At 36.2% G+C, this 144,179-nt stretch overlaps 6 protein-coding genes, 2 long non-coding RNA genes and 1 pseudogene across 25 annotated transcripts; 4 read left to right on the top strand and 5 right to left on the bottom strand.

Moving 5' to 3' along the window:
* Nucleotides 1-27,162: 27,162 nt before the first annotated feature.
* LOC136205409 (blue copper protein-like) lies at nucleotides 27,163-28,550 on the bottom strand. Its single transcript, XM_065995984.1, has 2 exons — nucleotides 28,364-28,550; nucleotides 27,163-27,476 (listed from the first exon to the last, which is right to left on the bottom strand). The coding sequence occupies exons 1-2, from the start codon at nucleotides 28,521-28,523 to the stop codon at nucleotides 27,163-27,165; spliced, it is 474 nt and encodes a 157-aa protein (XP_065852056.1). The 5' UTR covers nucleotides 28,524-28,550.
* A 3,659-nt stretch (nucleotides 28,551-32,209) lies between these two features.
* Nucleotides 32,210-38,364, bottom strand: LOC136207333 (blue copper protein-like). Its single transcript, XM_065998606.1, has 4 exons — nucleotides 38,205-38,364; nucleotides 37,767-38,114; nucleotides 37,320-37,667; nucleotides 32,210-32,424 (listed from the first exon to the last, which is right to left on the bottom strand). The coding sequence occupies exons 1-4, from the start codon at nucleotides 38,362-38,364 to the stop codon at nucleotides 32,210-32,212; spliced, it is 1,071 nt and encodes a 356-aa protein (XP_065854678.1).
* A 6,788-nt stretch (nucleotides 38,365-45,152) lies between these two features.
* LOC136205215 (blue copper protein-like) lies at nucleotides 45,153-46,755 on the top strand. The gene is made up of 4 exons (XM_065995718.1): nucleotides 45,153-45,312; nucleotides 45,404-45,751; nucleotides 45,991-46,338; nucleotides 46,425-46,755. Exons 1-4 carry the CDS (start codon nucleotides 45,153-45,155, stop codon nucleotides 46,637-46,639), a joined length of 1,071 nt encoding a protein of 356 aa, XP_065851790.1. The 3' UTR covers nucleotides 46,640-46,755.
* Nucleotides 46,756-50,369: 3,614 nt separating this feature from the next.
* LOC136207082 (uncharacterized) lies at nucleotides 50,370-55,141 on the bottom strand. Of its 6 annotated transcripts, none has more exons than XR_010676566.1 (10): nucleotides 54,812-55,141; nucleotides 54,370-54,521; nucleotides 53,649-53,705; nucleotides 52,985-53,074; nucleotides 52,653-52,866; nucleotides 51,508-51,622; nucleotides 51,299-51,408; nucleotides 50,940-51,002; nucleotides 50,732-50,823; nucleotides 50,370-50,621 (listed from the first exon to the last, which is right to left on the bottom strand). It is a non-coding gene; the product is annotated as an uncharacterized lncRNA (long non-coding RNA). The 6 variants fall into 6 exon arrangements; XR_010676564.1 differs by having other exon boundaries at nucleotides 52,653-52,755; XR_010676565.1 differs by lacking the exon at nucleotides 53,649-53,705.
* Nucleotides 55,142-55,771: 630 nt separating this feature from the next.
* On the bottom strand, nucleotides 55,772-56,740 carry LOC136207332 (blue copper protein-like). Its single transcript, XM_065998604.1, has 3 exons — nucleotides 56,581-56,740; nucleotides 56,157-56,504; nucleotides 55,772-55,986 (listed from the first exon to the last, which is right to left on the bottom strand). The coding sequence occupies exons 1-3, from the start codon at nucleotides 56,738-56,740 to the stop codon at nucleotides 55,772-55,774; spliced, it is 723 nt and encodes a 240-aa protein (XP_065854676.1).
* A 6,905-nt stretch (nucleotides 56,741-63,645) lies between these two features.
* LOC136207331 (uncharacterized) lies at nucleotides 63,646-69,212 on the top strand (annotated as a pseudogene).
* Nucleotides 69,213-71,243: 2,031 nt separating this feature from the next.
* Nucleotides 71,244-73,519, bottom strand: LOC136206721 (uncharacterized). The gene is given in 4 exon segments (XM_065997866.1): nucleotides 71,244-71,682; nucleotides 72,538-72,624; nucleotides 72,721-72,939; nucleotides 73,019-73,519. Coding segments are annotated over 4 exon segments (1,017 nt in total). The 3' UTR covers nucleotides 71,244-71,472.
* Nucleotides 73,520-86,649: 13,130 nt separating this feature from the next.
* Nucleotides 86,650-90,969, top strand: LOC136207005 (binding partner of ACD11 1). 2 transcript variants are annotated; one of them, XM_065998246.1, is made up of 8 exons: nucleotides 86,650-86,774; nucleotides 86,877-86,980; nucleotides 87,336-87,411; nucleotides 88,381-88,449; nucleotides 88,526-88,591; nucleotides 89,000-89,340; nucleotides 90,295-90,418; nucleotides 90,615-90,969. In XM_065998246.1, the coding sequence occupies exons 1-8, from the start codon at nucleotides 86,769-86,771 to the stop codon at nucleotides 90,639-90,641; spliced, it is 813 nt and encodes a 270-aa protein (XP_065854318.1). In that variant the 5' UTR covers nucleotides 86,650-86,768; the 3' UTR covers nucleotides 90,642-90,969. The 2 variants fall into 2 exon arrangements, with proteins under 2 accessions (XP_065854318.1, XP_065854317.1); XM_065998245.1 differs by having other exon boundaries at nucleotides 88,997-89,340.
* A 4,213-nt stretch (nucleotides 90,970-95,182) lies between these two features.
* LOC136207109 (uncharacterized) lies at nucleotides 95,183-100,254 on the top strand. 12 transcript variants are annotated; one of them, XR_010676577.1, is made up of 9 exons: nucleotides 95,183-95,313; nucleotides 95,418-95,459; nucleotides 95,720-95,812; nucleotides 96,146-96,320; nucleotides 96,472-96,540; nucleotides 96,641-96,719; nucleotides 97,013-97,114; nucleotides 97,763-99,064; nucleotides 99,447-100,254. It is a non-coding gene; the product is annotated as an uncharacterized lncRNA (long non-coding RNA). The 12 variants fall into 12 exon arrangements; XR_010676580.1 differs by lacking the exon at nucleotides 96,146-96,320 and having other exon boundaries at nucleotides 97,763-98,662; nucleotides 98,862-99,064; nucleotides 99,447-100,253; XR_010676579.1 differs by lacking the exon at nucleotides 96,146-96,320 and having other exon boundaries at nucleotides 97,763-98,785; nucleotides 98,862-99,064; nucleotides 99,447-100,253.
* The last annotated feature ends 43,925 nt before the right edge of the window (nucleotides 100,255-144,179 follow it).

The following is a 144,179-nucleotide window of genomic DNA, read 5'->3' as shown; positions in this document are numbered from 1 at the left end:
TGAGTGCTTGGTTGTAAGCATTCAGTGGTAGAGAAATCTAGGTGCTGGGTTGTAGCACTTAGTAGGAGTTGAGTAGACGAATAGAGGAAGGTACTCTTGCATATTCAACTGCCTTGTAATTGGTTTGTGCTCTACCGTTAAAGAGCTCAGTATTGGATTCAAAAAGCCCGGAGGACTCTGGGGACTGGATGTAGGCAGAGAGGCCGAACCAGGATAAGTGATACTGAGCAATCTCTAAACTCTCTCTTATATTGCATGTGTTGTTTGCTTTATTTACTCAGCATATAAATTGCCAAAACTGACCTAGAGTAAATAAGTGGTGCTGAGTTAGAAGCTGACCTCCAAGAGTGTCAATTCCTAACTTACAAGAAAATACCTTTAGTCAACATCTGACTAAAGCTGTCTTAAAACATATCTCGCCAAGTTGACCAAAAGCTGAGTTAAGAAACTCCTAAAATAACTTCTTGTCATCTCAGAATTGAAGGCGAAAAAGTTATATTAGTTCCTAACCCCCCCCCCCCCCCCTTGGAACTAATTACTAGGGACCAACAAGTGGTATCAGAGCCAAAGCTCACTACTCAAAGATTTAACAATCTTGAGCTGATCCCTAAAAATGGGTGAGAATAGCACTCGGTTCCTTCCAGGAAACCAAACAACACAGATAATCCCTGAGGGATTATCAATCACTAGACCTCCCCTATTCTTTGGGTCAAATTATACATTCTGAAAGAATAGGATGAAGAATTTTATTCAAGCCACAAACATGAGTGCATGGCTTGCAATTGTTCAAGGTCCACATGTGCCATACAAAAATGTTAACAATGAGAAAATTGTTAAAAGTGAGGCTGAGTGGACAGAGGATGACCTCAGAAAATTACAAAATAATGCTTCGGCTATAAACATGCTTCACTGTGCGTTAGATGCTGCAGAATACAATAAGATTTCAGGTTGTGAGTCAGCACAAGAGATTTGGAAGAAGCTTGAAGTAACCTATGAAGGCACAAGCAAAGTTAAGGAGTCTAAAGTCAATCAACATATGAGACTCTACGAGCTGTTTGAGATGAATGAGAATGAAGACATCTCAGAAATGAACGCAAGGTTCACAAATATTATAAACGAGCTAAAAAGGCTTGGAAAGAACTTCACTGAAGAGGAACAGGTGAAGAAAATCCTGAGAAGTCTGCCTAAGAGCTGGCAAGCAAAGAAAACAGCTGTAGAAGAAGCTCAAGACTTGACTACCTATAAATATGATGAGCTGATCGGATCCCTGCTGACCCATGAAATCTCTATGAAAAACTTTGAAGCTAAAGAGAAAGAAAAATCAGAAGATAAGAAACAAAAGTCACTTGTCATGAAAGCTGACTCGACTGAAGCTGAGTCAACTGATGATGAGGAAATAGCCATGTTCACCAGAAAGATGAAGAAGCTGTTCAGGAGGAATGATAGAAACGGCAAAAGGTCATTTAGAAGAAATGACAAGTATAAAGCCGAGTCAAGTGACAAGTACAAGAAGGACAGCTCGAAGTCTGTCACATGTTTTGAGTGTCATCAAACTGGGCACATCAAGTCAAGCTGTCCCAACCTCAAAAAGGAGAAGAAGGGAAGCAAAAAGGCTATGGTAGCCACATGGAGTGATAGTGATGTGTCAACATCATCTGAAGCTGAGCAAAATGAAATAGCCAACATATGTTTCATGGCAGATGATGGAGCTGACCAATCCCAATCTGAGCAAGCTGACCTCTCTGAAGATTCCGAGCAGGAGGAAAACAACAATGAGGTAACATCCTTACTTTTGCTTAGAAACGAAATGGTAAATGCCCTGAGTGACTTATATGCACTAACTAAGAAGTGTAACAAAAAGATTAAAGCACTCAGCAGGCGGTGTGACGAGATTGAAGAGGTCAAGCTGAGTGACCTCCGATATCTCCTCCAGGACAACTCTGACTTACATACCAACATGCAAATCATACATGAGTTTGTCACGGAAGTTCAAACTGAGTCAAAGAAACTTGGAAAGGATGTCACAACTTTACAGAACCAAATAAAAGGTTCAACTAAGAATAAACCCCATGCTGAGTACTCAGGTACTGGTCAGCATAAACAGTGTACTCAATGTAGCTGTTGTGGGAAGAAAGGACACACAAAAGCTGTGTGCTGGCATAACAAACAGACTGTCCAATGTGACTTCTGTGGTAAGAAAGGTCATACTACCAAGGTATGCTGGCATGCTCAGCACAACAATGCTGACCACACTCAATATCACCCTAAAAGGGCAACTACGTGTGGCTTTTGTGGTAAAAGTGGCCATACTACAAATGTATGTCGTCACAAGTTAAAATATGACTTTGCACCTGTTTACACTAACAAGAAAGGACCCAAAAAGAATTGGGTACCTAAAAACGAATAGTTTAAAATGCAGGTCAGCTTGACATGCGTGGAGAAATCAAAGCTTTGGTATATAGACAGCGCATGTTCAAGACAGATGACAGGTGATGAAACTCAGTTCATCACACTAGAGCTTAAACGAGGTGGAAGCGTAAGCTTTGGAGACAACAAGAAGGGTAAGATAGTCGGCTCAGCTACTATCGGAGGTAACCCAACCATTGAGTCTGTCTCCCTAGTTAAAGGTCTCAAATACAATCTGCTGAGTGTAGCTCAGCTTTGCAAGAGTGGCAGAAAGGTTGTATTTGATGATACTAAGTGTCAAATACTCGAGGGAAATACAAATGAATTGATCTTAACTGCCCCTCGTGTAGAAAATGTATACATGTTGAACTTAGAAAAACAGTTTTCTAAAAACATATGCTTAGTGTCTAAAGAGGACAACTCCTGGCTATGGCATAGAAGACTTGGGCATGTCAGCATGGACCTTCTTGCCAAATTAGCTAGAAAGCAATTAGTTGAGGGATTACCCAAATTAAAGTTTGAAAAAGATCAACTGTGTAAAGCTTGTCAGCAAGGCAAACAAACTAAAAATTCATTTCATAGCAAAAACATTGTCTCAACCGAAAGACCATTGGAATTACTACACTTGGATCTCTTCGGACCTATCCAGCCACTCAGCTTGGGAGGTAAGAAATTTTCCTTGGTTATTGTAGATGATTTCTCTCGGTACACTTGGATCATCTTGCTGAGTAGCAAGGATGAAACTTTTGAGATGTTTACCACACTGATTAAAAAGCTTGAAAATGACAAAGACCTAAGAGTAGCTCACATTAGAAGCGACAATGGTGGAGAATTCAAAAACCAACAGTTTGATGAATTCTGTGAAACCAGTGGTATTGACCATAATTTCTCCGCTCCTAGAACACCTCAACAAAATGGGGTTGTTGAAAGGAAAAATAGAACTATTGTCGAAATAGCTAGGACAATGCTGAGTGAAAATAAGCTTCCAAAGTACTTCTGGGGTGAAGCTGTTCACACGGCATGTTACATACTGAATAGGGCTCTAGTTAGACCTATACTTAAGAAAACCCCATATGAGCTTTGGAAAGGACGAAAGCCCAACATTGGATACTTTCGTGCCTTTGGGTGTAAATGCTTTATACTCAATACAAAAGACAACCTCGCAAAATTTGATGCTAAAGCTGACGAAGCGATCTTTTTAGGGTACTCAACAAACAGTAAAGCATATAGAGTATTTAACAAAAGAACTCAAATTGTAGAAGAGTCTGTACATGTTGAGTTCGATGAAACTGACCCTACAGGTAAGTCAGCTCAGCTTGAAGAAGATGAACCAAGCTCAGCTTCCGCTGATCAACCAGAAGCCTCTGGTTCATCTATACAGAAGCTGACCCAAGGTAAGCAAGAAAGTGAAATATCATTTGCTGACCAATCTATTCCTGTAGAGATTGTAGAAACACCTCTTCCAAACAACTCAACATTGCCCAAGGAAATAAAGATCCCAAGAGGACATACAGAACAGGCCATTCTTGATGCTGCCAACAACAAGTTGATGACCAGAGATCAGCTTAGAAAGTACCTTAGCAATGTTGCCTTCGTCTCAATCCTTGAGCCAAAGAATTTTGCTGATGCTGAGCAAGATGAATATTGGATAAATGCCATGCAAGAAGAACTTGACCAATTCACCAGAAATGAGGTATGGGATCTAGTACCTAGACCTAGGAATCAAAAGCCCATAGGAACCAAGTGGGTCTTTAGAAATAAACTAGATGAGCATGGAAATGTGATCAGAAACAAAGCCCGACTTGTAGCCCAAGGCTATAGTCAGCAAGAAGGTATAGACTATGGAGAAACATTTGCACCTGTTGCTAGGCTAGAAGCTATACGTATATTGTGTGCCTATGCTAGTTTCATGAATTTTAAACTATACCAAATGGATGTAAAAAGTGCGTTTCTAAATGGCTTTATAGACGAAGAGGTATATGTTAATCAACCTCCTGGGTTTGAAGATTCAAAGTTTCCAAACCACGTTTATAAACTCAAAAAGGCCCTGTATGGCCTGAAACAAGCTCCAAGATCTTGGTATGAGAGGTTGACCAATTTCCTGCTGACCAGGAACTATGTCAAGGGAAAAGCTGACACAACCTTGTTTATTAAGAAAAAGGGTAAACATACCCTACTTGCACAGATATATGTAGATGATATAATATTTGGTGCTACTGACGAGTCTTTGTGCAAAGAATTTAGCCAACAGATGCAAAGTGAGTTTGAAATGCCGATGATGGGTGAACTCAACTTTTTCCTTGGACTTCAAATCAAGCAAGGTAAGAATGGCATCTTTATAAGTCAGTCTAAGTACACCAAGGAAATGTTAAAGAAATTCAGCATGGTAGATTGCAAACCAATATCAACCCCCATGGGTACTGATACTGTCCTATGCAAGGATGAGAAGAGTAAGTCAGTTGATAGTAAACTCTATCGAGGTATGATAGGTTCTTTACTCTATCTCACAGCTAGTAGACCTGATATTCAGTACTCAGTATGTTATTGTGCTAGATATCAAGCTGACCCCAGGGAATCTCATCTAACTGCTGTGAAAAGAATTTTTAGATACTTGCAAAGCTCAGTTGATGCAGGTCTATGGTATCCAACCTCAAATGACTTCACTCTCACTGGATATACTGATGCTGACTATGGACGAGATAAGCTAGAACGGAAGAGTACTTCGGGAGGATGTCATTTCCTCGGAAGCTGTCTAGTATCTTGGTTCAGCAAAAAGCAATCATCCGTAGCCCTGTCTACAACCGAAGCTGAGTACGTGGCTGCTGGAAGCTGTGTTGCACAAGTCCTATGGATAAAGCAACAACTTGAAGATTATGGAGTCAAAACAAAGACGATAGAGATCAAATGTGATAACAAGAGTGCCATTGATTTATCTAAGAATCCAGTCCAACACAGCAGGATGAAGCATGTTAGCATAAGACATCACTTCATCAGAGATCACGTACTAAAAGATGAGATCAAGCTGACCTATGTGCCAACAAATGAACAGCTTGCAGATATCTTCACTAAGCCCTTGGCACGAGAACAATTCAATATACTAAGGGAAGCCATCGGTATGTCAAATCCACTCTAAGTAAATCTACATGAAAAATTGAATGTTGAGTGATTGCCATGATGAGTGAAATGTTGAATGTTTGTGCAACTACCATGCCGAGTAAATTAACAAATAAGAAACTTCTATTCACCAAAGTTTGAAATGATCACCCTATGCTAAGTTGACATATACGTTATGTGATTATACTGAGTAGATACAAATATTGAGTAATCACCTTATGCTGAGTAGAAGTACATGCTGAGTAATCAACGTATGTTAAGTTATTTGAAGAAAGAAAAATCATGTTAACAAAAACTAGGTACTCAACACCGCGAATGCTTCGAATTCTAGCAAAATCAAAAAGTAACCCACTCGCGTAAAATACCTACACGTGTAACTTCTGGCACCTTGGAAAGACGCACATTAATGGCAAAACCCATGCGCCGAAGATGTCATAAATGACAGAATCTCTGTCGGTTGAACGTCCCTAGGTAAAACGGCTAGATAATAAATAGGGGCCGTCGGAAATCTATATAAAAAGTGGAAGGATCCTCACTCATCACTCTTTACGCTTGTGATCTCCTATAGTCGAACCTCCCTCTCTCCATAAAACCTCAAAACCCTCATTTGCAAAAATGGCTCCCGGCAAAAACAAAATCCCTAACCTTCCTACTCAACCTGGCCAAACCTCTGGCAAACCCACTCAGGCTGACCCCGCGGGTCCTTCGACGCAAATAGAAAGAAAGATGATCAAAGTACACAAAAAGGTCAACAATCTGGAGGTTCTGAAATGCAGATGGTTCTCAGGATTCGTCACCTCTGAAAAACCATTTTGTGACTGGATCGAGAAGAACAAGTGGACTGGTCTCTTCTCTCTCTCTGGAACAACCTATCCTAGGTTAGTACGGGAATTCTATTCGAATCTACATGTTGATGAAGATGATTCTGATTATTTGGAGACCTCAGTTAAAGGTCAGAAAATCACCGTAACCCCTACCTATCTAGCCACCTTACTAGATTTACCAGACGAAGGAATTGAGTTTAGAACAACAAAAGAGAAAGTGCCAAAAGACAAGGCTGAGAAGATCAAGGGGTTCTGTAAACCCAAGGATCATAAAGGTGAAATACCCAGCACCTGTATGGGTAAAGAACAAAAGATGGTCCACTACATGCTGACCAACTTTATCTTCCCCAAACTCAGCTCAGCTTCATCTGCCTCTAACTTCGAGCAGTGCTTCATATGGCACATGCTGACCTACACTCCGCTCAATCTTCCCGTCTTCTTAGTTGGAGCTCTTCAACGAGGTGGTAAGAAACTCCGTTTGGGCTCTCTGATCACAAAAATTCTCGAGGACAAGCAGATCGAGACGATAAATGAAACAAGTAGCTTGGGGAGTGAAATCACTGCAGTTCTGCTGGATGGATTATTGTACAATCAACCCTTGAAAGGCTATGAAGAAGTTGGAGATGCTGAGGAAAAAGAAGAAGCTGAGCAACTAGAAGTTGAGCTTGAAAATGAGCCTGAAAAGGAAGTGGAGGCTCATGCTGAGTCCCCTAAGACAGCTCAGCCTGAGAAGAAGAAGAAGAAGAGGAAGGCTCTTGAAACTTGCTCCAAGACATTCATGCTGTCCCAAAGAAGGTGAGGCTGTCGTCTCAAGAAAAAGTTAAAGCTGACAAGGCTAAGGAAAAAGCTGAGTCAGCAGAGAAGAGAAAGAGGCCAGAAGAGCCTGAGGTTGAAGAAGAAACACCTGAATCCCCTTTGATGAAAAGGAAGAAGGTTAACACCTTAAAAATAGTTGAAACTGATCCCCTAGATGGGGCTATCTCTGAAGGCCATGGAACTGACCTAGAAAAAGAAACTGAGAAAGAAGTGGAAGCTGAAACTCATGCTGAGGAAGAAGTTCATGTTGAGCAGGAAGAAACCACTAATGTTGAGCAACATTAGGATAATGCTGAGGAGACAGCTGAGGAAGGAGAAAATGTTGCTGTTCAGGATCATGCTGAGCAACTTGAGAATCCATATGTAGAAGAGGAGACAGTTGCTACTGAGTCCAGTGAAGGTATTCCAGCTGACCCTTCATCCCTAAAAGCTCCGACACGACGGAGACTCAAAAAGAAGGCACAAAAGCAAATTGATCTTATGGACAACTTTCCTATTGATGATATTGAGACTGACCTCTCCACAATCCAGTTCCAGTATTTCTCGAATGATGCTGAAACTGAGTCACCTCCAGCAGATCCCGTAAAAAAACAAGCCTCTGTTACTCAGGATGAGGAACAAGCCAAAACCCCTAAAGATCCAATCCAAGCTGCTCAAGGTGGATCAAATCCTGTTTCCACTTCACCCATTCAAGATGAGCAGGTCAACATGCCTAATCAAACTCCACCTCCAACTCAGAATGTTAATGACACAGCTCCTGAAATCAATCAAAGTCCAGGTACCAATCAAGGTACTCAATCTGGCAAAGGACCAACTCCTCCACCACCATCAAGCTCAATACCAGCCTCTGAGTCTCATGCTGCAACATTCACATACTTGAATGCCACTGAGTCAGGACGCCATATCATTGCTTCTGCTCAGTCCTTGCTTCAAGATTTGAACCTTCCTCAAGATGATGCAAATCAATCTACTCAAGCTGAGTCCTCCTAATTGTCAGGTATCACTCAGCTCCTGAATGAACTCAGAGGACTGAAGGATCTGGTCAGCATCATGACTACGGTTCAGACTCGGCAACCCAATCAAGATCAAATAGCAAAACTGACCGAATTGGTGCTCACAATGGCGAACCATATGAATTCGCTTGAAGGCAAAATTCAACAGCTAACGGAAGTCAATCCAGGGTATGTCACTTCTACTGAACTTCAAGGATATTTTACCAAGTTAACTAAAGAACTGACCAAATCAAGCGCCCCTGGCAATGCTGAGTTTGCCACCTCTGCCGAACTTCAACAATGCTTTACCAAGCTTCATGTTGAGCTGACCAGTACGCGTGACCTAGTATCCTCCTCCTCTCAGTGTACAATTGACCAGCTGAGTGAAGCAGTAAGCTTACTCAACATCAACAAGGCACAGATGGATGTTGATCCAGTTTCCAACAGTGAACTCCTGAGTTTTTCTCAGGCCATTATGAAAGCCATGCGCATCAACAATGCCCAGCGGATGTTCTTTGATTCTTCCTTGCTCAAGATGTACCATCAATCTTTTGGTCAGATCACCGGCTCGCTCACCTGGCTGAGCAAATCCCATGAATGCCTACTTAGCATGATCAGCAGCTCCCTCCGGGTTCCTCGGCATGTCTAGGATGACAGTGTTCCTGTTATTGATGGTTTGGGTGAAAGCACTAAGCGACTTCAGTGCTACTCCCATTACCTTTCTAATGCAGCACGAAATGAAACCTTCCTTTACAAACCCGATGATGGCAAAACGGGGGAGACAAGTCAAGGTGGAACTGGAACTCAAGGTGGAACTCAGCTTCCAGGAAATAAAGACAAAGGTAAAGGAATAGCTCAAGCTGACCACCAAACTCAGAAGAAGAAGAAGTAGAACTAGATGTAGTCTAGTAAATGTTTGTTTAGAACATGCATAGAAACCTTCATGTATGTGTTTGCGTTATTTTCTTATTTAATCTATGCCAAGTACTGTTTTCTCAATATAGTCGATAAAATTGAACAAACAAGTTAAGAAGTAAAACGTACTCAGTATAAATTAACACTAAAACGCTTAGATAATAAACTGAGTAACAACATACTTCTAATATTTTTGAAAGCTGACTTAAAACTCAAAAATTCTGATCTTGAAAAATCCAACATTAAAACTAAGTCAGTATACACAAATGTCTTAAAGATAATTCAATTGAATCTTGGAAGGTTTAGAATTAAGTTAAGAAAATATGTGCAACCCTTACGGGGGAGTCATTTCAAAAATACCAATCATGGGGTAACTTATAACTGAGTTCCATAATTATGTATTTTGCCAACATCAAAATGGGGGAGTTTGTTGAAACACCTTTCCACAAGATTTTGATTTGACAAAATCATCCATGATTAAGAGGCAATTAAATTAAATGCTTTGATTTAATTGTACTAATGTGTTTGTTCAATATTGAGTGCAAAAAAAAAAATATATATATATATATATATATATAAAGTAAGACAGGTCAGAAGTCAGCATAATCCAAAGTTGAGTTAAACGGAACTCAGCATGAAAGTATGAGAAGCTGAGTGGAGTAAAACTTAGCATCAGGAGCTTCCTTCAAAGTCGCCAGAACGAAGCTGACTAAAAAGGAACTCAGCTTGGAAGTAGAACATTCGGAGATAACGAATGAAGCTGAGTGACAGTCAGGACAGCATGGAAGATCCGTTCACTAAAGGACAAAGTCTGCCAATCTTCTGCACCAATAATTGGAACCTCGAAGACACACAAAAGACTAATTCCAAGAAACATGGGTCATTGGATTATTGGTAAAAGACAACTGGCACAAAAAGACAAGTCTGATACATGAAGACAAAATCTGATGCCTGGAGAAAACAGAGGAAGAGAATGGCGGTACAGACTGAAGCTGACCAGAATTTGTCCCCCAAAAGAGCCGTTTTGGTGTTAACGGTAACAACAATTCAAACGATCCAAATCTGCAGTTTTCCTTCTATAAAAGGACAATGAAGAACCTTGAATAACTACCGAAGCATTAAAAGAAAAATACAAAGAGAGAAAATCTTGAAAGCACTCAAATACAAAAAGATCTTACACCAACTTTTCATTCTCTGTGTAAATGCTAGATTGATTGTTTTGTAATCATCTAAAGTGTTCTTTAGTTGAAAAAGAACAAGTTTGTGATCAATAGGAATATTGAGAGTGTTAAGCTGAGTGCTTGGTTGTAAGCATTCAGTGGTAGAGAAATCTAGGTGCTGGGTTGTAGCACTTAGTAGGAATTGAGTAGACGAATAGAGGAAGGTACTCTTACATATTCAACTGCCTTGTAATTGGTTTGTGCTCTACCGTTAAAGAGCTCAGTATTGGATTCAAAAATCCCGGAGGACTCTGGGGACTGGACGTAGGCAGAGAGGCCGAACCAGGATAAGTGATACTGAGCAATCTCTAAACTCTCTTTTATATTGCATGTGTTGTTTGCTTTATTTACTCAGCATATAAATTGCCAAAACTGACCTTGAGTAAATAAGTGGTGCTGAGTTAGAAGCTGACCTCCAAGAGTGTCAATTCCTAACTTACAAGAAAATACCTTTAGTCAACATCTGACTAAAGCTGTCTTAAAACATATCTCACCAAGTTGACCAAAAGCTGAGTTAAGAAACTCCTAAAATAACTTCTTGTCATCTCAGAATTGAACGCGAAAAAGTTATATTAGTTCCTAACCCCCCCCCCCCTTGGAACTAATTACTAGGGACCAACAAAGGCCAGTTGAGCCTGAGGAAGTCGAAAGTGAGGAAATTCCAGAAACACCTCTGAGGAAGAAGAAGAGACCTTCTGGTCTAAATCCAATTGATGCTGCCCCTCTTGGTTTTGCCATCTCCGACGATTCCCACTTAGTGAGAAGCCAAGAGATTGACCTTGAGAAAACTCCTTCTGACCAGGAAAATGAATTGGGAGATTTTGGAGGACAGTTTGATGCTGAGCAAACAGCCAATGTTGATGATGAGCAAGATAAGGGTGCTGCTGAGCGCACCAAGTCAGTTGATGCTGAGCCAGCTGAACTACAAGCTGACCAAACAGAGAGAATTCAAGCTGAGAGCAGTCTTAATGCTGATCTAGAGCTCAGTTCTTCATCTGAGTCTCTTGACTCAATTGCTGCTGATCCCTTACCTCAAGCCAAAACGGTCAGCTCTGAAAAGCGTTTCAAACGCAAAGCTTACAAGTCCAAATCCCTAGATCTGTTGGCTGATTCTCCCCTTAGAGAACAAATTACTGGCCTAACAGGACTTCAGTATGAATTCTTCTCCTCCGTCATAGAGCCAACTCCGAAACAGTTCACACAAAAGCAAGCCTCTGTTACTCATACTGAGGAACAAGCCAAGACCCCTGAAAATCCAATCCCTGCCGAGCAAGAGCTCAAAGTTCAAGCTGCTCAAGAAGGTGAGCAAGCAAAGGAAAATCATGTCCATATAAATTCCGAAGTACCTCCTCCTGCCCCAACTCAACTTCAGAATGAGACTGTGCAGGTCAACATCTCCACCGATCCACCTCTTCCTCACCCAATTTCACAGAATGTTGAACAGTCAGTTCCAGGTGCTGACTTAAACAAAAGACCAGCTGTTAATCATGTTGGCCCATCTGGTACTGGAAAGCAACCGGCCACTGAGTGAACTCCTGAGGCAACTTATGTCTACCTAAATGCTACTGAGTCTGGGCATCGAATTATTGACTCAGCTCAATCCATTCTCTAGGATTTGAATACATCTCATGCCGATGCTGCTGGGTTCGCTAATGTTGAGTCAACCCAACTTTCTTCTGTCACTCAGCTCCTGAATGAGATCAAGGGTCTCAAAGATCTTGTGAGTGTCATGACCACTGTTCAAACTCAACAACCCAAGCAAGACTCCATTGTGAAGCTGGCTGAACTGCAGTTAATGATGGTGAATCACATGGATTCCCTCCAAGGCCAAATAAATGCTCTGTCTGCAGTCAACACGGGATATGCTACCTCTGCTGAGGTTGATCATCATTTCACCAAGCTACACTCTGAGCTGACCGACACTCGTGCGCTAATTTCCTCCTCTTCTCAGTGTTCGATTGAGCAAATTAGCGAAGCTATCCGTCTACTCAACTTGAGTAAGGAAGAAATGGATACTGACTTGGTGAAAACAAATGAAATCCTGCAATATTCCCAAGCCACCTTCAAACATGTGCGCCACACGAATGCTCAACGTTAGTTCTATGATTCGGCCTTGCTCAAAATGTATCATCAAGCTTATGCTAGGCTGACTGACACGCTGACCTGGATTGGGAAGTCACAAGAATACATTCTGAGCATGTTTAGTGCATCCATCCGAGTCCCTGGATCAGTTATAGACGATGGCATTCCTATTTTCGATGGTCTCCGAGAAAGCACAAAACAGCTTAAGGCATACTCAGTAAGATTAACTCGTGCTGCTCTCAACGACACTTTCATTCCTCCTCCGCCCGATGCTGGCAAAACGGGGGAGAAAGAACAAGCTGATGGAACTCAGCATAGATCAGGGGAAAAAGAAATAGCATCAGGTAGTCAGCAACAACGAAATGCCAAAGGGAAAAGCAAACTGAATCCTGCTCATCAAGCCCAAGTTAACAAAAAGAAATAGCTTAGTCAATCTTAAAACTTGGCTTGTATTCTATTTTTGTATGCTGACTTACCATCTATCTATTTTAAGCATCCCCGTTACTTAAACTGACTTATCTACATATGATGCTTACTTAAATATGCTATATGCTGAACTGTCTTAAATGAACAAACAATCAAAATCAAAAGGGAACATGCATGTGAAAAACTCTCAACACACATTTACTCTGATACATGAATACACTTTGCTCTGATATGTAAATTCATAGATATAATCTCTTTCTCTGATACCTAAAACTGACCGTGTATCAAACCGAGTAAACACATGTTCCAACATATTGACCTCTTCTAAAAGCTGACCTAGGCTCATCTGAATTAGATCTTAGAAGGTCTAGAATTGAACTTAGTCAGTACAAGTATGCTTTGATTTTTCTCAATTAAATCTTGGAAGGTTTAGAGATAAATTAAGTTAAATTAATGCAACCCTCACGGGGGAGTAATTTCAGAAGAACGAAAGACAATTCAATCATGGGGAATCTCAAAACTGAGTTCCATAACTAAATATTTTGCCAACATCAAAATGGGGGAGTTTGTTGAAACACCTTTCCAACATGATTTTGATTTGACAAAATTATTTAAAGTAATCCATGATTAAGACAATTAAATTTAAGTTCTTTGATTTAATTGTACTAATGCGTTTGTTCAATGTTGAGTATAAAAATATTTATAAGAACAGGAATCAAGTTAGACAGAACACAGTCAGCATGATAACATAGCACAGGCTGAGTAAAGAATAACTCAGTACGAAAGAAGGAAAGTCTTCTTCAAGAACGAAGCTTACAGAACGAAGCTGACCGTAGAAGCTGAGTGAAGAGCAACTCAGCATAAAAGAAGAGAAGTCTTCTTCGGAACTATATCTCGTAGAACGAAGCTGACCGTGGAAGCTGAGTGAAAGGCAACTCAGTATCGGAATTGGCAACAATCAAAGACAACGATTATCAAAATCATGCGGAATAATTTTAAGTCAGCACCAATGATCCGTTTACTAAAAGACAAGATCCGACAACTGTCTGCACCAATAATAGAAACCTTGGAATTACTCAAAAAAGTTAATTTCGAGATGCATGGGTCAAATGTCCGCTGGCTAAATGACAAAACCCACACTACAAGACAAACCTGCGAGAAGAAGACAAGCCTGGCGCCTGCAGAATTCAGACGACAGAATTGGCCTACAAATCTGAAGCTGACCAGAATATGTCGCAACATAAAGCCGTTTGAATCCAACGGATAATTCCGGATTCAAATCATTTATGCTTCAGACCTCAACTGTAAAAGGACAAGTACACTTCTTGGATCCTTGGCCGAAAGATAAGTGAAAAAGAGCATACATACAAAGCACATCAAAACAAGAAAAGATCTTACACTAAATTTCTAACTCTGTGTAAAAGCTAGATTGATTTTGTAATCATCTAAGGTGTTCTTTGTCTGAAAAAGAACAAGTTTTGTATCAATTGTAAACTTGAGAGAGTTGTGCTGAGTACTCGGTTTTAAGTACTCAGTGGTAGAGAAATCTAGGTGTTCGGTTATAGCACTTAGTAGGAGTTGAGTAGACGAATAGAGGACGGTACTCTTGCATATTCAACTGCCTTGTAAACGGTTTGTGCTCTACCTTTAAAGAGCTCAGTATTGGATTTAAAAAGCCCGGAGGGATTCTGGGGACTGGACGTAGGCGGAGAGGCCGAGCCAGGATAAGTCGTGCTGAGTAACTTCTAACTCTCTCTCTATATATATATCTGTATGTGTTGCTTGTTATATTTACTCAGTATATAAATTGTTTAAGTTGACACTGAGTAAATCAGGGTGCCATGGAAGCTGAGCTCCTTCAAGGTGTGGCGGATAAGGCCACTATAGAAAAGTTGGAGAAAGATCGAAGCGGATGCTAAGGAGCATGAGGATGCCTTAGCAGATGCTGAATTCATGGCGGTGGAGCAAGCTTTCTTTTACGGCGAATGGATCATGGCGTACGTCCAATTGGCGAATCCTGAGATTGATTTTACTGATCCGGAGTTCGCCGTTCCTGATCCGGATGTTGTCCTTAAATATCGCAAAATCCCGGACGTCAAGGATTACATCCGTGATGAAGTTCAGAAATGGATGAAGGGACCCACCGAAGAAAGCAAACCTACTGCCAGCATCAAGCTGGTGGACCTTGAAGAAGTACCTCCAAAGGCGGGTGAGGAGCTGATAACTGATGGCACTCTTCCTCTTGAGGGAACTACTTCTGTGGAAAAGGAAATCTCTTTGTTGGGCGTATCCGGAGCCGTTGAGAAGGAACCCCTCAAGAAGGCGCATCAGGCGAGAAGAATGTTAAGGAGGATGCTCCTATCAATGTTTAATTTAATTTTTGTTTGTAAAACTTTAAGTAAAGTTGTTTAATCCTTGCTATTATTTATTTTACTTTTACGTTTGCGTAAGTAAATTTATAGGCTTTTAGGATTTGTTTTGAAGTAGGTGGCCAGCCATACTCCATAGTGCGAACCTTCGTGAAGGTTTGAAGCTGGTCTATTCCTTTAGAGGAAGTTAAGCTGCCTTAGGGATCGTCTTGCTACCTATCTTTGAGGTGAATCGATCCGCCTTTAGGACTTGTGAACCCTTCTTTGGGAAGGGTGTAAGAGAGTGTAAAGATCTCGCGTCCGAGAAATGTTTTAACTCTATCTCTAATGGTGATCAATTAAGGATTGATTCGCCCATGAGATTGATCTCCTATCTTTGAGGAGAAAAAGTAGCTATGTGATAGCAGTATTGTGTGGGAAGCGTTGGGTGCCCCCCTTCTTTTTTAGACTGGAATATTTATATTACTGCAAGAAAATACTTAAAAAGAATATTGACAATAGAACAATTGCTTTTTATTGATTGGAGATACGCTTTATTACAGCAAGCGGGTCTTATATGTGAGCCTCATTAAAACCTTTAATAAGAAAAACCTCATGGGAAAAAAGCTTACTAAAGGAAAAAGAGTACTCAAGACCTTGTTTACATTCTATTTGTGGGTGAAATATTTGCGGAGATTTTGGAGATTCCATGTACGCGGCAGCGTGTTTCCCTCCATGTCTTGAATCTTAAATGTGGCGAACCCAATCTTGTCAACTATTCTGTATGGACCTATCCAGTTGAGCCCCAGCTTTCCTTTTCCTTCCTTGGATTGGATTTTGTCTGTTTTACGGAGTACGAGGTCTCCCACATTCAAGTTTACAAGTTTGGCATTCTTGTCATGATAAGCTGCGATTCGCTGCTTGTAAGCCGCCATGCGTACATATGCCTTCTCTCGCCTTTCCTCCACTTGATCAAGACTTTCTTTCAACCTTTGGCTATTTTCATCCTTGCAATAGAATGCAACTCTGTCACTTGGGATCTGTATTTCAACTGGGATTACAGCTTCGACACCGTGACAAAGGGCGAATGGCGTCTCACCCGTAGCTGTTCTGGGAGTAGTGCGATACGCCCATAGGACGCTCGTTAACTGATCCACCCATTTCTTGTCATGCTCTCCCAATCTTTTCTTTATTCCTTTAATGATTGTCCGGTTTGTAACTTCGGTCATACCATTTGACTGAGGATAATAAACTGAGGCGAATCTGTTCAGAATGCCCAATTCCTCATAGAAAGTTTTGAACTCTGCACAGTTGAATTGCGTTCCATTGTCAGTTATAATCGTATGAGGAACTTCATACATTCCAACGATGTTATCTTTGACAAACTCCACCATTCGCTCAGCATTGATAGAGGAGATAGCCTCAGCCTCTACCCATTTGGTGAAATGATCCACAGCCACTACAACATACTTCCTTTGCCTTCTGGTGGGAGGAAATGGTCCAACTATGTCAATTCCCCAGACCGCAAAGGGTCGACCTTCGATGATGGGCCTTTGAAGGTGTTTAGCAGTGTGTGATTCATTTGCATGAATCTGACAATTATGGCAAGACTCCACAAACTTTTGAGCATCAAGTTCTACCGTAGGCCAATAAAATCCCGCTAACCTGGATTTCCTCAAAATGGAGGCAGATGCCTCGTGAGCTCCACATACACCTTCATGCAACTCTTTGAGGATCTGTTGTCCCTCTTCTGGTATGATGCATTTCAACCAGGGGTGGCTAAAAGACTTCCTGTACAGGCAATCATTTATCACGGAGAAATAGGCTGCCTTCCTGACTATCCGCCGAGCTTCTTCATTGTCCATGGGTAGAGCTCCATCTATCAGATACCGGCAGATTGTAGATCTCCAATCACTTTCTACTATCGTGAGTATGGATACTTCCTCCAAAGCGAACGCGGGAGCTGCTTTGACTTCGAATGGGCATTTTGGATCCGCCCAGTTCTCCTTACTAGAAGCCATTTTAGCTAGGTGATCCGCTTCTATGTTTGATCCTCGAGGTACATGGATCAGTTCCCACTTAGTTTCTTTGGCTTCAAGGTGATCCAGCAATTTTTTGACCTCAGCAATGTATTTGGCCAAAATATCATCTTTTACTTCGTAATTTTTGATCACCTGGTTGACCATTAACTTGGAATCACTATAGATCACAATCCGCTCGGGAGTGATTTCTTTTAGCAGGCGCAGCCCCAATATTAGGGCCTCATATTCCGCCGCGTTGTTGGTTGCAAGGAAATCCAATTTTGCTGCGTACCGTAGCTTTATATATTGGGGACCTTTGATCACGATGCCTATACCTGCACCTTCCGTTGAGGAGGCTCCATCTTTATACATCGTCCATTCCTCAACTTTTGATTTGGGGAGATTCATTCCCTCTTCAGTGAATTCATTCACAAAGTCTGCCAAGACTTGACTCTTCAAGGCTGATCTGCTCTCATATCATACATCAAATTCTCCAAGGCGGATTGCCCACTCCATCAGTCTCCCTGAAGTTTCTGGTTTTTGCAATACCTTCCTCATGGGTATACTTGTACGAACTATGACAATATGTGCTTGAAAGTAAGGCCTGAGGCGAATGGAGGTGGTGACGACGGCCAGTGCCATTTTGTCCAACTTGGAATATCGGGTTTCAGCATCTTTTAATACTTTGCTCACGTAATAGATAGGATATTGCTGGCCCTCTTCTTCCCTTATCATGACCGTGCAAACAGCTTTATCCGTAACTGAAACATACATGTAGAGGTTCTCACCTTTCAAGGGATGACTCATAAGGGGTGGTTCCGTGAGAAACCGTTTGATCCCCTAGAAAGCTTTCTCGCAGTCCTCGCTCCACTCAAACGCCTTTTGCTTCTTGATCACCTCATAAAAGGGTTGGCATCGTCGGGCTGAACATGAGATGAACCTGCCCAAGGCTACGATACGCCCATTAAGACGTTGCACTTCCCTAATATTCTGTGGCGCTTTCATCTCCAAAACTGCTTTGATTTTATCAGGGTTTGGGCTCACTCCTTTCTGGCTAATCATGAATCCCAAGAACTTTCCATATGTCGCCCCAAAGGTACACTTCTCCAGGTTCAATTTAATGTTGTGATGTCGAAGTACGCCCAGTACCTCCTTTATGTCATCCGCATGCTTCTCTACAGTGGTACTTTTGATGATCATATCGTCCACATAGACAGAAAAGTTTTCACCTTTGCTTTCTGCGAATATTTTGTTCATCATCCGCTGATAAGTCGCACCCGCGTTCTTAAGCCCAAAGGGCATGACTTTAAAGCAATAGGTGGCTTGGTGAGTTACGAACGAAGTTTTGATCCTATCCGAAGGCTCCATTGGGATCTGATGGTAACTCGACTTCACGTCGGTGAAGGAGTACATGGCGTGTCCCACGGTTCCATCTACTAGGATATCAATGCATGGCAGGGGGTAGTTGTCTTTGGGACAAGCTTTGTTAAGGTCTGTGAAGTCAATACACATGCGGTATGATCCACCCGCCTTCTTGACCAGAACTACATTCGCCAACCATTGTGTATAAAGTACCTCTTCGATGGCATCCGCCTGTTTGAGCTTGGTGAGCTCTTCTTCTATCACTTTCTGCCTCTCCGGGCCATGATTTCTTCATTTTTGGGCTACCGGTACCGCGTCTTTATCGATGTTGAGTTTGTGAGTGATCACATCTGGACTAATCCCGGGGAGAATCTCATCTTTCCATGCAAAGACATCTTCTGACTCATGGAGAACCTTGGTGATAGCTTCCTTAATTTCTCCCTTTAGCCCTTTAGCCATCCGTACCTGCTTTTCATCCGCCATGAGGTACATCTCTGTTTCACCCAAGGCCATTGTGACAAGCTCTTCTTCATCCTCATCTTTAGGCTGTGGGCGAATCATCAATGATGCTGAATACGTCTCCTGAGCCACCTTTTGACTTCCTCTGATCATTACACCTCCCTTGACCGTGGGGATGTAAAGAGTTAAGTGGCGTATAGAGATAAGAGCTGCCGCCTCGGAAATAAAGGGTCGCCCAAGGATGATATTGTAGGCTAACTGGCCATCCAGGATGGAGAATTCCAGATCGCCTTTCCAGACTTGATCTTCATCAGCTAACTCACAGTCCAGTGTTACATGGCCCTTTGTTTGGATGGTGTGTCCTGTTACCCCTAGAATGTCCACTATGGTGGTTTCCACTTGGATTGGGTCGACCATGAGTTTGGCGAATGCTCCTCTTGTGATGACATTGCACGAACTCCCCGTATCAATCATCACTCTTTTCATCTCCCAGCCTTCCACCATCATAGTAACGACCAGGGCATCTGCATGAGGGGAGATCTCTGGACCGGTATCCGCAAAAGGGAGATTAAATGACGCCCTGTCCAGAGCAGTGGTTTTTGCCTTTTTCAACACAGGCTGGTACCCAGGTCCGCCTGCTATGACATTGATGGTCCATTTTGCCTTTTTCTTCTGATCATCTCTGGATCTATCACCATCTCCCTTCTTGCCATCATTTTGGACAAACCGGTCCAACTTTCCTCTTTCGATAAGCCTTTCTATCTCTCTGGCTAATTCCCAGCATGCGTCAGTGTCATGGCCATTCTTCTTATGGTATTTGCAATAATTTTTGGGATTTTTAGCAGTGTTGGTGTACTCCTCCCCTTTTGGTTCGGGGTATGAAATGCTCCGCTTGTGCTGACTGTTCTCAATCCACATGAGCACTTCGCTTTTAGAGGCATTGAGTGGCGTAAATGACGACACAAATGCCGATTTGTTCTTAGAGCCTCTTCACCGACCTCTAGAGGATGAGTCTTGGTTCTTGTCTTTCTCCTTATCTCGATGGCGAGATTCGCCCCTGTCCTTCTTGGGTGGAGACAATGACTCTCTGCGAATGTCATCTACCTCCATGAAGTCCTTGCATCTTTCAATTAATTCTGTCATACTTCTGGGCTTCTTCCGAATTAAATCTTCCTGCAAGCTTTTACACGTGGTGTTTTTTGCCAGAGCCTCCGCTCCCATGGAGACATCCACATCGACAATTCATATACACAATTTGTTGAAATTGTCTACATATTCTCGAAGGCGTTCATTCGCCTTCTGCTTTAATTCGAAAAGCTTCCGTGACTTGACCACTGGAGGAATACATCCGACGAATTTAGCACAAAACTCTCTACTCAATTGATCCCAGCTATCGATTGATCCGGGAGGTAAAGATTGGAACCAATCATAGACGGGGCCTCCCAAGGTGGTGATAAACATCCGGCATAAGACCGCCTCACTTGCACGGTTAAGGCTGAGCAACATTCGGTACTTTCTTGCATGGGCTTCTGGGTTGTCCGTTCCTATGTAAACGGGTATATTAGGTATTTTAAAATGCCTCTCCGTTTCCTCAGCTTCGATCCATGCTGTAAAGGGCGAATCGCGATTAGCGAATGGATTATGTCGGGCATTCTCCTCATTAATGTGAAGCACCGCAGCTCTCACACGATCATCAAAATTCTCCAGACCCGCCCTCGGCGGTCTTCTAGGGGGAGATATGCTTGGAGAAGATGAGGAGCTAGATCCAGATGATGGATCTGATGGCGAATGCCCACCTCCACCACCCTGTCCTCCAAGAGGAGCTTGGCCGTTATTCCCTCCGTGGTCTCCCGAAGGAACGCTTCTATCCTCTCCTTGGTTTGGTGGTGGCGGTGGCCTATCCGATCGAGGAGTCTCTACTGGCCTCTTGCTTTGTCTACGACCAGTAGATGGGGGTGATCTACCCCAGCGGGAAGATCTCCATCTCGGGGGCGAAGGTGATTTCGACCGCCTGCTTTTCCCCTTTCTCCGCTTTTTATACCGTCGACCTTCTGATCCGCCTTCGGGGAGATTCGACCGCGGGCGGCTTGGGTTACCTGATCCGCCCAGATTTAACCTTTGGCCTGCGGATCCTCCAGGGGGAGTTTGGTTATTCCCACGACTTCCTCCTGCTCCATCAGAAAATAATTACCGATTGAGTGGCGGGTTATTGCCTGCTACGGTAGTAGTCACCATGGAATTCGTGGGTTGAATTTGGAAGAATGAAGAATTATGGGCGTTTGGTCCTATAGTGGCATGTGGCCATTGAGATGACGTAGGATTTGTGCGCCGAAGCTCTGGTACTATCATGAACGACCTTAGGCGTCTTTCCATCTCAGGGCCAAATTCTCTTCCTATGGATCCCGCACATGTTTCAATGAATGTATCCGACGACATACCCCTTCCATCTTGCATCGCAGGAGTGCTCATATCAACGCGACCAGCGCTTATTTCAGGTTGACTTGATGGTGTTACCGATGGTGTTTCAACCCTCGAGGAGGGGTTCTGTTCTCCATTCGTCATATCTTTCAATGTGAACGAAAACCCTTTATTTGATTAAGGATCCACACTCACCGCACCAATTGATGACTAGTGGAGAATTTCCTATAGGTTTCCGTCTCTGTGGGGGCGTCGTTGGGTTCGACGGGGGGAAGCTCCGATGCCAAAGTCAGTATAGAAGAACAAGAGAGCAAACTGAATTGACAAAGGGTAAGTGAATGTGTGTACCTTGATGGCTCGAGATACCAGCTATATATAGTCATGAAGTTGTAACCTTTAGTAACTAGAAAGTCTCTATTAATGCTCCATTAATGGCGGTTACTGATTCCCTTTAAGCATATCCGTTTAGGAAATTGATTGCTTATTAATGGTCTTTTAGTGCGGGATCGGCTCAGCTGTTTCAATAGCAGATTGGGCGGTTATGGCGATTCGCCTCTTAGGTTCGCCCACGGATCTCTTGTGGTGAGATATTGGTGATCCGCCTGTCGGATCCCTTTGCTCAATACGCCGTGATACGCCGGTATCAGGTGATCAACACGTGGCTGTTTTAGGCGAATATCCTTTTTGATCCTTGGGATAATATCACAATGTTATCAGAAGCTAACCACAAAAGTGTCATTTACCAACTCGCAAGTAAAACAGCTCTAGTCAGTATCTGACTAAAACTGTCTTACGCCTCACTCGACCGTGCTGACCAAAGCTGAGTTGTAAAACTCAAAGAATTATATTAAGTCAGCATAATTAATTAAAACGAAAAAGTTATATTAGTTCCTAACCCCCCCCTTGGAACTAATCACATGGGACCAACATCATTCTAGCCTGGAAAAAAGAGATTGATGTATCTATCCAAGGCTTCACTGATCATTGTATCTATTTTGAAGTGCTGGGATCTGATGTTCAGTATTGGTGGAGAGGTGCTGGCATTTATTGATGGCCTACTGCAAATAAAAAATTCTTAACTTGGGATCTCCTTAAAGCAATTTACCAAAAAGGCAATCTCCCCCTCTTAGCTTTTGGAGACATTAATGAAATTCTTTTTGCGTTTGGAAAGGCCGGAGGAAGAACGAAAGCACAATCTGCAATGGATGCCTTTCGTAACTGTGTTAACTTTTGCCAACTCGAGGATCTCGGATTCTCAAGATGCCCATTTACCTGGAATAATGGTCGGAAGGGGAATGACAGTATTATGGAGAGATTGGATAAAGCTTTAGCCTTTGAGAACTGGATAAATATCTTTCTAGCATGCTTAGTGAAACATTTGCCTTGCTCTGCATCAGACCATATCCCAATTCTTATTGATTATGAGGGTACCTGCACAAGGGAAAGAGGTAAACAACGTCGCTTCCGGTTTGAAAAAATGTGGCAACGAGACCCTAATTGTGCAAAAATCATAGAAAGGGCATGGAAATCTTATTTGGGTGGGGAGCAATTTTCTATCCTGGAGAGAATTAAATTGTGCTCTCAACAACTCAGTGAATGGAACCGCGATAGCTTTGGGCATGTGGGAAAAAGGATCAAGAATGTTTCGGAACAGTTAGAAAAAACTCAAAACTCGGAGGCTGATGCTGTTTTGATCGGAAAGACAAAAGCATTAAAAATGGAACTCAATGAATTACTACATCGTCAGGAAGTTATGTGGAAACAGAGAAGTCGTTGATGTGGTTAAAAGATGGAGCTAAAAACACCAAATATTTTCACGCTAAAGCGACGGCCCAGCGAAAGGCAAACACGATTACCAAACTTCAGGATAAACATGGGTGTTTGAAAAAAGGATCAAAGGCCATTGAAAGTATTGTTCTTGAGTTCTATCATGACCTATTCTCCACGTCAAATCTCGAGCATAATGTGTTTCCTTTTGAGGTGATTGATTGACACTTACCAAATGAGCAAATTGAAGAATTGGCAAGTCCTTATCTTCCTCAAGAGATTTCCGAGGCACTTAAGCAAATGCACCCGGATAAGGCCTCCGGACCTGATGGCATGTCAGCTCTCTTCTATCAATCATATTGGGAGGTAGTGGGTCTTGAAGTGCAATCTTGTGTGATGGAGTTCCTAAATTCTGGAAAAATGCCTGATGACTTGAACCATACCCTGATATGCCTTATCCCAAAAAAGTGCAAACCAACAAGTATGAAGGATTTACGGCCCATCAGTTTGTGTAACGTGCTTTACAAATTGATTTCTAAAATGCTTGCTAACAGATTAAAACGAGTGCTGCCTCATATTATTGATCCTGCTCAGAGTGCATTTGTGTTCGGTCGACTCATTACTGATAACGCTCTGATTGCCTTTGAGCTATTCCATTCTATGAAGTATCGTAGCTTGAGTTCTAAAGGGCAGTTTGCACTGAAGCTCGATATGAGTAAAGCGTATGACTGGATTGAATGGGGTTTTTTGAAGAGAGTTATGAAGCAGATGCACTTTCCTGATTGTTTTATCAATTTGGTTATGGCATGTTTATCCTCAGTATCCTTCTCTTTCTTAATAAATGGTCAAGCTCAAGGGTTTCTGGTTCCGAACAGGGGGCTTCGTCAAGGGGACCCGATCTCCCCCTACCTCTTTGTACTTTGTGCTGAAGCTTTGTCAGCACTGATGAGATATTCAGAAAGGAAGCAATTGATCCACGGAATGAAAGCCAGTAGGTTGGGACCACCAGTCTCTCACCTATTCTTTGCGGATGACTCTCTCCTTTTTGCCCGGGCTACCATGGAGGAATGTCGTCAAATTAAGCATGTTTTGAACAGCTATGAACTAGCATCTAGGCAGAGGATCAATTTTGATAAAACTGAGATTCTTTTTTAGCAAGAATGTTCCTTCCCAGATGAGGAACTATATATGTAATTTCTTATCTGTTAAAGAGGTGCAGAACTTTCAGAGTTACCTTGGGTTACCTTCAATGATTGGCAGGTCTAAAAAGCAAATCTTTGCTTTCATCAGGGATAGAATTGTTAAAAAGCTCAATAGCTGGAAAGAGAGGAACCTATCACAGGCTGGAAAAGAAGTGCTCATTAAAGCAGTTGCCCAATCAATCCCACAGTATATCATGTGTTCCTTTGCCCTACCTAGCACTTTTTGCTTGGAAATTCAAAAATTAATCAGAGAATTTTGGTGGGGAAAGAAAGAAGGTAACAAAGGGTGATGTTGGATCCAATGGAATAAACTATGTTTACCTAAACATCAAGGGGGCCTCGGATTTAGATGGATTGAGTCTTTTAATCTTGCATTTCTCGCTAAACAAGGCTGGAGGCTTTTGACCCAACCAGATTCCCTATTTTCCCGTATCTTTAAGGCAAAATACTATCCAAACTCGTCCTTCACTCAAGCTCCTATAGGACTCCACCCGAGTTATACTTGGCGGAGCATTCTAAAGGGCAGACCTATCCTTGAGAAAGGACTTTGTTGGCGTGTGGGGAATGGTCAGTCGATCAATATTTGGAATGAAAATTGGATCTCAACCCAATGCTACAAGAAGCCTCTGATCAGATCTAATGCACTTCAATCTGAGTTAGTCCAATGCCTTATGATCCGGTGCACCGCTGTTGGAACAGAAATGTTATTAATGCTGTCTTCCTTCCCTCGGAGGTATCCTCTATTCTGAGCATTCCGATTAGCTATCGTCTTCCTGGTGATATTCTTTTCTGGTCATTTTCAAAAAATGGTTCTTACTCTGTCAAAACGGGTTATCAACAAGCTGAAGCAATTCGTAGAAGTGGGGAGGGAAGCAGTTCATCACTAAGCGAGAAGTCAAATATTTGGAAGATCATCTGGCATTCCATTGTTCCATCGAAAGTGAAGATCTTCTGCTGGAGAACAGTCCATAATGCAGTCCCAACCTTCAACAAGTTATTCCAAAAAGGGGCCGATGTATGTGATTTTTGTTGCTTCTGTGGCTGCGTTGGCGAGACAATTAGCCATATCCTGTGTTCCTGTCCGAATGCAAAAGAAATGTGGAAACTTCTTAACCCGGATTTTCGCATTGATAAACTCTTTGTCAACTCCATTGAAACTTGGTTCTTGGATGTTTATTCTTGATAACATTGGGATATTATCCCGAGGACCAAAAGGGATATTCACCTAAAGAACGCCGCGTATTGATCCTCCAAAGAGATCCGACTAGCGGATCACCAAGGTCCCATCAAAAGAGACCCGCCAGCGAACCTATGAGGCGAATCTCCTTGAACACTCATTCGCCATTAGAACGGCTGGGCCGACCCGGCCATAAAGACCATTAATGAGCTATCAATTAGCTAACCGCCGGCTTAAAGGTAACTTGTAACCGCCATTAATGGAACATTAATGGAGACTTTCTAGTTACTGAAAGTTACAACTTTCTAGCTATATATACGTCTCAGGCTATCAAGGTACACATTCACTTACCCTTTGTCAATTCAGTTTGCTCTCTTGTTCTTCCTTACTGACTTTGACATCGGAGCTTCCCCCCGTCGAACCCAACGACGCCCCCACAGGGACGGAAGTTAATCAGAATTTCTCCGCGTGTCATCAATTCTACTACTGATGCATACTATTTTAATCTATTTTTGCTAACTATTTGGATGTTATGGTTTAATAGGAACAAAATGATTCATGGTGATCCCCCTCTTTCTACCTATGCCTTGAAGGAAAAAATAATAAAGCTGCACAATGATTATAATTGCAGTTATGCCAAGCAATCCTAGAACCAAACCCACTCTGTGTGTCCTGGCACCAGCTCTAATTGGTTCCCTCCTCTTGCTGACGTCTTCAAGATGAACTGTGATGCTGCTTTCGATGAGAACAGGTCCTTGTGCAGCTTGGGAATAGTTATCAGAAACAATGTTGGGCAGCCTATGGTGTCGGCATGTTATCCAAACATAAAATGTTCTGATGTTGATTTAGCAGAAGGGTTAGCAATTCTTTATGGGCTTCGACTCGCTGCGGACTGCTGGCTCCTACAACTGGACGTCGAAAGCGACTCCCTTGTTGTGATCAGTGCAATACGTGATCTAACTCCAAGGCGAAATGATTTAGGTCTTATTTGTGAGGACATCCGTAGCCTCGCTCGCTTCTTCCCAAGAATATTGTTCAACCATGTAAAAAGAGAAGCAAATGGCTTGGCACACTCTCTTGCCCGTTATGCATCAGGGTTAGATTCATATCAAGTTTTTATGGAGTCTGTTCCTCCCCCATGTTTTTCTGATCTGTGTAAAGATAAAAACTGCTGATGTTTGTAATTCTGCTACTGTTTGATGAATTTCCATCAAAAAAAAAAGAATGGTAATATATGTATATATATATATATATATATATATATATATATATATATAATCTATTTATTTTACTTTATGTGTATTATATGAAATATTCTTAACATTCTCCCCAACAAATTAATTAATAGAAAATGAGATATTGTGACATTGTTGGGGAGAACACTCTCTGGTCAGAAAACATTCACTATCTAATAGACAAGTAGTATGTTGAGCCAAATAACCAATATCAACTAAATATAAATTAATTTCCATTAGAGCAAACACAAATCAACATAAAACAAAGTTAATTTTTAATAAATGGAAAAAGAATAAAAATAAGGAGAAACTTCAGCTTATTAAAGACATGAAAAATAAATAATATCAAAACACTATGATAAGAATTAATTAATTGGATCAGATAGCGATGAAGCCCATCAGAAGCAGTGCTGCCGCAACAATCTTATAGTATGACGAGACAGCCGACAATCTGTAGGAACCACTGGGCGCGGGTCCTGGTGCAGGCATAGGACCGTTCGACATTACATTAATCACAAGCTTCTGCCCTTTTGAGCAGTGATCGGAAAACCCACAAATGTACCATTTTTTGCCTGGCTGAGCAAGTGTAATAGTATCATTTCCGCTGTTTAAAAGATTTTGAGATGGCGTGCAATCTTTAAATCCATTTCCATCCACTTTGTACACATTGTGAGGTGCCTGGTACTGGAAAACTGCATTTGTTCAAGTATATTTGTTAGTATTTATTATTGCATAATTGCATTATATATATATATATATATATGTATATGTATAGGTAGGGGTGTAAACGAGCCGAGCTGGTATTGGCTCGTTAATATCTCGACCCGAGCTTTAACCGAGTCTACCTGGTAACATACTCCATATGAGTTTAAAATATTTATAAAGAAAAACAATTATGTTATTGTCGAGATTCCAGAATAGTAGATGTACTTGTGGTCGGAAAACACAAACTCGAAAAAAAATTTCAAACAAAAAATATATATTAAAGTTTGTAATGCATTTTGTCCCTGCGTCAAAACCTAATTGTCTAACTAAAGACTCGAATGTGTAAGTTTTTTGTGTCATTTTTTTATGGCTTAAATCTTATTTGAGTTGTGATGAAAACTAATAATAACCAATGAAATTTATATATATAGTAATTAAACATAATCGAGCTTGATCGCGAGCTTTCGAGCCGAATTTGAGGAAACTCGGACTCAGCTTGTTAGTGCTCGAGCCGATCCCGAATTCGAGTCGAGTCCTATCAAACTGAGCTTTGATTAAGCTCTCACCTAACCGAGCTCGAATAGTTTACGAACTGCCCTATATATATATATATATAGGTATATGCCATGTAAAATGTAAAATTAATATGTACAATTTATTGAAATTATTCTCTTGGACCTCAAAAACTCTTTAGAAAGGTTTTGATTGTGCATCACCTTCCTTACTTCTGTTGTAGTGAGAAATCTATCCGTATACTTTGAAAATTTGGAGAATCAATCAACTTTTTAAACAATTCCGAGAGACAGACTATGTATTAAGCATATTTGTAATGATAATAGTAAAAACAAAGTACATAATGAAACATGATAATTACCTAAAGTATCACCGACGTAAAACATTTTTCCAGAGGCCCACTGGGTGTAATTAGGGCCAACTTTCCAGCCTTCGCCATCCCCAACTACATACTCAGTAGCCATGGCCACTGCAGGGAGAATGATAGCAATAGCGGCAAAAACAACAAACTTAGAAGCCATTGCTTAGTGAATTAGTGATTTTGCTTAGTGTTAATTATTAATCTCCAAATGTTGATATGGTAACTGAAAATGTGAGGTCTTATATATAATTGAAATTTGAATGACTCAATGATGGGTATAGCAGCAACCGCCAATGGCCGGCAGGAGGATAAAGCATTGGTTTACTCGTTTTCAAGGTGCAAGCTGTGAATGTTTCATTTTATTTCATTTGTCTTTTTGGTCATAATTATATTATTTTTATAATATTGCAAATGTTAATATTAATGACTACTAAATTGAAGAAAACTAAGGCTTAATACTGCTACCTAAACTTGTCCCAAAAAAACTTAGATTGGTCCCTTAAACTTTTCAAAATATCCCGACAACCCTCTCAACTTGTATAAATTGTTCAGGCTGAACTTGCACAAAATGTAATCGATTGATCATGCGGTTGCAAAAAAAGTAAGTTAAATGCGGAAGACGTATTGCGCGCATCTTAAAAAAAAAAGTAAAACGACCAAGATCGGGGTATGAGTTCTAATATTAGATAAGACAAGTTTTATAGTTGAGCAAGTAATAACTTCTTACCCTATTTTTTAATTATGTATTAACATTTTAAAATACGTGGAATACATCTTGCGCATTTAACTTCTTTTTTTTGCAACCGAGTGATCAATTGATTACATTTTACGCAAGTTCAAGGGGTTAACTGAATATTTTGTGCAAGTTGAGGGGCTATCAGAACACTTTGAAAGTTCAGGGGGAAAATGATGTAATAAGCCTTGTTTTAAATGACTTAAACTCTGTTTTTTTTACTGAAATTAAGTAAACTGAACTGAATGCTACGAAATTGAACTGAATTCTACAGAAATTGAAATAATAATACAATCCTTTAAAAACAGCAATAATTAAAATAAAAAGCTTATAAAAATAATAATAGTTCTAATAATAATAATTATAATAAATAATGATAAATTACTGAACTAAACTGAAATTACTGATATTAAAATTAAGTGATAAATAACAATGCCTTATACTTATTAAATTTTGCAAAGATTTTTATGAGTCAAAATTGAGAGATTGAAAATTTTTAGGATTATTATATTTGACACGTGAGTTTCATAAATTCTCTTCTATATTGTCCGTGATTGTTTCAATAAAATACTTTTTCTCTATTGTGGAAGTATGCATAAAGTGTTGTTGATTTTATTTTATTTTATTTTCAAATGTTAATTAATCTACATAATGTCGATCTTAATTTCCTAACAAGTGATATCATAACGCTAGACTTTGTGAATTAATTATTTGTTAAATATGAGTTTGTCTACAAAATTTGATATCGAAAAGTTTGATAGATCGAAAAATTTTAGTTTATAGCAATTAAAGATGCACACTATACTCATCCAAAATGAATAAGAGGAGGCGCTTGAAGGGATTGGTAAGAAGTCTATTTCTATGGCGGAGGAGTGTTAACATAGATAAAAATGTACTTTCAACACTATTCATATGTCTCTCTAATGAGGTTCTAAGGGAGGTCGTCAAGAAGACCAAATCAGCTGGGGTTTGACTGAAATTGGAGTTGCTATATATGAAAAAATCAATGACAACTCGATTTTTATTGAACAGAAGACCGGAAGATCTTTGTTTGCATAAAGGTAAATCTATTAAAACTCATCTTGACAAATTTTCTGCAATTGTTATCGACCTCTAAAGTATTAATCTAGAAATTTATGATGAGGATTTGGCTACCTTGTTATGTGATGCGGTCGCAGCGTGGTTGTAATGTGTAATAACATTATAAGAGTTGTCAAGTATCGAGCAAACACCCAAGTCTATGACTACGATTAGGGGCAAGTATAACTCATGTTAGATGTGATTAACCAAAAAAACAAAACGAACACATAAAATACAATGAACAATAAATAGAAATCAAAAGAACAGAGTTTAGACAAATTTGAGGCATGTATTAACAGTCTCCTTAAGACAAATTTCACCGCTACTGACGACCGTCTCCCAGAACACAATAGATTATACGCAAGCGAACTCTTACCGTGTGTAGATCCGTTATCATTGAAGTAAGAAAAAAAGAACACTATAAACAGACAGAAACAACAAAAATTTCAGAGAATATTTTTTCCAACAACATGTGAATTTGACAATTCATTTTATATAAATAGAATTCAAAAAACACATCTATACATGAATATACACGGCTGTTTATGGATAGACACAATTATTCACGAACGAACATAACTATACAAATATGTTTGTTAGTATTTCAATTAATTATATAATTTTATTCAATTTTTGTCCAACACCTCATCATATCAAGTAATGATCAGATCATTAAATCTCAATCATTAATTTTGCATAAAGTAATTGATAATTTAGTTTTATGATATCTTAATTAAAAGAATTTTAATATAGCTGGCGAAATACTTTTGTTAAAAAAACTCCTAATAGGCATACGCAGGTCAAAGGAATAGACACCAAATGTCAATATATGCTGGACAAGAATTCTTATATACAAATATTTTAGTGATTGTTTAGATAGAATTAGCAAAAATATGCATGCAAGCATAATTATTATAGAGTACTAGAGTGATTTAGCTTTTACAAAAACATTGCATTCTTAAACATAACTTTTGTAAGTTGGTACAATTTCAAGTCTAATTGATTAAAATTGAGTTTTGTTCCATTAATATAAAATGTGCAACTTTAGACCATATTGAGTGACCAGAACGGTGAAGGTTAGAGCGAGGATAAAATGTGAAATTACATGTAAAAAATATTATAATCGTCAATTAAACTTGAAACTATTCCAACTGAGAAAAGTTAGGTTTAAGATTGCACTATTTTGTGTGTGGATGCTAATTACTCTCTCCTAATAACCTAATGACCGAATTTATACCACATCCCTTGTAATAAAAAAGTTCATTTAGTCTCCAACTTAAAAAAATAGAAGGTATATATATGAAGAGATCCAAATTTATCATCTCGTTTAGGACCTCTAAAAGGTCCGGAACCGCCTGCCTTTGGATTGAATATTATTGAAAGAGTCAAGCTATAAACAAATTACAATTCAAATTTAAACATAAGCTGAAATCTTTCTAATATCTAATATAAACAATATTAACAATAATACCCGTGTCATATACCTTGAGCTCTCAATAGGTTCATTTATTTTGTCAAAGTTAAATAGGCTATTCCCCAACATTTTTTTTGTATGGACTTGTTATCCCATTTGGACTAAGTCATATATTTTCAATTTACTTTCCCCTAAATTATAAGTATGTGATAGCCGGATGTCATTTATGTATGGAGCTAATACGATTATTTCAACAGGAATGCCATAGGAAAAAACCAATTAGTGCCAAATGCTAGGAAATATATAATAGTGAAAAATATATTATTTGGTAGAAGGTACCTTCTAATTAATCTCCATTTACTTTTATTTATCGTTAATAGTATGATTATGATGTCCGGATCGTCATATTCCCTAAATAAAGAATAATTAAACAGTGATGAAATAAAGCGACTAGGAATAGATAAGTAAGTCTCATATATATATCTCAAAAAACTACAGAATGATACGAATGATATAATAATACTCTTCCACACTCGTTGAAAGAAATAAATTTTGGAAAGAAGAAAGAACACATCAATGGCTTAGAAAGAAAAGCTAGTGATCAGTAGCCCTTTGAAATTTAATGCCTGCGCGGCATGACAGTCAAGGCAAGCTTCATTCCATTCTGGCAGTGCTGGCCTACCCCGCAAATGTACCATTTGTTTCCAGGAGTTGCTAATACTATGGTATCATATCCGCTGCTCAGCGCATCCTTTGCCGGCGGGCTAATGCATCCTTGGAATTGAGTTCCATTCACTTTAAACACATTGTGAGCTCCTACCCCATATTTGAACACTGCAAATATTAGATATGGATATTTCTGCTGTAATTTAGGAATATAATTGATTTGTAATTATCATGTTCACACATATATCTTGTGTAATAATGTAGAATCCTTGCCTTTCCATTCATTGATAATGTGATATATATACACAAGATATATGTGTGAACATGATAATTACAAATCAATTATATTCCTAAATTACAGCAGAAATATCCATATCTAATACACCCCCGTAGTCGAAACGGGAGGTGGTCGAACGTTGAGACTAGAGCGGAAGTCGTCGAAAAGAATTTGTGGTAGACCTTTGGTGAAAATATCTGCAATTTGATGACGAGAAGGAACATGAAGTACCCTAACCTCTCCTTTAGCAACCTTTTCTCGAACAAAATGTATATCCATCTCAATATGCTTGGTACGTTGGTGTTGTACAGGATTACCAGTGAGGTAAACTGCACTCACATTGTCACAATATACCAAGGTGGATTTACTAATAGGGCAATGAAGTTCAAGAAGAAGATTTCTAATCCAGCAAGTTTCAGATACGACATTAGCAACACCACGATACTCTGCTTCAGCACTAGAACGAGATAAAGTGGGTTGCCGCTTAGCAGACCAAGATAGAAGATTGTCACCAAGGAAAACACAATATCCTGAAGTAGAACGTCGAGTGTCAGGACATCCCCCCCAATCTGCATCTGTATAGGAGACCAAGGAATCTAGTGAAGAGGTTGTGAATGTAAGTCCGAACTCCAGGGTTCCTTTAACATATCGAAGAATCCGCTTGATAGCTGCCATATGAGACGTTTTGGGATCGTGCATGAATAAACAGACTTGCTGAACAGCATAACTGATGTCTGGGCGAGTGAGAGTCAAATACTGTAATGCACCAGCTAAACTTCGATACTCAGATGGATCATGATAAGCAGAACCAGATGAAGCACTCAGTTTTTGCTTAGTGTCAACAGGTGTTGTACAGGAATTTGCTGAAGAAAGACCGGCTTTAGAAATGATCTCAGTAGCATACTTCTTTTGAGACAGAAAAAGAGAGCCGGCGCTCCGAGTGACAGATATCCCTAAAAAATAACTCAATGGGCCAAGATCTTTCATAGCAAATTCGGAACTCAATTTGTTGATAATTGACTCTCGTAGAGCAGTGGAAGAAGTAGCTAGAACGATGTCATCCACATATAAGAGTAGATATGCCATCTCTGCTCCCCGACGAAAGACAAACAGTGAATGATCAGATTTACTGTGAGAAAAACCCATGGTAGACAAGAAAGAGGCAAACCGTTGGTACCACGCCCGTGGTGCCTGTTTGAGACCATAAAGAGACTTTTGAAGAAGGCATACATGATCTGGATAGTTGGGATCCCGAAATCCCAGTGGTTGATGCATATAAACAGTCTCATGAAGATCCCCATGAAGAAAAGCATTTTTTACATCCAGCTGATGTAGTGGCCAACCTTTAGAAAGTGCAATACTTAATACAGCTCGAATTGTTGCTGGCTTAACAACTGGACTGAAAGTATCACCACAGTCTACCCCAACAAGTTGATTCGCCCCATTTCCAACAAGTCTTGCTTTGTATCTTTCAAAAGATCCATCTGCATTAAATTTGTGCCTGAGAATCCACCAACTACGAAGAACATTAGCATTAGAAGGACGGGGTACGAGGACCCACGTCTTATTTTCAATAAGAGCCTTATATTCTTCAGTCATGGCTTGTTTCCAATTAGGGTCTTGTAAAGCAAGTGAGGGATTAGAAGGAATAGGAGAAATAGTGGTGGTGTGTAAGTTGAGCTTTCTTTGGGGTTTGAAAATTCCAAGTTTAGCTCGGGTTGTCATAGGGTGAGTCGGTTGGGTTGGGTTGGCGTGTATAGGATCGGGAGAAGGCGGGGAAGTGGGCTGTTGTGGGGAGGTGAGCTGTTGTGGGGAATTTGTGTTTGGGCCGTGTTGAATTGGAGAAGGAAAGGGACTGTCGAGAGGAGAAGGGGGAAGTGCTGGGCTGTTTTGGGAAGATGGGTTGGGACTGTTGGGCCGTGGTGAAACTGGGCTTTGGTTAGGAGTGGACGCATTAGTGGGGAAGGGAATAATGGGTTGGGTTGTTTGTGTAGGTGAGTTGGAAATAGAAGAAATGGGAGGGGAGGCCGAGACATGTTGAGTGGAAAATGGAAATTTGCTTTCATTGAAAATAACGTGACGAGATATAATTATTTTCCGCGCGGAGATGTCGTAACACTTATAGCCTCGATGATTGGATGGATATCCAAGAAACACACATGGAGAGGACCTAGGTTGAAGTTTATTTCTAGAGGAAGAAGGGACAAGTGGGTAACAAAGACAACCGAAAGTGCGTAAGTGAGTATAAGAAGGAGTACGATTGTAGAGAATTTGAGTCGGTGAAAGAAGACTAAGATTTTTGTGAGGGAGAATATTTAAAAGATAGGTCGCATGAGCAAGAGCATGAGGCCAGAAAGAATGAGAGCAAGAAGCATGTGTTAGAAGAGTGCGAATTATATTATTGATTGTTCGAATCGTTCGTTCAGATTTACCGTTTTGGGAGGAAGTATGTGGACATGAAAAACGGAATTGCATACCATTATTGTTAAAAAAATCATGAAAATGACTATTGTTATACTCACCACCATTATCACACTGAAAAGTTTTGATATCTTTTTCAAATTGAGTACGTACGTAATTTCGGAATGTGAGGAACACAGAAAAAACTTGAGATTTATTTGCTAAGGGAAAAGTCCACAGAAAATTAGAATAATCATCTAGGAAAAGAACATAATATCTATAGCCACTAGAACTTAGAACAGGAGATGTCCATATATCACTATGAATAATATCAAACGGCATTGATGACATATTTTTAGAAGCATAAAAAGGCAATTTAATATGTTTCCCAAGCACACAAGAATTGCAAATAGAAAAATCAACATTTTTAGGACAAGAAATAAAATTATTAGTTCGAAGATTGTCTAAAATTTGAGGACCAGGATGGCCCAATCTATTGTGCCAAACTGAAGGAGATAAAACAGAAGCATTTAAAGCATAAGAAGACTCTGAAGAGGAGGATGTGACTGGATATAAATCACCGGTGCTATTACATCTCATAATAGGGATCCCCGTGCGCAAGTCCTTCACAGAGAAACCAACAGGATCAAATTCAACGGACACATTATTATCAATAGCAAATTTCCGCACAGATATAAGGTTTTTGATTAATCTAGGGGCATGTAAAACATTGTTCAATTCTAGGGTTTTGTTGTTTGTTTTTAAGGATGCATTACCAAGACCGATAACAGGAATACAAGTGCCATTACCTACTACGATACTCGTGTTAGGACTCTTATTTAAATAAGATGTGAGTTTACCTCCATCCCCGCTCATGTGAGAAGTGGCGCCGGTGTCCATATGCCAAGGTTCTGCAGGTGGTGTGATTTTCAAGGTGTGCATAGCCGCCTCAATGTTTGTTGGAGTGTAATACTGGGCCAGATGGGCCTGCGGATGGGCTCCCAATATGCCTGGCTGGACTGCAGAAGAATTGTTATTAAAAACAGGCCCGCGAGTTGCACCATGAGTTGCACCATGTGAAGAATTGGGCCAAGAAGGATAAGGACATGGGGGATAGGCCCATTGGGGCGCCTGTCCAGTCCATGGCCCGTACCCCCATGGCTGTTGTAAAGAAACAGCCCCTGACCAGCGAGGACCGCTATTTTGCTGCCATCGTCCGCCTCTGCCACGGCGATAATAACCCCGGCCACCGCGAGCAGCGCCAGAATTTTGAGGGAAAGAAGGCCGAACGTGATTTGAATATGGAGGAGCTTGATTCGACGGGGACTGTTGGGCGATAGTAACGGCGGCAATTTCAGATCCGACGGTGGCGGCTGTGCGTTTTTTACGGGCAGATTCTTCCAATAATAACATGGACCTTGCCTTTGTGAAATTGGGCAGAATGTCATTGTGGCGAATTTGTGTTCCGATTGTCTCGTAGGCGTCAGTGAGCCCCGAAATTAATGGAAGAACGAGACGATCGTTGGATACGGCAGCCCCGACGTTGCTTAATTGGTCCGAGAGGGACTTCAAATGTTGGCAATAGGCAGAGATATCATCAAAATTTTCAAGTCTAGCATTGGACAGTTCTTGTTGTAAATAAAGGGCTCTTGAATTTTTATTATCGGAGAATTGTTGTTCTAGGAGTTTCCAAGCGTCGGCGGCTGTTAAATTTGGTCCGATGATACTGTTGAGAAGGTCTGAAGATATGGTTCCATAAATCCATTGCAACACGATGGCATCAACACGAGACCATAAACCTGGATTCTTTGCTTTCATAACCGAAGAAGAGGTTTCCGATTTATCGTCGGTTTCAGGAAGGATATGATCAAGAACTTGAAAAGCACGGGCATGTGTTTTAAAAAGTTCAGCCCAAGTGGTATAGAGGCTTTTGCCGGATTCGAGAGGATCACGAATAAAGGAGGTAATGTTGATAATGGAGAGGGCCGGATGAGTTGGTGCGGCGGCGGCACCATTGTTTTGTTCATTGTTTGGCATGGTGGCAGTAGAGTTTTTAGGGATGAAGAACGGCAGAATGAGGAAGAGAGAAAGAAGAGATTTGGGTGGGATTAGGGAGAGAAATTTTAGGAGAGAGTTTTTAGGAAAGAAATTAGGCTCATGATACCATAATAATGTAGAATCCTTGCCTTTCCATTCATTGATAATGTGATATATATACACAAGATATATGTGTGAACATGATAATTACAAATCAATTATATTCCTAAATTACAGCAGAAATATCCATATCTAATAGCAAAAACATATATATATATATATATAATCAGATTTACAGTTTCTAAATTCATATTATTATCACACAGTCATAGCATATTTAATTACGTACCAAGTTTATCTCCAACTTGAAATTTCTTGCCATAAGCCCAAGCTTGATAATCAAAACCAAGTCTCCATCCAGCTTCATCACCAACTATAAATTCTTTACCATAAGTCAGAGGAGGAGATGGTGTTGGGGCTGCAACTTTTTGTCTAGGAAACACAGTTATAAGCAGCTTCATCCCATTTTGACAGTGTTGTCCTACTCCACATATATACCATTTTCTTCCCGGAGTTGCCAATACCACTGTGTCGCTTCCAGTGGTTAGTGCCTCGCTTAGAGGAGGCCTGATGCAGTTTTGGAAGCCAGTTCCATTCACCTTATGCACATTGTGAGCTCCCACAGGATAGTTAAATACTGTATATATATATGTATCCAACAAATTAATAACATTTTAGACACATCAAACATATATATAGTGCATGTTTAATTTATGAAAATATAATAATTCCTTACCAAGTTTGTCTCCAACTTGAAATTTCTTGCCATAAGCCCAAGCCTGGTAATCAAAACCAAGTTTCCAACCAGCACCGTCTCCAACTATGAATGTTTTACCATAAGTAAGAGGAGGAGTGGGAGGGCTTGGAGTTTTCTCTTTCAATGGAAACACTGTTATAGCAAATTTCATCCCATTTTCACAATGCTTCCCAACTCCACAAATGTACCATTTTCTTCCGGGTGTTGCCAAAACGACTGTGTCGTTTCCGGTGGTTAGAGCCTCGCTTAAAGGCGGCCTGATGCAGTTCTGGAAACCAGTTCCGTTCACCTTATACACATTGTGAGATCCCACACCATATTTGAATACTGAAACCAAGAACATTAAATATATTTAATTTATTCTGCAATACATCAAAATTAGTGTATAGTTATGAGAAAACAAAAAAGAATTAATACCAAGTTTATCTCCGACATGAAATTTCTTGGCATTAGCCCAAGCTTGGTAATCAAATCCAAGACGCCATCCAGCTTCATCTCCAACTATATGGTCTTTAAACCGAGCTGTGATTGTTGGAATAATGAACATAAGAACTACTAAAACAAGACGGGAAGCCATTGAATTCAAGAAATTTTTAATTTGGTTGATGTAATGATATATGTTCTTGTTCTTGTTGTTGTGTTGTGAAGAAACTATAAGCTATGGACGTACGTATTTATAGTGTTAATTATCAGAATTGGGCGGCATAGCCGGACTCAGAACAAAACTTGAGTTTATGACCATTTCAATTCTTTGATTTAAAGATAAACTTTAAGACTTGTTTTTTCTGTTTCCTTTTTTTGTTATGTGCGTAACAATTTGATTCTTAATTGAGTTGTGCTTAATGAATAATACCTATGCTTATAGCTATATAAGGATGTATTTTGTTTACAGTTTATAACATTTCAAATTTAAATATAACAGTAAATCTATTATAATATCAACAATCTAATAATATCTTAATAATATCCTTATCACCCCCGGTGGATGGACTATGTAAGAGTTGAAACCGAGCTTTGGAAAGTGGGTTTGTGAGAATTTCGGCAATTTGATCCATGGTTGATATGTAGGAAATAAGAGGCTCTTTACAAGCAACCTTATCACGTACAAAGTGAAAGTCGAGCTTTAGGTGTTTTGAACGATTGTAAAATATTGAGTTTGTTGTTAAATAAGTGGCACCAAGATTGTGACACCATATTGTATGAACCTAGTTTGATGAAATGTCAATCTCATTAATAAGCATCTTGAGTCAAGTAATTTCAAAAGCTAGGACAGTATAAGCGCACGATATTCGACTTCTGTGGACGAGCGAGATACAATTCGCTCACTAGGAAAAAAAATAATTATAGGGGACGAGCGAGATATTCGGCTCCCGTGGATGAGCGATATTCAATTTATTGAGTTGATTTTGATCTTATTTGTTGCCACAACTTCTATTGAAAGATCTTTCCCTGCAATGAACTTTATCAAGACTGATTTGCAACAAGATGAGTGATGACTTCCTTACAGATTGTCTGGTGTGTTACATTGACAATAGAATTTTTACCGATATCATAAATGAAGTGATTGTGGGGTAAATTGCCATGTGTTAGGCATTAATTTTCTTACTATAGGTAAAAAATACTATTTACTTGCATTTTATGATTAAATTTGCATTTTGTATTTTTTGTATTTTTTATAACTTGTGAGATGGAAAACCGGGGGTAAAGATTGTTGAGTATGAAATTTAATTGAATAATAAACTCCTTTATTTTTATTTCTTCACAATTTCATGACACATTTATACAAGCCACTTGTTAATTATTGACTCACACACCTACTAACTCTCATTCCTCACTTGCATTCTTACACACTTTCTCTATTTTTACGAGCACACACTCACATGTATTATTATATATTTTCTTTGTTTTTCTCTGTCAAATACAACTCTCCCATCACCTAACGTTTGCTATTTATAGTAATCTAAAACACAAAGTACCACTTATTTATGTCGGTTTAATAGAACAATATAAACCACAATTCTTTGATTTTTTTTTTCTATGGAAGAAATCTCTTACTTCTTCTAGATAATTCTTTGCTAAATGTTTTGAATAATTTTGTTGGTGCTGATATTTTATATTCACCCTCAGTACCGACTTAATATTTCGTGTTTACTTGTCATTCCAAGTTGCTTTCTAAACTGTTCGAATTTTGCATCGTTCAGTCCTTTTGTAAATATATCGGCAACTTGATCTTCAGTCTTCACGTACTGCATCTTGATGTCTCCACGTAAGACTTTCTCTCGTACGAAATGATAAACCATCTCCACTTGTTTAGTTCTTGCATGGAACATTGGATTCTCAGTCAAGTGAATAGCTGATTGATTGTCACAATATAATTATATTGAGTAATCAACTGACTGATGAAGATCTTTCATAAGTTGTATTAGCTTGGTACATTCTTGAGCTGCGATAGCTGCTGCCCTGTACTCCACTTCAGTACTTGATAAGGAAACCGTAGGTTATCTTTTGCTGCACCAAGATATAGGTTATGATCCGAGACTAAACACATAACATTTAGTTGAATGTGTTGTGTCATGATCTCCAGCGTAATCAGCATCCCAGTATCTACGTACCTCACTATTTTCTCCTTTCGTGTATAAAATGCCATAATCCGTTGTACCTCAAACATATCGAAGAATTCGTCGAATAGCTTCTAAATGAGGCTTCTTCGGATTCTGCATGAAACGACTTACCATGTTAATGCATATGATATGCCTGGCCTCATCAGAGTGAGATATATCAGGCTTCCAACTAGTTGTATATACATCATAGCATCTTCCAAGTCATTTCCTTCAGTGGAACATAACTTTACGTGTACTTCTACTAGAGTTGTAATAGGGTTGCATTCGAGCATCCCAAACTTCACAAAAGATCTTTTGTACACTTGTGCTGACACAAGAAAAGTCCTTCATTTGTGCGCTCAACTTCAAGACCAAGGAAATGATTTAACTCTCGTAGTGATTTCATTTGAAACTGTGCCGATAAGTTGGCTCTAACTTGATTTATCTCAGCAGCAGCATCATCTGTGATGATAATATCATCAACATAAACTAATACTATAGCCAACTTCTCACCTTGGACTTTCACGAACAAACTCGGATCAGCTGGTGCCATCATGTAGCCACTTTGAATTACGAACTCCGCTATTTTCCCGTACCATGCTCTTGGTTCTTGTTTTAATCCATACAACGCTTTCTTCAGCTTGCATACATAGTTTGTCTGAGCCTTGCTCTCGAACCCTTAAGGTTGATCCATGCAAATCTCTCGATCCAATTCACCATGTAAGAATTCTTCACATCCATTTGTCATAGCTTCTAATCTTTACTCTCTGCAAGTGCTAGTAGAACACGTACTGTGGTGATCTTCGCAACTGGACTAAATGTCTCGTCATAGTCCAGACCATACTTCTATGAGAATCCTTGAGCCACTAATCGAGCTTTGTACCTTTCGATTGATCCATCAAGGCGCTGCTTTACTTTATAAACCCATTTGCAAGAAATAGGCTTCACATCTTTAGGTTTGGGAACTAAATTCCAAGTCTTGTTCTGCTTCAAGGCATCTATTTTTTTCCTGCATAGCCTTTCTCCATTCTTTACTTAAGGATGCTTCTTCGTACGTCTCAGGCTCCTTAACTGATTCTTCAATCACTACTGCATTAGCATACTTAGGATTTGGTCTCATTTTTCTTGTTGACCTTCGCACCGGTGATTGTTGTTCTTCTGTTGTTTTATCATCATCAACGATCTCCTCGAGCTGACCTTGTCTTTCTTCTTCAGGTGTTTGATGTAATATTGTATGCCATGGAGATTGGATCTTGTCAGGTGGCTTGCTCCCAATGTTTTCTTCTACTTTTTCCACCTCTTGAGTGATTTCTTCTGCCGCCTCATCTCTTTCAAGTTTTTCTTGTAATTTCTCCTTGATTTCTTTTGAATCGGGTAGTACAACTTCATGAGGAGACCACCAAGATGAAGCTTCATCAAACACCACATTTCTTGAAGTATAACACCTATCTATTGTTGGGTCACAAAATTTCCACCCTTTTCTTTGATTGTCATAACCCACGAAGATGCATCTTATAGCTTTCTTATCAAACTTACTGCATAAATGATCAGAAACAAAAACATAACATACGCAGCCAAACACTCGAAAGTGACTTACAGTGGGTTTGATCTTCCATAGCTTCTGGACGGGTGAAATGAATCCAAGTGGTGCTTGTGGTAGTTTGTTGATAACATCTGCATCTGTACACTGTGCCCAGAACCGAGGTGGAACATTCTTCGCATGTAACATGCTTCTACATATCTCCGCAAGATGTCTGTTCTTTCTCTCTACTACACCATTTTGTTGTGGAGTGTTAGGACAAGTAAGATGGCGTCGAATCTTGCAGTCTTGTAAGTATTTTGAGAACTCATGCGAGATATACTCTTCTCCATTATTAGTGCGAAGGCATTGGATCTTCCGATCAAGTTCCTTCTCGACCTTTTCTTTGAACTCTTGGAACCTGCTAAATGCTTCTGATTTGTTTTTCATAAAGTACACCCACACATACCTTGAGAAGTCATCAATAAAAGTTATCATGTATTGATGACCACTAACTAATGGTTGCTTCACACGACCAAATACATCAGAATGCACCAACTCGAGTGGCTCCAAGTACTATAATTATTATTATTGAGTTTTTCTAGAGTGCTTATCGAGGTAGACATGTCTGTCATGATGACTTGATTATCTCCTTTAATTAACCAAGTGACTTTGGTCACCGGCTAACAATTTCTACAGTCTCGGACTGCGCATTAAAAATACCTCGTACCACCACGATCCCGGATCGCGAACTCTTAGCACTCGACACCTGGTCCCTGACCACCTGTTCGTACTCGACCACGTACCGGTCCCTGACCGCTCGCTCTGATACCACTTGTTGAGTATGAAATTTAATTGAATAATAAACTCTTTTATTTGTATTTCTACACAATTTCATGACACACTTATACAAGCCACTTGTTAATTATTGGCTCACACACCTGCTAACTCTCATTCCTCACATGCATTCTCACACACTTTCTCTATTTTCACGAGCACACACTCACATGTATTATTATATATTTTCTTTGTTTTTCTCTGCCAAATGCAACTCTCCCATCACATATTGTTTGATATTTATAGTAATCTAAAACACATAAGGACACTTATTTATGTCGGTTTAATAGAACAATATAAACCACAATTCTTTGATTAAGAAATCGCTTACTTCTTCTAGATAATTCTTTATTAAATGTTTTGAATAATTTTATTGGTGCTGATATTTTATAGAGATGCTTTTGGATTTGTGCATGGCTGCTTGGATAAGAAGATCATGCACGTATTTGTGTTGATTCATAGTCAAGGTGTTGGAAGACCAATAAGCCTCGAGATTGAGAAAGTAAGACAATCTACGAAGATCTCGAATAGAACATTTTGGCTGAACATGACTGATGAGGCATTTAACAACCAAGGAGTTGCTGCTATTGATTAAAATGTTGTTGATGTAGACAAAACAAAATACGTGAACACCATCGCCAATGTAAAAGTATAATAATGAATTAGCTTTGGGAAATTGAAAACCAAAATACAATAAGGCAATAGTGAGACAACAATGCCATATGTCTGGGACTTGCTTAAGTCCATACACCCTCTTCCGTAATTTACATAAATAATTAGGAAGTTGAGGATAACGAAGTGAGGGAAACACAAGTTCATCTAGAGTTATATGTAAGAATGCATTTGACACATCCAATTGATTAATAAACCAACCATTTGAGATCATCTTTTTTTTTTTTTTTGAAAAGAGACGATCATATTTAAAACAAGTCAAATAGTCGCTTATTTGATGACGGGGTTGTTTGTTTGCTCAATATCAAGCCCTAATCTTTGATGAAATCCCTTGGCAACAAGCTGAGCTTTATATCTATTAATAGAGCTATCTGAGTTCAATTTGACCGAAAACACTAATCTATATCCGATAACATTAGAGGCAAGATGTTTGGGTACTAATTCATGAAATGTATACCATAATTATTAAATTACTCGGTTTCAGGTTGTTATTTAAGAGACTATTAACTTTTGGGTTTATTTGTTAAGTATATAAGTAGTCCTACTTCAAACCGGTGAAACATAAAATACCCCTTATGGATGGAAATGGAGATGGTATGTTTATCATACAAACGATAGTAATTCAATCAATTGAGTAAGAAATAATTAAACATGCAAGGATGATTAAAAGTAACCTATCAATCTTATGAAGGGCTTAGCTCCGAATTCTCTAATTACATATGAGACTATAAATTAGGATCCATAAAAACCGTATAAAAATATAAGGATAAAATATTCCTATCAATATGTAATAAGTTGTTGATTCAATCAATCTTCCTCCACTTTCTTCTATTCATTGGTTGTCTGTTCAATCCTCTCTTGTAAACACTTAATCTTTCTTACTTCATAAATAATTAGATCTCTTACTAGTTATGCTAATTGTAGATCTAACACAATCATTACTCTTACATGGTTCTCATAATAAAACCCAACACAAATGACAAATGTACGTTTTCTATGGTTTTAAATTCGGTCTATTATATACATTTAACCTAAAATTTATAAGAACCCTTCAACCTAAAATTTTAAGTTGATCATATAACTTTCAGAAATAATCCAATAGTCATCTCCAAGAACTAGGTTGAAAAAGTCTTAAACAACTGATGAAGCACCTGAGATACCACTTATATGTATATGAGACAATGCAAAGAATCCACATTTTTAATTAAAATTAACTTAATTGGACCCGCCAATTTCCTGGTTCTCAGACTAAAGCTTTTGTCATATGAATTCTTCAAAGAATATAAAAAGAAAAAAATAATCGAATTGAAATGGTCATAAAACTAAGTTTTGTCCTTAGTCCGGCTATGGTATCGAAGCAGGAACCATGGCGGAATTATTCCGTTGTTAATATTACTGTTATATTTAAATTTAAAAAAACTGTAAACAAACTATATCCTTATATAGCTAAAAGCATATGTATTATTCATTAATCACAACTCAATTAAGAATCAAATTGTTACGCACATAACAAAAAAAAAAGGAAACAGAAAAAACAAGTCTTAAAGTTTATCTTTATATCAAAGAATTGAAATGGTCATAAACTTAAGTTTTGTCCTGAGTCCGGCTATGCCGCCCAATTCTGATAATTAACACTATAAATACGTCCATAGTTTATAGTTTCTTCATAACACAACAACAAGAACAAGAACATATCTCATTACATCAACCAAATTATTAATTTCTTGAATTCATTCAATGGCTTCCCGTCTTGTTTTAGTAGTTCTTATGTTCATTATCCCAACAATCACAGCTCGGTTTAAAGATCATATAGTTGGAGATGAAGCTGGATGGCTTCTTGGATTTGATTACCAAGCTTGGGCTAATGCCAAGAAATTTCATGTTGGAGATAAACTTGGTATTAATTCATTTTTATTTGTTCATAAACTATATACTAATTTTGATGTATTGCAGAATAAATTAAATATATTTGTTGTTCTTGGTTGCAGTATTCAAATATGGTGTGGGATCTCACAATGTGTATAAGGTGAACGGAACTGGTTTCCAGAACTGCATCAGGCCGCCTTTAAGTGAGGCACTAACCACCGGAAATGACACAGTCGTTTTGGCAACACCGGGAAGAAAATGGTACATTTGTGGAGTTGGGAAGCATTGTGAAAATGGGATGAAATTTGCTATAACAGTGTTTCCATTGAAAGAGAAAAGTCCAAGCCCTCCCACTCCTCCTCTTACTTATGGTAAAACATTCATAGTTGGAGATGGTGCTGGTTGGAAACTTGGTTTTGATTACCAGGCTTGGGCTTATGGCAAGAAATTTCAAGTTGGAGACAAACTTGGTAAGGAATTGTGTTTGCTTTCTGATTATTCTCAAGAGTATAAATAATAATTACAGGCTTAGTTCAAGGCTATAAAATATGTGAATGTCAAGATAAAGAAAATATTTACATAACAGAATAGGTAACAGTATAAGATATACATGATTACATATCTAACAATTACATTTTCATAAATTAAACATGCACTGTATATATGTTTCATGTGTCTAAAATGTTATTAATTTGTTGGATGCATACAGTATTTAACTATCCTGTTGGAGCTCACAATGTGCATAAGGTGAATGGAACTGGCTTCCAAAACTGCATCAGGCCTCCTCTAAGCGAGGCACTTACCACTGGAAGCGACACAGTGGTATTGGCAACTCCGGGAAGAAAATGGTATATATGTGGAGTAGGACAACACTGTCAAAATGCAATGAAACTTGTTATAACTGTGTATCCTAGACAAAAAGTTGCAGCCCCAGCACCATCTCCTCCTCTGACTTATGGTAAAGAATTTATAGTTGGTGATGAAGCTGGATGGAGACTTGGTTTTGATTACCAAGCTTGGGCTTATGGCAAGAAATTTCAAGTTGGAGATAAACTTGGTAAGCAAAATATATGATATGACTGTGTGATAATAATATTAATTTAGAAATTGTAAATCTGATTATATATATATATGTATTTGCAGTGTTCAAATATGGGGTAGGAGCTCACAATGTGTTTAAAGTGAATGGAACTCAATTCCAAGGCTGCATTAGCCCGCCGGCAAAGGATGCGCTGAGCAGCGGATATGATACGATAGTATTAGCAACTCCTGGAAACAAATGGTACATTTGCGGTGTAGGCCAGCACTGCCAGAATGGAATGAAGCTTTTCTTGACTGTCATGCCGCGCAAACATTAAATTTCAAAGGGGGATACTAGCTTTTCTTAGAGAAACCACAGTTGCTGTTTTATGTATCTCAATCTTAATTATCTCAGTTAATTTTAGAACTGTAAGCTTCTTAATTTAAATCTTTCAATCCAGTGTACTGTGTGTTGTATCCATTGGGAGGAAGAATTAATGTTTCATTTGTATCGTTGTAGTTTTTCAGATATATGGCTAAAGAATCAGATTAATCAATTCCTAGTCACTTGATTAATTTATTAGTGTTTAATCTTTCTTCATTTGTATAGTCAAATACAAGATAATCAGGACAATATAATCATACTGACACGGCAGGAACGATACAAAAACAATCTCGTTGCTAATAATTGATTCATCTCACGAATGTTCTAATAGAAACCGTCAAAGGTCACAAGAGTTTTGGAAATTTGAAACTTATAATTTCATTAATAATAATTTCATCAATACAAAAGAAAGCAAGCCTTTAAGTAGGTAAAATGAGTCGTAAATGTTGGAAAATGAATGAGATGATTTTATAACAACACAATTTGGTGTGGAAAGTATATGTATTATTGATGTGATACTGAGTTTAAATACAGCAGAAACACAGTTACAGAATAACTGTTACATAACTACATCCTACAAATCAGTGATTTAAACAACCACTTGAGGCAACTGACTAAAAACATACGGATGAAAAATACAGGATAAGATAGCAGTTACTAAAGCATAAATTTAACACTCCTCCTTGCTTTGGTTACTGCAAACTCTAAGCTTTTTTCTAAAGAACTCTAAAGAAACATTTGTGTCCTGTTTGTTTTTTTTCAATAATGAGATCTGCAAGTGTGCGCTGTGGACATGAGTCTTTGGACAAAAATGACTCAAGTAATTTCTCCTCATGCTCATCAATCTCATCATAATCACCAAACTGAGTTTGAGTTTTCAGAGAAACCATTAAAATCGTCAAGGTCCCCTTCTTCATCTTCTTTTCGATCCTTGACATTTTCTTCTTCAGCTAAAGCAAATGCAGTAGTAGCAGTAGGATTTTTCTCCTCAGCCTCCTCTTGAACTTCCTTCTGCTGAATCAACGCCTCTTTCAAATTTTTTGAACTCAAACCTGATGAGATCATCTTTTCACAAACTTCTGAATTAATTTGTGTTTCAGTAAACAATTTTTGCTCCTCTTTCAATGGATTCAATGCAAAGATCTTGCCTTTCATCTTCACTTTGAAGACATCTTTGTCCGCTGAATCCTTTATAATGCAGTAATTTGTTTCAAATAAAACTTTGAAACCCTTCTCAAGTAGTTGGCCAATACTTAACAAATTCTGATTCATGTTAGGCACAAATAATACATCTTTGATTATTTTTGTACCTGAATTTCTCTTAATAGCCACTGCACCTTTTCCCTTCACTGGAATGTATTCTCCATTTCCAATTCTGACTTTGGAAACTGCTGATGTATCTAGCTCTTTGAACAAAGTACGATCATAAGTCATATGGTTCGTACATCCGCTATCTACAAGCTAATTATCACTTGAATTTCCAGGAGCAAAACATGAAGCCACAAAAAGATACTCATCTTCATCTTCTTCGTGATCAGCAACTTGAGCAACATTTTTCTCATGGGTTTCTGAATTTTGTTGAGTGTTGCTTTTGCAAATCTTTTGATGATGTCCCATCTTTTGGCACTTCTCACATTATTGATATGGTCTTCTCCAACATTTAAAAGGTGGATGACCTTTCTTCCCACAATGATGACAAGGAGGAAAGTCAGATTTATTCTTCTTGTACTTCATCCCTTTTTCTCCCTGGCTAGATTGACCCTTTGCAAATAATGCACCTTCAACAAAATTCTCAAACCTCAAAAGTCTCCTCTGCTCTTGTGCCTGCAAAGCGTTCAACAATTCTGCCAAACTAATTTTTGACAGATCCTTAGTGTTTTCCAGAGAAGAAATGGTTGCTTCAAACCTTTCAAGAAGCTTTTGAACTAATCTAGAATCAGGAAATTCAGTACTGAGTAATCTTACTTTATTAGCAATGCTAAGCAATTTGTCTGAATACTCTTTGACAGTTTCTGAATCCTTCATCTTTTGAAATTCAAATTCTCTTATTAAGTTAAGAGCCTTCATTCCTTTGATCTTCTCATCTCCTTCAAATTCTTTCTTCAAGAAATTCCAAACTTCAAAAGTTGATTTCATTGTCATGATTCTGATAAAGATATCAGATGAGACTGCAGCAAATAACGTAGCCCTGGCCTTCGACTTTCTTGATTTCTTCTCCTTGTGGTTTTTTATCTGCGCCACAGTTGGATTCTCGGACAGTGGAGGAACTTCGTAGTCCTCTTCAACAGCTTCCCATGGATCATTAGCCTCTAAATGTGCTTCCATCCTTGCTGCCCAAATATGATAGCCCTTCACCATTGAAAACAGGTGGTGCTAATGCAGTAAATGGAGTTTGTGAGAAATCCATAAAGAAGAAGAGAAAAAGAAATAATAACAAATTCATAAGTCCCTCAAGAAGGGAGCTCTGATACCATTTGTTGGAAAATGAATGAGATGATTTTATAACAACACAATTTGCTGTGGAAAGTATATGTATTATTGATGTGATACTGAGTTTAAATACAACAGAAACACAGTTACAGAATAATTGTTCTATACCTACATCCTACAAATTAGTGATTTAAATAACCACTTGAGGCAACTGACTAAAAACATACAGATGAAAAATACAGGATAAGATAGCAGTTACTAAAGCATAAATTTAACAGTAAATGCAAAAGTAATTCAAAATAGAAAAAGAATATGAATCCTAATTGGCGACGGAATCCTAAAGAAACAAACAAGTTAAAAAACACCTAAAAACCTAAAATTGCAAAAATAAGGGCTTTAGAGATCGAATTGACTAAAAAAGCCCGAAAGTCATGGCGTAGCTGTGAGTTTTGCTTCTAGGCCGGTTTCCATGGCAGAATAGGGTCCAAAATCGCAAAAAACCACAATTCGCAACTTGACAGAATTTAACAATTTACCACTTGATCATATTTCTCTAAAAACCGAATTGCTTGGTCTTGGAACGCATCACATAATTAACAATAAATAAAGATAAATTTTAGTGACCGGCCATATATGCAGATTGTATTATGTTTTGCATTTGTCACTAATTGGTTTTTTCTATTATATTCATGTTTTATATAGTCTTAGCTAGATACATTGCATAAACAATATGCAGCTATATTACACCACCCCTGTGCTTTAATCCAACAAAGGGCCTCATGACACGAGAGAGTTCAGCAGCCCCAGAATCTGGGAAAACTGCTGCATCAAAGTACAGTTCACTACAAAAAAAAAGCCCTTTACCGACGGTTTTTTTCTACTTTAACGACGGTTCGGTTTTAACCGTCGGTAGAGATAGTAGCGACGGTTTTAAAAACTGTCGGAAAAGTGTTGTCAATTCCAGCGTTGCTACTTTTACCGACGGTTTTATTAGGGCGTCGGGGAAAGGTTTTTAATAGGAACGCTATCCTACTGGCGGCTTAAACCGCCGCTAGAATCGATTTTCACAAAAAAAAAAAACCAGGATTTAGCGACAGAACACAGGTCGGTAAACTGTCGCTAAGAATTTAGTATCTCAATGAAAAATTTACCGACGAATATTTTGTCACTAAATCCCTGTTCAGTAATGCCACAAAATTCATTTTTCCTGGACTATGTCTAACTGTAGCAAACAGTTATAACCACATACATCATGCCATTCCAATCACATCATGCCATTCCAATCAAATTTTACAATAAACCTCACCAATATTGTCAATACTGAAACTAAAAATAACAAAATCTGAAATCAACATAACTAAAATTAAATCAACAATTGAACTTCTTCATGTAAATAAAGACCTTGAGCTATGCATATCTCCTTTTTCACTTCTTTGAAGCATGTTCTGAATCCTTCATCTGTCTACCTATTTTTCCTCTCCTCTTTACTGTAATCGCAACGAAATCTAGAATTTATATCATCCTCGTTAAATCACCCATCCAACCTATCAATACATGCTTTTGGGAGTAGGAACTTTCAAAATCAGAAGAAATTAAATCTAGAATTTATACTAACCTCGGCCACAATGAAGGCGTGGTACCCATGTGGAACTCTATAGGGCAGTTCGACTACGGCAACGGGATCAGCTATCCATTTGGCTTAGATGTCTGTGTCAAGGGAGAAAGACAAAACCCAAGGAAACAATAAAAATTCATGGAAATAGTCCCTAGAAAATTTGCTATTTGAACATAAATGATAAAATTGCTAAGGTTTTAGAGAATACCATCTGAAAAATGGATCAGAACCCTTTTCTAATCTTCCAATCACTTCAAGGGAACCTTAAAACCTGTCCACCAACCAGAAACAATAAAATTGCTAAGGTTTTAGAGAACCAGAATTTGCCTTAAAAAGGACAATAAAACCAACAGCCACCATCATATACATGTACAACCAAAAACATTATCACCAGTCAAATGGAAACATAAAAAGTAAGTTTCAATAATGGAAAATTATTTGACTAGTTTATTATGTTCTTGGAAACCATTCTCTCTACGTGTTTTGTGGGTTTGTTTAACTTCAGTTTCAGCACAGAATTGAACTCTTAGTGATCTCAACAATAATTTATAAAGGCACAGCACTCACCTCAATTAAGGCGCTGTATCTTCTGTCCACTTTTGATGTAAGGTGGAGAGCCTCAGAATGGAAAGGAGAGTTATTGCCGACAAAAAGTGGAAATGGTAATCCATTAAAGCCTGTTACACATTCCGAGTTTAATAATCAAGTAAACAAAAAAATAGAAGCAGAGAAAAATTGCTAGCATTTGGGTTATAAGGATGTAGAGTAATACTGACCCCCTTCTGGTCCCACAATTATTAGTCCGCTCGATTCTTTTCTTGATGAAGACAATATACTAACCACCGGAGTAGCTTCTGCTGCTGCCAGAAAAGATATCTTTGACTGGCCAATCTGTATAGAAATAAACAAGAGCCAAAATTTCAACATATTCTCGTCTTGATGATTCAGGAAGGAAAAGAAAACCAGTTATTACTCATGTATTGCATGGTTAGACCCGAGTGTGGACTTAACCCCAGCTGACTAGATAGTCTACCGTGCATTCAATTTTGGTGCACGGAATATATCATGAGACACAAGAATTAATGTTGCTGTGTCTCCCCGAAGATAATCTGTACTAGCCACTAAGGATTATATAATACCATGTACGTGCGAACGTTCCAAGATAAATGATCAGCAATTAATTGGCTCTTTCTATGTTTACTTCATCTATCCAAATCTAGCTACTAACACAACTTAAAAACATATTTTTATGAAATTCTAGTCACTACGTTGGGAAATCAAAACTCACGAGTAGCCAAACAACACAATGGAGAAATAAGAAATTAGTAACTGTTTCTGAATGTATTGAATAGAAACGAGTAACAGAGGTCCAAACCGGTAACACTATGATAAATAAGAAAGCAAAATACAGAAACGTTTAAGGTCGGCAGTCCCTAAGACAAGTCCACATAAAAGTTTAGAAAATTTGTTTTCCTTAAAATCAATCATGGTAGCCTGCAGGAATTTACCCTGAAAAAAACCATAAACTTATATCTTTTGCAGCATTATACTTCCTCGAGAACCAAACAGAAAACATGCCAATCATGATAAAGCTTCTTATTGTGATCCAGTTCAATGCTTACATTTCTTCCTATTTGTAACTATTAAATATACCTTCCAATTTATAATTCTTTTTTTTTTGTGCTTCCATCCACCAAGTTATGATGAAACTCAGAACATAATTAGAATTTAGTATAGTATTCAGATTGCAACTATGTGTAAGACATTTCCATGTCCAAACCTAAACATGAACTTTAAATTGACAGTATCAATAAAAAACTACAAGATCATGCTCCATTACGATATTGTTCTAAAAACATGACTCAAAGGAAATAGCAGAGATAGAGTGCAGTAGTCTTGTTATATATACAAACCAACTCACCTCTTCTAGAGGAGAGTGAATATCTGATGGAGTATGGCTGTGTTTTTCAGCAAAAACAATAGCTTGTCCCAATGCAGCCAAAGGAGCTTTCCTAACCAAATAGCTATATTCTCCACGAGTTTAGTCATATTAGAACATACAGTAATAAAGCCTGAGGTAATGAAATAGTAAATCCCCAATTCTAATACCCAGAATATCTACTATGCTCACAATCCTGCGATGAAGATTCGAGAACCAACAATAGACTTTGCACAATTAACCAATTGTCCCAAGAGGTCTCCAGAAAGCACCAAAAAAATTTAATATAGAGAAAATTGAGGGTCAGTACAAACCTTGGTAATAGAGTATCAACCTTTCCCCAGTCATCGCAGCAGCTACATTTCTACCAACTCATTAACTTTGCTTCTATCCTTTAGAACTTCCTTCAAGAGATAATCAAATGCACAGTTGAGATAAAAAAAGAAATAAATATACAGAAAATACATAATCCTGAAGCTAATGCAATGGAATGGCTTAGAAGGAAATCTGAGGCTACTGATAGCTGAAAGCCCTCAAAACAGGACATAGATGAAGAAGAGTCAAGGGATGCACAGGTCTCTCTCCTACCTTATTCTATTTCTAGGCTAAGCTCATGCTTAGTCTTAGTCTGACTGCAATCTTTTGTAAGTACTGAACTAAAGTATACCCTTTCACAAAGTGAATATACCTGCAAAATATTCTGAGGCACCAAGTATCTGCAGTATCTCTTAAGCATGGGCAATGATTCAATGTTATGCAGTTGGGTATTGATAAGTTTATAATCTCATTCTACCAGTAATCATGCAGCAATTGGGTATTATTTTTTATGGTAAGCTAGGGAACTGAACCCAAATAGGAAGTTATGTAGTTAATTAGCATTGAAAGACTTGACAAGCTATGATTTAAAAGTGAGATATAAAGTGAATGAAGGATCAAAGCTTCTCTATGCAACTATCTTATAATGGGTCAAGGTCATACCTACAAACGCTTCTGCTTCAATACTTACATGTTCGTAATTGAAGTTCAATTCCCACCCTAAAAGCCCCAAAACCAGAGAATCAATATAGGAAAAATTAAACGTGTGATGCATTTTCAATAGAGTTCTCACGAGTAGACATTGTTGACCTTTGTCTGTCTACACTAAAAATTGAAACAGAAGTGGCTGAAAATTAATCATAAAGGATACTAAAATTGCTGGCATCTTATCCTATGCAATCAACCAGGTAAGGACACATGTAAATGAAGAAAGCAGTCAAAGTAAAAGTTCATAATAGATCATAGTAGACAAACATAAATAATAGGGTTTCTCTAGAAGAGCACAAGTCCTGATGGATGTCAATCAAAAATCAAAAGAACCTGTCCTCAAAGCTATGCTCAATGTCAAACTGAAAAAATATTGACCTTGTAGCAGAGTATCCTTCTAAGCCAATGTGCATTCACAGTAAACAGAGTATCCTTCCTACCCAATGTGCATTCACAGTAAAGCCTGCTTTATTGACATTCATACTGAAAAAATATCCCATTGACCTAGTGTTTCTGAAACAACTCTATTCAAAATGTGTGTGAATGAAGCAAGCATTTGTGAGTAAAACTAAGTTAAACAGCCACTTTATCAACAAGTCAGATGTACCTACGCTATACTTTTTCAAGTGAGTTTCAATCTTGTGTTGTCATATTTGATAACATTAACCCCTTATACCTGCAGTTGAAGCTTGGACAAGTCACCAATTTCTGCAGTTGAAGCTTGGATAAGTCACCAATTTCTGCAGGAATTTCCCTTTGCATCTCAGTTGAAACCAAGATAAAGAATTTGGAGGTTGATGCAATGGGACAAGTTTGCTGGAATTTGACCTGCAATTGAATTATTTTTTAGTCTCAAAACTTGCAGCCTGAATAATGGACCGATTTCTTCAGGAATTTGGGTGTGCAGTGACTTATAGGAGAGTGTAATCTCTCTGAGGAAGCTGAGATTTCCAATAAAAGGAGATATGGAACCAATCAAGGCTTTTGAGGTTAGATTGAGATCTACAAATAGTTTAGAAACCTCAAGCACACGAACTATAAGAGAGCTGAGAATGAAGAGCCGTGACAATTTAACACAGGAAAACAAAAACAAAAACGATAAATGAAGATACCCAAACCTGGAATGTTTAGCAATCCAAAGTGCAAATAGCTTGTCCAAATTGCAATTGGTGTGAACCGGAGTTGGAAATCTAAAGTAGCAAAAATCCCTTGTTCGGAGACCAGATTGCATTAAGGATGTCGCCATTTTCGCAAGTTTCCTAAAATCGCTGTGGACGGCTAAGTAGAGAGCCGTTATAGTTGAGAGAAACGACAAGATAAAAACTCTATGTCGAAGTTGAAAGACGGAAAGGAGAAGGATGAAAACGATGAACGTTTGGCAGAAGAGAAGTCGCAAAAGTAGGAAGAAGAGGGGGCGAGGGAGAGATGATATGAAATTGGCTGATTAGGGTTAGGGATAGTTTTTCTAAATGGGCTGGGCTTCATAAAAATTTAGCTCAAAATATTTCTCCAATTAAAATAGATGTATTTTTTAGCTACATTTAAACAAAGTGTTGCTATTAAAGTGTTGGGAAAGACTAATTTTTTTGGTTCCATGACACTTCCAACCAGACAACAACAACAACAACAACAACGTTACATTGCTAAAGCATACTAGGGCAATCGTGAACCTATTATTGCTGGAATGTTTGTCGGAAGTCATAGTAGGCATTTCCAACAAAAAAAAAAAAACACAATTGAAAATTGTATGATTTTTTGTGTCAGTAAAAAATTATCGCAGTTGTTTGCCAAGGAGGTAATGCCGACGCAATATTGGTCAGTCTTCAAATTAGGCAATTTTCGTAATGATGCTTTTTCTTATATATAATGAACCAAAAGCTTAATGGATACATATATGAAAAAACTATAGAATGGCAGAAATCGAACATTCATCGCCGGAATTAATTCACATATAATTTGCATGATTCATGCAACAAACAGTACATTTCGTAACAAAACTGGGAAAAACAATACAGAACATACGACCTATCATTTCTAAGAAAAACAAGTGAACATTTGCCATTATTCCCCTATGAAATTTAGTCACGGCGCGGCATGACAGTCAGGAAAAGCTTCATCCCATTGTCGCAGTGTTTACCAACACCACAAATATACCATTTGTTTCCTGGACTTGCCAATACTATTGTATCATATCCACTACTCAGAGCCTCTGTAGCTGACGGCCTCGTGCAGCTGTGGAATTCAGTTCCATTCACTTTAAACACATTATGAGCTCCCACAGGATATCTAAATACTGCAAAAACAAACATCATTCCATTATACATAACATATCAGTACTGTTTGAGATAATTATTGTTAAATATCTCTTTAGCTATCATCAGATACTAACAGATAACTAGATAACTACAAGGATTGTTTCATCACATACTAACAGATAACTATAAAATTGAAGTGTATATTTACCAAGTTTGTCTCCAACTTGAAATTTCTTGCCATAAGCCCAAGCCTGGTAATCAAAACCAAGTCTCCAACCAGCACCATCTCCAACTATGAATGTTTTACCATAAGTAAGAGGAGGAGTCGGAGGGCTTGGAGTTTTCTCTTTCAATGGAAACACTGTTATAGCAAATTTCATCCCATTTTCACAATGCTTTCCAACTCCACAAATGTACCATTTTCTTCCCGGTGTTGCCAATACGACTGTGTCGTGTCCAGTGGTTAGTGCCTCGCTTAAAGGCGGCCTGATGCAGTTCTGGAAACCAGTTCCGTTTACCTTCTGCACATTGTGAGATCCCACACCATATTTGAATACTGCAACCAAGAACATTAAATATATTTAATTTCATTGTTTTGCAATTTCAATACATCAAAATTAGTAAAAATTTACCAAGCTTGTCTCCGACGTGAAATTTCTTGGCATTAGCCCAAGCTTGGTAATCAAATCCAAGACGCCATCCAGCTTCATCTCCAACTATATGGTCTTTAAACCGAGCTGTGATTGTTGGAATAATGAACATTATAACTGCTAAAACTAGACGGGAAGCCATTGAAATGAAGTATATTATATATTGTTGTTGTTCTGCTATGAAAGAAGCACAAAGTATGGACGCATTTATAGTGTTTATTATCAGAGTTGTAAAGAAAAAATATATCAAAGATATCCATACAAGGATAATTGGGCGGCATAGCCGGACTCAGGACACATGTTAAGACAACATGCAATTTTATGACCATTTCAGTTCTTGGATATAATAATCAACTCGTTCTTTTTTTATGTGCAGAACTAAGATGACAAGAGCTGGAGTTTCATAACCATAAAACTTATAGGCATATCTATATTTATTTTGTTATTTAAATCGATGCCTGGGGGCTAATTTTAATCCGACTATTGGGAGTAATTTTTTAATAAAACAAAAAATGAGTTTATAGTGTGGTTTGAACTCATGACTTTTCACCTTAAAATAAGGCTCTTAAACCAACTCTACTACGTTAAACTATTGTAATAATACTACATGGATTAAATATATACCAATATTAGGGAGGACTAATGGGACAAAATTAACGATTTTCAAGGGCGGAGCCGCGGGGGGGGGGGGGGGGGGGGGGCTCCCGGGCTGTGGGCTAGCTCCGCCCCTGCATATCCCATAATTTTTAGAGATAAGTTGAAATTTTAGCTTATGATTATTAAAGGAAAAACGGATTTTAGAGCACTGCAGTTTTATTACTAATGTTCACCAAATGATGTGATAAACCGTTTCATCAATAAAACATGTGCAATTTCAAACTTTATTAAGTAGCCAAAACCGTATGGCTGGTCATAACATCAAATTACACATAAAAAACCAATCTTTCCTCCATGAGACTTGACATTGCACTCTAGGATAAATATTGAATAAATCAAACAGCTACTTACATTTTAGTTTAATTTTTGTTTTATATGTTTTCATTTCCATTAACATAAACATAAGCATAGACAGCATATAAAACGGAATAGAGATTCCTATTACTAAGTCAGAATTGGCAAAGGTTACTTCATTATACAAATGTTTTCTGACTATTTCAACACTACTTGAATTTACATTAACATATATTGTTTCTTTTTCAGTAAGTAATTTATACACGAGAATGCAACAAAAGTTTAATTGTATCCCAGTTGTTGCATCTATTCTGTCTTATTAATTAAGACTATGTCAATATATAAATAAACTATTGGATACTACTATGATTATTATTATTATTATTATTATTATCATCATTAGAGAAATGGAATTTCTAAAAAACATAGGAAATGAAAACATGGGGAGACGTAGAAATATTAAAAGTATAGGGGCATATTTATTAATAATAAAATAATAATAATAATAAATACATAAAATAATAATAATTGATAAAACATAATTCAATTTTGAGATTTTATAGATTTTGGTTTTTTTTTTTTTTATAGATTCTAGTTTGAGAACGCAATTCAATTACATACCAATGAAGAGGTAAAAAATCTATTTAAATACAAAAAAGTCTTTCTATTAAAAAACATGTGTCATTGTGCATGAGTCCTTAAAATTAATTTTTCTATTAAAAAGTAAAAATAAAAATAAAACGTCCAAAAATCAGATCCAAAACTCACATGCGACTCAAGAAAAGACAGAGAGAACGAAGAAGAAATAAAGCTTTACATGTTAGAAAAATCAATGTGAAGAAGATAGATCATTATCGGAAAAACAAAGAGAGAAGCGACACCTACATTTTTTTCTGAAGTGTAAAGAAGATAGATTTCAATGCAATCTCACTCAAGAAGATTCAGTAATTCAATGGAAGGAAAATTAAGTGTAGTAAGTTGTTTAAATAGAATTAGGTTTGTGACTTTTGAAATCAATCAATAGTTTCACTCAAAATATGAAACGATTTCAGTTTTGCTTTTCCTAATTAAATTATGAATCTGAATCGCATACTGGAATTATTTGATTTTGGATACTGAAACACTTTCTTCATTTGGAAACACGTTTCAATCTTTTGGTAATTACAGAAACGTGTCTGGAAACGTTCTTTATCCATTTCCGAGCGTTTTCATTTCTCACATCTCTAAGAAACATTGAAATGCTGGTCGCTGAAGTTTTTATGTATCATAAATAAAAAGAAATTGTTGGATCTTAACTACCAGCTTAACCTTCTGATACAAATGACTTCTTAATATAGTATCGGAGCTTCTTAGTCAAGTGGTCAATGGTTCAAATCCTATTTTTGATGCAAAGTATGAGCTTCCTAACAATGTTGGCATCCTCAGAGAGCCCTAGACAGGCTTGAAATTTATTAATAATGAAAAATAAAGTCAAACAAACAAACAACCTAAACAACATGAAATTAAGATAACTCATTCAGACTTATACCACCACTGCATCATAAATTGCCTATTACAACCATAATTGTGAAATCGTTGCATAGTTTCGTAGAAGAAAACATAAACCAGAAATTGGAAGAAGAAGAGAAAGCAAAACTGGATACGATTTTTTATTATTATTTCTCTGAACGAACTTTTACACATAATCCTCTTTTATATTACATTTTAGTGCCACATCAACTAGGTTGGTTACAATTACTGCCTAGCTCCTTTTATTTCTGTTTAAAAATCTAGTACTTCCCCTCAAGATGGAAGGCTTATATCAAGATGGAAGGCTTATATGAATGACTCTCATCGTGACCAATGCTGAAGACATGTCCTTGTGTGTTAAAGGCTGGGCTAAAAGATCACTCGGTTGACTTTGTGAGGCAGCCAAGTGTGTATAAAGAAAACCAGAATCAAGATATTCGTGAACATAATGACAATCAATGTTTAAATATTTCGCCCACTCGTAATAAACTGGATTAGTAACAACATTTATGGCCGCTTCATTATCACAAAACAAAGAAATAAGAAATTTTACCTAAAACTGAAATTCGTGCATCAAATAACTTGACCATTTAAGCCCACATGAAGTTATACTCATGACACTGTAGTAAGACTAAAAGATTTACTAACGTTGCTCTGTTTCTTATACTTCCCAAAAACCAATTGCCCAAAAAACACAATAGACAGTCACAAAATGACGAGTTCATTGCACCAAGCTCAATCACTATCACAATAAACTGTGAGATTAAAATCATTATGAATTGAATAAAAGCCTTTTAGTGGTTGTAACCCTTCAAATATTTCACCATATGCAAGGCAACCTCCATGTGGAGCATTGTATGAACGCTCATAAATTGGCTCAGTTGTTGAGCATAGTTATCAGGTCTGGTAAATAATAGATAGAGCATCTCACTAATAAATCGTTGATATTGTTCAGGGTCAGAACATAAAGGAGAAAAAACATCAAGTTTAACCCTATAAGGAACAGGATTAGCAACAATAGTAGCATTTGCAAGGCCAACATCATTTACCAAATCATGAATATATTTGCATCGAGATAAAAAATATATCATCCTGAGATCTTACAAGTTCAACACCAAGAAAATATTTTGCTTGGCCCATGTCTTTAATGGTGAATGTGGAATGAAGCTCCTTCTTAACATGAATAATCATTAATTCTGAATTGTGAGTGATTAAAACATTCTTTACATTGACGATGAGAATTAAAAACATTGGACCTTCTTGTTATAAAGAAAATTATAAGGACTTTTCCAATTTAGAATTTTGATGGGATGCTAATTTACCAAAGTAGTGGCATGACTCATAGCCTCTCTCCATAAGATAGGTGACAAATTAGCATAACAAAACAAAGATCGAGCTATCTCTATCAAATATCTGTGTTTTGGTTCGACAATCCCGTTTTGTTATGGGGTGTAAACACGTGTCTTTTGATGAAGAATACCATAAGCAGTAAATAAAGAATGTAATTACAGAACTTACAAAAACTATGTTCCATTATCCGTATGAACCACTTGAACGGAGAAACCAAATTATGTATGAACCATTTAAAGAAATGTTCTAATAGGAAGGGTACTTCAGTTTTGGATTTAAGCAAGAGAGTCCAAGTACTCGTGTAAAATCATCAACCATAGTTAGCATAAAACAATAGCCTCACAAAGTAGCTTGTTTATAAGGCCCCAGCAGTCCAAATGAATTAATTCAAAAGGTTTTATTGAACTTATAGTGCTATTGCAAAAAGGTTTTCTAGTTTGCTTAGCCTAATGATATACATGACATGGTTGAATAGAATCTGTGTTTGTAAAAGAACACAAATGAGTAAGTTTGGTAAGTGAAGCATGACCTAATCAGTTATGCCATATGACTATATCATCATAAAACATAGGGTCTATATTTTTTTAGTATGCAAAACAACAGAAAAACTATTATTCTGAAACTGCTGTAGTTTTGTGGACCGCAAAGTATCATTTGATATAACCCTTCTTGATAATCACCAACTGCAACAATCTGCTTAAAGATGTGGTTCTGAAATATGAAAGATTTAGCCGAAAATAAAACTTGCAAGTTCTGATCATGTAGCAAGCGGCCCATAGATAACAAATTGTACCAGAAAGTTAGGACAAATAGGGCATGCTTGAGTTTTAAAAACTCATGAAAAACAAATGTTCTAGTATGAGTAACATGTTGGATAGATCCATCAGGTAAAAAACTTTCTTAGGCCTGGGTGAAAGAATCAAATCACTTATACATGTTAAATTCTTACTCGTGTGGGTGGTGACACCAAAATCAATTATCCATGTACATGGAAAAGGGCTGAAGAAATACCTATAAAAAACAAATGTTCTAGTATGAGTAACATGTTGGATAGATCCATCAGGTAAAAAACTTTCTTAGGCCTGGGTAAAAGAATCAAATCACTTATACATGTTAAATTCTTACTTATGTGGGTGGTGACACCAAAATCAATTATCCATGTATATGGAAAAGGGCTGAAGAATACATGAACATCTAGCAGCAAAAGCTGTGAATTCATTTTGTTGAGATTAGAAGACACCTATGATGCACGGAAATGGGAAATAAAATGGAAATGGATAGGAGAAACGTTATTTCTAAGAAAAATTAGCTAGGAAACAGTAGTGGAAACGGAAACGAAAATGAAAATGAAATGCGGAAACACTAATAAAAAAAAGAGTTTCCGTGCAATATAGGTAGACGTACATTGATTGCTTGCCTTTGAAAAGCTTGTTATCCTCCTGTTGCACCATACTTATTACTCCTTGTTTCATCTTAGTCATTTGATACATGCCATCTTCACTATCTAGATCAAATTCAAGTGGATGTTATTTTTTTTTAAACAAGCCTTGGAACCACTTGAACCTCATGAACCTCCTGATTTGAAGCCAAAGCCTCCAAAAATAACTATTTGTTGGACCAGTTTTGTGTGGTCCTTCGTACCATCAGGGTACCCAACAAGCCTGAAACAAGTTTTCTTATCATGATCAGTCCTGTCACAATAATCATAGTATAAATTGGCATTGTTCTTCTACATAGAATTGTTACTGTTAAAATGATTAGAATTATTAAATTTGGATCCAAAATTGTTAGATCGACTGCACTATGATTTAGAAGTATAGGTTTTAACAGAATTATTAGCAAATACAGAATGAGAATCGGAAGATTTCGATGCATATCAATACAGATAAGCATAGAAAACGCTTGGTAACAGGCAGAAGAGGATCCATTAACAAGACTTGGTTAAGAACATGTTCATAACCTGGATTTAATCTAGGCAGAAAATGCATCAACTGGTCTTCATCTTCAATTCAAATCTTTTGATTTTGTTAAAATATTCAACATATCAATCATAGATCTTACATTAATATCTGACATAGCCCCACACTCGACCATTTGGTTTGAGAACCTTTGATACCATGTCATGGAATTTGAACCAAAAGTTTAAACTGATAGTTAAAGATCGATCATAAATCTTATATTAATCTCTTATAGTCACAGTCATGTATCAAATATTATTTTGTTCCCCGACATGTAGTCTTAAGCTACTTGGACAATCGCTTATCAGGGCAACTCCAACCTTCACCAAATGAGGGTTGGAGCTGCTTAATTGGCGGTGGTTGGCACTCCAACCACCGTCAAATCACCCCGCCAATGAGGCGTGGAGTGCCAACTTCAACCATTGGTTGAAGTTGGTTGTTCCACCAAATGGGTGGAACAATTATTTTTTTAATTTTTTTAAATATGTAATTTTTATGTTTTGATGAAAATTAGTATTTTGTTTTCCTCAAAAAATATTTTGTTAATTAAGGTTTGTTTTCAAATATTTTTTAGTTAAATGTTATTAAAAATTATAGGGTTAAGGTATAAAAATATCCTAATGTTTTGGGTTAGGAGCAATTTTACCCCTAACGTCTAAAATTGTGCAATTTTACCCCTAAGGTTTGTAGCGAAGAGCAATTTTACCCCTAACGTTGATAATTTTGGATTAAATTATTTCTCAAATTGATCCAAATCATCAATATCAGGGATAAAATTGCTCGTGGATACAAACTTTAGGGGTAAAATTGCACCATTTTAGACGTTAGGGGTAAAATTACTCATGACCCAAAATGTTAGAGGTATTTTTGCACCTTAACCCAAAATAATATTGTGTAGTATATATTTTGGATAAAATTGCAAATGATTAAATTAAATAATATATTTAAAAATCATATAACTAACGATAATTAAGATAACGTTTAATTTGAAATAACATTAATTAAGATAACACTACAAACACATAATTTAAAACAACAATAATAATAGTAAGCTAAACACAACATGATTAAAACAAAATGATATGACTATGGGAACAGGATTCTAATAAGCCTAGATCTAACGGTGAATGAGCAAATTCTATATGCTCATTAAGGTGCATGTGATCAAGACTGTGGAACATATTACAACAATAATAATAGAGACATAATTTAAATAAAATAACGACATGACTATTGAAACACTAATCTATTCCATGAAAAAATTATAATCTGGTAACTTATGGCTTGGTGGTTGAAGATTGTTCAAATAACTAAAGTTGTTCATGTTGGATGGCAGAGGCGGTTTAGGCGGTTGAGATTGTTCTGCAATCCTAGCTTGCAAAACTTTTGTTTTTCTAGTTTTCAGTATTCACGTTCAACTGGATCTTCAATGGCATTGATATCGTTCGACATTATGTAGAATTGATCTTTCTACCAAATCATAAAATTTTGGATCTTCTTCATTCGTGTTTTCCATTATTGCTTTTGATCGAGTTTCTTTTTTCTTTTTAAGTTTTGCCTTTTTAACTCCTAATGGTCTTTATGATCCTAATGTGGAATTATTTTCATTAATGTTAATACTAAAATCAGACAGATCTAGTGATTGTTGTGTTGGAAATTCAGAAGTTGGACTCTCAGACTCCAACGATAAGAATGAAGACAGTGACTTTCTTAATTTCTTTTTACCCTTTTGGACATTATCATTAAATTTTGGCAAATCTTTCATCATAGTCCAAACATGATCAAATTTGAACCTCGTTTTCCATTTGATATTTGTCTTCATTAGTCTTCTTGTTATTTCCATCTGAAATAAATTAAAAACTATTATGAAAGATTCATCATGCCTAAAAATTTAAGTAACGAGATTAAAGAATTAAGAAATACTAACTATATCTTGAGGAGATGCACCACTTATCCTTATCACTTTAATCTGTCGGATGCATCCTTTGAACTTTTTTATAGCCTTCTCAATTTTTCCTACCCGGGACTCTAATGATCTCCAATTTCTCTCCTCCCAACTCATTTGTTTCCTTCCATTTTATGCAATTTTTACTCGTTTCCACATTTCTTGTCTATTTTGATTTGTCCCCGTAATCGGATCTTGTGCAATCTCCATATAAGCAGAGCATAAAAGCTCGTCTTCTGCATGAGTGAATCCATCTCCACGAGTCATTATGTAAAACTATATGTAAGAATAAGTGTTTTGAATGAAGTGAATGCAATTTAGATCTAAAGATTAAGGTATTTATAGAAGAAAAAATTTTATTTTCCCAATATATTAACTCTTCCCGATGTACTAATTGTGGCCAAATCTTTCTGATATACTAACTGTGCGCAAAGCTCCATAGAAGAAAAAATATTTATTTTCTCTAGATTCTAACTCTGCCTAATAAAGCAAATGATGACATTCTTTCCAATATCTTTCCTGGACATATCTTTCCAATCTATACTTATTGTGCATTATTCCGTTTTTCAATAAAACAAATGGTGACATTTTTGGATATTTCTTTCCAAAATTTAATGATTGTGCCCCTATTTCTTTTTTCCATAAAGCAAAGGATACCATACCTAGACTTACCTTATTTTAATTGTATATAAATATTGGACACTACTTCAACTCATTTTATTCACACTTCTTTATTACATTTTATTCATACTCTAATTTGATCCATTTCGAAATGAGTTTATCTCTTACCAGTGATTCATCTTCAGATGATGGCATTGATCATGAAATCACAATGAAGTTATTATCTCGATATAAAAAATATAAAGAACATATAGTCAGAGTAGCGGCTCATCTCATGTTGGCTCAGTCAAAGGTCATCGAGTTATCTATCGTAACCGTGAAGAATCAGATGAAAATATAAACAAGGATTACTTTAGTACTAATCCATGATTTGATGATAAGAATCTTCGAAGAAGGTTCAGAATGTCTCGTGATCTTTATATCTGTATCATAGATGCAGTCAAAGCTTATGATGTTTACTTTCAACAACGTCGTGATGCTGTTGGTAGAATGGGATTGTCATCTATACAGAAAGTAATAGATGTCTTACGAATTTTGGCATATGGAGTTCCAGGTGATGTTGTTGATGAATACTGTAAAATTGCTGAGTCAACAGCAATAAAGAGCTTGAAATTTTTTTGTCGGGCCATTGTGGAAATTTTCTCTGAGCAATATCTTAGAAGCCCAAATACAAATGATATTGCTAGATTGCTTCATATTGGGGAATCTCGTGGTTTTTCTGGTATGTTGGGTAGTTTGGATTGCATGCATTGGGAATTGAAGAATTGACCAACAGCTTGGCAAGGACAATATAGTGGACGTTCTGGTTCACCGGTAATTATTCTAGAAGTAGTGGTAGATTATGATCTATGGATATGGCATGCATATTTTGGTATGCCTAGAACCAATAATGTGTTAGATTCATCTAATCTATTCTCTGATCTTGCTAATGGTATTGCACCTCCAGCGCACTATACTATTAATGAAAAAGAATACAATACAGGTTATTATTTAGCTGATGGTATTTATCCTAAATGGTCTACCCTAATTCAAACGATTCATGACCCACAAGGTCCAAAACGGAAACATTTTGCAAAGGTACAAGAATCATGCAGAAAAGATGTGGAGCGTGCTTTTGGAGTTTTAAAGGCGAGGTTTGCCATTATTACTAACCCGACACGATTTTGGAGGAAAAACGTACTTCATGATATTATGCGAACGTGCATTATCCTACACAATATGATAATTGAGGGTGAACGTGATCTATTGTTACCCATTCAGGATCTACTTACAACACCCTCAAATCTAGAAAGTTCAATAAATCATGATACTAAGTTCCATGATTTCTTAGAGCAACATCGACAAATTAGAGATGAAAAGGCACATTTTGATCTTTGCAATGAATTAATAGAGCATGTTTGGAAGATATATTCTGATTCAATGAATAAGAACGATCGAGTTGGTTCAACAATTACTTTTATGCATTTCATGTACTCGTGTTGTATTATTTTCAGTATATGGCATACGCTAAGTAGCATTTTATTTGTATGCCGATTTTCTTATAGTATGTAATCCGTTATGGTTTTAATTCATTATCTTCGTTCTATTTTAGGCTTTTGCAATATTAATTTTAGCTAATCTAGAAATTTAACTATATTTAATTATTTAAATAAATTTAAATAATAATAATTATTATTATATTTTTAATTAGCTCTTGAATTAATTTTTATTATAGATTATTGATAATGATAATAATAAAAATAAAAATAATAATATATGTAAAAAATAATAAAATATTAATAAAAGTGTTAGGTAGAATGTAATAAAGTAGAGAATATTCTTTTTGATTTAATAAATGGCGTAGAAGGTTGGAGAAAGAATAGGATTTGATGCATAGAAAATAGAAAATGGATATAGAGATAGTGTAATGGGTTGAAGATGGTCTCAAGCTTAATTCAAATCCCGATATAGGATACCAGAGCATTGGGCTTTTCATAGAAACCCAAAGAATAACATTTGCTTGTTATCATATACTAATGACATGTATGACTTTTTTTCAATTTTCAATTTTGCTTGTTATCGTATACGAATGGCATGTATTACATTTTACGCAAGTTTAGGGGGTTAACTAAACATTTTATGCAAGTTGAGGGGGCTATTGGGACACTTTGAAAGTTCAAGAGACCAATCAAGTTTTTTGGATAAGTTCAGGGGCAAATGATGTATTAAGGCTTAATTAATAGTTGTGAACAGAATAAAAGTCACTAGCAGTAAACTCTAAGCAACACTAAAGGGTGAATTACATCCATGGCCATTGAACTTTACCCATTTAACATTATGACCACCGAACTTTAATTCTTAACAGTAGGGCCACTGAACTTTACACTTTTTAACGCCTTAAAATGACTGTTGACGGTCTCAAAATAAAAAATTCGAAGAGTTACTAACATTCTAAGAAACTTTAATTCTTGAAAATTTTCGTTTTGAAGTCATTTAAATGTTGTTTGATTAGGAGAAAGTGAGTGAATTTTTAGAGAGAGAAAGCTCCAAAAAATGTGATTTTGGAAAATAAAAAATGTGGTTTCATGGTAAATATCGTTCTGAACAACTTTAATTCTTGAATATTTTTATTTTGAGGTCGCTAACAGTCATTTTGAGGAGTTGGTTAAAATTGAATGACCACAGTGTTAAAAAATGTAAAGTTCAGTGACCATACTATTTAGAATTGAAGTTCAGTGGCCACAATGTTAAAATGGGTAAATTTCAATGGCCACGAGTGTAATTTACCCCAACACTAAATGGAATAACTAATTTTTTTATATATATAAAAAAGTAATGGTTCCTTTTGATTTGCATAGGATTGTGACATGCAGTGTCAAAAAGAATTTCTCAGAAATTGCTAAAATGACATATATATGCTTGATAATTGATGCATTTTTTGGTTTGGTTTTGGCCTCTAAGCTCTTTTTCTTGAATTTGTCATTATCATGTGGTAGTTTTGAGAACTAGTTGAAATCTTTTTGACAAGTAGTTGAAATCTAGTAGACTCATAACCCAGTGGATGATGACTAATCAACCCACAATTTTTGGTCACATACATATATCAGAACTTTGAATAATGGTTTCGACTGGTTTCGACCATTCAGATGATATCATATTATTTTAATTGTTGAAGTGGTATTATTTGAGTGAAAGGACTAATATTGTTCCCAATCCATGATAAAAATTTCTCTGATCTTAATATAGAAGTCTATAAATTTTACTTTATATTAGTGTTGAAGTTTAAATAAAAAAAAAAGTCCATTTAAAAAATTAATTAAATGATGAATTGGAATATTTTCATAAAAAAAAGTTTATGCATCATTGACATTTTTTTGTTAATATCATGGTTGAATATATATTTTCATGTCACCATTCTATTAATATAAATTTTCTTTAATTTGCACTTTAATATTAATATAACGTAGAGTTAAAAAAAAATTGTGTTACTAAATAAAATTTATGGACCATTATAGTACTAGCACTATATATAGTTGAGGAGGTGTGAAGGTATAAGTCATTGTAATTAAGGTTGAAATCTTTCTCTCACAACTTCGAATTGAACTTGTAATTGTTGGGCTTTGGAGACTAATAGATAGGCCCAATTTAAGTGATAGGCCCAACTGCAGCGATTCATAATAAAATATAGTCTCTTTCTTTGTAATCCACATCTTGAAAATAATAGTAAAATATCCTGATTTGGTAGTTTCCTCGTGACGTCAAATTGAGTGGCGAACTGGGTAAACAATTCTTGTGAGTTTGTTTGTGTTTTGCTTATCGTAATTGCATTAGTTCCTAACAGCAATCTCATAAAACTAAATAAAATATATATACATAAAAAAAACTTATGAGGTTAAAGACCAAGTTCTATAGTGCTCAACGAATAAATTTCAGTGGCAAGTGTTGATGATGGCATTAACACAAGTTACTGTCACACTGATGAAATGGCAGCCCTTTCTGCCTATGAAATTTAAAATGAATGTTGATGCTTTATTTGGTCAGGATGGAGAAATCTGTGGAGCAGTAATCCAAAACGAGAAAGGGCAAGTTACATTGGCTGTTAGGGTTCCATTAGGCATATGTCTGAGCCATGAGGTAGCACAAGCAGCAGTCTCGAGGGAATGTCTTTAAATTGCAGCGTCACTATATTATTGGTAGAATCAGATGCTAAAAACCCGGTGGATATGCAGAATAGAGAGCTAATTCCTACTGCTGATGTTGCGTTTCTCGTAGAAGATATTGTAGGAACTCAATTCCATTAATTGAGCTTTACTCATGTAAGTGGTACAATAACAAGCTAGCACAAGTTTACGAAATAGGGATTAACGCCCAATGCTTTTAAAATTCTAATAGAGAAAGTTGCTAGTTTCATTTTACCTTTTATTCTTAAGATATTATGATTGTTTAATAGTTTGACATGGCAGCACTCAACAAGACTGAATTCAATTGAAAGGGTGATGAATATAATAAACTCAGAGAGAGTTGTTATGAAAATAAAAGAATGAAGTTACTTTTACCTTTCAATTAATGTATAATGTATTTGGTTCCTTCCTAGTCAGAAAGCAGAAGAAGAAAACACAGTGGATGGTTGCTCTTGTTGAGTGCTGCCATGTCAAACTATTAAGTAGATCTTTTACAATGGAATATACTAGTAGTTTTCAGAAAGTAGCTCAGGATTTGCTTAAATTTGAAAGCAATTTACTGTCACCAAATTGAGATGTATTTGAAAAATGTTTATGAAATGAAGAAAGCTTAGCAATAGGTCAATGCAAAACCCACAAGACAAATTAACTACCATGTGTCCAATGGGTGGAGCTAGCCTAAGACTCTGAGGATGGCAGAGCCCCTCAGGCCTTAACGATGGTGTCGTTTCCTAGCAACTTTCTAACATTTATTTTTTTAAATAAAGACAGGGACGAGATCCAAAGAAGCATTCGGACATCCTAACTATATTGGTATCGCTAGCGTTTCCCCAACCAAACCTTCTAATATTTATTTAATAATGTTTGTAATATTATTTTAATATTTAAGAAGATTGAGTTTTTTTTATGAGTTAATTCCCAAAAAAAAAAAAACTATTTGTGTGATTTCATAGGTTTGCAAATCAATCCCAGGGCTTTTCCTGGCTTTTTAGTGGCAGAGGGCAAGATCATAAACTTAAGCTTTTTTTTTTAGTTGGAGATTAGATGAATTTGTTATTATTATAGGAGATAAGTACAAAATATAGGTCACACTCCCTACACCTTACTAATATAGGTCAATCACTTTTTTTTTTCTTTATGTCTTTATTATCATTCTTTAAAGCTACTCAATGCTCAACTCTTCCACTCTCTCAAGAACATTGATAACTATGTATCTGAATCTTGACCAATTGTCCGGACGTCTCACTGATGTTCCGTGTAATAACGTGTAAAACAAAACAAAGGTTAGAGAGGGGCTGGAGTCCGATGAACCTGTGTTATGATGTTTAAATCAGTCAAGTGCTTAGGAAGAGTTAAAGAGAATGGACTGGTTGTGAGATAGTAGTACACATACCATCATGTGTGATTATACATGTCTATTTATAGGGATAGGTCCAAACCCTTTATCATATAAGAATCTCTTTGGTATTATGGCTCCTTCTTCTATTAGGAGTTTGACTTTAGGGAGAAGTTCTCTATAATGCGGAGTCTCTAACCTAGCCGCACGGGGTTCTCCTTAGTGAGAAACGTTCCATGTAAGTGTTCTGGCAGATCCGAATGCCTGGATCTCTACACATGGTATCTGATCTGATAGTAAAAAAAATGTCTCTCAGCCAACTCAACTATCTTGAAATATTGAAATTATACTACAAAAACATCAACATAAACTAAAATTAGGGAGCTATCAAGTACCGAACCAATATTACTTAAGGGTGAAGCTAGAGGCCGGGGGCAGAGCCCCCGATCCCTGGGCTGAATCCGCCTCTGCGTACCATGTAGATATTGTCGGCTTTGCCCAAATTATATTTGTTGGACCTCACGACTTTAAAATTTGCTGGGTATTACAGCTTACTAGTATAGTTCACTTTCTTTTTTCTTTTTTATATTTTATGGTATTCAATTCATTCATCCATTAAGACCGTCACTTGTTCAAGCCTTCTATTCCGACCCTCTTAAGATCGGCTTCTTACAAATTAATTAAACCCACAAAATGTTATTTTCCTTTCAAAAATAGTTTAATGATTGGGAAAAAGATAGGTATACTTTTGAAAGCAGAAGATAGGTATATTTAGTAGAGCATACAAAATTATAAAATGAATGAATAACTTGAAAATGGAACAGATATATAGTAATAGAGTGGGGGCATGGAAAGGAAAGGACAAGTAATAGAAGTTGTGTCCTGTAGATAGGTCACATGTAGCATACGGCCTATTAAGATTCGAGGAAGAAGATAATAAAGACAGATGTTTTTCTGTATCCCATTACAAACATACACTTCTGGTCCCAATTTCAGGTATTTTTTACACTTTCCTGATCACACTGCTGCATCATAATAATCAATTTAGTACTTGTAGATAATACCAACAAGAAAGTCTCTGTAATCCCCAGGTGGAATGCTTTCACTTTCAGATATTGCTTGTCTTAGCTCAATCCCATATTTTATCTTGAATTTTGATTTGATATCATCCATGTCTACCTCTGCTCTGTTCATTATCACCCTTGCCAACCCCCCTCTATCACTTGTTGTTCCTTTTATGCTTCTATACAATGCCTACAATCACCAACCAAAATCAAATTACAATAAAGGGCATTTTGGACTTTTAACCGGTAAATATAATCTACGGATATGGTCCAAATTTCTCCCTGTTTAATGTATGAAATTGTAAAATTTTACCCTAATATTTCCCCCCGTTAAGATCAGTTTTATCTTTACCTATCAAAAAGAACTGAACTGGCTAGTTTGGTATCATTTAACTGTAATGTCGGGTATTCTTTACATTATGTCTAAAATGTTTAGTTCATTATTAACACAGTTATAAATAATCTACTAAAATGTCAGACAACTAAGTCTACTATATATAAATTTACTATATTATTGATACAGTTACAATTCAATATTGCCAAAATATACAAAATGTTAACAACTTGTCTTAAAGATCCAACTTGGTAGCGAAATAATTATCAACTCATAGGTAAAACTTTACCATTTTGTATGTTAGGGATGAATTTATACTTTTTAAAAAAGGTATGATCCAAAATGAAGTTTAGCTATTAATTTTATAATTTTAGTCACGTAGTTTAAAATGGCTTAATACGATATTTATTTATCTAGAAAAGTCAATTGTTTTTCTATATTTTGAAAACATTTTATTTACCTTATAAATTTGTTTTAAAGTGGCTTATTAACGTCGGAGAAAGCTTAATTTATGTATTAACTTCTTAAATTTGTTTAAATTGTGTGTACTTCAATTTGTAAAAAGTGACCAATACATTATTTACTTTAAAATTAATTTGACAAAAATGCCAAGTTACCCACTAAATTAAAAGTTGATTTTGTTTCAGACTGATTATGAAAAACAATGTCAATTTGACCCATTTACCCAATTAAATTAACACAAACAATTACCTTTGCATAGTAATTAGATGGATAGCACATGCATTTGATGACAGTTCTAAGTGCATCTTCAAATTCCCTCTTCCCCTTCTCAAGTGACTGCCAGTTTCACATCAAAACAAAACAAACCAGTAACTAGAATTAGCTCTAATCATGAAACAAAATTACACATTTATCAAAATCTCAACATTGTACCTTGGAATACTCATGTCCATAGATGTGTTTATAGCTAGAAAATGTCAGAATCATCTGTTGAATACTCCTTTTACTCAAAATCTCAAGCACAACACCTTCTGAAATGGCTCCTAAACCTCCCAATCCTGCCTCATATAACCTCATAGCATCACATTTAGCAACATGGTTACTCACATCTACTTGATGTGCCTTATGTGATGCAGATAATGCTATAAGAATCTGCACATTTATAAACCCCCATCAAAATGATTCACTTGCACCAAATAAAAAAACACATAAAGATCAAAACTTTAATCACCTTTTGGTAAGGATGGGGTGGGTCAAGATTGATGATATCTTGGTCCAATTGCTTTCTAAACCTTGCTTGGTAAATCTGTTTAATAAGCATAATATGACTTGATTTCTTACCCACAAAAATCTCAAGGATAGCCTTGTAATTAGTCTGAGGTTGCTCAAGAGCTTGTTTAGCCACAAGTGCATCACGTTCATGTGGGTCAATGATCCACATAGATAAAGCTGAGCAAACTGTAGAGCCATTGACACAAAGGTTTTGAAGAAAAGTGGTTATGTCTTGACCATACATTTGCTTGTAAGTCTGCCTGATTTGTTGCCTTTCGGACTTGGACCGGCTAGCCAATGATCTAACCAATTGGTTTATCTTTGCAGGAGAATCATGAATCTGTTTGCATTCTATCTCAATGCCTTGGTTAGATGATGATAAAGGTAGAATCTTTGTACCCATTTTTTAGAAATGTTAAGAGTTTGAGACCCTTTTTAGTGCTTTTATATTGGTACCCATGACTTGGGAGTGAAGGAAAGGATTTTACTTTAGGAAAAAGTGATTTTTTTTTGTTTGTTTTTTCTTTTGCTAGTAATTTATTGCTAAGAATTAATGGAAATTCCTTGCAATTTGGATCGCTTGGCAGCCCGAACTTGGGGTGGGTGAAAATTAATATCGATGGTGCGTGTAAGGGAAACCCGGATATGGCTTCTACATGAGGTTTAATTAGAGACAATAATGGCTTGTGGTTTGGAGGTTTTCGGGGCTAATATTGGTTATAGCACTTCTTTCTATTGTGGAAGCATGGGACTTGTATTTTGGACTTCAAATCACATGGGATAAGGGCTTCCGACCAGTGATTGTTGAGCTAGATTCTAAAATTGTTTTGCACTTCATGACTAGCTTCATGGAGGTCTATCATTCTTTCTCTTGGCTTATTCATCGTTGTAGTTTGCTCCGAGATAGAGATTGGACTATTCTCTTTATTCACACGTATCGGGAATGTAATAAAGTTGCTGACTGGTTGGCGAATTTCGTTGATTCTTGTTCTCTGAATCATCATGAGTTTGATGCGCTTCCTGCCAGCCTCGAGAAGATTCTTATAGTTAATTGTAAGGAATCTTTATCTAGTAGAGTTATTCGTTTTTAGGTTTGTTTGTCCAGCTTTTATTTATTAGGGGTTTTTACCTTCCTTCCCTCATCAAAAAATGGATTTATATTTGAACAATGCTAATTAAAAGCAAATAGGTCCTAAATCAAATAAAAATTCATTCTTTTATTGTAGTTCTACCAATTTCCTATCAAATTGGGATTATATCCATAACAAGTTGTATCAACTAATGAAGTTTTACTTTTAGGAAAGCAAGTTATTGTAATTAAAATTATGCACTAAAACGGGTATAAAAATCAATTCATTGAAGTGAATGATATGTAGCACATATAAAGGTGTAAATTACAGAGAAAAGGTAGCAGCCCATAATAATTTTAAACTGAATTTTGTATTGTAGCAAAGAATTGATGGATTTCCTATTAGACTATGACTAAGAAGACTCCCCTTTTAATTAGGCATACTTTTTAAGTCTTCATTCTCTTTGACATCCTTTTTGGGTCTATTACTTCAAAACACAAAAAAGCCTAAACAAAAATTACTTTCAAAAAAATTCAAAATTAAAATAAATATATAATTAACAAATAAAAGGAAACTGCATAAAAGAATTACACATCTTTTTTTTAAGGAAATAAGGCTACTTTGGGCTAGGCCAAGTGTGTGAATTTTTCATTGAAACAAAAGCTTTTAAGACTTTTTTGAGAGATTCAAAGGATATAGAAAGTGTTTATTATTGTTGTACATTGGAAAATTGTCGTTTGTAAATGTAATTTATAAAAAATTGTCTTCATAGTCCTAGGGTGTACCAGAGGGGTGCCCACTTTTATTAAAGGGTGTGCATGCTGGATCACCACAAGTGCGCGCACCGATTGGGTCGAGTTGGTGTGATATGGACACTATATTTTTTTAGAAAATTTCTTTTGTTATTAATTTAAATAAAAAATTTAGAAACTCAACATATATTTTTTTAAGCTGGTTTGAATTGATCTCAACTGATTATCGCACAATTCAGAGGCAGTGTGGCGAATGTTTTAAAAAGAGCGACCTCACAAATCCTTTTTCCATTTAATCTCCTTGTCTCCAAACAAACAAGATGACACCATTGGGCCCATTACGATGATAGGTAAAGCCCACCAGAGATGTATGCAATGGGTCCACCTTGGCCAAGTCCGTTTGAAACTTGATCAATAATTTTTTTTGTTATTAGGTTTACTGAGGTCTGTATCTTTTTGACATGATATTCATCAATTTTGGCCTTTAGAACTAGCGCATCTACATGTGGACTAGGGGCAATGCTTATTGAGGATTGGCTTAATAGGTTGTGCTCTTCCGAGTTGGAGGGTTCGGCCTTCTCCTATCCGAGTATTAGGCAAAATTCAGGAGTTGCCGACTCACTAACCTAAGCACTCTGACGTTCAAGTCACTATAGAGAGTAAAGTAAAGTAAAAAGTGGAGGCTATAGTTTCTTAGCATAGCCTTGTGATCCTCCTAATCCATGTATAAGTGTAGTCTTTTTGTAACCATTTTCAAGTAGTACATTTCCACATCTCAAGTTATTATTGGAACATCTTTGTTTTACAAAAATGAACCTCTATACGTGAAGGCTCCTTGATATTTTGAGTAAGGAAGACGCAGTCACCTTTTGTCGGGTCCTTCATGTATTACATAGAGGGACAAGTTTTTGCTTGTTAAGACTGTGTTCGGTCGGCTCTGTTGGGAGCCGCCTTATGGGCCTTAACAAGTCCGAGAACAAATCATATATAAATAAAATAAAATACAGGACCAAAAGAAAAAATATTCTAGGGGCAAATAATATAAATAAATAATTATATGTACCAAAAAATGAAATTACTCCAGAGATTAAAAAAAAAGTAAAAATACATAAGTATAATGACTAAATTAAAATTAAAAAGTAAAACTGAAGATGAAAATAGAATTTTAGGAGAATAGAGGTGGAAGGTAACCAAAAGTGAAAATTACTCTGTAGGTTAAAAAAATAAAAACAAACAAATATAAGTGTAGGGATGATGGAGTAAACGTTGGTCCATTTACTCATCCATTTATGATCCGCTTATAATTTAACTGGATTAGGATTGGGATTAGGGTCATGGTTTAATCTAGCTATAAATAGATAGCTATGGATTCTAAAACCCGAACGTTAAGGGTAAAATTGCACCATTTTAGACGTTAAGGGTAAAATTGCATCCGACCCAAAATGTTAGGATATTTTTACACCTTAATCCTTTTTAAAATGTTTTAATCTATATTCCTTATATAATAACTTTTCAGGGTATGTATAACACACTTTATGCATGTATCTTATATCTTTGCAATTGAGATGTTAATTAACTATATTTTAAATAAGTTAATAAAGCATCGAGACACTTTAAAAATTCACAACAGACAATCAACCCTTCGTTTGTGAAATGATGTATTAAGCAAAATTAAAAAGTAAAATTGAAACTAAAGTATAATGGTAGGAAAATTAAAAAAAAATCCTTAAGTGAGGTGAGTAATGAAATTAAATGAATGTCTGTTAATTGATTGGTTGAATGTGATACTCTAGTCATATGATGAAAAGTCTTAAAGGGTATGATGTTTTGAAATAAAAAAGTTGGATACTCGATTCATAAAAATTAAAATAATTAGAGGTTTCAAGAAGGTTTTTTCCTCCTAAAACGAGTGTACGTTCCTTTTATCTACACATGGGATTTTTCATATTAAAGTTTCATTCACTCTAACACGTCATCTACACATTTATATAAATATAATGAAACTTAAAACAGAGATTGAATGATATTTAATTTGAAATAAGATATGAAGTGAAAGATTGATACATACAGTTACAGCCATAAAGTGAACAAAATATGAAAAGACCAAACAACCCTTATGAAGAATGTTACGTTGACTATGAATAGAATCCCAATGACTTGCACCTTTTATCCTTTTACTCCTTTACCCTTCTACTTCCTCTCCCGATTCAATATTGGTTCTCTTCTTCTCCCCATTTTATAAGCAGTAAAGTAAAGTAATAAACCAATTATAATGGGTAAATTACATCCATGTACATTAAACTTTACTCATGTTAATATTGTAGCAACTGAATTTTAATTCTTAATATCATAGTCATTAAATTTTATACTTTTTAATATTAGTGACTATTTAATACTTCAAAATGATAGTTGACATTTTTAAAATAAAAAATTCGAAGAGTTAATAATATTTTAAGAAATTTTAATTCTTGAAAATTTCCATTTTGAGGTAATTTATGTGTTGGTTAGTTAAAAGAGAAAAAACTCTAAAAAACTGTGATTTTTGAAAATAAAAAATGTGGTTTCATGAAAATGTCATTCTGAACAACTTTAATTCTTGAATATTTTTATTTTGAGGTCGTTAACGGTCATTTTAAGGAGTTACTTAAAGTTGAGTGGTCATTTGTGTTAAAAATGTAAAATTCAGTAATTATACTATTAAGAATTGAATTTCAATAGCTACAATGTTAAAATAAGTAAATTTCAGTGACTGTGAGTGTAATTTACCCCAAGTATAATCTTTCAGAAAGAGTAAAAATAAAGCAAGCGAATATAATCTTTGGTTGTATATTTATTTGACACTTTTATCCTGCCATGATTTAATTAAACATATATCATCTCATATAATCTTATTTTGAGTAAATTTAAAATTTTAACATATATGTACAGGGACGAATCTAAAATTTATAGGCTCGGGAGCAAATTATATATGTGGTGTAAAAAAGATTACAAAAAAATCAATAAAATAAATTAATAATTTCAATTACAATATGTCAAAAATAAATATACACAAATCTTCACCTTAGGATTCTAATAAGTCTGGATCTAACGGTGAATGAGCAAATTCTACATGCTCATTAAGGTGCATGTGATCAAGACTGTGTTGAAAATCTTGGATAATTTTTTCATTGTCAATGCTATCAAATATTTCTCTCTCAATATATGTAACTAAACAATCATTTAAAAATTCATCCCCTAAACGATTTTGTAGTGGAGTTTTCACCAAGTTTATAGCCGAAAATACTCTTTCCACTGAAGTAATTGCAACCGGTAAAATTAAAACTAATTTCACAAACAAGTAAACAAGGGGATACAAAACATTTTTCCTTATCTCAACTAAGCTCTTAGCAAGATCTCCAATCCCTTTCAGCTCAGAAAACCGTAAGTCAGATCTCACATCAAAAATATAAATTTCCAATTGATTTTAAGTATAGCAATCTGCACTGTAGAAAAATCAGATGGGTACAAGTGGGCAAGTCTAGTCAGCTTTTACTTATCAAATGCTGCAAAAGAATCAATAGGATTTAAGCACGCAACACATAAAAGTAATTCTGAGTTTTTCTCCGTGAAACGCTCATTGAGCTCTGAAAGTTGCATATCAATGACAGTGTAAAATATATCAGTTTGATAATGACGCAAGTTTGTAATTTTATGAGTATTTCTTCGTGACCTTCCTTAATAAACATATCATCCATATTTGGAACAATGATGCTATTCTTTTCACAAAAAGAAGCCACTTCAATAAGTAAAGAAGCTCATCCATCATCTCTCACTAATTGGAGCAATTGTTTGGAAATATTAACCAAACCTATTACATTAATGATATCTTAACCTTTTCTTTGTAAAGCTTGAGATAAATCATTTGTAAATCCCAATATCTTTTTCATCAAATGCAAGTTGAAAACAAACTCAAATTATTGTGTCAAAGCAAGTAAGGCACAAGTTTGGCCTTTTTGCTCTGAATTTTGTCTCATTCCCCTTAGATCACATCAAGCACAACAATCACATAGGGAACATGGTGATTAGGCTTACTAATGAAACATAATGCAAACTCCATCGTGTATCACCAGCTCATTGAAGAGAAGTTTCTTGATGTAAACTTGTACCACTTTGTATCTCTCTATTTTGCAGTGCTTCAATAACTTTACCATATTGCTTCTCATGAAAAAGATCCCTTCTCTTGCATGAAGCTCCCACAATATTTGATAAGTTAAAAACAACATTGAACAACAAAGCAACACGAACATGCTTTTTCGCCACAACAATTAGAGCTAACTGCAATTGATGAGCAAAACAGTGGACACAATATGCATATTGCTAGCTCGATCATAACCTTGCCCACGTAAACTTGATATACTTAAACCATGATTGGAAAATAATCCTTCTATCACTAACTTTAGTGATAAAGCAGTTGTATCACTAACATGCACAATACTAAGAAAACGCTCAATCACACATCCTTTTGGGTTCACATAACGCAATACAGTTGCCATTTGCTCTTTCAATTAAAATAGCACACAATTCATCATGAAGATCATTGATGATAACTTTAGTGGTTTCAATAGAAGCAACACGCACATCTTTTTTAATATCAGGAGAAATAAGTTTAGAGTTACCTAGAGCATTATCTAGAGTGACCTTTTATATGTCTTTATTACGATATGCAAAAAACTTTAAAAGTTTCAAAAAAATTCCATTGATTTCTTGAATCATCAGACTCGCCATTTCCTCAAAATGGTAGACCTTGATGTAAAAGAAATCGAATACAATCAATAGTTGCTGTTAGACGTATTCTATATTTCTTTCGAGTTTGAACTGAATGAGTGTCAAAAGATACTTCAATGTGTTGTTTCTGATTCATCAAGTCTTTGGGTAGCAGAACAGACACTGAGAATTTGATGACTTGTCGATGTGGCTTGATATCTCCCGTTCGAACATCTTCAACAAATGCAAATTTTGGTCGAAGATTTTATGGTTATGGCAGATACAGAGACCAAGCAAAATGTAATTATTTCGAATGGTTAGATCATCCAATATGTGATAGAGAGAGGGAAGTTATTTAGCAGCTGAAGAAAAAAATGAAGGAATGTGAGGAACAGATGGAAGAAGCTTATACCAGGGTGGTGGAGATGGAGGTGGAACTCAATAGGTGTAAGGTTCTTAATGATAAAATGGAGAAAGAGTTAAAGAAGAAGATTGAGGAAACAAAAGCATTGAAGTTGGAGTTTAACAGGAAAAGAAAATTTGATGTAGTCGAATTGGTGAAGTTTATTGGATATTTCATTTTAGCAAATTTTGTAATAGTAATTGTGTTAGGTGTTAATATTGAAAGGTTATAGGTGATGAATAAATTGCCAAGCTAAATGTGTTTCTCATTGAACAAGATGAATGTGTTTCTCATCTGAATTTTTGTAATAGCACTAAAGTTATTCCTTTTGTGTTAATGGTAATGATCACCTTTTGTGTTAATGTCCAGTTTGTGTTAATGGTATATGGTTTATTTTGTGCAATTAGATTTGTGACAATTACCTTTGTGGCATAGGTTTATTTTTGTGCAATTAGCTTTGTGCAACAATACTTACACAAACCTTAAACAATACTCCGAAGTGACAAAATGACAAATTTCATTACTCCAAAATGATCAAACAATAAAGCAAATATCCATCCCAATTAAGCTACGAAATGACCATTTGCATTACTCCAACCCAACTGTTTTACATACCAAAAACTGGTATATGCATTACATTATATATGAATTTGTCCACAATCCAAACATGCTAAACATAGCAAAGTATGCAATTGTTTTACATACCAAAAAAATGTCCACAATAGCACCAAAATAGCTAGAAACTAGCTACAAAATCGAACAAAACCACACATAACAGTCTAATTTTTCTTAGTTTTCTGTTTCTTTTGTCTTCTAGCATTGGCAATTCCTAGTAATTCATTTGCCATTCTAAAGTTCATAAACACAGTTGTTGTTGCCTGTGAGGATTATCCTGTGGTAGGAGCTGGCTATGAGGATTGTCCAGTTGCAGTTGGAGCTGGCTGTGAGGATTGTCTTATGGTAGGAGCTAGCTGTGAAGAATGTCTAGCATAAACATATGGCTCTAAAGGTTGGCCAGTTGCAGGTGGTGGTTGTGAAGATTGGCCAGTTGGAGTTGGAATCTATGAAGCTTGTCTAGTTGCAGTTTATGGCTGTGAACATTGTCCAACATCAGTTGTGTGGTTCCTCCTAAGTCTCCCTCTCCTCCTTAGTTGAGATACCTTGTAAAATACAGTTAAACCATATAAGTTATCAACACAGAAAATACACACTTAAACCACATAAGCAATCAACATAGAAACTACACATGTATAAACCACATAAGTAATCAACACATAAACTACACACAACAATGAATTTGTATGCAGATACCTCTCTGATATCACCCAAACGCTTATTTTTCTCTTTTTGAATTTGTCTCTGCCAAGATGTCTCACTAGTAATGGCTGCCTTGCATCCTCTAGAATTATGCCCTTCCATTTTGCATCTACCATAGAGAATTTTACCACCAGCCCTTCTAACTTTGAATGGGTTATGTGGCTCGTCTAATTGCATTATCCTTCTCTTCTTGGGTCAGCCTGATGGTTTCTTAACAGCCCATGGATATATATCTAGTAATTCAGTCCATACCCACTCTTCAGGACTAGTGATAGGATTAATTACATGACTATACACTCCTAAATACACAGCCTTTGAGAAGTATTTATCAACATAATCTTTAGGCTTCTCTCTGTTAATGTATATGGCAGATATTGCATGTTTACAAGGCACTTCTGAAATCTGCCACAACCTACAAGTGCATGTCTTAGCTCCTAAGTCCACAACAGATGTGGTATCAAAATAGTCAACAGAGTATTTATCTTGACTAGCTGAAGCACAAAAATAGTTCCTAGCATCAATCTTCAACATTTCCAACTTCACTTGATATGCATGGCAAATCTCCCCCTTGTACTTTTTCATTCCTTCTGCCTTAACATGGTATCTCTTCATCATCCGTTTCTTTATCCACTCAAACATAGCAAGCACAGGCAAGCTCCTAGCTAACTTAAAATAGGAATTGAATGACTCACATATGTTATTCTGCAATGCATCCGATTTTGTGTGAGTAGAAAAATGACACTGTGCCTATGTATCATGCCTCATAACCCAATTGTAGGCAGCCTCGTCAAGGTTCTTAATGGCTTGCATATGGAATTCCCATGAATGCTTAGTACCAGCTCCTACTGCTCTCCATAAGAAATTCTTGTATTCTGTCCCTTTGAATTGTAATTTCATATTGTCCCATATGTGCCTTATACAAAACATGTGCTCTACACCTGACATAACTGTGTTCATTACCTCTACCAACCCTAACAGTGACCAAACAATAAATGAACATGAGGAATCATATTTAATGAAGTACAATAATGAATCATATTTAATGAAATACAATGATGAATAAGATGTAAGGAAGTACCTTTTGCTAGTTTGACATGAAGACCCATTTGGTCTCAGCAGGTGTACTAAAATCAGCAACCAATAACTCCAAAAACCTTTGCCAAGAGGCTTTGCACTCTATATAAACACATCCAATAGCTATTGGGAATATGTTCTCATTCCCATCTCTACCAACAGCACAAAACAATTGGCCACCCATTGGTTATTTCACAAAGCACCCATCCAATCCAATTATGGCCTCATTCAAAATACCCTGCTTCTGAGCTGTAAACCGCATGTACATGTACTGGAACACAATAATATCCCTAGGTATTATCAGTACAACACTTGATGAACTTGACTTACCTGCTTATTCCAAAAATTGCAAATCTGTCTGAATTTTGACAATGTTTCCTAGATTTGCTACCTTGATCATTTTCGCATAATCATACAACCGCTTGTATTGTTCCTTAATCTCACCTTCAAAGTGTTTTGCGGCCCTTCTCCTTGCCCTATAGCAGTTAGAAGGTCTAACTTCAGTGCCTAATTCCCTTTGGATCTCCATCTACATCGCCTCGACATTCCAGTCCTTATTTTCCCTCAAGTCTGCCATATACCTTTCAACAATGTAAGCTGACCCAACCAAGCTATTGACATTGTTCCTTGGACACTCCTGTTTTGGCTTTGAAAGTTTTTATCTGGAATGTCTTTGTCCTTCTCATTAAAGAGGCATGTACCTTGAATCTAGATTTGGTCTTACATATGGCAGTCACTACTGTTTTTTTATTCCTTCTCAACTTATAATCAAATCCTTGCTTGACTGCCCACTCCTTCAGTGTCTTCCTGTATACATATACATTTGAGAACCTCATACCTAATGACAACTGAGGATTTTCCATCCATGTGACCTCGTTAAATTCTTCAAACTTAGGGCCACCATCATTAGATGAGCCATTCAAGCTGCGCAAGTCATCTTCATCACACGACCTCTTATTGAATTCTCTCAATTCTTCTTCGTTCAATTCAGGTTCAGCTTTAGTTTGAGTTTGAGTTTCTGCTTCTTGTCGGCCTAACTCTTCATCGTCCATATTTTCTCTCATATTTTGGAATATATCATCATCATTCCCCTCAAAATCCATAAACTCTTCACTCAGGTCCAATTCAACATTACTACTATCATTATCAACATCATCCCTCGTATAATCATAGTCTTCATCATTTGAATCCTCTTCCTCAGTGCTAGCATCGGTGTTTGGCTGATTAGATGGATGTGTCTATAGTTCATCAATAGGTGGTGGTGTAGGTGAGTGTGGTTGTGGTTCATTAACAGGTGGTGGTGTAGGTGATTGTGGCTCAGCACGTGGTGGAAATGGTTGAGTCTGAATTGGTGATTATGGTGATTGCGGCTTTAGATGTTGTGGCTCTAGATGAATTGGTGAATGTGGTGATGGTTGAGTCTGAGTTGATGATTGTGTGCTTTGGATGAATTGGTGAATGTGGTGATGGTTGAGTCTGAATTGGTGATTGTGGCTCATCAAATGGTTGTGGGGCTGGTTGTTTTGCATTGTGAATTGCAATAGGCACTATTTCTTTGTAAAACAATTCGTACGTTTTGTGTGGCTTATTGTAATCGTACATGTTGAATATGTCTTGATCCGTTGTTATCTCCTCATACACTAAAGAGCCTCACAGTCCCCATATCTTATACCATATTTGACAGGTATTTGCATACCCCATATCAAACCCAATATCTTGTAATGTAAAGAGTGACAAGTAATCCACATCTGTCTTCTCTATTATCTTAGTACTACCACCAGTGTAGACCATATCCTCCTTTGTAATGTTCCAAGTGCTTCCATGATGTATGACTAACTTGACATAGTCAGCCATTCTCACAACCCATACAAAAATAAACATGATTCAGCAATGATCCAAACATGATTCAGTAATTATCCAAACAGAGTAAACATGATTCAGCAATTATTTAAACAAAGCTAACAATAAACATGATTCGGCAATTATCCAAACAAAGTGAACATGATTCAGCAATTATTTAAACAAAGGCTAACAATAAACATGATTCAACAATTATCCGAACAGAGTAAACAATAAACAAACATAGAATGATTAACCAAAAGTAAACAATAAACAATAAACATGAATCAGTGCGAGAAAAAACATTTAGGTTTTACCGATGACTGATAGCGTGAGCAAAATCCATAAAATCATCACATTTTTCAGCATGTAAAGTCAAAGTTCATCCACTCTTTCTTTTTTGCTTTTTTTGTAGCATACATTCCCATCCGTGTCGCAACTGATTCGGCTTTTATCTTGGGATCTTTAGCCTAGTTGACTTTCTTCGTTTGACCTATTGTTTCACATCTCTTTAGTGGTAGGATGTAAGGAGTCGGTGGAAACCCGGAGTGAAGTAAGCACCCCAGCGCAACGACTAGGACTCGTGTCAGAGAAGTTTTGAGCATGAGCTACCACTTATGCAACGGCAAGGACCCAACGGCTTCTCATAAACATGAGTATGAATTAGCAGTCATATAACATGGTTAAACAGAAGCAAACAATAAACATGATCCAAACATTGATTAAATAATAGCAAACAATAATCATGATCCAAACATGATTAATACCCATATATTTCACATAAACAGAAGTAATACCCACATATTTCACTACTAATCGTTCAAATACGATTTCACATAAACAACATGATCATATAAATAGAAGTAATACCCAAATTCAAACGATAGTCCAAAGTAGTTACGATTCTTACTTTTCTTGAACGATAGTCCAAAACAACATGATCACAGTAGTTCAAATGATAATGAAAAACAACATGAGCAAAATAGTTCAATCCATAATACACAACATCCAAATAATTCATTTATTGTGCGAAACCCATTTCATCACTGTGTGAAACCCATTCCCCACTATGCGAAACCCATTACCCCACGATAGTGTACATGCAAAACTACCAACCTCAACATATCTAGTTGCGAATTCAAAAGAAGTGAAAAAGACAAGAAAATAGAAGAAATTTGAGTTGAAGAGTGCGATTTCATACATTGAAAGACACAGAATAATGGTTTTTCCTTCACGCTTTTCTTACACTGAAACCAGGTTGTTCTTTGTAAAAATGGTACCGGTGTGTTGACAAATTTGTGGAAAGGAAGAATTTCGAACTCTTTTGCCCGTTTAACTAAGATGAAAGCTTGTAGAAGGTGAAAGGTTTGAGGAAATGAAAGGTTAGGGATGGCATTTAAGTTCAAAAAGGTGGAGTTATGAAAGACTTTTCAATTACCACCTCCAATTTATCTTCTGAAAATATCCTCAGCAGTCACGTGCCTCTTTTTGGCCAGCTCATCACAATATAACGCCGTTTGAACGAAATACCCCTGTTTGCTAACGGATTGAAGTGCATGGTACCATTTTGAAAATTTTTAAACCACAAGGGTGCCGATTGAAAACAGATGTAACTACAAGGTTTATTTTTATACTTTTCCCTAAAAAAACATATTGATTTTTACATCTAGAAATGTGAGTAGTCAATGCTTTATATCAGTAGGTACTCAAAACGAAATAAAATGTTTTTAAATATGAAAATGAATGTTTTTATTAAATCACTCGTTAATTATAATAAAATAAGTTTTTTTTTCAAGCTCTTGCTTTAAGTACTTATTTATTAGTACCTTAATTTGTTATTTCGCTCATTTACTTCCAAAATCTCATGATCCACTATGTCCATTTAGAATCAATTATCATGGAAGCTGTTTTGGTATTTTCATGATTTTATTACTATCAATGTCACTTTAATTATTTAATGAGGATAAAAAATTATGGAATATAATCCAATAAGAAGAAGAAATTTTGTGAAAATATAATAGAACAATTTTGTAAAATTCAAATAAATATAAAAACAATTGTGGAAAGCTAAAAAAAAAATGATTTTCATCAAAAGCTCTAAACAACAAATATGGCCTCAGTATTTAATTATTTTTGTTAATAGATACCAACAAATAGGGACCAGCTATCAAAGGAAATCTGAAAATATTTGAATAATATATTAACCAACAACATGTGAGCCGAGAAAGTAAAAAACACTGAAAAGGAAAAAAATACAGCAGGACCTCACTCAGTATCATCCCAACTGTCAACCGCCAGCAACTTTTTCAGGAAAGGGTAAAATGGAGACATAGTAATGTAATTTAATAAAGGAGTAGGGTCCTTTTTGTAATTAGTGCGTTCTTTCTTCTCAATTTGTTCTTCTTCTGTCCATTTTGTCAGGCTACTTTCTTTTAATACTTCTCTCTCTTCCCTTTCTCGCTTTCTCTCTCACTAAACCTTGCTACAGGAGATAACAACCTGACTTTTACAATGCAGGTGAGTTGGTAGTTTCCGTCTTGTAGCTGCAGATAGGAAGCTCAAATCTCTGATTGTGGAGTTAATTTTTATTCCGCTGTGATTAATTTTTGTTCTTGACAGACAAGAACGGTTCAAGTTAAGCGGGTGTCAGATCTAGCAAATGAGAGAGAGATTCACGAGTTCTTCTCTTTCTCTGGCCAAATCGAACGTATTGAGATCCATAGGTGCGTTTCTTTATGCTTTTTTTATATAGTACTTGCTATTTTTGAAGTCCTGTTTGGTCGCTGAAATAATGTAGGCAGATTTTATAACATCCGGAGATTTTAGCTTGTTCAGTTGGCTGAATGGTTATTTCTTCTTTCTTTTTCTTTATATATGAATTCTTTGCATTTTCGAGGAAAACATACGGCAGTTTTTTGTTTTTTGTTGAATTACTTGTCATTTATGTGGAAGTGAAAATATACAATTTGGAAATTTGATTATCATTATTTTGTTGCATTTTTCTCTCATTTTTGGATTATATGTTTGATATGTTCATCTATTGCAGTTTCTTGATGTTATTTCTGGTTTTGTATGCAGAGAAAATGGGGGGTCAAAGACTGCATTCGTTACATTTCAAGATCCTAAGGCACTTGAAATCGCATTGTTGTTATCTGTATGTACACGTTTCCTTCTCTTCTTTTGCTTGTACACGCTTCCTTCTCTTCTTTTGCTTTCCTTGTGAAATCGGATACTGTATGATATATTTTAATATCTTTGACAGAGAGAGCACTGTGAATAATTCAGTATTAAATATTCAAATTTCAAGCAAATTAGTGGTATTCTTTAAGATTACTCGACAAATGTGGCCTTTTTCTGATTGTCTTGAGTGCAGGTTGATGTCGTATTAGTAATAAGGTTTTGTGAAAATCACCAGATTGCAAGATGATGATGCAATTAAATTCATTTTTTTGTGGCATTTTGCTTCCAAATTAGGAAGTGAATCAATTCCATATTTTTATTGCCAACAATATACTCTTGAAATAATTATTTGTGATTCTAGAAGCTCGCAGAAGTGTATTTTTGTTTTGGTAAAACCATTTAGGTTTGCATGCTGAAAATTGATGTAATCCTGAATGATGTTCATATAATAGCATTGGTTTGATATGCTTTTCCTTATTTTACTGTAAATGAAGTTATCCATATTGTTTCATTCACTGTATTATGACCCTGCCAGAAGATGTGGGTAATTCATTTCAAGAATTGGGAACTATATGATGTTTCAGTGCTTAAAAATATGTCAAGTATACTGAAAAAGAATATGTGGTATTCTATCTTAGATTTACTTGCTTATGCAGATTGTCATGTTTTCTGCTACTCTTAATGCTTGATTTAGATGCTTTTTCTGGAAAAGGATTAGTTTTTGCTTTGTAAACAATCAAGGTCAATAGTTGCTGTGGAAGTTATAATTTTCTGGTGTTAGTTATGTGTTTGATGAAATACAATCTATACCTAGGATAATATATCACAAACGTTATAGTGTTTTGTAGGTCTTGCTTATCTTGTTTGTAATTCTTTTCAGTTGTTATGAGCAACCACTTTGCATAAAAAGTTAATAAAAAGTAAAATATTTGCAATGGTGCAGGGAGCAACTATAGTAGACCAGATAGTTACTATAACTCCGGCAGAAAATTATGTGCCACAATGTGTACTGGTAAGTGGATGGGCAATTACTACAATTTCTTTTGATATGCTTCCAAATATCCATATTAACAACTGCAAGTGTGCAGGATGTAAGAAAGGTGGATAGTGCTATATCTGTTATTCCTGACGAGAATTCTTCATCAAGTTTGGAGGTAGGTAAAATTAGTAATCGTCAATCGATTTATTTGTTCAACTTTAAAGGCTTTGGAGCTGTGGGATTCATGCTTCTTATCTTGGTCTGAGAATGGGGAAAATAATAAATAAATAAGGCCTAAACTTAAAATGGTAAACCACACTCGAAATCATTGTACAACAAAATGTTCCCTCTGCTCTTCTTCTAGCTTGAGCAATTCGTGTGGCCTTGAGAAAGTTGATTGTGATCATGACTAGTTTGCATGTAGCTTTCTCCCACTATAAGCCTCTAAGATTAGTGGATTCTTATGATTAATTACAGATGCATATGTGTTTCAACAGATAATTTAAGATATTTTGCAGTCATCTACACCTCAAAAGTTTTCAACTCAACTCCGGTCTTACAGCAATATTATCTTTGTTAGCAGGATAAATCTAGTCCACCTGGAAATGGGAAAATGTATGTCAATAGAGCACAAGAAGTGGTTTCAACTATGCTGGCAAAAGGGTCAGCTTTTGGCCAAGATGCGATGAATAAGGCCAAGGCATTTGATGAAAAACATCGTTTGACTGCTAGTGCATCTGCCAAGGTAACTTCCTTTGATCGAAGAGTTGGGCTAACCGAGAAATTAACAGTTAGCATTTCGGCAGTCAATGAGAAAGTGAAGTCCGTGGATCAAAGGCTTCAGGTTTCAGATAAGACAATGGCAGCAATATTTGCAGCAGAAAGGAAGATAAATGATACAGGATCAGCTGTCAAATCAAGCAGGTGAAAATCTTCTTAGATTATTTTTACTTTTATCTGATTGTTGAACCATTGTTCCTCGTTTTTGTTACTTTAATTAATGGATACTTGGATGTTTGAAGTAGTCAAGATCCTACTTGCGCAGTTTTTTTAGCTTCACTGCTTTCATTTGATATGGTGTATGTATTTGGAGATTTATGTGGGCATAATAGTTTCTGATAACTTGATTTGGTCGCATAAGGGGATGCTTCCATGTACATATTGCTGTTATCATATGAGCTATAATTCCACATTTAACTGTGAATTTCAGTTTCATGAATTTTGGAAATAAATGACCATTCAAGAAAGTGTTCCTTTTGGAGTGAAAAAGGGGTTATGAGAAACTTTATGAGAACCAATAACTAAGCCATTTTAGAGTAACTAAATGAGAGAAAAGGAAATCTTTAGGAGACAGAAGCAGGGTATGATTGAGTTCAAATCTTTAGAGGAGTTGAGGTGTACGCAGCTGTTGATACAAGTGAGTGTTACCCTTGCTCAGTGAACTCTGCAGTTGAGAGTAGTAATTAAAAAAGGCCATTATGGTCTTTTTTCTGAAGGTTCTTTTTCCATGAATAGTTTTGAATTATCTTATTCACTTAGTTAATCTGCACGAAATGACTCCCTCTAATTACAACATGGGGAGTCAACTGGGCACACTGCAGTTGATGCATATTCTTTCCAGGCCTTGGATCTGTATAAATGATTTTGTAGGCAATCAGAAAACTTCGGGTCAGTCTTACAAAGTTGTAAATGATTTTCTTTAGGGAAATGTGGTGTAGTCTAGCACACCTTCAAATAGAGTGCTCGAGAATGGGGTTGCAGTTTCTTGTTTTTTCTGGAATTTGAATCTAGTATTTTTCTCTACATGGCTGTGAAAATGTATCATTTTTGGTTGATGCATTGTTCGATTTTCAATGTTATATAATTTATCTGTTACAGGTATGTAACGGCTGGAACAGCTTGGTTAAATGGTGCCTTCAGTAAGGTAGCAAGGGCTGGTCAGGTTGCCGGTACAAAAACCAGGGAAAAGTTCAATGTGGCTGTATCGAACTTGTCTTCCAAGGTGAGATCAGGAGCTACTTTCATTACCAAAGGCTGGCCGTTTTTCATCTCTTTACTTATTTTGTTGTATAAGCATGATCCGGATGTAATCCTGGTGTTGCCCTTATTAGTTAGTTATTAGCATCTCTCTGTTGTTTAATGCTGCTGTATATTTGGTTTTTCTTGTACTTTTAACATGCTTTCCTTATTGAATGCAGGAATCTCCATCTCCCATCGCGGTGTAAACGCATTGAATCTTGTGAGAAACGAGTTTCGACCGTAATTTCCAATCATTGATTTCAGAGAATGCAATGTAGATATATATTGGATTTGGAGCTGGAGGATGAGAGAAAGACATTCAGTGTTGTTTTTATGCATATTTGTATTTTGGTTTTTCATGTGTGCGATAATTTGGAACCTAATATTTGTCTATTTTTCAATATTCTTTGATTCCTAGAGTGATATGCCTTGTAATTTTGGCTTTTTGTAACATTGTCATGTCTGAAGAAAGAAAAGTGTATTCATATTTCAATAGAATGCCACCATAGGAATTGGCAACTTTAGGTCTTTTTACTGCTGCTGTACTTATTAGTTGTTAATGCTTCTTTTGTATTTTATTTTTTGTTAACTTGAAAAAGAATTAAAAAGATTTTATTGACTTCATGACCAATGGTGGAATTAGGACTGAAAGTTCGGGGCTACATACAAGGGTTCCAGAGTATGTAGGAAAAACAATTGGATTTAGGTGACGATTCAGGGCTTTGATACACATAAAGGTTTTTCTTACTATGGTTTTCATTAGTCATTTGAAATTCAAGATTTTGATTTCTTTTAGTCTTAATAACCGTATGTAATAACTTGGCCCAATACTATGTGGATATTGTTTTTTTTGGTACAAATCTAACACTCCGGATCTTATGGCTTTAAAATGCGTCTGAATGTATTAGATTTTTACCTTATTAATAACCCTCAGTCACTCTCTCTCCATTTTTGATGTTATATTCAGTTCATTCCTGCTCCCATCGCCAGCCTTTAGGGTCGTTCCTTGCTTAGGCCACGCCCACCAGCTTCCGCCTGGTTCGTCCCCCAACCACACATCGTACGTGGAGAGTCGGTCTGATACCAATTGTAACAATCTGGCTCAATATCATGTAGATATTGTCCGTTTTGGTCCAAATCCAACACTTTGGGATTCACGGTTTTAAAACGTGTCTGCATGTATTGGATTCTCACCTTACCAATAAGTCTCACACACTCTCTCTTCATTTCCGATGTTGGATCCATTTCATTCCTGCCCTCATCGTCATCCCTTAGGGTACCCCGACACCACCCACTCTGGACCGGGTCGTTACATGGTATTTTTATGGGTTTGTGAAACAAGGATAAAAAAATAAGGGAATTTATGTAAAATTACATAATTGACGCACGCAACACATAAAACACAAAACATATTATACAAACTACATGTAAAATATTAAAGGCCTAATACATCACTAGCTCCCTAAACTTATCTATAATAGTAGATTGGCTCCTTGAATTTTGCAAGTGTCTTACCAACTCCCTAAACTTGCTTATTTCGTATCACCAGGTCCTTAAACTTGTCCATAAAAATTTATTAGCTCTCTGAACTTTGCAAGTGTCTCACCAACTCCCTAAACTTACTTATTCTGTAACAACTAAACACAAAAACCATAATACTAACTCTTGATCCTCATCATTTCGATCTTTCAATCTTGCAACACTAACTCTTATAATAGGTTGAAAGGTAGGGGAAGAGAAAAAATTACCTCACAATGTTTACAAATTATGGGCACATGCTTTGACCATATAGGAATATCCTTCAAGAAGTTTCGTAACCACCCGAATTCTTCTCAATCTGTACATTAGCATTCCAGTATTAACTTGACATAAAATACGAATCCTCAATCTGACAAAACAAATAAAAAAAATAAACAAGTTAAAATTTACATGTACAATATTAAAGGCCTAATACATCACTAGCTCCCTAAACTTGTCCATAATAGTAGATTGGCTCCCTGAATTTTGCAAGTGTCTTACCAGCTCCCTAAACTTGTTTATTTCGTATCACGAGATCCCTAAACTTGTCCATAAAAATTTATTAGAAAGTGTCTCACCAACTCCCTAAACTTGCTTATTCTGTAACAACTAAACACAAAAACTATAATACTAACTCTCGATCCTCATCATTTCGATCTTTCAATCTTGCAACGCACTCTTATAATAGGTTGAAAGGTAAGGGAAAAGAAAAAATTACCTCACAATGTTTACAAATTGTGACTATATAGAAACATCATTCAAGAAGTTTGTAACCACCTGAATTCTTCTCAATCTGTACATTAGCATTCTAATATTAACTTGACATAAAATACGAATCCTCAATCTGACAAAACAAATAAAAAAAATAAACAAGTTAAAATTTAACTTAAACAAAAAAAAAAACTTGCTAAAATTGAATCATAGACAAACAAAAAATAGAAGACAAACAATATATATATATATATATATAAACATTAAACAGTAATCTATATCATTTAAAAAAACAAATAATTTTAAACAATTTCAATTAATTTTAAATTTGTTAACCAATTTCATCCAAATTCATCAAATTTTATTTGATCTAGCCTCAAAATTGCATAATGCACCTAAAAAGCTACTTATGAAATTGATAAATAAAATGAAACCAAACCAAAGTTAATAAATAAAATGAAACCAAACCAAAGAAACTTATCTCCAAATTTAGGAATTACGTTACTATAAAAATTTACTAGAATACTTCTTCATGGACGTCTTTGGTGATTTCTTTCCTCGCTTTTTCTCATATTTTTTTTACTAACATTTTTATTCTTATTCTCAACATACTCAATAATCTTCCACATATCAATTTTTCGCACAAAAATCCTTATTATCCTCAGCATGCAGTTTCTCAACCAACTCTTTTTTTTTATTAAAAATAGAGTAAGGACGGAGGATCCGTGACATCCCAACCAGGTTGGCACCCCAACGGCAAACCCCAAACCAAACTCAATTTATTAATAAAATAAAAAGCACAAAAGAGTAGCAATTAAGAAACCGATACATTGAGCGTCCTATCCTATTGTCATTGATCATCCTGTCACACGTTACCGGGTGGGTATCCCACCAGCAGGCATCAATAGAAACTTGTCCTAAGCTTGCTAGTGCATCGGCAACCATGTTGCCTTCTCGGAAGACATGAGAAGCAACGAAATTCATGGATGAGAGCATGGCCTGACACGTTTGCCAATTCCCGTGTTGTTGCCAAGGAACCAGCCCACTTCTTGTCTGAAGAAGAGCAACGACGAAGGCAGAGTCGCTCTCTAACCACAATGAATACCAACCTTTAGAATGCGCAGCTTCAATCGCGTAAAGTGCAGCTTCAAGTTCAGCAAGATGAGTGTGGAGGTGCGTAGAATGGAATGCGAAAGCACCCAGTGAGCAGCCACTCGAGTTTCTGAAAATCCCGCCACATCCTGCAGCAGTAGACGTAACCGAAGCGTCAGTATTTACTTTTATCCAATTCCTGGGTGGGGCTTGCCAACGAACTGGTATGATCCTGGGGGCGCGATGAAGATGAAGTTGTAACTGCAATGTCCACAATATCCCCACCGTCGAGTTCAACCAACTCTTTATTTTGCTTCTTATTAGGCATACCACCTTTCAAAATACTTTTCCTCTTACTAACACTACTAAAATGTCTAGGAATATTCAAATTGTAAATCAATTAAGTAAATATTTCTCTTCAACATATCAGAAGTAGAAGTCATAGAAGGTTAAAAGACAAAAAAAAAAAAAAAAAAAACTGAAAGCAATACAAACCAAAACTTAATATAAAAAAAATCAAACGAAAAGCGAATAAAAACGATAGAAATTAAAAAATTCACCGAATTTATAAATATTAATTTTCAATTTTATTATTAAATTATAAAAAATATGAAATCATTTTTTTAGAACGAATTGTTATCCAATTGGTGTAGAATAAGGAACAAAAATATCTGTATTTTACAATAGCGTCTGAAATCGACACAATTTATCAACAACGTTAGGGATAAAATTACTCCTGCCTTCTAACGTTAAAGGTAAAATTGTACAATTTTAGATGTTAGGTATAAAATTACTCCTGGTATGGGTATTTTTGCACCTTAAACCTTTAAGTTTTATTCGTGTTATCGAAACAACAGCCATCCCACCCAACCATCTATCCACTCACGTGACCTTTCTCATACATTCAAGGGTTAAGGTGCAAAAATACCCCTAACGTTTTGGATCATGAGCAATTTTACCCCTAACGTCTAAAATGGTGCAATTTTACCTCTAATGTTTGTAGCCAAGAGCAATTTTACCCCTAACGTTGATAAATTGGATCAATTTCAGACACTATTATAAAATACAGTCATTTTTTTCTTTATTTTGCACCAATTGCATATCAGTTTGTTCTAAAAAAAAAGGATATAATGCTTTTTGTAATTTAATAATAAAATTGGAGATTAATATTTATAAATTCGGTGAATTTTTTGAATTTTTTTGTTACTGATAAAATAACGCATGTGTGAAGCGTAGATGATAAGATTCATGACCGAGGAGACCGTTTTCTGAAATTGATCCAATTTATCAACATTAGGGGTAAAATTGCTCTTGACTACAAACATTAGAGGTAAAATTATACCATTTTAGACGTAAAATTGCTCTTGGGGTATTTTTACACTTTAACCCAACATTCAAATAGATAAATTGACACTTTGGTTGGTCTGTTCCTTTTTCTCTTCCTCTCTTTTCTTAGCAGTAAATACTCACCCCTCAGCTGAGTCGGCGGAATGGGATTGAAGGACATGAAAATATCAAACAAGGTTTCATGGGCAGAAAAGTGGAGCTACAAAGAAGGTTTCTACTTCTCAATTGATTTTTTGTAGGTTTACTTACTATTTTGCAAGAAAGTTTTGATGCTGTTATCTGATTATGATTTTTTTTAAACTTACTTTTCCCAGTTTGGTACGATCAAGAGATTGAGAATTGGAAGAAGTAAGAAGGTGTGAACTTATGTTGAACTTATTGAATGTCATACAAACACATTTGTTTAATTTGTATAATTTTTATGCTGAATTATGTCTTTAATGCGATAATGGTATTAATTTGTTTGTATTGTGATGGATCGCGTAGACTGGAAAATCAAAACATTATGGATTCATCGAATTTGAGGATTCTGACGTAAAAAAAAAGAACTTGAATAATACTATATTGTGCCATTTGTTTTCATCTGACCCTGACCATATGTTTTTACTGATTGCAGGTAGCAGAGGTTGTTTTTGCTGATAACTATCTGTTGTTTGAACATCTTCTGCAAGTCCATCTTATCCCCTACAGAGCAAGTTCCTACAAAATTGTGAGTTCTTTATCATCTAGGGTGTATTTATTTTCCTCAAATTTACTGCAAAGAGTGATCTCTCTTTCTTCTCTAGTTATAATCCAAATTTGTATTCTTACTCCATACATGAAGGGTTGGGGCACTTAGAAGGATATCTCATGGTTTGTTTACAATGTGGTTCTTATAGTAAGATGATGGACATTTTCAAGCCTCTCTGTTTGGTTCTTTTTGAGAAAGGGTTTTGAGTCTTGCATCCAAGCAATGGAGCTAGCCTCAGTTGGACTCATAAATATGTACATTTTTTCATTGTTGTAGTGCACCGTAGTAACTAACTATTTATATTGACAATAGGATACACCTAAGAGAGCGAGCTCACTACCCTCTTTGTAAAAAGCGCATAGCTAACTATAGCAAGCTGTATTACTCTCAATCCCCTTCCTTCCTTCACTTCCTCCAACCGAATTCCAGGCCATTTTCAGTATGATCCAAGGCCTGATCTGCATTGTGCAGTTCTCTATCATAAAGTGTGAGTTGTCTGTTACTCAGATGTCCTACATGCACATCACTAATTTTACACACTAACATAAGCTTCCTTTGTACTGAATTATTATGTGCCGACTGTTGTGGATGTTTATAGATTGCTTATCTTTGTGTGCATTCTTTTTGTTGTTACCTAGGTGGAACGGCTTTAATCTCCGATTCAAGCCATTGGACCGGGTCAAGCTGAAAGAAAACGGCAGAACAAGGTATCTACCTTGAATAAGAAGTGATATTTCTATAATGTTGATTCAGTACTCTTGATATTTTTCCCCATTTAAACCTTAATCTCTAATATTACTGGACCAGGATAGATAGAACCCTTGAAGAACACAAAAAATTGGTGGAGAAGATCATGAAGAGAGATCAGAAGCGAAAAAAAATAGAGGTTGTTGGTATTGAATACGAGTGTCCACAAGTTATTAAGCGAAGATCAGCTTTATGCTTTATCAGTTTTCTATTTTCATGCTTAAGTAAAAGTACACAAAGTGGAAGGAGGCTGAGGAACTAGAACAAATATCATGCATTTACTAGTAGTTTTACGTTGTTATTGAAACATGAGTATGTATTGTTAAAAAAAGCTGCATTTTTGAGAATCAACTGAACTTGCTTTTAATTACTATGAACTGTTACCCATGTCGCATCCATATGATTTTTATTTTTATGACAAATTATTTTCAGAAAAGACGAACACAAAGAAAAAGAGGAATTGCTGATCAATATGAAGGATTTAAACTAGCAAGCATGTGGAGAAATTTTGCATTTGAATCTGTAGAGACAGAGGTAACGATTTGAGAAATTGAGTTACTTTTTGTAGCGAAGTTTTTTTACAAAATTTGTAGTGGAAGACGTATTATTGATTACGTAATCTTCTTTACTAAGTCATTTTATTGCTTTGAATTTGTTTTCCACTGTTTTTTATTAAACGTCCCTTCTTTATTTCTAATTTTCATAGGCTTGTAATCAAATTAGGATGGTAATAAAAGCTAATTGTTTTATATATAGTTTCAGAAAGTTAAGTGAAGTGTTGTTTACCAAGCCTTCATCTGAAAATTTATCTTCTTATTGCTATTCAATTAGATACTTATAATGTAATAGTATATGCATTCATTGCAGTCATGATGAGCAAAGATAGGTTCAAGAGAAAAAGATGATGGTTTTATTGGCTGTATAAGCTACTTCTACAACAAAACAAAAAAAGATTCACTGCATGAATGAGGGACTAAAGACATCCCTTCTTAGTAGCAAACTATATACTACCATTAACCCAAAAAATATATAAAAAAATTTGCAAACGAAGTCCACAAAGACATAAAAAAAACTGTATAGCTTGTACTTCCACTTTACATCCTTCTTTTGTGTACTATATGATCATATTGTCTAATCTAAACGTGGCAGCAAGAAACTAATTCGGTGGAGGTTTAATATCAGATATGTCAATTTGTGCCATCGACTTCGACAAGTCGTCTACTGAGAACGGAATGCTGCATCAGGGAAAGGGAAATTCTATAAGTTAATGTCGAATTAATGTAAGAGAAGAACGAACAAGGGAGAAGAAGTCTAACCCTGAATCATCATCCAACAGGAAAGAACTACTAACAGCATTGTTCAAAGCTTCTGTCATCAAAACCCTCATATTTGCTATAACCTACAAAAAGTATTCAGACGAAAGAGTTATGATCAGTTGTGACCAAGATAGATTTGTGCAATGAAATTGTTAAATGCTTACTTCTGAGGAGACACTGTGTGCACCATACTTGTCATCCCAATACATCATGCTTATTCGGTATAGCTGCTGTATATTGAGAATCTATAACAGGAAAATCAAGTTTGATTTGATATAAGATAGACAATGGATTTAATCACAGGTATCATGGCATCATGATATATCCATGGTTGTGCATTACTCACCGGACACAGGTCATGGCTTATTTCATCCAGTGTTTTTTTCGGTTTTTGATCTATGACCTGCATAGAAAAACAATAAATTATAATATGCTTGTGTTCTCTTTCTTGTCAAACTACTACAAAAATGTGGTGCTAGATTAATCAAGAGTTGAAAGATACCAGAAATCCTATAGCTTGTCTGATATGTTTGAGTTCGTCCCAGGATGATCCTGCATACTGCATTGGTAATTTTCAGTATGTGTGAGTAATTATTTGTTACAAGCTGAATTTGTAAAAGGACGGGACGAATTACCTCATCTGTTGCTTTGTAACACCAATGTTCCAATTCAGCTAATCCAACTTTGACATACTCACAGTTAGTAAATGAACAGCACTCGTACCTCAACAAAAGACTACACCAGAGGAAAGAAGGAAAGAATGTATGTAAGTAAATAAGCTATTTGTTGTGGCCATTCTATCACTGAACTTTTTGTGAATACCTGTTAAATAACTGAGCATTGATGAAGCAAAATATTTGCATAAACACCTTCCGAACCAAAAATGCAGGTACCTATATAGAATCATACAAAGTGTTTAAGAAATTTCATTTTTAATTTGTTGAGATGTTTTGTATCATGTGCAGCAAAGAAAGGTCATTTGAATAGGCAACAAGCTTACATGATTTGCTTTCAAAGTGTTTAAGAAATTGCTGAGGCTCTTAACGATTCCTTGCCAGTGAGCAATCTGGAGTGCAGGATTAGCTACTCCTTTTACTAAGCTTGCTCTGGATGTTCTTGGTGCCTATTTTGAATCATATTTATTTCAAACACAAAATCATCTAAAAAGGTAACTAAAAGCCACATCTGACCAGTTTAACTATTATTTAGCAACTCCATTTCCATGTATTATAAGTAATGTACCTGGATGCACAATCTGAGGAAAGGAGAAATTTCTTTCTTCAGATTATGTCGAATCATACTGTAAGTTTTTTCCACAGAAACTGTAAGTTGCTGTTTAAAAAGCAAAGCCGGGTACTTGGCTTCAATTCCTCCACTAGTGTTACCATTGCTTAAGGAAAGATTGACTCCTTGTGGAGTTTCACGGAAACTCTAAATGAAGATAATAACACAATAGAAGAATAAGTCACGGAAATGAAATTTCTTATCAACATCCTATATGACTATGATTTAAAAACTTATCCTCACCTGTGTGATTCTTCTGAACATAGTAGCAGATGAAGATGGATGACGACGACGGCGGCGTTGTGGAGTCATTCCTGCGGCTCCACTCGCCTTCAATGTGGGCTGAAGTAGCAAGAGAAGCATGGATGCATTTGATAACCAATAAGCCAATATCTGGTTGTCATCTTGGGTCTGGTATGCAAATTGCAATTACATGTTAGAAGAGGAAGCTTCTGAGTAGGAAGATTCAGCATTTTCATACCTGAATAGCATGGTCTATTGTGGATGATCTGATCAAAGGCACTAGTGCTTTCAATAGGCAATGGCATGTTCCCTGAAAAGCCAAGATGTTGTGCAATGCAACGAATAAGCAACTCCTGGTTCTCCTCCTGTTGTGGTTTATCATCTACTTCAGCTCTTGGTCTCTCAGAATCCACTGATGCCTGCAATCACACAAAGCTGATGTCAAATTAACTATTTCTGCAGTTATGTACCTAAAGAAAGACTTTGTAGACTCGATAGTGAATCATTAGTACAGAGTATCATGAACTTTAGTGCACTAAACAAAACTCAACCACTTCATTCGTAGTTAAGTTGTTGCAATTCTTGTTACCTCTCCTAATCCTGGCTCTAGCTCTAGCTCTAGCTTTTGCATTTAATTATAGGAATGGCATGGAATAGATGGAAACATGATTCCATTAAGAAATTTAGCAAGTTAATAGAACGTAATCAATGTTATATTGTTATTGTTTGCTTTGTTTTATAGTTTATTTGATTATTGGGTTTGACATACAGCTTTTAGCTAAATCATCTTCCAATTAAACTAGAACTTACTGTTTGTTTGTTCAACAAGGGGAATGTAATCCTAAAGTTTTATATATTTGATAAATAATTTATAACAGTATTTAAAATTATAGAAAATATTTAATCAAATATATATTTCTTCTGCACTTTCTAAAAGTTCTGTACTTTTTGTTTGTTAACGATTGGACTTCTGTACTTGTTCTTCTTGTTGCTGTGTTTAAGGTACAAGATCTTGAATGTAGGTAGTTTTTGTGGAAAAAAACCATTTCAAGTAAAAAAAAAAAGTTATTTTTGCTTAATGAATTTTGGAAAGAAACCAACATAATTATTTGTGCAGTGATAAGTTTTTCTATTCTTAGGAGATGTTTTAGGCTCATTTTGCGTACAGACCATTTTGAGCTTCCCAAGCTCCCTCCTGGCGATTGTTCCCCTCCATCTGGTTTGGGACACAATTGCTCCTCTCTTCAGCCTCTTATAGTACAAAGAGGCTCTATGACAATGCCAATGGGCCTGCATTTTGTCATTTCAATTAAAATCAGATATACCACAAACTCCAAACAATTCATATGATCTAATAGACCTGAATAATAATTGCAGCTTTAGTTTGCAACTTGTGATCAGCTGCATCCTCTCGTTCCTTTACTCCCATAGCATCTAGAGCAAGAAGCTTAAATCCGTTTGTGACTTCAAACAAAGGCTGGCGAGTAGGGAATCCACTACAATTCATATTGATGTCCGGCTTGTTTAGGTTTACACATCTAATGCAATTCGGTTTAGGTTGAGGGAAAAGGGTTGGTAATTTGAAAACACCCAAAAAATCTTTAAGAAACATGTTGAAAAACAAAGATAAAAGAAGAATTTGCAAGAAATAGATACAACTCAATAGAAAACTTTTCGATTAGTAGACAGAAAACCTATTTATAAGACGCAAGATTTTAAAATAAAAGAGCTGTTACATGTGAATAGATGTGAATAGTCACATTAGTCAATAGTCAATATATGTAAATTTATTAGTTTTCCTTGTTTAACTTTTTAAAATATGTAAATAGTTACGATTTACGGTAACAATAATCAATATTCAATGTGTAAATTTATTAGCTTTTTTTAGCTTTCTTGTTTAACTTTTTATTGCCTATAGCTAATCATTAATAATATAAAGAACAATTCATAATCTCTCCATTGTTCTCTACATGGTGAATTTTATTTTTTACATTTTTATGTAAATAAATCATAGAATAAATAATTAATTAGTCTTTATGTTTTTACATATTACACTAGTGAGTCCACACATATAATTTAAGGCCTTAAGTTTTGTATTAATCAATTGTTTAGTCCCTTCTTTTATTTTTCTACATTAAAGTACAAAAATACCCTTAGTTATTATAAGCAAAAAAAAACTTGCCTTTTATTTTTTCAAATTTAATCAACATATTTGAAAAGGCTAGAAATAAATTCTAAATTAAATAAGATTTAGGATTTGATTAGAGAAAGAGAGCGGAAGGCTGGTAGAAGAGGAATCTTGTGCATGAAATCGGGAGGGTGGATATGTAATAACTTCGCTCAATACTATGTGGATATTGTCTTTTTTAGTACAAATCTAACACTTTGGATCTTATGGCTTTAAAATACGTTTGAATGTATTAAATTGTCACGTTACTAATAACCCCCAGTCACTCTCTTTCCATTTTCGATGTTGTATTCAGTTCATTCCTGCTCTCATTGCCACCCCATAGGATCGTTCCTTGCTCAGGCCACACCCACCAGCTTTTGCCTGGTTCGTCCTTGAACCACACATCGTACATAGAGAGTCGGTTCTGATGCCAATTGAAACAATCTGGCTCAATACCATGTAGATATTATCCGTTTTGGCCCAAATCCAACACTTTGAGGCTCACGGTTTTAAAACGTGTCTGCATGTATTGGATTCTCACCTTACTAATAAGCCTCTTTCACTCTCTCTTCATTTCTGATGTTGGATCCATTTCATTCCTGCCCTCATCGTCATCCCTTAGGGTACCCCGATGCCACCCACTCCGGACCGGGTCGTTACAGAGTATTTTTACGGGTTTGTGAAACAAGGATACAAAAATAAGGGAATTTATGTAAAATTACATAATTGACACACGCAACACATAAAACACAAACATATTATACAAACTACATGTAAAATATTAAAGGCCTAATACATCATTAGCTCCCTAAACTTGTCCATAATAGTAGATTGGTTCCCTGAATTTTACAAGTGTCTTATCAGCTCCCTAAACTTGCTTATTTCGTATCACCAGGTCCCTAAACTTGTCCATAAAAATTTATTAGCTCTCTGAACTTTGCAAGTGTCTTACCAACTCCTTAAACTTGCTTATTCTGTAACAACTAAACACAAAAACCATAATACTAACTTTCGATCCTTATCATTTCGATCTTTCAATCTTGCAATACTAACTCTTATAATAGGTTGAAAGGTAGGGGAAGAGAAAAAAATTACCTCACAATGTTTACAAATTGTGGACACATGCTTTAACCATATAGGAATATCCTTCAAGAAGTTTCGTAGCCATCCAAATTCTTCTCAATATGTACATTAGCATTCCAATATTAATTTGACAAAAAATACGAATCCTTAATCTGACAAAACAAATAAAAAAAATAAACAAGTTAAAATTTAACTTAAACAAAAAAAACTTGCTAAAATTGAATCATAGACAAACAAAAAAATAGAAAACAAACAATATATATATATATATATATGAGAGATCAGGTGTGACACATTCCTTATGGTGTGACAAGGCTTATTGTGTGACAACAGTGGCTTTTTAGTAATTGTGTAAAAAACGGAGGGGTATATTTGTAATTTTACGCGCTTAGTATAAATAGTTATTAAGTTAGGGGTATATTTGTAATCTCCTATATTTTTCTGGTTCTTTCTTCTCCGGTGATTCTCTGATATTTCTCTCATTTTTTTCGATAGCGCCGTTTCATTTCCGATCGTGTTTTTGTTGATTTTTTGGTTCGATTTCTTTGTTTCGTCTCGCATTTTGTGTTTTTTTGGAAGATATCGGTGAGTTCCTGTATGTTTTCGTGTTTGTTTTCATCGTATTTATGTTTGTTGTTTGTTCATTTCCCTTTGTTTTTTTATTGAATATTTATGGCTCTGATTTCCTATATTTTTTTCTTTATCGGTAGGTTCGGCTCTCTGTTTGTGTATTTTTGAAGTTATCGGTGAGTTCCTCTGTGTTTTCTTTGTTCATTTTAGATATTATGTTATGCATGTTCTTCGTTTTTTTTGTTTATATGTTCCGTTTAGGTTTTGTATTTTGTTTTTGTTTTGTTTGTTGTTTTTTAGGGTTTCAACGGCATTTCATTGTGTTTTTTCATTCTTTCCGTCTATCATTTGTTAGTTTTCTGACTTGTATATGTGTTTTTTTGTTGTTTTTCAGTATATATCAGAATGTCTAAAGCTACTTCTAGTAGGAAAGATTGTTTGTGTGAGAATGTTATTGATCCTACGTTGCTTCATGCTATAAACTCTGATTATATGGGGGATGATGATGACAGGTACTATTTTGTTATGTTTCTATGGAACAATATATGCATTCTTTTGGAACAATATATGTATTCGTTTGGAACAATGTATGTTTTTGTATGGAACTATATATGTATTCATTTCGAACAATTTATGTATTCGTTTGGAACAATATATGTATTCGTTTGGAACAATTTATAAGTTCGTTTGTAACTATATATGTATTTTGTTAATCTAGTATTGTTGTTAATTTTGTTATTTTTTTATATTTCAAAGGTCTCTGAAAAGAATAGTGATGAAGGAAGTAAACAGAGATTTGTGAAGAAATCTCATGCTTTGAAGAAAAAGTCATCAAATATTGGTGTTCCTATTGATGAAAGTTCTTCTGATGCTTTGAAGGACGTAGAAAGTTGTTCTGATGCTGATGAAAGTTCTTCTGATGATCGTGATAATATGAATGATCCTGATTTTGTTATCAGTGCGAGTACACCATCTGAAGAACAAGCAGATGATGAATATGTTGTTTCTGGTTGTGTTGGAAAGAAAAGAAAAGTTGGAGTTAATTTGAAGGGAGATGGTTCTTCTAGGTTGAAGATGAAGAAGGTTGAGGTTGTGAAAGTATCTGGTGGTTCTAGATTGAAGAGGAATAAAGTTGAGGTTGTGAAAGGAGTTGGTTCTTCTAGATCTGTGAACCGTGATTGTGGAAGAAGGATTGTGAAGAAGGATAGTTGCTATTCTATTATGGAGCAAGATTTATCTGGTGTAGTATTGAATCAGAGGGTGTGTCCAACAACATTTATTAAGTTTGTTAAAACTATGCCAGAGACACACAAAGCTGCCATTAGGAAGATAGGGTTTGGTGGTTTTTTGTGTCTGGGTATTGGGAAGCTTAATGGAATGTTTTGTGGGGATAGTTGGTGTAATTTTTTAAAGACTTGGAGGAAGTCTTTTGGTCTAAGTAGTGGCAGTCCTAAGGATAAAGATGTGCTTTGTAGGCTGAAAAATCTGTTGGAAGTGGATGTTTGTGATGAGTTCATTTGGAACTTCATTGTTATTGTTGTTAATTCTTGCATTCGTTCAAACAAGAATAGGGCGTTGTACAATAAGTTTTTATTTAGTTGCATGAATGTGACTGAAATTTCGAAGTTAGATTGGTGCCGGTTTAGTTTTAAGCATCTTATAGATTCTGTTCGTTCTTTCAAGAACGGTTCTAATTCATATTTTTTCACAAGCCCTCTTCCATTTATACTGGTAATTGTTTTAATATGTTGGAATTTATTTTGAATAATTTATATATTTGCTTATAATTTGTTTTTCTCATTTTTTTATTATAGATATGTTATTTTGATCATTTGCAACGTGGGGTTGATTTGAGGCCACGTTCCTTTCCACTAACTTCTGTGTGGAATAATGTTCTAATCTCTGAAAGAATTAAGTTGGAAAAAGCCAGTGGTTTTGGCAAGGGAATTGTATTAAAGAGATTAGTGAAATCTGAAGCAGAGGTAGAATGTGAAGGCCCTAACGTTGAAGGTAAGAAGAAGAAGAAGAAGAGAGAAGAAGATAAGAAGAAGAAGCATGTAGAAGAAGGAGAAGAAGAAGATACTCAAGAAGGAGTTTCTGGCTATCCCAGTTACTTCATGGTATGAATCTGTGTTTTTATTTTATATAGAAGATTGTGTTTCGTTTTGATAAATTAGTAAATAGTGTTTTTATAAATGCAGGAATTCACTATCAGGTTTAAATCAGTGGCTAGAAAGTTAGCTAATGCTGTAACTGAGATGTTTATGTTGGTGGATGAAGCTGAAAATATGTTTGACGAGAATGACTTACCTGTACGGATGAATACATTTGTTGAAAACATTTTTACTAAGTACAGAGTTAGTAAGGAAGAGAGGATGAGCCCGCGTTCTGAGCGAATGCCAGCAAGTGAGCATTCGGAAAGATTATCTAAAGAACCTGATGAGGATAATGATTCTTTTAATCTGCCTGGCTTTTGGGAAGAATATAATGCTGTTAATGAAGAATATAACAAGCAGGTACAGAGAAAGATAGCTGAAGGTTTAGAAAAAGAGAGAGGAGGAGCAGAGAAGGAGAAGAATAAGAAGAGAGGAGTAGTGAAGAAAGTTAGAAGGAAAGTAGGTCATCTGAAGGTCTGAGGTTGAAAATAAAGATGAATTCTGCTCCTCAATTTGAGTTGTTAAGCCAGTCTTTAGCTGATCAATCTGTTTCATCTGAAATGTAATTTATTATGTTTGAATAATTCCTGTTTTTTATTTTGGAACATGTCAATTAATATTTGTGGATTAATTGATGTTTTATTTTGTTTGTAGGGCTGCTGATATAGTTTCTGGGGCTGGTCCTTTAGTTTGTGTAAATCAAGATGAAGCGGATGAGTTTGTTGATCGTACTGATGAAATTGTGTAAGTTATTATTTGTTGAACAAATGGTTCAGTTTTTTGGAACCTTTCTTGTATATGTGTGGAACAATTTTTTTTTTGTTATATATTTGAGTTGTTTTATATTTTCACCAGTGATATCGATGATGCAATTGAGTCAGAGATGTCTGATTCTGATGATGATGATGATATAGACTTAGAGTGTTTGCTTGGAGATGTTCCAGATGAATTTGCCGGTATGTGTAGATGGGCTAACAATTATTTATGTCATGGGAGGACAGTTTTTATCACGTTTGAAGATTAGATTTTTGGTCATCCGGTGAAAGCAGTTATATTGAGGAAGGATATTCGTGAATTGGCTGATCTAGCTCCAATAGGGTGTGGCCCAATTTTGTATTACATGAGATATTTTTTTTTATCTATAATTGCATGTTTGTATTAGTGATTATATTGTTTTATTTTTTTGAATGGCATGTTTACTGTATATGTTTCGTGTGTGTTTTGTACAGGCACCTTTATGATGTGATTGTGAATAATGATAGACTGGATACCACCTTCTCCCTTGTTGATCCAAACATAACTAATCATTTTGAAAGAGTTAATACGATTGGGGAGAAGATCAAGTTTTTGACAGAGAGATATGAACAGTCTGGCAACAAATGTTTGTATCTGATACCGTGAAACAAAGAGTATGCATTATTTGTCTATACTGATGATTTATTTTATTTGTTTAATAATGTATTATAGTTTTACTAATGTGTTTGTTTTCTTCAGGTATCATTGGACTTTGACTGTCATTGATCATGAGAGGAAACGTGTTTTTCTTTTGGATCCATTGAAATCTCGTTTGGGCTTGGAAAATGATTAGTGGAGATATGTTGTTGATGAGTATGTTTAATAATCAAATGCTTTTTTATAATGTATTTTATTTTTTGAATGCAATAGTTTGACATATATATGAATTTGTTTTGCAGATCTATTATTTCTTTTTATCATGAGAAGGTTTTGGTAAAATGGATTTGCCCTGTGGTACGTGTTTAATTTGTATGTATATTTGTGTATTTTTTTTTATTGTTTTTAAGTTGTTTGTATTTTATTTTGCAGAATATTCCATCTCAGAAAGATACAAAAAGCTGTGGCTATTATGTAATGAAGTATATGGATGATATAGTGTCTGAGAAAGTGTTGAAAATTGACAATATTGTAAGTGTTTATTCTTTGAACAATTGGTGTTTCTTCTTTGAACAATTGGTGTTTATTCTTGGAACAATTAGTTTTAATATATGACATGTTGAAGTTATAGTTTTGATGCATGATTTTAATTGTGATATGTTTTTTAGTGGGATAAGTATGCTAGGAGGTCATCTTACAGTATAGATGTGATGAATGAATTACGTCGAGATTTGGGAGATATTATTTTGAGATATGGTATTGATAATGAAAATAGTGGAGGAGGTCGTGTAAGGAGGACTGTTAAAGAATCTAAGTACCTCCGTTCTCCATTTATTTCTCGGCATCCAAAGTTGATGGAGAATATGGATAGTCGTAAAAGGAGGATTGTTGAATTTGCACTGAGTCCTGGTTTAAGCAGGTAAGAAGTTGAAGTTATGTTTGCTATATGAATTTATATGTTATTTTGGCATATACTGATAGTTTTTTTCCTTGTTTTGAAGTGATGTATTTTTCAGTGATTGACAAACCTTTATTGATAAACATGAGATTTTATCACTGTCTGGTCATGATCATATTGTCAATAATATTGTGGATGCTTGGAGTTCAATTTTGAACACTGAAGAATTGAAGAAATATAATGGAAAACCGAAAAGATTTTTTTTCAGTACATGTGCTTTTGTATGTTTCTCAACTTTGTAAGTTTGTTTTTTGTTTTCATTTTGTAAATAATTGGTGTGCTAAATGTTGTTTTGATTATTTTGTAGAATCTTCTGTTTTCTGGAGCTAGTAGATCAAGAGAACATAATTTTAAGGAAAGGCTTGAGACTGAACTTTCTTTTTTCAATTTTAAAAACTTGGCTGATGTTGAATTGGTAAGTTTTATGGTGGAACAACAGCTGTTGAATACTGTCAAATGTATTGAGATACTAATGTTTTTTGGTGTTTATTAGGTGTTTTTCCCTGTTATTTCTCATGCACATTTTTATCTGATTGTTGTCAACAATCTTTCAAAAACTGTTGAAATATTGGATAATATGACACTCCCTCGAAAAATCAATCGTGCTGATAAGTATGATGATTGTCCAGAACAATTGGTATGTTGTAACACGATTTACTTCATTCTTTGTTTTTTTTGTATATGTGATAACATATTTTCTGATTTGTTTGTTGTAGTTAAAATCCTATGCTCATTTTGTTTTAAAAAATGATGCTTCTTCATTAAAACAAATGTGTGCATACAAAGTGCAAATCCTGAGGATGAAGTGGAGAAGCAACAATAACCACAATGATTGTGGTATTTTTCTTTTGAAGCATATGGAAACATACATGGGTCAGAGTGTGAAGGAGTGGAATATTGGATTGACAAATAATTCTAAGGTATATGTTGTAAATTCTTTATGTAACAGTTTGTATTACTATTATTCTATTTTATTATATCATTTTTTTTTTGCTGGGAAAATTTTTTAGAAAGTTTAGAATTCTTTATTGCTTGAGCATTCTTTTGAATCCAATAAATCAGCTTATTGAAGAAATTGATAAGAAGTCAAAAGAATGGGTTATTGGAGCTGGACTAAATTTAGAATAGCATATTTGTATCTTAAATTTGTAAATATACTTTAGAATTTGTATATAAAATTTTATATTTAAAAAGGTTTTTCAAATTATATTTGTTTATTCTTAACAGATGTCAATATATTCAATATTTAGCAGATATAATTCATTTGGAACAAACGTTACATTTAATTGGAACAAATGGTATATTCATTCGGAACAAACTATATAATTACATGGAACAAGTGGTACAATTTGGTAGAATTCATCAACAGCCTTTTTCAATACTCACAACCACTTAATGGTACATTAAGTTGGAACAAATGATATAGTTATATTAAACAATTTGTATAATTTATGTATACTTTTGGATCAATATAAGAGCATATCCAATGGTTCATACTCACAACCACTTTATATACATCATCCATTTAATAAACATCATTTTATTAAACAAATTGTGTTGGAACATAGTACTAATTATGTTGGAATGGAAAATGAGTTTATATCACATTAAAGTAAATAAAAAGAATGCAACTATTTCTAATGGAACAATGTAATATTTATTCCGGAACAACATATGTATTCGGATGGAACAATACAGTTTATGGAATGGAACAAATGGTACATTCATTCGGAACAAATGATATAGTTACATGGAACAAGTTGTACAATTTGGTAGAATTCAGTCTACATCCTTTTTCAATACTCACAACCGCTTAATGGTACATTAAGTTGGAACAAATGATATAGTTATATTAAACAATTTGTACAATTTATGTATACATTTGGATCAATATAAGAGCATATCCAATGGTTCATACTCACAACCACTTTATATACATTATCCATTTAATAATCATCATTTTATTAAACAAATTGTGTTGGAACATAGTACTAATTATGTTGGAATGTGAAATGATTTTAGATCACATTAAAGTAAATAAAAAGAATGTAACTATTTTTGATTGAACAATGTAATATTTATTCCGGAACAACAGATGTATTCTGATGGAACAATTCAGTTATGGAACAAATGGTACATTAATTCGGAACAAATGATATAGTTACATGGAACAAGTGGTACAATTTGGTAGAATTCAGTCTACAGCCTTTTTCAATACTCACAACCACTTAATGGTACATTAAGTTGGAACGAATGATATAGTTATATTAAACAATTTGTACAATTTATGTATACCTTTGGATCAATATAAGAGCATATCCAATGGTTCATACTCACAACCACCTTATATACATTATCCATTTAATAAACATCATTTTATTAAACAAATTGTGTTGGAACATAGTACTAATTATGTTGGAATGGGAAATGAGTTTAGATCACATTAAAATAAATAAAAAGAATGTAACTATTTCTAATGGAACAGTGTAATATTTATTCCGGAACAACATATGTATTCGGATGGAACAATACAGTTCATGGAATGGAACATATTATGTATACCGTTGGAAGAATATAAGAGTATATCCAATTGACCAGTAAGTTTGCTTTTGAGGATTCATCCTGTAAAATAGAAAATGAAATGATATAGTTACATTTGTTTCAGTAATAATGGATCAATAAGTAATCACTGTTTGTTTGAATATAATTAATACATTGTATATGTTTCATTAAAGTTTTAATTGTTAATAAAATGAATACAGATTTATTTTAATCTGATTTTAATTCATCCCCTTTGCAATAATAAATAAATGAGAAAATAATTATTGATTCTGATACCAATAGTTTAAGAGACTGATTCACAGATTTATTTTAGTTTGCATTTAATAAAAAATTTCATATACGTAATAATCTTAATACTGTTGAAATTCCCAATATACATTTATTTTGAATGAAAAGCCGTGTTTCATTGCAGGAAAAGTAGAATTTGAAGAGTCTCAATAAATTAAAGCTGCTGAGTTTCCCAATAGATAATCATTTGAATGAAAGAAAGCGTGTTTGATAGTATGAAGTTGAAGAGACTAAATAAAATTCTATAAATAGTATTGCTCTCTTTATTGATCGTATTTTTTTAGTAGAAGTTGAATTGAAGCAAAGATGTCAGGAAGCAGTTCGAGTTCGTCTAAGAGAACGAGGTCTTCTTCTCATGTTGAACCTTTAGTACGTAAAGAACGGAGTGAAATTCCTGATAAGCTATTTAAAGTTATTGAAGATATGGAGGAAACTTTTATGGAAGGGGATATTGACGACATCATAAAGAAGCTGAAGGGCATGAAAGCTTTCATGTCTTTATTTTGTGACTCAATGATGTCTTTCATTGAGAAAGGAGTGGAGGAGAAAGTGGAGTTGAAGGAGGAGCTGGAGGAAGTGAAGATGTATCTGAAGGACCAGATTAAGAAATATAACAATGATGTTATGGGTCCTGATAATGATTTTTTTAATGTTTTTTTTTAATTGTGAATAATTGTTTTTATTTTTATGTTTGTATGTTTTTTATGTTTATGTTTGTATGTTTTTTTATTTAATGATATATTTTTTTGTTATGTTTTTTATACTGCTATATATTATTGATGTTCATATATTGTTAGTGTAAACATATGTTGTTTGAAATTAACACACAGGTTCAGTACGTAAAGCAGATAGTGATATTCCTGGTGAACTTTTTAAGGTCATTGTAGATATGGAGGAAACGTTTATGGAAGGGGATGTTGATTGCATCATGGCGAAGCTCAAGGGCATAAACGCTTTTATGTCTTTATTTTGTGAGTCCGTGATGTGTTTCATTGTGAAACGAGAGGAGGAGAAAGTGGATTTGAAGGAGAAGCTGAAGGAAGTGAAGAAGAATCTGAAACGCAAGACTGAGCAATATAACAATGATGTTTTAGGTCGCGATAATGATCTTATTTGATCTTTCTAAGAAATGTATTATCAAGACATATAATAACAAGTTGTTCCAAAAAAAATCACAGGTTTCCAAGTAAAGTCAAATAACAAAATATACTGTTAGAGGAAAGAAAGTTTAGACATAGGGATTTTACCTTATCTCTTTGCTTTTTCTGGGCAGTTTCTAATGTCATGGTTGCACAATTGGTGACATCCTTTGTGTTGAAACACCTTTCCACATAATTTTGATTTGACAAAATTGTTTAAGTATAATTTAAAATACATATTCTAAACACACTAAGTTTAAATGCTTTGATTTATTCTACTAATGTGTTTGTTCAATGTTGAGTTAAAACTGTTATAAGACATAAGGATTAAAAGGCCCAAGCCCAATACGGAAGCCAAGGCCCAAGTCAAACAACTCAGTACAACTCGGCCCGCGTATGTCAAGACGTTGCCATTTTGAACAGAACGCAACTCAGCAAAAGGAAGGATCTAGAAGACCTTCGGGAACAACTTCAAGATGAAGCTGCTGAGTAGTCTCGACAAAGCGTACAAGACAACAGCTGGCAAAGCAAAACTTCCAGACAAAGTATTTCCCCTTTGGGCAAAGTTCAGACGACACAGTATGTTGTCCAGTTGACTTTACCATAAAAGGAGAGACAGTCTGCTGAGCTGACCGAGGACAGAAGATACACAATTCTGATTGGCCGAGAGCTCTGAGCAAGTCAGGATGACAACGACATATAGCCGTTTCCCTCCAACGGTTATTTCGAAATTCGAAATGACCGATGCCCAGACTTCTCTATAAATAGTGCCATCACAAGCTTCACTCAACACAGAACTTGATCAAGCCATTACGCTGACCAAATTTCTACAAGTTCTACAAGCAAAGAAGCAGAGCAAAATCTTACACTACAATTCTTATATCTGTGTAAAAGTCTAGAGTGATTGTTTCAATCGTCTAAAGTGTCTTAGCAAATCTTTGTATAGGACAAAACACTTATCATTTCTAGAGATAGAAAGGAGAGGCTGAGTACTCGGTTTTAGTACTCAGCGAGAGATTAGGATTGAGTAGAGGTATAGAGGAAGGTACTCTTGTCATACTCAGTTGCTGATATTGTAAAAGGTTTGAGGCTCTACCTTTAAAGAGCTCAGTAGAGGATTCGAAATCTCGGAACGTGTTCCGGGGACAGGACGTAGGCTTAGAAGAAGCCGAGCCTGGATAAATCTGCTGAGTGAAGTATTTCTTACCTTTAACTCCTTATTTATATTGCTTGCTTAAAATAACCAAAACTGACCAAGTAAAGAGGTCAAGTTGAGTTGTGCGCGTTGAACGTCTGAGCTCAGGAATAGACTCTAAGTGCTATCTCCTGACTCAAGCTAAGAAACTGACCTAGTCACCAGTTGACTAAGCCAGTATCTTGCTGTTTACTCAGCGCCGCTGTTAAAACCTTTTTCCTTAGAAAAAGAAGTCTGACCTAATTGCGAAAAAGTTTAAATAGTTCCTAACCCCCCCTTGGAACTATACTTGCAACCTTACAAGGGACCAACAAGTGGTATCAGAGCTCTAAAAGCTCACTTTAAAAGGTCTAACAACCTTGAGCTGATCCCTACCATGGGCGAAAACAGCACTCGGTTTCTCCCTGGAAACCAAACAACTCAAATACTGCCTGAGGGGCTGTCCATTACTAGGCCTCCCCTATTCTTCGGGTCAAACTATACCTTCTGGAAGAATAAGATGAAAAACTTCATTCAGGCTACAAACATGAGTGCCTGACTATCTATAGTCCAAGGCCCATTTGTACCTGTCGAGGTTGTGGCTGGCCAAACAGTTGTAAAAGCTGAGGCCAAATGGACAGAGGATGATCTTAAGAAGCTCCAAAACCATGCTTCGACTATCAATATGCTTCACTGTGCGCTCGATGCTGCAGAATATAATAAAATCTCAGGTTGTGAGTCGGCACAAGAGATCTGGAGAAAGCTGGAAGTCACCTACGATGGAACAAATAAAGTAAAGGAGTCCAAGGTGAATCAGCAGATGAGACTGTACGAGCTGTTCGAGATGAACAATGATGAGGGCATTTCAGACATGAATGCAAGGTTTACCAACATCATTAATGAGCTCAAGAGACTTGGGAAAATCTTCACTGAGGAAGAACAAGTCAAAAAGATACTCAGGAGTCTTCCTAAAGATTGGTAAGCAAAGAAGACAGCAGTTGAGGAAGCTCAGGATTTAACCACCTACAAATATGACGAACTCATCGGTTCATTGCTGACCCATGAGATATCCATGAAAAACTTTGAGGTGAGGAAAAATCTGAAGACAAGAAGCAGAAATCCCTTGTCATGAAAGCTGAGTCCACTGACGGGAGTTCAACTGACGATGAGGAGATGGCTATGTTCACAAGGAAGATGAAAAGGCTATTCAGGAAGAGTGACAAATACTCTAAAAAGCCTTACAGAAAGTTTGATAAGTATAAGGCTGACTCAAGTGACAGCAAATACAAAAAGGACAGCTCAAAGCCCATTACATGCTTTGAGTGCCATCAAACTGGCCATATTAAGTCAAACTGCCCCACGCTGAGGAAAGACAAGAAAAGTGGGAAGAAGGCAATGGTGGCCACTTGGAGCGACAGCGATGAGTCTTCATCTACAGAAACTGAGGCCACCGAGTCAGCGAAGATATGCTTTATGGCTGATGAACTTGCTGAGCCATGCGTCTCTGAGCATGCTGACCTATCAGATGACGAGGAGCAATCAAATGAGGTAATTTCTCTTCCCCAGCTCAGAAACGATATGGTTAATGCCCTGAGTGATCTCTATACAATTGTCAAGAAGTGTAATAAGAAAGTTAGAGCACACAGCAGGCGATGTGACGAAGTGGAAGAGGTAAAACTGAGTGACCTCAGATTCCTTCTTCAGGACAATTCAACTCTGCATGATAACATGAAGATCATGCATGAGTATGTCTCTGAAGTCCAGTCAGTTTCAAAGAAACTGAGAAAGGACGTCACAACTATCCAGAACCAACTGAAGGTTCCAAATAAAAGAAACAGTCCTATGAGAACTCAGTACCAAGGTACTCATCAGAGATGGAATCCCCAGCGAAAAGTCCAGTGTGACTTTTGTGGGAAGTTAGGACACACCACTAAGGTGTGCTGGCACGCTCAGCACTGGGGTGCTGACAAGTCAGTGAAACATCCTAAACAGAAGGTCAGTTGTGACTTCTGTGGAAAGAATGGAAATACTGTCCATGTATGTCGCCATAAAATAAAATATGATGCTATACCTGTTGCACCTAACAAGTCAGGACCCAAAAAGAATTGGGTACCTAAAAGTAACTAGTTACAATGCATGTAAGCCTGAGATGTGCCGAGAAGTCAAAGATGTGGTATATTGACAGCGCATGCTCAAGGCATATGACGGGTGATGAAACTCAGTTCATCACGTTTGAGCATAAACGAGGAGGGAGCGTAAGTTTTGGAGACAACAAGAAGGGTAAGATAGTAGGGTCAGGAACCATCGGAGGTAATCCTACTATTGAATCTGTCTCCCTAGTTAGCGGACTCAAATATAACTTACTCAGCGTAGCTCAGCTATGTGACAATGGGAGAAAAGTTATATTTGATGCTACTGGATGTAAAATATACGAGGGTAAGACAAATGAGTTAATTTTAACTGCCCCTCGGATAGATGTCTTTATGCTAGACTTAGAGAAAAAGTTTTCAAAAACTATGTGCTTAGTATCAAAGGAAGAAAATTCCTGGCTATGGCACAGGAGACTTGGTCATGTAAGCATGGACCTCCTAGCCAAACTAGCAAGAAAGCAATTGGTTGAGGGACTGCCTGAACTTAAATTTCAAAAAGATCAATTATGCCACGCTTGCCAAGCTGGAAAACAAACCAAACAATCTTTTAATAGCAAAAATATTGTCTCAACTAAACGTCCGTTAGAGTTACTACATTTGGATCTCTTCGGTCCAGTCCAGCCGCTGAGTCTGGGTGGAAGAAGATTTTCCTTGGTCATTGTAGATGACTTCTCTCGGTATACATGGGTCATCTTGCTGACCAGCAAGGATGAAACCTTTGAGACATTTTCAAATTTGGTTAGAAAAATTGAAAATGAAAAAGAGCTAAAATTAGCTCACATCCGTAGCGATAATGGTGGAGAATTCAAAAACCAAAAGTTTGTTGAATTCTGTGAAGCCAGCGGCATTGACCATAATTTTTCTGCTCCTAGAACACCTCAGCAAAATGGGGTTGTAGAAAGGAAGAACAGAACTCTGGTTGAAATAGCCAGGACAATGCTGGATGAGCATAGGCTTCCAAAGTATTTTTGGGGAGAGGCTGTTAACACAGCATGCTATATTCTTAATAGGGCTCTAGTTAGACCTATACTCAAGAAAACCCCCTATGAACTTTGGAAAGGACGAAAGCCCAATATTGGATACTTTCGTGCCTTTGGCTGTAGATGTTTTATTTTAAATACCAAAGATAGCTTAGCAAAGTTTGATTCAAAAGCTGATGAGGCTATCTTTTTGGGCTACTCAACAAACAGCAAAGCATGCAGAGTTTTTAATAAGCGAACTCAAGTTTTAGAAGAGTCAGTACATGTAGAGTTCGACGAAACTGACCCTGCAGGTAGATACCAGCCGCTGACCGAAGATGATCCACACTCAGTCTTCTCGGCACATCTTTGACTTCTCGGCACGAAAAGACTGAGTGTGGATCATCTTCGGTCAGCGGCTGGTATCTACCTGCAGGGTCAGTTTCGTCGAACTCTACATGTACTGACTCTTCTAAAACTTGAGTTCGTTTATTAAAAACTCTGTATGCTTTGCTGTTTGTTGAGTAGCCCAAAAAGATAGCCTCATCAGCTTTTGAATCAAACTTTGCTAAGCTATCTTTGGTATTTAAAATAAAACATCTACAGCCAAAGGCACGAAAGTATCCAATATTGGGCTTTCGTCCTTTCCAAAGTTCATAGGGGGTTTTCTTTAATATAGGTCTAACTAGAGCCCTATTAAGAATATAGCAGCCTCTCCCCAAAAATACTTTGGAAGCCTATGCTCATCCAGCATTGTCCTGGATATTTCAACCAGAGTTCTGTTCTTCCTTTCTACAACCCCATTTTGCTGAGGTGTTCTAGGAGCAGAAAAATTGTGGTCAATGCCGCTGGCTTCACAGAATTCAACAAACTTTTGGTTTTTGAATTCTCCACCATTATCGCTACGGATGTGAGCTAATTTTAGCTCTTTTTCATTTTCAATTTTTCTAACCAAATTTGAAAATGTCTCAAAGGTTTCATCCTTGCTGGTCAGCAAGATGACCCACGTATACCGAGAGAAGTCATCTACAATGACCAAGGAAAATCTTCTTCCACCCAGACTCAGCGGCTGGACTGGACCGAAGAGATCCAAGTGTAGTAACTCTAACGGACGTTTAGTTGAGACGATATTTTTGCTATGAAAAGATTGTTTGGTTTGTTTTCCAGCTTGGCAAGCGTGGCATAGTTGATCTTTTTCAAATTTAAGTTCGGGCAGTCCCTCAACCAATTGCTTTCTTGCTAATTTGGCCAGGAGGTCCATGCTTATATGACCAAGTCTCCTGTGCCATAGCCAGGAATTTTCTTCCTTTGATACTAAGCACACAGTTTTTGAAAACTTTTTCTCTAAGTCTAGCATAAAGACATTATCTATCCGAGGGGCAGTTAATATTAACTCATTTGTTTTACCCTCGTATATTTTACATCCAGTAGCATCAAATATAACTTTTCTCCCATTGTCACATAGCTGAGCTACGCTGAGTAAGTTATATTTGAGTCCGCTGACTAGGGAGACAGATTTAATAGTAGGATTACCTCCGATGGTTCCTGACCCTACTATCTTACCCTTCTTGTTGTCTCCAAAACTTACGCTCCCTCCTCATTTACGCTCAAACGTGATGAACTGAGTTTCATCACCCGTCATATGCCTTGAGCATGCGCTGTCAATATACCACATCTTTGACTTCTCGGCACATCTCAGGCTTACCTGCATTGTAACTAGTTACTTTTAGGTACCCAATTCTTTTTGGGTCCTTGCTTGTTAGGTGCAACAGGTAAAGCGTCATATTTTATTTTATGGCGACATACATGGACAGTATGGCCATTCTTTCCACAGAAGTCACAACTGACTTTCTGTTTAGGATGTTTCACTGACTTATCAGCACCCCAGTGCTGAGCGTGCCAGCACACCTTAGTGGTGTGTCCTAACTTCCCACAAAAGTCACACTGGACTTTTCGTTGGGGATTCCATCTCTGCTTAGTACCTTGGTACTGAGTTCTCAGAGGACTGTTTTGTTTATTTGGAACCTTCAGTTGGTTCTGGATAGTTGTGACGTCCTTTCTCAGTTTCTTTGAAACTGACTGGACTTCAGAGACATACTCATGCATGATCTTCATGTTATCATGCAGAGTTGAATTGTCCTGAAGAAGGAATCTGAGGTCACTCAGTTTGACCTCTTCCACTTCGTCACAGCGCCTGCTGAGTGCTCTAACTTTCTTATTACACTTCTTGACAAGTGTATAGAGATCACTCAGGGCATTAACCATATCGTTTCTGAGCTGGGGAAGAGAAATTACCTCATTTGATTGCTCCTCATCATCTGATAGGTCAGCATGCTCAGAGACGCATGGCTCAGCAAGTTCATCAGCCATGAAGCATATCTTCGCTGACTCGGTAGCCTCAGTTTCTGTAGATGAAGACTCATCACTGTCGCTCCAAGTAGCCACCATTGCCTTCTTCCCACTTGTCTTGTCTTTCCTCAGCGTGGGGCAGTTTGACTTAATATGGCCAGTTTGATGGCATTCAAAGCATGTAGTGGGCTTTGAGCTGTCCTTTTTGTATTTGCTGTCACTTGAGTCAGCCTTATACTTATCAAACTTTCTGTAAGGCTTTTTAGAGTATTTGTCACTCTTCCTGAATAGCCTTTTCATCTTCCTTGTGAACATAGCCATCTCCTCATCGTCAGTTGAACTCCCGTCAGTGGAGTCAGCTTTCATGACAAGGGATTTCTGCTTCTTGTCTTCAGATTTTTCCTTCACCTCAAAGTTTTTCATGGATATCTCATGGGTCAGCAATGAACCGATGAGTTCGTCATATTTGTAGGTGGTTAAATCCTGAGCTTCCTCAACTGCTGTCTTCTTTGCTTACCAATCTTTAGGAAGACTCCTGAGTATCTTTTTGACTTGTTCTTCCTCAGTGAAGATTTTCCCAAGTCTCTTGAGCTCATTAATGATGTTGGTAAACCTTGCATTCATGTCTGAAATGCCCTCATCATTGTTCATCTCGAACAGCTCGTACAGTCTCATCTGCTGATTCACCTTGGACTCCTTTACTTTATTTGTTCCATCGTAGGTGACTTCCAGCTTTCTCCAGATCTCTTGTGCCGACTCACAACCTGAGATTTTATTATATTCTGCAGCATCGAGCGCACAGTGAAGCATATTGATAGCCGAAGCATGGTTTTGGAGCTTCTTAAGATCATCCTCTGTCCATTTGGCCTCAGCTTTTACAACTGTTTGGCCAGCCACAACCTCGACAGGTACAAATGGGCCTTGGACTATAGATAGCCAGGCACTCATGTTTGTAGCCTGAAAGAAGTTTTTCATCCTATTCTTCCAGAAGGTATAGTTTGACCCGAAGAATAGGGGAGGCCTAGTAATGGACAGCCCCTCAGGCAGTATTTGAGTTGTTTGGTTTCCAGGGAGAAACCGAGTGCTGTTTTCGCCCATGGTAGGGATCAGCTCAAGGTTGTTAGACCTTTTAAAGTGAGCTTTTAGAGCTCTGATACCACTTGTTGGTCCCTTGTAAGGTTGCAAGTATAGTTCCAAGGGGGGGTTAGGAACTATTTAAACTTTTTCGCAATTAGGGCAGACTTCTTTTTCTAAGGAAAAAGGTTTTAACAGCGGCGCTGAGTAAACAGCAAGATACTGGCTTAGTCAACTGGTGACTAGGTCAGTTTCTTAGCTTGAGTCAAGAGATAGCACTTAGAGTCTATTCCTGAGCTCAGACGTTCAACGCGCACAACTCAACTTGACCTCTTTACTTGGTCAGTTTTTGGTTATTTTAAGCAAGCAATATAAATAAGGAGTTAAAGGTAAGAAATACTTCACTCAGCAGATTTATCCAGGTTCGGCTTCTTCTAAGCCTACGTCCTGTCCCCGGAACACGTTCCGAGATTTCGAATCCTCTACTGAGCTCTTTAAAGGTAGAGCCTCAAACCTTTTACAATATCAGCAACTGAGTATGACAAGAGTACCTTCCTCTATACCTCTACTCAATCCTAATCTCTCGCTGAGTACTAAAACCGAGTACTCAGCCTCTCCTTTCTATCTCTAGAAATGATAAGTGTTTTGTCCTATACAAAGATTTGCTAAGACACTTTAGACGATTGAAACAATCACTCTAGACTTTTACACAGATATAAGAATTGTAGTGTAAGATTTTGCTATGCTTCTTTGCTTGCAGAACTTGTAGAAATTTTGTCAGCGTAATGGCTTGATCAAGTTCTGTGTTGAGTGAAGCTTGTGATGGCACTATTTATAGAGAAGTCTGGGCATCGGTCATTTCGAATTTCGAAATAACCGTTGGAGGGAAACGGCTATATGTCGTTGTCATCTTGACTTGCTCAGAGCTCTCGGCCAATCAGAATTGTGTATCTTCTGTCCTCGGTCAGCTCAGCAGACTGTCTCTCCTTTTATGGTAAAGTCAACTGGAGAACATACTGTGTCGTTTGAACTTTGCCCAAAGGGGAAATACTTTGTCTGGAAGTTTTCCTTTGCCAGCTGCTGTCTTGTACGCTTTGTCGAGACTACTCAGCAGCTTCATCTTGAAGTTGTTCCCGAAGGTCTTCTAGATCCTTCATTTTGCTGAGTTGCGTTTTGTTCAAAACGGCAACGTCTTGACATACGCGGGCCGAGTTGTACTGAGTTGTTTGACTTGGGCCTTGGCTTCCTTATTGGGCTTGGGCCTTTTGATTCTTATGTCTTATAACAGTTTTAACTCAACATTGAACAAACACATTAGTAGAATAAATCAAAGCATTTAAACTTAGTGTGTTTAGAATATGTATTTTAAATTATACTTAAACAATTTTGTCAAATCAAAATTATGTGGAAAGGTGTTTCAACAGTGGTGAATGTAATGGTTTGGTTAAACAATTTGCTAACTGGTCTGTAGTTGAAACTGGCAGCAAATGTATCACACCAGCTTGAACCTTTTCTCTCGCGAAATGACAATCAATCTCGAGATGTTTTGTTCTTTCATGGAAAACCAGATTCTTAGCAATATGAACAGCTGATATATCATCACAGAACAATAAAGCTGGTTAAGGATGAGTTATTTGAAAGTCTTATAAGAGATAAAACAGCCACTGAAGCTCACATGTTGTGGAAGACATGGCGCGATATTCCGCTTCAGAACTTGATCTGCTAACAGTTTGATGCTTCTTAGATTTCTAACTAATTAACGAACTGCCTAAAAAACACAAAAGCCTATAATTGACCTTCTTGTTTCTTTACAGCTAGCCTAATCTGAACCCGTAAATGCATGTAGTTGTAATGAAGATATAGCAGGATAAAATAAACCTTGAGCTGGTTGTCCCTTTAAATACCTCAAAACTCTGTGCACTAAAGCCATATGCTTTTCTGTTGGTTTATCCAAGTATAGAAATAACTGTTGAACTGCAAACGAGATATCAGGCCGTGTGTTGGTTAGATAAAACAACTTGCCTACGACTTTCCTATATTCTGTGTTGTCTGACAGAGGTAAAGATTGTATATTGTCCAAGCTTTCTGGTGTAATAGAAGTAGAACATGGTTTTGCTTCTAAAAAACCTGTGTCAGACAATAAATCAAGAGTATACTTCCTCTGGTTAACATGGATTCTTGAGTTATTTCTCAGAATTTCAAGTCCTAATGTGAACTTCAGTTTTCCCAAGTCTTTAATTGTAAAACACTTATATAAATGATCCTTAATGTCTTGTATAGCCTCAGTATTAGAACTAGCTATGATGATATCATCAACATAGACAGCCAATGCCATAAATTCTTGTCCAGTTCCCCTTATAAATAAAGATGGATCTGCCTGAGACTGTTTAAAACCTAACAACAATCACGCTGCCATTAGCTTTGAGTTCCATTATCGACTAGCTTGCTTCAAGCCATACAAAGATTTGGTTAACCTATAGACAGCATTAGGTACATCGGTTTTCACCCTGGCTGGTTGTTTAGCCCAAAATATACCTAAAACATCATCAATATTTACATCAGATTTGTTATGAATTTGTGCTGTTTATATCTATTTAGAGTACTTTTACGTCCGAATATGTTTCTTTTATGCAAGGTACCTAAATATTTGGTAAATTCCAAATAGGAACGAAAAGAGGTCAAAAACGACGGAAAAACCCTGAGTTACGAGCAGAAGACGAGGAAATTCAAATGCACCAATCGAAGATGACAGAACAAAGTCGAGGCCGGGAAAAAACACCTGTGTCGCGACCAAGATTCCCTAATCTCGGTCGCGACACGCGTCTTCCAGACGTCCTCTTTTGCGTTCCGAAGGCTGAAAATCTCGGTAACATCAGAAAATCTGGCAGCACATCCTTCACATGTTCAAATTCAAAGAAACATGTCCGTTCGGGTGGATAAAAACGTCTCTTCGCAACGGACACGATCCTTAAACACGACTCTTCAACATCTATAAATAAAGAGTTGAATTCAGAGTTGTAGAGAGTTAGATTTTTAAGATTAATACAGAATTTATGCAGAAATTCTGAGTCAGAAACGATTCAGAGTTAGAAGTTCAATTTTGTAAAATCAATATGATGTACACACATTGTTTATTAATTAATTACAAACACAGTAGCAATTAGATTTAGATTAAGATTTGTTCGAAGACTAGTTTACATTTTGATAGTAGAAATACCATCTCTATTCCGAAGATTCAGCGAGAAGATTAAGTAGCGGATTCGATCCCGGAGCTTGACAAACTCTAATGAGGTTTGAGGAAAGGATTGACGACCCGGAACTCCAATGTCGTTTTGAATGCTTCCATGCTTTTTGTTCTCTGTAAACTTGTATCAATTCACACTTCATCTAATAAAGTTCATGCAATTCAAAACATTTTTTGTTGGTGTGCCCTAGTTCATAGGCATTGGTTCTTATAAAATGTATTTGTGTCACAATAATAAAGGCATTAATCTAGTTCATTTATATCTTGTGCTATAATATGAATAGAGAATCCATTGATTGATAATCGTAAAACCGTATCCCAAGTCTATTCTATCATGGGAATGATTAGGACCACAGACTTGTATATTCGACGACTGTATGGTAGTAATTGATACTAGCCATAGCACTTCATAAGTCAGTTGTGAATATGGGTACATGTTGTATACATGTGACTGGATCGATCCGCTCGAGAAAACTACATGGTGGTTGTGTCATTAGTTTTCTTAAGTAGAACTCTAACTGTCTTCAGACCAGATTTCATTATAATATCAATGTGGGATCCGGTTCACTTTGACATACGCCTAACATGTCTGTAACAGGATGCCAAATACGGGTATGATTGGGTGAACAGGTGAACACATTGGCATTAATAGTGAAGTGATGGAATTACCGCTCACATAATAGTGAGATGATATCACATGCCACTTGATAAGTGAGATTGATAAGCGTGTGGCCACACCCTGATAAGTAGTCTACTTATCGGATTCATTAATCTACTTAAGATCAAGAAATATCATAAACAACAGAGAGGATGACAGCCGCCATGCCTTTAGTTTATAATATCGATATCAAATGGTAAAAGAAGTTAAGAGATAACTACAGGGTCTCTGCATCTTTAGACTGCTGAAATAGCTGTCTTGGTTAGGGGCAGTAATGGTTTGCTAGAACCCACTTACTGTCTATGGGCCGTGAGCCCACTGCTAGCTAAGGACAGTCCCATAGGATCGTGCACATTGAACATCTGAGTTAGAACTTATAGAACGGTACACTAGAGGGATGAGATTAATTAATTGGTTGACAGTAAAATGTCAAGGTAATTAATTGGTGGATAATTAATCGATTAATTAATACTTTGTATCAATGTAATTGATTAATAGATTTAGGCGTTGAGTATTTAATTGGTTAATTAGTTAACATGATGTAATTAATTAATTTATAAATTAATGAAATTGCATTCGTGAATAATTAATCAAACTAATACGTCAATTTATTAATTAGTGTTGTTTATTTAATTGGGGTAATTAAATTTAATCTAATTATAACTAATTGCATAGAATAAATACTATTGGTATTTATTTAAGTGATTATGTTAGGATTAGATTAGTTTTGTAATTAATCAATTAACCCTAAACCAATTAGGTTTAGAAATAACTACACTTGTATATAATAAAAGCCAAAAACCTAAAACTATCCTATCAATATATGTATTCGGCGGCCATAGAAGAAAATCACTATTGATTTTCGACAGAACCACCATTTTTTTGTGAAAGTGAGATTTGTTTGGTTAATATCACAATCTCTCCAGTTCTTCTTCGTTCTTCGGCTAGCACCGGTTCTGACTCAATAGATGTTCGTGCACCTGACTACGGAGATCTTACTACCTTGTGGATTCTTCATCCGTCTCTAGAAGAGACAGTCCGGGTATGTTTATATCCCTAAACGGATCAAAAGGTTTTATTCAATCAATGGTTAACGGACAAATATCAAATTGAAGGGATTAGAAATAAATTTTAAACCGCAATTCCGTTGCGCTACAGTTGATTAACTGGCAATAATCCATAACAGTGGTATCAGAGCCATGGTTTAGTCCATTTTGATTGATTGAAAATTAATAAGATTTTGTTTTTATTATTTTTCCAAATCAGTTTTGAGAATTCCTATTAATTTCTCGTGTAGAAATTGTTCTAGGAAGTTTTTCTATTTATTATTTCTGTGTGTGTTTTTGTATTATTTGGTTCTGAAATCATTTAAAAAAAATACAGCAACAATTTTATTTAGACAGTAAATAGATAGAAAAAAATAGTTCCGGACACGGAACAACAGTCACGGGACTGCTGTCCGCGAACAGCAGCCACGCGGCTGCTGTTGGGCGGACAACAGCACTGCTGCTGTCCGCCAGACAGTAGCCACGGGACTGCTGTTCGTGGACATCAACCCGGTTATTGTCTCGGGTCTGTTTTGGGTCTAAATTTAGTCTAAATTTAGATTATAGGAACTTATTTTAAGTTTTAAAAGTTTTCATGGGTATTTGAATAAAATCAGGGCCCTAATACCGTTTAATTTATTAAACGTGTTTTGAATAAAAATTAATTAGTATTAAAATGTTTTTGTTTGGCATGCATATTTCATTTTTAATCGAATTGATAATTTGTATAAAATTGAATATGGTTAATTTGTGAAATTGGCCCAATAGACCGTGACACCGGTTTAAATTGGGAGGGCTAAATTTTAGATATGCGACGACCCTAAAATTCATTGAGAGCAAAATCGTAATTTTGCGTACAAATGGATGTTAACCGTTTGGGCCTTTATGGGCCTTAGTCACATATGGTAAAATTGGCGATTTCACCCTAAGTAACTCGGCTTAACTTTATTAGATGATTTTGGAATGCTATGATCATGCATTATATTTGTATGTCTTATTGTGCAGCAACGTGTTATAGAGTTCTATGAGCCCTAAATTAAAGTCGGTTTGTAATTTAATTTATTTTGGGAAATATGGCATGCGTGCCATTCTTTCATTAATGTAATTTTAGAATAGGTTCTATTCATAAAATTGTAATTGGTCGTGAAGAAGCCCAAATGGTCCAAGCCCATAGTGGGAGCCCAATGAGACTTGAAGCAAGCTCGTGCAGATTAGATAGTATATCTAGTTTCACTAGGATGTATTATAAGGCCCATAGAGTCTCTATGTTTATTTTGATGATACAATTGCTTAGTATAACATGAAATATAAGTAGCAATGATCACCAGATCATCACCTGTGATAATTATATGTTAAAGTCGTATCACTTAATTAATCCGGATAATGAAATATTGAGTCGTTTAAAAGTGCTTTCCAGATTCACACCTCTTCCTCCCAAGTAGTGCTACAGTGTATGACGTGCCCTAGCAGGTATGCTGTAGTAATTAATGGGTCGTCGAGGGTTAGGATACTTCGGTATGGCTAACGAGTGTATAGTGGTTGGGCTTAACGTGGGCAGCATTAGCTCAGAGTGGGCCCTAAGCACAGATGGGCTAAGTGTCACAAAGCCCATCAAACCAAGAGTCCTTATGGAGGATTGGATAGTCTATCCTACCAAATCGTCAATGGTCGACGGCGGAGCCCTAGCTCGGTCGATTATTGATGGATTATGGATCTTGGTCAAGACAGCCAAATAAATATCACTAATAACGAATTAAAATGGATTATTAATTTGACATTTGGCTTAAGCCCTTTATTCTAACTCTAATGTAATTTTTCCACGTAGATAAAAATCACCAAGTTACATAAAAGAAAATTAAATGGCTGCAACAAGCAACAACTCACTCAGACCACTCCTGGAAAAGGAAAAGCTTTCAGGGACTAATTTCCTTGACTGGTCCAGGAACTTTCAAATAGTTCTTAGACACGAGTCGAAGGAATATGTGCTGACTGATGCCTTACCAGCAGCTCGTGCTGCAGGTCGGGGCGTAACCACTGATCAAATGGCGGGGTACGACCGATATGTTAAGGATGACAGAGATGTGTCATGCATTATGTTGGGTACCATGGTTCTTGATCTTCAGAAAAAGTTCATGGAGCAGCACGCCTTTGAGATCATGGATCAACTCAAAAGGATGTTCCAAGATCAAGCTCGTCAGGAAATATACTTGACAACAAAGGCGCTATGCAGCACTACGATGCAAGTTGGGACTTTTATTAGCACACAAGTGCTAGAGTTGAAGGGTTTTATTGACACATTGTCAAGGCTTGGCTCACCAGTGCCTGCACAACTAGCAGTCGACATCATTCTTGGATCACTTCCGGCATCCTGCAATCAGTTTATCATGCACTACCACATGCAGGGCGTTGATAAGTCTGTAGTAGAATTGCATGGCATGTTGAAACTTGCTGAGCAATCCTGCAAGAGGACTCTAGAAGTGTTGCTGGTTAACAAAGGGAACGTGCCTAAGGGAAAGGCCAAGTCCAAGTCTAAAGCGAAGGCCCAAAAGGCCAAGCCCAAGGCTAGGAAGGCGGCAGCTTCTAAAGGTAGGTTGGCCTCAGCAGATGATATCTGCCATGAGTGTAATAAGAAGGGACACTGGAAGAATGCGTGTCCAAAGCTAAAGGAGAAACAGAAGGACGAAGCTTTTGGTTCAAGTATTTATGTTGTTGAAATTAATCTGGCTATTTCTACATCTTGGGTTGTAAACACTGGATGTGGTACTCACATTTGTTTAAATGTGCAGGGACAAAGAAATATGAGGTTGCTGGGATCTGGTGAAGTGGATCTTCGAGTCGACAATGGTGCTCATGTAGAGGCCTTGAAGATCATAGATTATTCTTAGAGATACCTAGTGGATTAGTTTTAGAAATTAGAAATTGCTATCTTGTACCTGCAATGTGCAGGAATATTATTTCAGTTTCTATGTTGGATATTTCTGGTTTTAATTTTAATATTGGACATGGTAGAATTTCTATTCAATGTTGCAATATTGTTTATGGAACCACATTTCTTGAAAATGGTTTATATATCCTTGATCTAAAATGCATTAATTCAATTTATACTATGAATTAAATCCTAATATATCTGGCACTATCATCTTGGTCACATAAATGAGAAAAGCATAGCTAGGCTTCACATTAGTGGAGTGCTGGAGTCATTTGACATTCAGTCTTATGACACGTGTGAATCTTATTTAAAAGGGAAGATGACTAAGGCACTTTTCACCAAAAACTGGTACAAGGGCCACTGAGATATTGGAGCTGATGCACTAAGATGTATGCAGTCCAATGAGCACTAGTGCTGGATCTGGTTTTCTGTACTTTGTTACCTTCATAGATGACTATAACCGATATGGGTATGTGTATCTGATGAAACATAAATCTGAAACTCTTATGAGATTCAAAGATTTTAAAAATGAAGTAGAAAATCAACTTGGCAAGAAAGTAAAGCGCTCCGATCTGATAGAGGGGGCGAATACTTGAGCCAAGAGTTTGTCTCATTCTTGAGAGAGTGTGGGATTTTTTCCCAACTCACTCCTCCTAGTACACCCCAATGGAATGGAGTGTCGGAAAAGAGGAATAGGACCCTGCTCGACATGGTCCGCTCAATGATGAGTCAAGCCTCTCTCCCTACCTCCTTTTGGAGATTTGCTTTGGAAACCGCTGCTCAGATAATTAACAATACACCGAGCAAGGAAATTGAAGGAACACTATATGAATTATGGACGGGGCGAAAGCCCAACGTTTCCTTCATGAAGATTTGGGGCTGTGATGCACATGTCAAGAAATTGATAAGTGGCAAACTAGAGTCCAGATTTGTTAAATGCCAATTCGTGGGTTACCCTAAGGAAACTAAGGGTTATTGCTACTACAACCCAGCCGAGAATAAAACATTTGTGGCTAGGTTTGCAATCCTTTTTGGAAACGGAATTCCTTTCCAAAGTAGACAGTGGGAGTGATATTGATCTCGTTGAGATTCAAGACTCACAAACTCCTGCAGCTTATGCTGAGGATGCTTGGGAACCGATATAGATCCTCAAAACATTGAGGAGGCTAAATTGGTTACACATGTGGTGTTTTTAAGTAGATTAATACAGAATTCTAATGAACCTTGTGTGTATATAAAATTCAGTTGGAGCATATCCACTTTCCTGATATTGTATGTCGATGACATACTGCTCATTGGAGGCGATATACCAACACTGTAAGGCGTAAAGCAGTGGTTGAGTAAATGCTTCACAATGAAAGACTTAGGAGAAGCCGAAACGATCTTAGGGATCAGGATCTATAGAGATAGATCCAACAGACTTCTAGGCTTGAGTCAGGCATCGTACATAGACTATGATCCATCATGTACTCCATGTTATGTACAGGGCCATATGTTGCGTGTTGCACCAAACATGACTAGTCGGTGCCAGTTAGGTCCTGATAAGGAGCACTGGAAGACAGTTAAGGCAATCCTAAAGTACCTTAACCATACCAAGGATGTTTTTCTTAGTATTTGATGGGTAGAAGGAATGGAAATATCAGGTTACACTGATTGAGACTTTAAGGATGATAACCAGTCACATACTGGTTATGGATTTCTCATGAATGGTGATGCAATTAGTTGGAGATCCTTAAAGTAGCCAACCATTGCCGATTTTATGACGGAAGCTAAGTACATCATTGCACGCGATGATGCAGAGGAAGTAGTTTGGATTAAGAAGTTCATAACTGATTTAGGAGTAGGTCAAACTCTCCTAAGATCAGTTGATGTTTTCTGTTACAATAATGGGGTCATAGCACAAGCGTTGGATCCCATGTCACACAAGAGATCCAAACACGTACTTAGATAGTAACACCTTACCCGGTGACATTACATTGCAGAGGGTTGACACCGAGAACAATGTCACTCGTCAGTTTACCAAGGAAATTGGTAGTATTAGATCTATAATGTTTAGGACAATACCCGTTTGTAACTAGTTCAAGTGGGAGACTGTTGGTGTGCCCTAGTTCATAGGCATTGGTTCTTATAAAATGTATTTGTGTCACATTAATAAAGGCATTAATCTAGTTCATTTATATCTTGTGCTATAATATGAATAGAGAATCCATTGATTGATAATCGTAAAACCATATCCCAAGTCTATTCTATCATGGGAATGATTAGGACCACAGACTTGTATATTTGACGACTGTATGGTAGTAATTGATACTAGCCATAGCACTTCATAAGTCAGTTGTGAATATGGGTACATGTTGTATACATGTGACTGGATCGATCCGCTCGAGAAAACTACATGGTGGTTGTGTCATTAGTTTTCTTAAGTAGAACTCTAACTGTCTTCAGACCAGATTTCATTATAATATCAATGTGGGATCCGGTTCACTTTGACATACGCCTAACAGGTCTGTAACAGGATGCCAAATACGGGTATGATTGGGCGAATAGGTGAACACATTGGCATTGATAGTGAAGTGATGGAATTACCGCTCACATAATAGTGAGATGATATCACATGCCACTTGATAAGTGTGTGGCCACACCCTGATAAGTAGTCTACTTATCGGATTCATTAATCTACTTAAGATCAAGAAATATCATAAACAACAGAGAGGATGACAGCCGCCATGCCTTTAGTTTATAATATCGATATCAAATGGTAAAAGAAGTTAAGAGATAACTACAGGGTCTCTGCATCTTTAGACTGCTGAAATAGCTGTCTTGGTTAGGGGCAGTAATGGTTTGCTAGAACCCACTTACTGTCTGTGGGCCGTGAGCCCACTGCTAGCTAAGGACAGTCCCATAGGATCGTGCACATTGAACATCTGAGTTAGAACTTATAGAACGGTACACTGGAGGGATGAGATTAATTAATTGGTTGACAGTAAAATGTCAAGGTAATTAATTGGTGGATAATTAATCGATTAATTGATACTTTGTATCAATGTAATTGATTAATAGATTTAGGCGTTGAGTATTTAATTGGTTAATTAGTTTACATGATGTAATTAATTAATTTGTAAATTAATGAAATTGCATTCGTGAATAATTAATCAAACTAATACGTCAATTTATTAATTAGTGTTGTTTATTTAATTGGGGTAATTAAATTTAATCTAATTATAACTAATTGCATAGAATAAATACTATTGGTATTTATTTAAGTGATTATGTTAGGATTAGATTAGTTTTGTAATTAACCAATTAACCCTAAACCAATTAGGTTTAGAAATAACTACACTATATATAATAAAAGCCAAAAACTTAAAACTATCCTATCAATATATGTATTCGGCGGCCATAGAAGAAAATCACTATTGATTTTCGACAGAACCACCATTTTTTGAGAAAGTGGGATTTGTTTGGTTAATATCACAATCTCTCCAGTTCTTCTTCGTTCTTCAGGTAGCACAGGTTCTGACTCAATAACTGTTCGTGCACCTGACTACGGAGATCTTACTACCTTATGGATTCTTCAGCCGTCTCTAGAAGAGACAGTCCGGGTATGTTTATATCCCTAAACGGATCAAAAGGTTTTATTCAATCAATGGTTAACGGACAAAGATCAAATTAAAGGGATTAGAAATAAATTTTAAACCGCAATTCTGCTGCGCTATAGTTGATTAACTGGCAATAATCCCTAACATTTTTATGTAGCACTTTGGTAAAGGATCCGAAGTGAGTTATGGTGTTTTCATTAAAACGTAGTTAAATTCAAAATCTTTACAAGGAAACTTTGTTGAACACTTAGGCAAATTCATTCTTACGGATGATATGATCGTTAAGTCGGCTTATCGGAAATAAGTATTAATTTGATTAAGGTAGCGGTCTTGCCCGACCATAGGAAGATCATCTGTGGTTCAAAGCCTTTTAATTGAAGGAGTTTACGTTATTACACATTTATAATTTTTACAAAGTTTAAATTTGTTTTCTTTGCTTAATGCAAACGAGTACAATTATTCTCTTACTTTAAACACTAAACGTTCCTATTTTGTAATTCATACTCAAAACAGAATTGATTTCTAACATTCTACATATTCTAATCTGATTCTTATTAAATCATTCTCAAAACCAAAATTCAATTAACGATTATCTATTAAATAAACCTTAAGTCGTTTTAAACTAAATCAAAATAAGTTGTTGTGAAAAACGTTCCTTGTGGGATCGATATCTTTTATTACTACAAGCAAAACCGTGCACTTACGGAAATCGCTCAACACTGGTAATTCCATGTAATCTCATCTTTTAATTCCTCATGGAGAAACGCATTGTTGATATCCAACTGCTGCAAATCCCATCCTTTGACAGCTGCTAAAGCCAATAATACTCTAATTGTAGATACCTTTGCCACAGGGGAGAAGGTTTCATTATAATCTAAACCTTGTTGTTGTGTATATCCCTTAGCTACAAGCCTAGCCTTGTACCTCTCAATGCTGCCATCACTCTTCCTCTTGATTCTAAAAACCCACTTATAACCAATAGCTTTCTTCCCAATGGGCAAAGAACAAATTTCTCATGTCTAATTAGCGACTAAAGTTGCTAACTCAGCGTGTATTGCTTGCTGCCATTCTGCAGATTGAGAAGCCTATTTGTGTCTTTTAGGTTCTTCCTCTGTGTACAAAGAAAATGAAAAATTCTGTTGCGAAACAGACACATTAGCATAATCAAGTACATTAGATGAAGGATGGTTTACTCCCTTTTCTGGAACAGGTAAAACATCATTCTGCATCATGGCACAATGATAATCTCTAAGGTACTGAGGTTGCTTATGAACTCTACCTAATTCCCTAGGAACATTATGTGTTTCCAGTAAACCCTTTTCCTCTGCTGGTACAGGCTGTATAAAATCACTAGTATCCACAGACTCAATATCATAAGGAAAAACATGCTCATGAAAAATAATATTGCGAGAAACTAATACTTTATGATTATCCATATCATAGACCTTATAACCTTTCATGCCTGAACTATAACCAAGAAAAATACACCTCCTAGAACATGGATCTAATTTTGTTCTATTGTGTGCAAGGGTGCTAACATAACACAAACTACTAAAAGATTTAAACAATGAATAATCAGGCATTTTCTTATGCAAAACTTCATAAGGTGTTTTATTGTTCAGTAAAGGAGTTGGCATACTATTAAAATAAGGCCAGAACTAATTAGGAAGATTACTTTGAAATTTTAATGAGCGTGCAACATTCATTATATGCTGATGCTTGCGTTCAATAAGCCCATTTTGCTGTGGTGTTTCAACACAGCTCAACTGATGTTGAATTCCAGTTTGCATATAAAAATCTTTTAAAGCAAACTCTGGACCATTGTCAGTCCTTATACACCTTATTGTTCCTGCATACTGTACTTCTACCATTTTAACAAAAGCTTTGACTAAATCAGGTACTTCAGATTTTGTTTTAAGAATATAAACCCAAGTATATCTAGTAAAATCATCAACAATAGTCAAAAAATATATATATCCATTCATTGAAATATAGGTTGGTCCTCATATATCCATATGAACTAATTGAAAAACAGAACTAGTAGAAGAAACAGATTTAGGAAAAGGCAATTTTCGCTATTTTGCCTTATAACAAACATCACATACCAAGTCAGTACTACTTACAATATCAGGAATTTGTTTGGTAATTTCTTCTAACCTAGAAGAAGATGGGTGTCCAAGCCTATAAGGCCAAAGATCTTCTTGATTACAGGCAAGAGAATGAACAAGAATTTAAAATTACAAGCAAAAACAGAACCAAAAACAGGATCAACCAAGTGATATAACCCTTCTTGCACTTTAGCTAAACCAATCCTCTTCTTGGTCTGTGCAGCCTGGATTATACACTGATTCATAGAAAAATTCACATAACAATTCAAAGTAGAGGTCAACTTAGCAATTGAAATCAAATTATAATTAAAAGAAGGCACAAAGAGAGCATCATATAAAATCAAATCTTCAGAAAGATGAACATTACCAATATAAGTAGCTTGTAATTTCATATTGTTAGGTAAGATGACAAACCAATTATCAACTGGTCTAGAATTTGTAAAATAAGATAGTGAACTAAGCACGTGATTACTGGCACCGGTATCTAAAATCCAAGAATTATTAATAGAAGACTGTGTAGAAGAAAAACCTGCAACTCCAACATGATGAGCAGGTTGAGTATGAGAATTTTGAGCAACGACAGCATTAACAGATGTCATATGATCTTTTTCAATTTGCTGAGTCCCCTGATTATGAGAGTTCTGAGCCTGTAACATTTGAAACATCTGTCGAACCTGTGCCTGGATAAGCAAGCCTTGTTCTTGAAAACTCTGTCCTTGGTCAATATTACTACCAAACTCAGATATTTCTAGACTAGAACCCAAAATCCATTTGTCCATATCAGTTTGTAACTGATTGTCGCAATTACCTAAATCTTGAATTGCATTTGCCTTGGAAAATTTCCTATTCCTATATCTAGGTGGATAACCACGCTTTTTGTAGCATGAATCCACAGTGTGGTTATGAAAACCACAGTAAGAACAAGTCACCTTTTTATCAGTGGAACCATTAGGAAAAAATGGCCTTTGAGAACTAGAATACATGTTATTGTTATTATATTGTGTAGTAGTATTATTGTTATTACGTACATAAGCCACAAGATCTTGCTTGAGCACTTCTTCATTTTGCAAAAAAAATTCCCTTTCACTATGCCATTTTCCCTTTCACATGACACAAGATACATGATAGACATTTGTTTTCGTGTCGTCTGAATATTTTTCGTGATAGTATTTTAACTGTATGTCATCTGAAGGCAAAATAAAAAATGCGTTTGATTCTCAGATGACATTACGATTACAGAATCCTGTCATCCAAAGAAAATGCGCGTTTTCGTTAAATTTGATGCGCTCAACAGATGACACTTCTAATAAATGAATGTCATTGTATGTCGAAAATAAAAAAAACGGCAAATGAAATTTCACTTACGCGGCCATACCAAATTTTAGGCGCTCTATATCATTTGACTGAAATTTCAGCTGATATATAAACCCTCTCTCAATCCCAAACCCCAGTTTAGGTTACGCAAGCTTCATCCCTCTCATCCCTCTCTATCTCCATGGTTGATTTGAACATGCAATCACTGGGTGAGCTCGAAACACGGTACTGGTAAGCCATATTTTCTTCGTTCCTAGCTGTATTAGAGTATCATTGTTCCTTACTCTATCTTTTCCTCATCCGATTTACTTGGTGTATGTCGATTTCAGCAGCTGGTATAATGATCTTGTGATTTTTAGACCTATCGTTGAAAGGTTTAGATCTCTTGCTTAGCAATACTGATTTTATTGTATTTAGATTCACTGTTGTAAAGCTTGGGTTTTTATCTTTTTTAATCTAGGGCAAGACAGTGCCTGATACAGTAGATGGTATGAACTCATCTAATTCCTTTTTATTTGAACACTATTTGTAGGGATAGTAAGAATGCTTCAGTACATGGGAAGGCTGACTGAAGAGATTGTCAATCGGTTCATGCCTTTAACATATAGGAAGATTTCTTTAACTTAATGAACATATATTAATGTTATGTTGGTTTGAACTGATTGGTCATGCCTTTAGAAGTGACTGTGTATGTTTGATGTACTGTTTTGGAACCTAGAACTCATTGATTTAGGAAACTAGCCTGATTTTGAGTATATATATATTGTTATATGGGTTTGAACTGAACGATTACATATATGTATGATGTTGTGGGTGATGATGAAATGATTGGTATGAACTGACTGGTTAGATATAACTGTTTAGGAAGCTAGGACTCATAGAGTTTATGTATGAATGATCATTAAGCATGTGGCTGATTAGGCATACTCTAAAGCTTTGAATGTTCATTGAGATTGGCACTACTCTTACACTTATGAGTTATACTGCTAAAAGTGAGTGAGTATGTGTATGTGTATGAAACATGTTTATGTATGATGTTCTATTGATGTTTATGTTTGAGGTTCTGTATGAGTATGTGTACGATTGTTCTTTTGGGCATGTAGCTTATTCATCATGCATCAAGTATTAGAGGAACATTGTAAAAGGGTCATTGAGCATGTATAAAGCATGTATTAAAAGGTAAATTTAGGCTAATTGCATGTACTGATATGGCTTGCAAATGATAAGATATCACTATACTCTTTTTTATTTGAACATGACCTATGATGATAAGTAAGGAATAAGTTGTCTTGAATAAGTAAGGAATAGACATGCATGAATAAGTTATCTACTTGTTATAGCATGTTCACTTGAATATACATGTCTACTTGAATAAGTTGTCTACTTGTTATAGCATGTTAGGCATACTCTTAAAGCTGAAAATGTTATGAACTCAACTGGCTCATTTTTATTTGAACATGACCTATGATGATAAGTAAGGATTCTGAATGCAATTCGTTGATGAAGCATGTATTAAAGGGTAAATTTAGGCTAATTGCATGTACTGATATGGCTTGCAAATGATAAGATATATTTTGATTAGATAGAATATACATATACATACGAACTGAATAACAAGCTCTACATAAAGGGTTATGTATTTGCATTGGCCATACTCTTACTATGTTCCTTTCCACTCGGTTTGATATCGTAACAACAACATTAAACATAGTGATAGGTTTATGATGCATTCAGCACAAACAGAGTCCCTTGTTTTGACATCATCATAAACCTCATTACCAAGTTTAGAGTACCACGAGTACAACCCAAGTGGAAGGAGCATTGTAAAAGGGTCAGTTTAGTCTACTTGCATATACATACAAACTGAATAGCAAAGCTGTACGTTATATTAGAAAAGGGGGGATGAGTGTTGCCTTTCGGTTGTAATTGACAGTCCAAAGTTCCTTAGCTGTTTTGACTAGTGAAAGGAAATTTGGAATTGGAATGAGAACCACATTTGGATATCACATTGCCTTTCAATTCTCCTTTCACTTAGCCAAGACAACTTAAGAGATTTGAACACCCTTCATATTCAGCACAAACAGAGTCCCTTATGGTGACAGCATCATAACCCCCATTACCAAGTGGAAGGAGAATTATAAAAGGGTCAGTTTAGCAGCACAAAGCTCTACGTTATTGTAGGTGCCGCGGCCTCGCCCGGAAGACCCGGTGGGTGGACACCGTTGACGACAGATGCTGTGATTGGCGCCGAAAGCAACCAATCGCGGAATCAAGCTGCTCGGCAGGGCCGGAGCTCGGAGTATGGAAGAGTCGCCACCCACGAATGGGAAATGAACACCGATCCCTTGCGGGAGACCGGTGAGGGTTCGGGAAATTTGGGTACGAGCCGAGAAGGCTAGCTCCTTTCCGGAGAAAGGCTACTAGGCACCCCGACATCGCCCGATTCTGAACCACCGGCCTCCTACTTAGCATGTTAGGCGCTAACAGACTAATCACATATTTCTTTAAGTTTAAAATTCATTTGAAACCTTTTCTTTCTCGTTTTGAAAACCGTTTTGAGCATATTATTGAAAGACACTTTAGTAAAGAATCACCCATTTACATGAATTAGGATATATAGAAGAAAGAGGGAGATAGAAGGAAGAATTGGTTTATTTACAACGTGAATTATGCTTCAAGCTATACATTCAATCTAAACTAATCTCACTCCCCGAAAAGAAGGTTTATTTACATGATTCGTACCTTAATCGTCGTTGGAACGATTTAGATACATTTCAAAACCCCGTTAATTTACATGCTTTTCACTCGAATCGCCGTTGGAACGACTCGAGCGTTTGAAAACGTGGAATAAGAAGTTTTAACTCAAAAACGTGATTAAGCATACAAGTCAATTTGTTTTTGTACAAAACCGTTTAGATAGGAAAACGATTCAAAATTCTATTATTTACAAGGAAAACGATTTTAATTACAAGGTTCGCTTAATCCGTCGTTGGAACGGATTAAGGTTTCAAAACGTGATATTTTAGGAAGTCTTTTTGAAAATGGTAACGAACTAAAAACCTTTTATTTACCTTTGGAACCTTTAGAAATCTTTAGTTTAAATAAGCTAATTGAAATCTCTTTTTGTGGTTTATTTTCCCCTTTTTTCACTCAATTAACCTTTACTTGAACATAATTACAATAATGGACAACTAAGTCTAAATCCCCCCAACCCAAATACATTTGAAATATATTCTTATAGAAAATCCAAAAGGGGAATAAATATACATATTTATATAAATATACATTATGGTAAAAATAGTAATAATACTTATAGATAAAAAAAATAAGATAAGAAAAATAATAATAATATATATACAAGTGAAAATAAAGATAATACTAGTTATGATACACTTTGATTTTAATTTAAGAAAAAAAACAATGTAAAAATAATGAATAAAGTTTATGAATAAAAAAACTATATTTAAATCAAAATAGTTTTTCTTTATATATCTATATAGAGAATAACCCATCCAAAACAATAAATTGATATGGTTCAAATACATTTAAGGAAAAAATATATATATACATATAGTTTTTACAAAACCAAATTAATGAAAATAATACCCAAATGTAAAATAGGGAAATACATAATAAGTAATTATTAATTATATACCCCAAAACTAGTTTCAATAAATATACCAACTAATTACATACATATATATACAAGTATAAAGGCCAAAAAGGTTAAGAAAGGGGTTCAAAATGGGCTTTTTAAAGTTCAAGTAGCTTTACCGACGGAAAATCCGTCGGTAAACCGCTTTTAGTGACAGAAAACGAAGAAATACAGAAACAGTCCAATAATTTTCAGATTTATCAAAAAGCTCTAGATCTACTCTATTCAATCATTTTGGTCCCCGAACTACCCAAATTGGGTCATAGTCTATAGCGGAGCCTCCCAAAACGATGTTTTATTTTTAAGAAACGTTAATTTAAAAAACTTTTTAAATTCTATATTTACAACGTTTTAGTCCCGAACTACCCTTTAATCGGGTCAAGGTTCGTATTGGGACTATAAAACGAGGTTTTTTATTTAAAACAAAACCAAAACGTTCATTTAATACGAGACGGGAATTAAATAAATACGGAAAAATAAATAAACGTGATAAATAAATAATTAACTAAACAAATGAATAAACGAAACTATAAATAAAATAAATAAATTAATTAAACGAGTCTAGTCCTCGGATAATACCTCAAGACCGGTATTGACAGTTGAAGTCGGTTGATTCCACGAGTTGAGATTTTTCGTGTTTTCGGTGTTTTTTGTAAAATATTTAACTTTTTGGAAATTTCCAATTTTTAGAAAAAAAATGTTTTTCCCAAAAATTTACTTTCTCTCTCTAAAAAAAATTTCTAGCAAGAGAAGCTCCCAAAATTCCTCCTTTTAAATGCATGGGGATCCGTGCCTTTTATAGGCACGGATCCCGAGGTTGGGTGCGCACCCAACTGGCATTGGGTGGGCGCCCAACGCTATTGGGTGCTCGCCCAGTAATCGTTGGGCGCTCGCCTAGCAATCGTTGGGCGCACGCCCAGCGCCGTCGGGTGCTCGCCCAGCAATCATTGGGCGCACGCCTAGCGCTGTCGGGCGTGCGCCCAGCAATCATTGGGCATGCGCCCAACGCTGCTGGGCGCACGCCCAGCGCTGTCGGGCGCTCGCCCAACAATCGTTGGACGCACGCCCAGTGCTGTCGGGCGTGCGCCCGACACTCGTTGGGCGTACGCCCAACGTCAGTTGGGCGCCGCCCAACGCTCGTTGGGCGTTCGTTCAAGGGGAGTTGGGTGACCACCCAACGAGCATCGGGCGTGCGTCAAACGAGTCGAGCACCGTGGCTAGCGTCCGTGGGACGCTCGCCTGCCAAGGGGCGTCGCTAGCTGCCTACTAATCGACACCCGACCTCCGGAGCCTTCTCGTGATTTTTATTTTAAAACTAATGGAATCAACCGCTTTAGCCGTTTATTGTGGGTTTTCGTCACAAGTCCTTCGACTCGGTGTCTACAATTATATATTACAAAAGAGGGGGAATTAAAGATCCAAAACTCCTTAATTATTTTGACTATAGAAAGGAAATTTGGAATTGGAATGAGAACCACATTTGGAGCTCACATTGCCTTCCGATTCTCCTTTCTCTTAGCCAAGATAGTTTAGGAGATTTGGACACCCTCATATCCACTTTGCATACTCCTCAGTCCATATCCGGGCGATCCCCCTATACTCTTCCCTGTTGCTGCGGTATTGCTCAGCAACTGCTTATTGCCCAGGATATGGCTCCTCAATGTGGGGCTGTAGAAGTAGATCATATATGTGCCACAGACACTACAAAATGCATAGAATAATTAGAACAAAAATATGATGTTGTATGTTTATCAAATGAAATAGATAAATGGTTGCATTATACCATGGCAGTGGAAAAATGATGGTTATTAAGGATACGGGGAAGTTGAATCAACCCCTGAGGAGCCATGTTAGGATGATATATCCTATTCCGGAACCAAAACTGAGAATAAGAGGAGAGATTTATTAGTGTATGTTTCATGTAGGTGATTATATCTTACTGATCTGAGTTAATATTACTCTTGCAGGTCTGTTTGGGAAATCCGGAGGGTAGCTGATTCTGATTTCAAATACACCCCTTTCATATGGGGTGTATTGGGGGCCTTTCATCTTGATCGACCATGTGAAGAAGTTACCATTAAGAGGACCTGTACGTTATCATCCAAGAAGAATCATTAGAAATACACAGAAGAAACCAGGAAGGGTTACAACACAACTATGGATTGACATACGTACCATTGATGGCTAGAAGCCACTCTGGGTTCTCCATGTACAACTTATCCAATTCAGCAATTATGTCTCCTGGAGTTTCAACAAGGGGATCCATTGTTGGTAAGGTATGATTCTGAATTATGATGCATATATTTAGAGTGATATGATTGTGGTAAGTGAAAGGCCGTGAAAGGGGAAGGGTCACGTAATTACTACTGAGTTTAGGGATGTGTGTAATATTAATGACTTGCTTGGCTTTTGCAGATACCAAGACCTTTGGGATTATAGGCCTAATTATTACTCCAAGATATGGATTGACTTATGGAAGATTGGTTATTTTTTGTGTGTTTTAATTCAGAAATGTATTGGTTATCCAAGATATGGATTGATGTTAGGCACAAATGTAAACATATTATGAGTATTGGTCTCCAATAAAATTAAAACCATTGATATTCAGAATTTAATCTTCATATTTTAGAATGTTTCTGTATTCAGGTATAAAAACCAGAAATTCAAATGAAGAAGAAGGCATAAAGTGACATTTTAATTTTTAAAAATGTCATCTAAACAGCAATAAAAAAGACATTAAAATAAATGTTTCTGTCACATGAAAAAAAATCCTTTGACATGATTGATTAAGACCTGTGCCATCTAAACAGGCTATAACGGCAGAAATTATTATACAAATTGTCATCTCAAATTAAATATGCCAATTTCCCACACGCTAACCTGACGGTTTTAATTGTTAGAATGTCATGTGATGACATTAAAGGTGACGGTAGTAATAAATAAGATGCATCGTAACAAGGGTAAGATGACAGTAAGAAAATAGGCTAATGTCATGTGTGATGACGAAACATGACAGAACCTGACCGTCGTCTGAAGGTGCAATAGACGGCAGCGAGCCCCGTGACAGATTTATATCTCGCGGGACGACGGTTTTTAACCGTCGTCTGAAGAGGGTTTTGGCGTAGTGTTTCATGTTGTAAAATCAATGAAAAAATCTTATTTAGAGAGGGTAAAGGATCAATCACCATAATTTGTGACTTAATGGTCGAAAAAGAACTGTTTAAGCCTTTCAAGAAAGTAATCACCTTACTAGAATTTTGATTGCGTTGTACAACATTAGCCAAATCGCAAGCACACCCTTGACAAATACAAGAAGGAAGAGGCTTCAAACTAAGAAATTCATCCCACAATAATTGCACAGAAGCAAGATATTCAGTTACAGTATAAGCACCTTGACTAACAGAATAAATCTCAGATTGTAAATCAGCAATACGATAAACATCTGATTGATAAAAAATTTCTTTCAGATTATCCCACAGATCCTTAGCATCATCAATCCACCCAACCGATTGAGCAATAGAAGAATCTAAAGAACGAATTAACCAAGAAAGTACCATATTGTTGCAATATCTCCAGGCGGCGAAATGGGGATCTCCAGGAACGAGTTTCTCGATGGTTCCATCTATGAAATCCAGTTTATTCTTTAAAAGTAAAGCCATCTTCACATTTCTACTCCAAGAATGATAATTCTTCCCTGAATTAGTCAGGACTGGTGACACAAGAACAACAGAAGGATTTACGCTAGGATGAAGATAATAGGGACTCGATTCGTCAACTCAACGATTTTCCATGATTGTGACTAAAAATAGAAATTGAAAGATGTGCGAAAGAAAAGAAAATCAGATGAGCTCTGATACCATCTTGATAATAAAGAAGTAGAAAAAAAGAAGTCAAGATCTTTATTAATGAAGAAGAGAAGAAGAAATCAAGTTTGTAACTTGTTTATAGAGGAAAATGAAAAGTTGCTAAAATCTACATCTATCTTTCATATTTATAGAATACAATAATAAGAAATAATTAGATGTTAATTAGTTGTATGGTTAAATACATAAACAACACTTAATACCCAACAAATTATATATATTTAACTTACTTAACAGAATTCAAGAGGATTAAGAGATCCGGTAAAATATATGCAATCCAACTAAAATAAACTTATTGAATAAAGAAGAAAAAAAAAAGCAGAACGGTGCAAGGAAGAAAATGGAAGGCAGCCTTCATTCTTCCTCCTCAAATAGAAAACTACAATTCAAAAGAGAAGAAATCCAATCAACAGGAAGATCAATTAATGAAATTGGTGAAGAATTGATGAAAATGGAAGAAAAAAATAGAGATTTGATTGAACAAATATTCCATTGTTCTTTCATTATTTCCGCTCACTGGTTTCTTTATCTCCTCTTTTGATTTCCAGGTTATAAATAAAAAAATTATGTAATCATTTAATCTTTGTCGAGATTGTTTCAAAATAACAGATCTGGGATGTTTAGACTTGAATTTATGAACTTTTACTTTTCCTTGTTCTTCCCTAATATATAAGCAAAGTTGGTGATTTATTTATTTCAATTACAGTGATGGTGTAAACACGAACCAGAGATAAAAGATTGGAAAATAGGAATACCAATTGCACGAATTAGGAAGTGCAAATTCATAAAAAAAAATGGAAAATAGGAATATCAAAAGAAAAATGCCCAAACCAAAATTAGTAAAAAGAAAATGACAGAAAATAAAATGTGTGAAGAACTGAAAATAATAACGAAATAAATAACAAAAAATGTAGAGGTAAATTACACCCATGGCCACTGAACTTTACTCATTTAACATTGTGGTCGCTGAACTTCTATTTTTAACAGTATGACCATTACACATTACACTTTTTAACACCGGCGGTGGCTACTCAACGTCTCAAAACGACCGTTGACGGTCTCAAAATAAAAAATTCGAAGAGTTAATGATATTCTAAGTAACTTTAATTCTTGAAAATTTTCGTTTTGAGGTCATTTAGGTGTTTTTTTGTTAGGAGAGAGTGAGTGAATTTGTAGAGAGAGAAAGCTCTAAAAAAGATGATTTTGGAAAATAAAAAATATGGTTTCATGGTAAATGTCGTTCTGAACAACTTTAATTCTTGAATATTTTCATTTTGAGGTCGTTACCAGTCATGTTGAGGAATTAGTTAAAGTTGAATACCAGTGTTAAAAAGAATAAAGTTCAGTAGTCATACTGTTGAGCAAAGTTCAGTGACCATGGATGTAATTTGCCCAAAAATGTAAATAAGAGAGTATGCAAAAAAAAAAAAAAGACAAGAAAATTATCTAACACAATTAACCGTTAAATTTGACATATGTAAGATATACTAGAAAGATACCCTTGTTTCGCTTCGGGAAAAAAAACGTGTTAATTTTTATTAAATTGATTTGTATTTTAACCACTTGAACCACGTAATTGGTGGTAGTTTAGTTATTTTTCTAGTTACAATAGATATATAATAACTAAAAATACAAAGGTTTTCTCCACTAAACACCTACTTAACCAAATCAATATTCGAACTTAAAAACCCGACAGTCCAAAAATTAGAAGCAGCCAATTCAAAAATAATAAAATTATGTAAATAATTTTGTTCGCGGTTGAAGGATTAGGTTGGGTTGAGAAAACTTTTAAAGTATAATTTTTTTAATAAGATCAGAGAACTCGATGTAGTAATAATAATAATAAAAATTTCCAATTCGAGTTATAAAATTATGATGAAATTTAGAAACACATTTATGTAAAAATAGACTATTAATATTATTAGTAGTGTTTATTGGATACTGAATAACCAAATAAATGAATTTGGTTATTCATTTTTACATCATGACTTATTAAATCTAACATTTAGAATTTTCACTTTAAGATTTTAATAAGTTTAGATCTAATAGTGAATATTAAAAAAAAAAGTAATGTGAAACCCTTGTTAATATTATAATTCAAGTTTCAATAAAAAAAAAATATGTTATAATTCAAATCCTCTAAGCTTTATATAATGAAATATTGTTATATTCTTATAGAATATATGATTCCTTGAAACATAAATAAGGTGTACAAAAATAAATTGCACTTGAAATTCAATAACATTATGGTATGGTATGTGAGTTAGAGGCAATGTTCTTACAAATGTCTGGTAATAATAGCTGCCGTCAATCATG

This window comes from Euphorbia lathyris, chromosome 9, assembly GCF_963576675.1.
Source record: "Euphorbia lathyris chromosome 9, ddEupLath1.1, whole genome shotgun sequence".
Taxonomy (NCBI): domain Eukaryota; kingdom Viridiplantae; phylum Streptophyta; class Magnoliopsida; order Malpighiales; family Euphorbiaceae; genus Euphorbia; species Euphorbia lathyris.
Note: the sequence above shows the minus strand (reverse complement) of the source record. Positions and strands in the feature narration are given on the sequence as shown.

Excerpts from the sequence above, each read along its gene's own strand:
- LOC136207005 (XM_065998245.1), top strand. Across the intron at positions 86,981-87,335 it reads GAACGTATTGAGATCCATAG|AGAAAATGGGGGGTCAAAGA; the intron begins GTGCGTTTCTTT and ends TTTTGTATGCAG. Across the intron at positions 88,450-88,525 it reads ATGTGCCACAATGTGTACTG|GATGTAAGAAAGGTGGATAG; the intron begins GTAAGTGGATGG and ends GCAAGTGTGCAG.
- LOC136205409 (XM_065995984.1), bottom strand. The coding sequence starts at position 28,523 with ATGGCTTCTAAGTTTGTTGTTTTTGCCGCTATTGCTATCATTCTCCCT. Across the intron at positions 27,477-28,363 it reads TTACGTCGGTGATACTTTAG|TTTTCCAGTACCAGGCACCT; the intron begins GTAATTATCATG and ends GAACAAATGCAG.
- LOC136207332 (XM_065998604.1), bottom strand. The coding sequence starts at position 56,740 with ATGGCTTCCCGTCTAGTTTTAGCAGTTATAATGTTCATTATTCCAACA. Across the intron at positions 56,505-56,580 it reads TCACGTCGGAGACAAGCTTG|TATTCAAATATGGTGTGGGA; the intron begins GTAAATTTTTAC and ends TCTTGGTTGCAG. Across the intron at positions 55,987-56,156 it reads TCAAGTTGGAGACAAACTTG|TATTTAGATATCCTGTGGGA; the intron begins GTAAATATACAC and ends TTGTTTTTGCAG.
- LOC136207333 (XM_065998606.1), bottom strand. The coding sequence starts at position 38,364 with ATGGCTTCCCGTCTTGTTTTAGTAGTTCTTATGTTCATTATTCCAACA. Across the intron at positions 38,115-38,204 it reads TCATGTCGGAGATAAACTTG|TATTCAAATATGGTGTGGGA; the intron begins GTATTAATTCTT and ends TCTTGGTTTCAG. Across the intron at positions 37,668-37,766 it reads TCAAGTTGGAGACAAACTTG|TATTTAACTATCCTGTGGGA; the intron begins GTAAGGAATTAT and ends ATATATATACAG.
- LOC136205215 (XM_065995718.1), top strand. The coding sequence starts at position 45,153 with ATGGCTTCCCGTCTTGTTTTAGTAGTTCTTATGTTCATTATCCCAACA. Across the intron at positions 45,313-45,403 it reads TCATGTTGGAGATAAACTTG|TATTCAAATATGGTGTGGGA; the intron begins GTATTAATTCAT and ends TCTTGGTTGCAG. Across the intron at positions 45,752-45,990 it reads TCAAGTTGGAGACAAACTTG|TATTTAACTATCCTGTTGGA; the intron begins GTAAGGAATTGT and ends GGATGCATACAG.